We start from the raw sequence: 125,794 nt of genomic DNA on the forward strand, positions 1-125,794 counted from the left end.
ACTGAATTTTAGCTTCTGTAACCTGCTTATGCAGACATTCAGGTTGCCTTGGCTACCTAATCTTGGCAGAGTAAAACAGCTTTTGGCTTGCCTGTGCCAATAGTCAAGGTCCTTTTGTCGTTTTTGACTTTTAAAATCCTTCACTTGTCTTCCCTCTCACGAAAATCTCATTTGGTTCAGGGATTGTTGTTCTACTAGCAGCAATCAATTTTTAATTATAATTGTATTGAGCTTATAGTCTTTTCCCAGGGATCAGGAGCTCCATAACAGACAAACAACTCAGCCACATAGAAACTTTTTAAAAACCTTCCCTTTCTAGTACTACTCTGCCAACAATTGAATATAGTAGATCCTTCCCTTTCTAGTACTACTCTGCCAACAATTGAATATAGTAGATATCAAGATGGATACTTTCGAACCTTGGTGTATGGATGGTTTCAACAAAAAGCTATTTAAGCCAGCTAGTACCCTTATGCTATGAACAACAAAATCATACTCACTAGATTTATCTTAGATGATCCATATCTAAGATGAATCTCTCCTAACATATCAAAACATTATTGCCACCACTGGTGTGATAGCTCTAATCAGTAAAGCACTTGCCATAGAAGAATGAGGATTTGAGTTTGAATCCTTAATACCCACATAAAAATCAAGGTATAATGGGAGGGACATACTTGTAATCTCAGCACTAGAGAGATGAAAATAGTCAGATCCTTGTGCTCTCTGGCCAGCCGGCCTGGTCTAATTAGTAAGTCATGGGTCCTAATGTTCCAAAAAGAAAGAAAGATAGAAAGGGAGAAAGAAAGAAAGACAGAAAGAAAGAAAGAAAGAAAGAAAGGGAGGAAGGATGGAAGGAAGGAGGGGAGGCATGAAGTAAGGGGGAAAAGAAGGAAGGAAGGAAAGAAGGAATAAAAGTGTAAAACACTCAAGGAGGAACACACAAGTTTGATCACTGCCATCCACAAACATTGCATATGCATGCACCAAAGCACACACAGACCATTATTGTCTCTAACATGAATAATAAAAACCCAGAGACAGATATTGGGGTTGAACCTGAAGATCAGAAAAGCAAAGCAGCCAAGCCACTAGAGAGTTCTTACCTCTATGAAATCTTAAGACTGAAAGAGAGCAAGTTCCTGTCTCACCATGCTTTATATTCCTATCTAGTCCTGGGATTAAATACATGTACTACCAGACTCTATGGCTAACTAGTGTGGCTGCTGAGATTAAAGGGGTGTACCATTACTGCCTGGCCTGTATGACTGTTTTGCATTCTGTTTTTCTGGAAAGTTTTATTTATTAAAATACAAATGAAATATCAATACATTTCCCCTTTTTATCTAAAATAAAAAAAGACTATAACCAATATTAGAAAAACTATATACAATATATACAGGCAATAAATACATCAACAGTGTCTAGTCCATTTGCATTTGACAAAGAGAAATTACTCCATATCTATCCTATCTTGGTGATTCCAAAGACTTCTACCTAATTTACTGTCTATCATAACTTGTTTTCTGCAACTGGTTAATAAGGAAAACTATAACTATAACGATCTAGTCTTCAACTCCTTCAGAGACACAAGAAGGAAATAATATTAACTGAGTAAGCAGGAAGTGCAAGCAAGCAACTTCCAAAAAATGTGAGATATGACAGAAATACTGACTGCCTGGACAATCACCCAAAGTTCCTCTGCAACACTGAGCAACCATCTTTGGCCTACAGACCTAGCATACTCAATAGCCTTTTCTGTGAAGTAGGATATTCTGGAGGACTGTCCCTCCTTGTCTTGACAATGTTTGACACTCTCTTTTGTGTCCTGCTTATACAATTAGGACAGCATACTGTCAGCAGTCAAGGCAAGGGCATTTTCTTTCCCAGTGACTTACTTTTGCAACAGAGAAAGTAAACTCCATGTGAAGTTTCTTTGATGCCCATTATCTTCTTTGAAGTATATTGGTGCTGACAGGAGCAGACATGTATCCTTGTAATAAAAAAGAACCTATGCTGATATTTGAGATAATCATCAGTGTGATAATGGGGCAAGTCCAGTTCAGGCACACTCCCCTCTGCTGCCCAAGGACCTAGCTGGGGACATCCCCATGGACACCTGAGATCCCCTCTAAAGCCAAGTTTCTTGCCAATCCTAAAATGGCTCCCTTAATGTAGATATCTTCTTCCCTGCTCCTATATCTACCCTTCCTCCATCTCCACCCTCCCATTCCCCCAAGGTCACCCCAGTCTTTCCCTGCTCCCTTCTCTCTCCCCCTCTCCCCTTCCCTTACCTCCACCCTTACACCCACCCCCATGCTCCCAACTTTTGCCCAGCAATCTTGTTTGCTTCCAATTTCCAGGAGGATCTATATATGTTTTTCTTTGGCTTGACCTTGTTATTTGGTTTCTCTAGGCTTGTGAACTATAGGCTTATTGTCCTTTATTTATGGTTAGAGTCCACTAATGAGTGAGTACATACCATATTCATCTTTTTTGGTCTGGGTTATCTCACTCAGGATAGTGTTTTCTATTTCCATCCATTTGCATGCAAAATTCAAGATGTCATTGTTCTTTTTACCACCGAGTAGTACTCTAATGTATATATGTGCCACAGTTTCTTTATCCATTCTTCCTTTGAGGGGCATTTAGGTTGTTTCCAGGTTCTGGCTATCACAAATAGTGCTGCTATGAATATAGTTGAACAAATGCTTTTGTAGTATGATTGGGCATCTCTTGGATATTTTCCCAAGAGTGGTATTGCTGGGTCCTGAGTTAGGTTGGTTCCCAATTTCCTAAGAAACCGCCACACTGATTTCCAAAGTGGTTGCACAAGTTTGCATTCCCACCAGCAATGGATGAGTGTTCCTCTTACTCCACATCCTCTCCAGCATAGGCTATCATTGGTGTTTTTGATTTTAGCCATTTTGACAGGTGTAAGATGATATCTCAAAGTTGTTTTGATTTGCATTTCCCTGATCGCTAAGGAGGTTGAACATGACCTTAAGTGTCTTTTGGCCACTCGAACTTCGTCTGCTGAGAATTCTCTTTTCAGTTCAGTACCCATTTTTTAATTGGGTTAATTAGAATTTTCATGTCCAGTTTCTTGAGTTCTTTATATATTTTGGAGATTAGACCTTTATCTGATGCGGGGTTGGTGAAGATCTTCTCTTCATCTGGTGACAGATAGAGGTAGAGACAGAGATCCTCATCAGAGCAACAGACTGAGCTCCCAAGGTCCAGATGAAGAGCAGAAGAAGGGAGAAGATGAGAAAGGATGTCAGGACCGCGAGTGGTTGGTCCACCCACTGAGACAGTGTGCCTGATCTAATGGGAGTTCACCAAATCCACTGGACCAGGACTGAATGAGCATGTGGTTAAACCAGACTCTCTGAATATGGCTGCCAATGGGGGCAGACTAAGAAGCCATTGATAATGGCACTGGGACCTGTTTTTGCTGTATGTACTGGCTTTTTGGGACCCTAGTCTATTTGGATGCGCACCTTCATAGACCGGGATGGAGTGGGGAGGGCCTTGGACTTCCCACAGGGCAGGATTCCCTGCCCTCTCTTAAGGAGGGAGGAGGAGGAAGGAAGGAGAGTGGGGGAGTGGGAGGGGAATGGGAGGAGGGGAGGAAGTGTAAATTTTTGAGTGGAAAAATTAAAGAAAACTCCAAAAAAACCTATGCTATTAAAACATTTTAAATGCCATATTCTGTATATCTCTAAAGTGTTAGAAGATGATTTATCTATCTAAAATATATTTTGTTTGACTGTAAAAACATACCTAATGTGACTACAAGTTTGATTATAACAGGTGATTAACTACTAACCTGCATTTCCTTATTATCCTAAACTTTTGGTAATAATAATTTTCAAGGACTAGAAATTTGTATCACATTATTAAATGAGTTATATAATTAACAATCTTTGAACAAGAATAGAAATGTATGTATAGTATGTTCTAACAAAATTAATCTCAAATTTGTATCAATATACAAAATTGGCATAAAATATTAAAAAAATCCATCCAATTTAAAACTAGTAGTTGCTCTTTAAAAGTAGATTCAATAATCTACCTTTTCATCTTATCAAATGTACATATGCTCTTTTTACTTTTCAGAGTAGATTCAATAATCTATTCTTTTATCTTATCATATTTATATCCCCATTTTCTTTTCAAAACAAGAAATCTGCATCTAATCTTTTGTTCAATTTTCCTCCTGACTGTAATGAATAACAACTTTTAAACAAACGTCCAAAACAATGACAAGTACCCACAACCCATTGAACAACCAAAAGCTCTCTCTATATATATAATATCTTATAAATAAATATATATATATCTTATAAATTTGATAACTTAAGAAAATTTGTCAAAAAGTCAATATAAAAGCAAAGGATTATGAGATTAGTGGTAATATAATACTTCTTAAATATTTGTTTTTCTTCTGTTCTATATCAGGTGGCATGACATGAGACAGAGACTTTGGATTTCACTTTAATAAACAAGCTTGGATTTAGCAAAGGAAAGAGCCACACCCCAAAAGCCAACTTTAATCTTTAATTGGATTGGGACTATAAAAAGACCATTTGCGTTATATGTATCTAGAAAACAGCCAAAACAAACATTTGGGATGATTAATGAAATTTTTTCTGTTGGAAATGTGGTATACCAATAGGCCAATTTATTTTTTTTCTTTAGACATTTTTTTCTGGATGATTTGTCCTTTTTCATTAGAGGTCTCATTTATCCAGTGGTCTTCAGATTCCTTAACTGGATATGTTTATTCTTCTAAAAAGAGAGAAACAAAACTCTTCCCCAACCCTAGTTTTGGGGAAATTTTATTTTGACAAATTATATTTGATCAAAATAAAAGTATTTGTTTGTTTTATAGGTTAGTTTATATTAAATGGTCATGGTGCTTAATGAGCTATCATCTCTTCTAATTAAGAGGTATCTCTTGTTCAAATGGAATGTTTATCAATTTTGAAGGTATCCTTAGCTTTTTTTCTCCTTTGGAAAGAAAAGAAAAATCCCTTCCTCTTCCCCTTCCCCAGTGTAACACATGCCTTGGTTTCCATTATGAAGTCAGTATATCTTTAAAGTATATCAGCTGATATAATTCTGTACCTTCTTCTACTCTCCAATGTCTCTCTACAACTGTTATTCCTTTATCATTAGCACTTAGAAAATTCAAACTTAATAATACATTATGCGATCTATTTCTGGGGGTATATATCATCCCTTTCTGCTTATTTAATATATCCTTTAGAGTTTGATTTGATCTTTCTATAACTGACTGCCTTGTAGGATTATGTATCATACCTGTAATATGCTTTATAGTATAATATGCAAATTTTTTCATTTTCTTAGAGACATATGCTGGAGCATTGTCTGTATTTGTGCAGGTATACACTTGATTGCCATAACTTCTAGCAAATGTGTGATTACTAAATCAGTCTTTTCTGAACTCAAAGCAGTTTTCCATTGAAAACCAGAATAGGTATGTGCTGTGGGATAATGCTCTTGTACACTATAAAGATTTGTCATTCATATTAGTTTAATAAAACACTGTTTGTTAAGTAGCCAGGCAGGAAGTATAGGTAGGACAACCAGACTAGGAGAATTCTGAGTAGAGGAAAGGCAGAAAGTCAGTAACCAGCTAAATGCAGAGGAAGTCAGATGAGAATGCCTTACTGAGAGAAGGTACCAAGACACATAGCTAAGCAAAGACAAAAATTATGGGTGAATTCAAGTGGTAAGAGCTAGTCAGTAATACAAATGAGCAATAGGCCAGTTTATAATTAATGTAAGCCTCTGTGTGTTTATTTGGGACTGAATGGCTGCAGGACTAGGTAGTACCAAAACTTCTGTCTCCTAGTGTCTTCCTTGAGGGAGGGGGTGAAGATGTGTGGTGTCAATTAACATAGACACCAGGAATCAGGTAGAAGGCTTACAGTAGACTTATTTATTTAACAATGGGCAAAAACTTATATAGCCTTCCAGCACCCAGGCATTCTGATCCATTTGTTGACAGTTGGCATCTCATGCTTGTCTCTCATTGGTTAGGCATGATCAAAACTTCTGACAACACCTGTTACTAGGCACTCAGGAAACATCATTTGGTCACTCCTTATTGGCTAGGCACGGTCAAGACCTCTGATAGTACCAGACTCCAGGTTGGTTCCTTTTGGCCTGGTAGACCTTAATTTCCTACATAGCCAACCTTTTTATTTATTACATAGGGCATTCAGCAAAAGCCAGAGTTCTTTGCTCAGGCCTTGTTGACCCTGCCTCAAGAGGGCTCAGCAACTGGACTGTGCCTGTCTTAGGTTGGCTTGCCAAACAAGCTCTTACCTGTCTTTGATTACCATCCCTCAAAGAGCATTCATTCCTGGAGAGCTTCCAGGGTTGAGGGACTAGGTAGTAACCTTTTGAATTATAAATGACTAGGCATGTTTAACCTCCTATGGAGGAATGCAAGAAGGATACCTAAGAGTCTTTAACAACTGAAGAGTCAATTTAGTTGCTGTCTGCTGATGTTGTATCTGTTGCATGAGACATTTAAAGAGAATAAAGATTAACAATACCACCCCAACAATTAATGCATATATAATCATCCAAGAGGGATCCAATAGTCTTTTTATATTGTGCCAAACTTTTTCAAAAAATAAGAAGTCAAAGGTTATAACCTCTGCTCTTAATAAACCAATTTGTTTGGGGGGAAATGAGAGCAAGAAAGAGGTGAATATACATTACCCATCTTGGGTTATTCCCTCCTTGGTGGAAGCAGACTGATCCATAGTTAGGCATACATCTCTTACCAGAACCCATATTGCCATTGTAGCAGTCTGAGGAAAAACAGAATCATACCCTTTCCCATGGGTTAGCAGGGGTCTGGCAGCAGCCATTGGAAGGAGATAAGATCTCTCTATTTCACCAGCAAGGGTGTGTTGCTTGGCAGATATTTCTAGTACTTGTAAGCTGGGCTGAGTCCCTTGTCATCAAAACTGAGAAAGTTCACATGGGAAAGGACAGATGAGTATCTCTCTTAGTCTCTGGCAAGATAGTCCTGACCAACAGTTGCTTAAGCTCTCCATTAGTCCTCTTCACAATGGCTTGTCCCTGTGGATTGTAGGTGATGCCAGTGGTATGGGAAATCTTCCAAGAGCCCAGAAAGTCATTGAATTGTAAAAAGGCATACATGTAGAAACATATACATTGACAATGCTCCAACGAAAGGCGTGTCAGCAATCAAGGGCTCCAGGATCACCCACATTGTATCTGAATCTGACTACTTTTCACATCTGCTCTACAAAAATATTGTTTAATTTCAAAATCAATCTCACAATTTCTTGCAAAACTAATCTGAAGGCTCAGAATAATTTGTCTTTTGTCTACACTTTTAGTATAAACCTTACCACCATTGATTCTAAGGGACTGCTGACCCACATTCACTTTTGTAAAGCTGAAGGTGCTGAGGTGGGCATTTGCTCCCTGAAGAGCTGGTTCTATGGTTTCTTGAAAGGGCTTTTCTATAAATTGAAAAATAAAGGTTCACAAGTACTTTACTAATGTAGGACTCCGCCCTGTATGCTGTGAATTCCACTGGTTAGTAAAGTAACTGCCTTGGTCTGTTGATATGGTAGAATAGAGGTAGGTGTGGAAAACAAAACTGAATGATGGGAGAGAGAAGGAGAAGTCATGGAAACTGCCACTGGAGACAGACCTCGTGGTGATGCACAGATTAATGAAGATGGTTTAAATTAAGATTAAAAATTAGCCAATAAGAAGCTGGAGCTAATGGGCCAAGCAGTTATTTAAATAATAGTTTCTGTATGATTATTTTGGGGCTGAGCAGCCAGGAACCAACAACTGACCTTCCTTACAACAAATTGCTGCCCAATGTGGTCAACTAAATCCATGTAAAACCTGAGAAATCTTAAAAGGATTCCTAGACACAAAAGAACAGAGTTAGGCATGATTTGGTAGCAGCATTTTCTTGGGTGGGCTTTGTTTGATAGAAGCAAGCAGAGGCATGGCTTCTTTAAGAGAGGTTTTCCTGATTCATCAGTAGCAGAAAAAAAAGCTATGTTGTTGTGAAATGCTGGCTTTCTGGGCCATGCTGCCAGCATGAAATCTGTCTCTTTCAGAAGACCAAGCATTTGAATGGGTTTTATGAGCAACATGCTATGGCTTGCTTGGTGGCAACATGGACTGGCTGTGTGCCTAGAGATGGGGCAGTGTGCATGGCTCTCGGAGGCAGCAAGCAGCTCTGCCATGCTGGGTTGGGCAGGGAAAGCAGGAAGTTCTGTATTTCCCCTAGCAATGGTGCAGCTTATGTTCATAAGAAGGGCTTAGCATTTTAAAATGTGCTTCTGGTGAGAAAATAATTACAGATATGCAATAAAGACAAATTCAGATGGAAAAGACCTTTAAATGGTCACACTGTTGGGTAAATATAAATAGGCTTGAGAGAGAGAGAGAGAGAGAGAGAAGAAAAAGAATATAGACAATTATAAGAAGAAGCAAATGGTTTTTTAAAAAGTAAAGTCTTCAAAGAGACAGAGAACAGACAGTCATAGATTTAAAAAAGTAAAGAAAAATAGGCCACATAAAGATGGAAAATTCAGAGAGTCTGGATTATGTATATTGTTGTGTTTTTTTTTGAATTTTTTGACTGTGAAGGAGCTAAGTACAAAGAGACATTTCATTGTATGGGCTGCTAAGCTAAACCAACATATATGTTTTAAAGGTATCTTGAATTCAAAATATGGGGTCTAAAGATATGCTGCCTTGGAAAATAGTTCTTTTGTTTCCGTAGAGGACAAGAACCTGTAGATTCATTTCAAGGTATGATTTGATAGACCAAGACCCCCTGAAAGGTTGCCGTGAACACACCCAAAAATTACTTCACCCAACTCCTGACTGAGATGAACCCAGCACACAGGATATACCATGAAAGACCTGATTAAAAGTGACCCCAATCAGCAGGAAGTCGTTTAGAGAACTATGCCCAAAATCCCAAATATTGTTTATAAATGTTTCTTTACATTTAAAGGAGGATATGCTATAGAGATTTGCATTGGTATGGATCTTGGTTTATTGATACAAATTTAAGGTCAATTTTGTTATATGTATATTTCTGTTCTTGATTAAGTGGTGTAGGAGGTTCTTCTGTTCATGTCTTGCTTTCATTAGCTAATGAATAAAAATAACTGCTTTGGGCCTGATAGGGCTGAACTTAGGTAGGTGGAGAAGACAGAACTGAATGCTGGGAAGAAGGGCAGAGTGGGAGACTCCATGGATATCCTCCTGAGAAGGACGCTGGTTAGAATCTTGCCAGTAAGCCACAGTCACATGGCGATACACAGATTACTAGAAATGGGTTAAATTAAGATATAAGAATTAGCCAATAAGAAACTAGAGCTAATGGGCCAAGCAGTGTTTTGATGAATACAGTTTCTGTGTGGTTATTTCAGGGGCTAAGATAGCCAGGTGTCCAGGAAGAACAAAAGGGCCCTCCTTGTAACATTTAAGGTATTGTGTTTGTACAGCTCATTTAAAAATGTAGTGTATAATTAAGAAATATAGATTAATAGGTAGTCATCTATAACAGTCAAGCTTCTAATCATGTTATTTAAGTTTTCTTAGATATATAGAGATAGATTTCAGATAGATAGTCTTCAAACCTTTCAAAAACTATAGAATATGGCATTTAAAATGTTTTAAAAGCTTAAGACATTTCATGACAGCCAGACACATCTACTCCTGGCATCACCAATTACTTCAAGAGGAAGATGAGCATCAAAGAGGCTCCTTATGGAGTTTGCATTTGGGCAAGAGACTGCTTTTACCTGGACTGTTTGATGAACTGGACGTGTAGGACCCACAGAGAAATGACTGCTGAACTTGTCTAAAGGTGAGATGGTCCTTTGGGGTTCCTGTTACATGAAAGAGTCTGCCAGACATTTTGCAGGACACAGAGGAAAATGGTTGACAAATTGTCAATATAGGCAGAACTGTCTTTGAAATTTCCTGCTTTATGGAAAAGTGTGCTAGATACTATGGGCCTATAGGCTGAAGATGTATGCCTCAATGGTACAGAAGAACTTTGGGTGACCATCCAGATAGCGAGATGTCTCTGTCATTTCTAGAGTTTTGGAACTTGCTTACAATGTACTTCCTGTTTCCTTAGGTAATATTTCTTTCTGTAGTCTTTGATGCAGTTGAAGAGTAGATAGTAATAATATAGCTTTCCTTATATATGATAAAAGATAAAATAGATATAAATATTGTAACTGTAATTCTTGCTTGATAACTGTTTTATGCAATTTTACTATGTTAAAGTTAAAATCTTCCTTTTATATAAACAGAAAGGGGGAGGTAATATGGGATTCCCCTCTGTATGCTGTGAATTCCATTGGTTAATGAAGAAACTGGCTTGGCCTGATAAGGCAGAGTAGAGCTAGGCAGGGAAAACTAAACAATGCTAGGAGAAAGGAAGCAGAGTCAGGAGAGCTATGGAGCCACCACCAGAGACAAAAATGCTGAAACTTTTTGGTAAGCCACCTCCTCATGGCAATACACAGATTAATGGAAATGGGTTAAATTAAGATATAAGAGTTAGCCAGAAATACATTTAAGCTATTGGCCAAACAGTATTGCAAATAATATAGTTTCTGTGTGGTTATTTTGGGGCTGAGCAGCCAGGAACAAAAAAAGCAGCCTTACTACAACAGGGGTGTCCCCACGTTTACCTGTCAAAGGGACTGAGGGGCCTTCTCACTGAAAATACACTGTTTGTGCAGTATTATGTATGAGGAGAGGAATACAATTAGAACCTGTTCCAAGCAAGAAACAAAAATTACAGCTGCAACGAAAAAAGGGACTCTGACCAGGCTATCTCAAAATCTATGTTATAAGTCCCTATTCTAGGTGCCAGATGTTGCTGGGTCTGATTGTCTTCCTTGGGGAAGTGTTGTGGGAGCTGTGGGCCTCTTCCCACAGCCTAGCTCCCCGCCACATGGCTAGCTTATAATAACAACACACAAACTGTATTCATTTAAACAATGCCTGGCCCATTTCTATTAATGTGTGTAGCACCAAGGTACACTTACCGGGAAGATTCTAGCCTACGTCCATCCTGGGTCGGAGCTTCCTCACGTCTGCCTCAGAGAGCAGCGGCCTGGCATCTGAGCTCACTTCCTCTTCCTCCCAGCATTCTGTTCTGTTTACTCCACCCACCTATGTTCTAACCTATAAAATAGGTCAAGGCAGTTTCTTTATTAGCCAATGACCTTCCTCCATCAGGGAAGGGGGGTGAAAATGCATGATGTCAGCAAACACAGATTCCAGGAATCAGGTAGAAGGCTTACAGCAGGAAACATCACTTGGTGGCTCCTTATTGGCTTGGCACAATCAAGACATCTGACCATGACAGACTCCAGGTTGGCTCCTTTGGGCTGGTAGGCCTTATCTTCCTACACAGATATACCTATGATGGCCATAACATCTAGCAAATGTATGACTACAAAATAAGACTTTTCTGAACTCAAAGTAGTTTTTCACTGAAAACCAGAATAGGTATGTGCTGTGGGATAATGCTTTTGTATGCTATAAACACGTATCATTCATATTTAATAGAACACTGGATGTCCAGTAGCCAGGCAAGAAGTATAGGCAGGACAACCAGACTAGGAGAATTCTGAGAAGAGGAAAGGCAGAAAGTCAGTCACCAGCCATATACAGAGGAAGCTAGATAAGAATGCCTTACAGAGAAGAGATATCACACCACATGGTTAAGCAGAGACAAGAATTATGTATGAAGTTAAATGGTAAGAACTACTCAGTAATAAGCCTGAGCAATAGGTCAAACAGTGTATAATTGATATAAGCCTTTGTGTTTATTTTTAATTTTGGTTTTTGTTCATTCATAGAAGCTTATCAAAATACTCATTTTATGATTTCTCCTGGATTTTTTGTTTTCTCTTATATAACTTTTCTACTATAGAGAGCAAATATGCTTTCTTACAATAGTCATTAGGGTCTTTAATTGCTCTGGGAAGGAGATTCCTCTATGATGGCAGGAAACAACTAAACTAGATTTAGTATAGGGTCCTGTGAGAGGGCCCTCACAGAGTTTCCTGAAGGCAAAGGATTACTATGAATATCCCTTGTTGACCTACATTCATTAGTCTAATGACTGCCTTTGCCACACCTTCTGCATAATCCAGAAGGGACATGCATTCTCAATGAATTATGCTTAGAAAAAAACTTTGTTTCTAGGAACACCCTGTTTACAATCCTTCTTAAGGTGACCTTGTTTGCCACAATTATAACATTTGGCATTTCAATTTTTCCTCAAATCTCTCAAAATCATCTCTCCTATCCATGCATCATCATGGTCATGAGATTCAATATTAATTAAATCTTGAATCTATTCCTCTGAAGGTTCTGACCTTGCCTTTAATCACCTAATTATCCTTTTGTAAAGAGAATTGATATTTTCTTTTTTTAACAAAAAATTTCCGCCTCCTCCCTGCCTCCCTTTTTCCTCCCCCTCCCCTTACTCCCCACCCCTACTCCCCTCCCCCTCCCTCTCCAGTCTAAAGAGTAGTCAGGGTTTCCTGCCCTGTGGGAAGTCCAAGGTCCTCCCACCTCCATCCAGGTCTAGAAAGGTGAGCATCCAAACAGACTAGGTTCCCACAAAGCCAGTACATGCAGTAGAATCAAAACCCAGTGTCATTGTTCTTGGCTTCTCAGCAGCTGTCATCGTCTGCCATGTTCAGAGAGTCTGGTTTTTATTTTCAAGCCAGAGATTCAATTATTTATCTAGTTTCTGAGTTTGGTATCATTTTGTTTACTGCTAAAGTCAGTCTTTCTTTGTTAAGAAATCTGTAAAGGCTTCCATTGAGTCCTGTATAACTTTAGTAAATGACTCAATTTTCTTTCCTATTTATCCAATTCTGTCCCATGCATTCAAACCTGCTATACGACTTAAATCCAGTGTATGGTCATCATATGTAGATTTCTCTTCTATTGTAGCATATCTCCTTCTCCACATATTCGATCTTGGGGAATTTCCCTACATCTAGCTCTACTCCATTGTTCAATAATCTCAGCCTCTTCTCTGAATCAGGTACTCCACTGTAATTGTGAACCAGGCTCTAAAACACCTTTAACCAGTTGTATCCACTCTTGAGGGATAATTCTATTACAAACTGACCACAACTTTAACATTTGCTTCACAAAAGGTGAATGCATGCCATCTGAGACTATTGCTACATTGAATCTCCTTAAATCTAACATTAGCACAGAAGTCCAGTTACCTGTAACAGAGTCTTTGCCATTTGGTAATTCTTGTAAAGTTATACCTTACAGGATATATTAAGTTTGGTTGTTTGAAAACCTTAGGCCGTTCCTCTCTATTCTTATAATGCAATATTGAAATTGGTTCTCCATTAGATTCCTGTCTGAATTTGAATATCTGTATGATTTGTTTTATTAGGTTTTCTAAGGCCTATATCTTAGCTCTCAGATTAACCAACTTTTTTAGTGATAAGACAAAATGATAAAGCTGATATTGCTTACAGTTGACATTATATAAATCTTATCTAAATTAGTTATCCTACCATTTAATCATTCCACTTTCAAACTGTCTAGCACATTATCATACAGAGACCCAAGTCCGTCCATTGTAATGTTTTTTCCATATTTTAATGTGGAAAAAACTTTCTTTTTTAACTAATTCCTCCCTTTAAGAATCCCCAACTGTCTTATGAAATCTTCCACTGATGTTGATGAAGATGTTAAGCTTATTGCTAATACACCGAACAGTGAAAGCCTGACTGAATTTCAGGGCAGCTACCTAGTTTGAGAAACCCCAAGAAAGTGGTTCAGGGAGAGCTCGCCAGAAGAGAAAAAAGAAAAACCTAGCTGGTAGGGCAGTGACTCCTGTTATGTATAGCTGGTAGGGCAGTGACTCTTGTTGTATATGGCTTTTTTGTGTGTGTGTGAATTTGTACCTCAAACATTTGATGCCAACTGTAGCATGAATAACAAAAACCTAGAGGTGTATATTGGAGTTGAACATGAAGTTCAGAAAAGCATAACAGCCAAGCCACTAGAGAGCTTGTATCGCTATGAAATTTTCAGTTTGAAAGAGTGCGAGTTTCTGTCTCATCTCACCTTATATTCCTCTCTAGTGTTGGGATTAAAGATGTGCAAAACGACTGCTCAGCCTCTATGACTGACTAGTATGGCTGCTAGGATTAAAGGTGTGTGCCACCACCACCCGACCTCTATGGCTGACTAGTGTAGCTGCTGGGATTAAAGGTGTGTGCCACCACTGCCTGGCCTGTATGGCTGACTAGTGTAGCTGCTGGGATTAAAGGTGTGTGCCACCACCACCCGACCTCTATGGCTGACTAGTGTAGCTGCTGGGATTAACGGTGTGTGCCACCACTGCCTGGTCTCTATGACTGACTAGTGTAGCTGCTGGGATTAAAAGTATGCACCACCACTGCCTGGCCTCTATGACTGACTAGTGTAGCTGCTGGGATTTAAAGGTGTGTGCCCTGGCCTCTATGGCTGACTAGTGTAGCTGCTTTGCATTCTGATCTTCAGGCAAGCGTTATTAATTAAAACACATACGAAATATCACTGCCATTGTCTTTATTTCATCAAAATGGTAATAGGAGCTCAAGTACTCTGGACTGACAGCTGCAGAACCTGCACAGGACTGAACTAGGCCCTCTGAATGTGGTTGACAGTTATTTGGTTTGATTTGTTGTTTGGGAGCTGTCAGTGGGACGAGGACTTATCTCTGATTCATAAACTGGCACTTTGGAGCCAATTCCCTATGGTGGCATATCATTCTCAGCCTTGATACACAGGGGAGGGACTTAGTCCTGCCTCAATTTTGTATGCCAGACTTTGTTGACTCCCCAAGGGAGGCGTTAACCCCTCGGAGCATTAGATGGTTTAGATGGGGGAAGGAAGAGGATGAGAGAAGAGGAGGGGGAAACTGGAGTTGGTATGGAAAATGAAAAAAAAATGATAAAAAGAGTGCCTGTCACATAGTAGGTGGTACTAAAATTTGTTGAATTGAATGGGACTGTCAATAGAAATGAACATTTTTTAATGCCTTGCTGCTTAATGTCTTCTACATCCAAGACAATAAATGTTTACTGTATCTTCTAGTTGTTTTAGAGCTGTGTATCTTACAGAAACTTGCTAATCCCTCAAAATTCTTTCTTCCATCCTCTATTGGTAACTGTTTTATCATGGTATATTTTACATGCAACAAATGTAAAAATATCAAATTTATAGACTGATCAGTTTATGTATGTGTATATATACATGTAACCATTACTTATACTGAGAATCAGAACATTTCCTTTTTTTTACTTCAGAAAGTTCTTTATTACTCTATCCAATCAATAATAGTTTTTCAGGACCTGTAGAAATGGCTCAGTACTTTGAGCTTTTGCTCTTCTTCCAGGAAACTTGAATTCAGTTCCTAGTACACATATTATGTGGCTCACAACTGCCTATAACTTCAGCTCTAAAGAATCTGACACCTTTCTTCTGGCCTCCACAAACACTGATATATACACCCAAATAAAAGTTATACAAATAAAATATTTTTAAAACAATAGTTTTTCTAATCGAGTTAACCATTATTCTTACTTCCCTAACCAAAGTATATAAAAATGAACCAAAACAACTCACATTTTAGAATAGTAGAATTGAAATATTTTGAAATGTAAGGGCAAACATTGAAACAATTAGAAAATTCAACATAAATACTGGTTGTGTTGTAAGACTTTAAGACAATCCTGAAGCCATTTTTGACAATTCTGAATCCTCTCAGCCTCTGTGCCATAGTGCTTCCCCTCCTCCCATGGGAACCAAGGACCTAACAGCTACACTCGCACGTACTCAGTTCCTGAACAATTACCCATATACGTAGGCTTTGGTTCGGTCCCCTGGGAAACGGGGTCAAAATGACCTCTTACCTCGTCTGATCTGGCAACAGCTCTCCAGTCAATTATTGGTAATAGCCCTTTCAAATAAGCCAATCAGAATAGTCAAAGAACAACCCCCTTGCTTCTGTGGCCCCTTTAAAAGTAGACTGTACCCGCTATTCGGGGTCCCTCAGCTTCCTGAATGCTGGGGGACCCTGTCATGACAAAATTAATAAAATCCTCATGCTTTTGCATCGGCTGTGGTGTGGTCTCTGGGGGTGACTACTTCTCGGTGTTTGGACGCTAGAGTCCAACAGTGTTGTTTCACAAAATGAAATACATGGGTTAAAACTAATGGAAATAGAGACAGTGGGGAGTAGAGGCATACTAGGTTGGACAAAGCAGGGGGAAATGGAAGTTGATCACTCATTTTCCATTGCCATCCACATGGATGTGGTGTTTGTGTGGAAACAGAAGTGAGAAAGGCCAATTTTATCCATCTGGATGTCACTCCCATGATGGGGCTCCCTGCATTGGGAAAGCTGTCCTACCACAGTGGCTCATGTCATAAATAAATCTAGGGTGTTTTAAAAAATGTTTTTAATTTTTATTTATCTTTGTTCTCTGTGAATATGTGTGCAATTTCTATGTGTAAGCATGGGTATTCTCTTGTCTCTGCCTCCCATCTCCCCTTCCTGGGATTATGGACATGTGCTACTGTGCCCAACTTTACACATGTTCTGAGGAGTTTAACTCAGATCCACACACTTGCAAAACAACCACTTTTACCCACCAAACCTTCACAGTTGTGAATCTAGTTTTTGATGAAAAAAAGAAGATGTCAAGATTTGGCTGAGTAGAAGTATTGTTTGTGACAGCCATCTACTCAACTATTTGCATTCAAGTAACATGGGTATGTCATTGCAACTAAGTATGATTAACTTTGTCATACTTGAAAATATAATGAAGCCTTTACTCAAGTATCAAGCTTTCCAAACATGTGACTTATTTACATCTATATATTTACATCTTCAATTAAAATTAATAAGAAAGGACTTCAGTCACAGTTTCTCCTTATAAAACTTTTATTAATGCCAGAAATGAAATAGTAAAAGTGAAACAAAATTGAAAACTCAGTGTCATTGTGAGTACAGAGATGATATGAACAGGGGGTACTAAAGGAGATCATTAAGAAGAGGAATGTTTGTGGGGCTTCTTTAGTTTGAACACTGAACTACATGTCATGATGATTCAGTTGATTCCATCTCTATAGTGAAGCAACTACAGATAGGTTTTTGTGCCTTTATAGGCAGGCTGTGTGTGCCTCAGGTCTTCTTCTTCCCTAAGGAAAGCTTAACTCCTCACCAGTCCTGGGTTTGTGACTTTCCCAACTTTCAGGTTGAAGGCCTCCTGTTCCCCATCCTGCACAGGGGATAATATGGAAAGGAGTTACAGAAAACAGTAAAATTAATATCAATTGGTTCCTAGAGTTCCTAAAAAGGTGTCCACTGCTGTGGCCTCTGCTATTATTCCTACAACAAACCAAACCAAGTGCTGGATTAGAAACACAGCCCTCATATATATATATATATATATATATATATATATATATATATATATATATATATATATATGATTTAGATGGCATCACTTTGTCTCAGTGGTAGGTTTCTTAGGAGCATTTGCTGTCTCCAGCTTCCAAATTACTTGTACTTTGTTTTATTGTGCTCTTATGCAGGCTTCCTTCAGCAGTTTCATCAAAGCAGGGCATAATTGTATACATCCTGAAAATGATGTCATCTTTCACTTTGTAAAAGAGTGCCTATTTAGGGCACTCTTGTTTTTAATATATCTAAAAGGGTTGTATTACTTATGTACTAATATTGAAAATACATTCTTAGAAATGTTTTGTAGATAAGATAAATTTGAATATTGAGTGAAATTCCCTGCTGGCAACTTCAGCTGTAACTTCTATCTTCATCCTTGTGTGGCTCTTGTCCCTTAGGGTTATAATTTTTCTGCACTAGCTTTTATCTCACACCTGGGAAAGCTTTGCTCCTGTCTATAAGAATTGACAGTCTGCAGTCCTGGATTCCTGCTTGGGATTTCTGTGATTGTCAGTTACAAGAAAAAGAAGGAACTTCCTCATAGGCTCTAGCCTGTGTGTTGTGGTTTGGGGTTGGATATGAGGTGCAAGTGTACTAAGGTCCTTGAACTTGTTTAAAGAACTTGACACTTCCCCTATTTTTCCACACTGAAAAAAAAGATGTATACACATCTGTTTTGAAAACCAAAGTGGTTTCTTGTATGATATGAAAAAATATTTTGTCATTTATTTTCATTTGAGGCAGTGTAAAATGTTGACATCCGATGTCAAAGTCTACAACTTCTTTGTCTACACTGATCCTCATAGAACTGGCTGCCTATTTGACCCATCTTCATATATAAGAAGCAATTGCCAGGATGAAGTGGCAGAGCTGGAACTGTTAATTTCCCAGTTCAGTTATATCTTCTCTCTGTAAGTGCTCTGAAAGATCAGAAAGAAAATTCACTAACATGCCATTCCCAACTGAGACCTTTGTTTTGGGTTCCTCAGCCTCCAGAACCACGAAGGAAACAGCTGAATTTTCAATCTCAGGACTTAAGTCATTTTTCAAGTGGAGGAGAAAAACAGTCAGGAAACCCGAGAGCAGAACTCTTTGTTAAATTTGAAACTTCAGTCAGGATGCAAAATAAACAAACAAACAAATTAATTAATAAGCAGATAAATGCATTAATATATAGATAATTTTTCTAGTCATTTCTATCACTTAAAAGCTTTAGTCCCTATAGGGAAACCAACAACAATGTATATATTCCCTGAGGTGCTAAAAATTTCTCTGCCAGCATCTATCAGCTTATAAAGCAAAGAAAAATGTTTATTGTATATGAGACTATGGTCAAGAATAGATTTCAGACTGACCACCAGGAGGTACTATAGCATTGTACAGAGTTCCTTACTGGAAATGTTTCCCTTTCAAATACCAAAAGCACCAGTGCAGATCACCATGAAAAGGTGAGGTAATAGCTCATCTTATGTCTGCAGATATTTCCTACAGGTCACCAAGACTGACTCAGTTGTTGGATTTCACCAGACTTCTCAGCAGTAATATAATGCAGAAGAATAGCACTACCATTGATAGTCTGGACAACTATAAGCCCGATGTTGTGCCTCAATTCTGTGAGTGATTTTGGTCAATATGTTTACTCTCCTGTTTCTTGGTTTTCTTTTCTTCAAAGTGAAAGCAATACTCTCTGCCATGTCTTGTTTCTGAAGTCTTAGAAGATAGGAAAAGATACATACAAAAGCATGCTGGGCAAAAGGCAACAGTGTCAGAATAGCGAACTAGTGCTACTATTGTCATCTAATATGCTCATCATGGAGCCTTTACTGAGGAGTTACACTTCAACTTTTGCCATTCCCTAATATCTACACAGATTCACTACCCATCACTGGAATTGTGTTGTCTTGGGAATTGAAATGCCTGAATTAATGAAGTCTTTGGTGTAAAGACTTTAGATGTACCCGCCACCATTGCTAGATTTGATCTCCTCAACTACGTCTTCAGTGGTTGTGACAAGACCAGCTCCAAGTCCCCTTTGCTGGGGTAATTTATTATTATAATCTAAGTGTAGAGGACAAGATTTCACATACTGAAGGCAAATTATGTCATCCTGTTGGTACTAGTTCCAACTTTTGCTCCAAATACTCTATTTTGACAAAAGTTTAACAGGGTATTTGGAAGAACATTTTTGTAATCTTTTGCTGTTGCTGTTCCTACTTTGCCTGAATGAATGCCACTTTTTTACTTCTCCACCTGTGGCTGTAGCACTCTCTTTCTCTTTCTCTTTGACTATGGAATCAATGTCAAGTATCCCTGAGGCTGGAAAAATGAACATTTGCTGCAGGCTCTCGTGTTGGGGACTGGACTCCCGGAACTCAGTGCATAGGCTTTCTTCTAAAAGCTTTTACCAAGACTCCCCAGAACACACATTTTTTTTCTTGGTTTTTGCCCTATACTGGCCATTGGTATATTTTTTGAATGAAAAAAATTGCAAACATACTCCCAAACTTCCCTGCTGCACAATTTGCCCAAGCCCACAACTCTCACACTTTGGATTGCCTCTCATCAATCCACTCCTGCTTGGTGCTCTGGAGAGCTTGTGTCTTCTGCTTATCCACTTGGACATAGTCTACTCTCTGCTCTTCCGAAAGAAGTTTCTGAAGGGGGAGAACAAGAAGGCTTTAATTTCATCTTAATTTAAATGTTCTTTGGCAAATTACATTTGCTTCCTCTCCTCCCTATATAAATTTGACATTATATGTGTATTATGTTTGTAAGCATCTCTTTAGTTGTTTTATTTGCTTAGATCAATAGGATCTAAGTGGAAGTGATTTATGCTGACACTAAGTAGAAGCATCCTGAAACTCAGTCTCCCCCCCATAGTTTTCCAAATGGCCTTTTAATCTGATTCTACATCATCTGTCCAAGTCACATTCACCGGCATTTGTCTGAATGCCTAATATAATTTCTGTACTATCTGTTAAGATTCTTCATGATCCATAGACTCCTACTGATTTCTCTTTGAAAAATAAAAAAAAATGTAGCTCCAGAAATATCTTAGCATACCAAACACCTGTAGATGTATATCAGAGAGGTGGTACACACAGGCAGCGCACATGCACTTTCTGCTTTAACTGAAGAAAGCTAGAATCTTTACAATGAGCTTGACCTGCCGGGGTTGCATTAGTCACTTTTCTCATTGCTGTAACCAAAATCTGATAAGAAGTCACTTAAGGGAAGAAGAAGGGATTATCTGGGCTCACTGTTAGAGGGGAGACAGGCTTTTATGGGTGGAGAAGGCATGGCAGCAGGTATGTGAAGCAGATGGTAACCTTACTCCCACACTCAGTTAGCAGAGAGCATTGAATGCCAGCATTGAGTTCTATTTCATTCATTCCATTGCCCCCGGGGAATGGTCCTGCCCAGAGTTCAGTAAAGATGGGTCAGCCAGCATCAGTTAACCTGATCAGCTTGTTTTCTCCTTTTTAATCAGTTAGGGACCTAGCCACTCATTTCTGAGTAGGTCTTCTGTCTCCAGCTAAAACTCTGGAGAACTCCCACTTAGACACCTCCATAGAGGGCTATCTTCTAGCTGAAACTCAGTCTTCTCTCTTTTTTTCCCCTCTGACAAGAGCCTTGGATTGAAGGTTGTCTGCAACACAAAGAACCTGGCCTATAAAAGTCTTTCTCAGGAGTGATTGCTAAATGTTACTTTGTTTCTGTAAGCACCTGAAATTGTCTGCTTTGAGTGGCTAGCTTACTCAAACTGACAAATGTATCTCCTGTATTGTTTCTCTCACTCATCTCACTTCAATGCCAGAACAGTGTTTGGGAATGTAAAGAGACACATAAATGGAATCATTCTATACATTCTGTTCAATAGGTTGCTTTTTATCATCAAACAATACATTCTTAGTGTGGATCATGACCATCCCTTGCTCACATACCATCATCATGAGGCTGTCAAATGTGTGATATAAGTTAATAGCTACTCACTTAATAACCACTCAATTCTCATAGTCCTTGATGTATGTGGCATTATTTCTGATCCCTACTGTATAGAGAAGAGTACTACCCAATGGAGTTGAAACTGCATTCAAGGGCATTCACTGAGATCCACTTCAACTTAGAGCTCCTTTCACCATTCCTTAAGAACTAGACAGACTAAGCCATTACTTGTTCCCTAAACAAACTCTTCCTATGCCTCAAGAACCTGTATGTGCCTTACCCTCATCTCTGCCTAGGGACTTTTTCTATAACTTCTATGGCCCCAAATTCAGAGAGCATGAATATTACATGTATCTGCACACAGGCACCTAGAGAAAATATCCTAAAGAAAACATACTGGGATTTAATTCTTTCTGGGGGTCAGGATTAAGGTTAATTTTAGCATTTTGATTATAGACATCTTCTAAGATCTAAAGAGAATACACATGTTTGATCATTAGAAAAATCTCCAGCAGTGGGATCAGAACCTGTCCATGGCACACAAGCTGGCTTTTTGGAACCCATTCCCCATGCAGGGATGCCTTGCCAAGTCTTGACGCAGGAGGAGGAGTTTGGTCCTGCATCGACTTGATATGCCATGCTTTGTTAACTCTCATAGGAATGGAGAAGGAGTGGATGGGAGTGGGGAGTTGATGAGAGGTGGGGCAAAGGTACAGGAAGACAGGAGGGAGGGGAAACTGTGATTGGTATATAAATAAAAAAATTAAAAAAAGAAGAAAAAGAAAAATCTAAGCAAAAACGAAATCACCTGGGAATCATTCCTACCTGTTGCACAGGGGCTGGTGATACTGAATTGAAGTCCAGGGCCAAATAATCCAGGCTGAATTTCTTTGTCCAATTAAGAGCACTACTACTCATGGAATTGACTGCTCTATATTCTTCCTAGGAACCAACATCACAAGACTGAGATTAATAATGAATATTTAAGGGTGCATGTGGGGGAAAAAAAGCTAGTCTGGGCTTCATCCAAACAGCTGCTGCCAGATCATAAAAGGGTGATCTGAGCCTGCACATTTGAGTAAGAGTTGACATTTCAGCCAGGCATGGTGGTGCATGGCTTTAATTCCAACAGTAAGGAGTCAGAGGCAGGTGGATCACTGTGAGTTTGAGGACAGCCTGGTCTACAGAGTGAGTTCCAGGATAGCCAGAACAGTTACACAGAGAAACCCTGTCTTGAAACAAACAAATAAGTTGGCATTTCATATACAGTACCATAAGGTGTTAGAGGCACTTGCTGCCATGTCCAGGTTTTAAAAAATGATTTAATTTTTTTATGTGCATTATTGTGAAGGTGCAGGATCCCATGGAATGGGAGTTACAGATAGTTGTGATTTGCCATGTGGGTGGTTGGAATTGAATCTGGGTCCCCGTTTTTGTCACGACTTGGCAACAGCGCCACTTGCTGGATAATAGGTACTATGGCAGTTTTCGTTTCCAACATGAATTTTACTGTTTTGGTTACCAATACAATGGGTTATATCATGCAAGGTTTATATGACTATGGGGATAACTTAATTTACTGGTTACTACGTTTCAGTATTCTTTTGCATATTCTATCATTTAGGAAGAATATGGCCTCCTAAGAACCATACAATCTTTACTAGAAACTCATGCAGGTCAGGAGATTCAGGATTCAAAAGAGACAAAAATAAAAAGACTTGAAATGATTGAAGAAATTATTGGAGCTGGTGAACAGAGTAAGAAGGCACAAGGACAGGATACAATGCCACCACCAGCTATTAGAACTGGCTTACCCAGGGTTTTAGCGACATACCCTATACTTAATTCTGACAAAGCATCAACTTCTAAAGACTCAAAGGGAGTCAGAGAAGCTAGATGGACACCAATAGCAATGAATGATCTAAAAGAAATTAAGCAAGCTATTGTTAATTTTGGCTTGCACTCTGCATATGTAAAGGAAATGATAAGGACTTGGGCTTCTAATGCTAGAGCTACCCCCTATGATTTCCATCAGTTAGTGTCTGCAGTTTTAGATAATGGACCTTCCTTGATGTTTGGAATTTATTTCTGAGAAGAATCCAAACATATGGAACAGCAAGGAAGAGCAAAAGGTGTTGAGGTTTCCCAAGATCAAATTCTTGGTGCAGGAGAATATGCTGATCCACAGGTTCAAGCTCTTTATGACGATGAAATACTGTGTCTATGTCACCAAGCAGCTTTAAATGCTTGGAATAGGATACAAGTTCCAGAAAAAAGGGTTGAATCATATACCAAAATTAGGCAGGGTCAGAGAGAACCCTTTATTGACTTTTTGCAAAGATTAATTAAGGCTCTGGACATAGGGGTAACAGACCCAGAAGCTAGACGAATACTTCTTGAATCTCTAGCTTTGGAGAATGCAAACATAGAATGCAAAAAGATAATTGGGCCTTTAAAGTCTAGATCAGCACCTATGGATGAATGGATTCAGCATACGATGAATGTTGAGATGTTTAGCTATAATGATGAATCTTGGGTAGGAGAAGCGATTTCCAAAGCAATGAGGAGACATCAAACTGCCAGGTGTTTTAATTGTGGTAAATTAGGACATCTGAAAAGGGATTGCAGGCACAGAATTTCTAGGAATAATATCTCCTCTGGGAATGACAAAATAGGAGACCTCAGCCTTTAGGTATATGTAGGAGATGCGGTAAAGGCTGACATTGGTCCAACGAATGCAGGTCAACAACAGAGAGACAAGGCAACCTGTAGTTGGGAAACTCCTTGAGGGGCCTCTCGCAGGCCCCCAAGCCAACAGTGGCCCAGTCATTCCCAGTCACAGTGGAGAACGTGCCTCACCAAGAAAATTAAAAGCTCCAATTTCTGCTGTAAAAAGTAATACTGGTCTAAATGATGAATTACGCATGGAGGATGAGTCAAAAAACCCAGTAGGACAGAGTAAATGTATATTTTGGCAGACTTCTATTAACGATCAAAGACCAAAGCTAAGAGTCTGTATAAATGGCACTTTTATTGAAGGCTTATTAGACACAGGTGCGGGTGGAAGTATCATTACCCCAGAATCTTGGCATCCAAATTGGCCTCTTCAAGAGGTAGATGTTCAGTTCCTGGGAATTGGAACCCTATCTCGTGTAAAACAAAGCACAAGATGGCTTGAATGCATAGGGCCCGAAAGGCAAATAGGAAGACTAAGGCCATATATAGCTAATATTGCAATAAATTTATGGGGCCGTGACCTGCTACAGCAATGGAATACCCAGATTAACATTCCTGTAGTTCCAGGAACTCATAATTCTGGGAAGGATATGATGAGGTATTATGGAAAAAGGTCACCAGCCATTCAGGCTGTACAAGAACATACAGCAAATACCAAACCTTTAGAGGTACCAACAGCCCTACCTTTAAAATGGCTAACTGAGAAGCCAATATGGATCAAACAGTGGCCTCTAGCTGAAGACAAATTACAGGCATTGGAACAGCTGGTGCAAGAGCAACTAGATGCTCAACATATTGAAGAATCAACCAGCCCTTGGAATTCTCCTGTGTTTGCTGTAAAAAAGAAATCTGGTAAATGGAAAATGGTGACAGATTTAACAGCTGTCAACAAGGTAATTCAACCTATGGGCCCACTACAATCTGGAATTCCTTTGCCTTCTCTGTTACCAAAAGGATGGCCTCTTATAGTTATTGATTTGAAAGATTGTTTTTTCACTATACCTTTACAAGAAAAGGATAGAGAAAAATTTACCTTCACAGTGCCTACTTATAATAATTATCAGCCTAATAGGAGATATCAATGGACTTTCCTCCCACAGGGTATGCTCAATAGTCCTACATTGTGCCAATATTTTGTAAGTAAGCCATTGGAAATAATTTGTAAACAATTCCCCAAGTTCATAATTTGTCCTTACATGGATGACATTTTGTTATCTGATTCAAATAAAGATACTTTAGAAAGGATGTTTGAAGAAGTAAAGAAAGTCTTGCCTAGGTGGGGATTACAAATTGCCCCTGAAAAGATTCAAAGAGGAAATTTTATTAATTACCTAGGTTACAGAATAGGGTTAGAGAAAATTAAAAAGCAAAAGGCACAAATTAGGAGAGACCGGTTAAAGACTATTAATGACTTCCAAAGATTGTTAGGAGATTTTGCTTTATTGATAGAGATTTAAGGTCAATTTTGTTATATGTATATGTATATTTCTGCTATTGATTAAGATATTGTGATTGTGTAGTTCATTAAAAAATGTAATGTATAATTAAAAATATAGGTTGTTAATAGATAATCATAATAGTCAAGTTTGTAGTCATGTTAGTTAAGATTTCCTAGATGTACATAGATATATTTTAGATAGGCATTCTTCATATTTTTCAAAGATTATAGAATATGGCATTTTAAATGTTTTAATAACTTAGGGTTTTTCATGACAATGAGACATGTCTGCTCCTGGAAACACCAATCTACTTCAAGAAGAAGATGGGCATAGAAGAGGATCCTTATGGAGTTTGATAGCCATTTGGGCAAGAAACTGCTCTTGCCTGGACTATTGCATAAACTGGACACAGAGAACCCGCAGAGAGAGGATTGCTAAACTTGCCTAAAGGTGAGATGATTTTAAGGGTTCCTGATTCATGAAAGAGTCTGTGAGACATTCTGCAGGACACAGCAGATAGTGACTGAACTGCCTTTGAAATTTCCTGCTTCATGGAAATGTCTGCTGTATACTGTGGGCCTGTAGGCTGAAAATGGATGCCCCAATGGTACAGAGGAACTTTGGGTGACTGTACAGGCAGCGAGATGTCTCTGTCATTTCTAGAGTTTTATTTCTTGTTTGCTTAGGTAATATCATAACCTTCTGGAGTCGTTGATGGAGTTGAAGAATAGTTAGTTATAGTTATAGTTTTCCTTAGTTATGATAAAGATAAAATAGATATAAATATAGTAATTTTTACTTGATAACTGTTTTGTCATATGTAATTTTGCTATGTTAAAGTTAAAGCCTTGCTTTTTTTGTTTAAACAGAAAAAGGGGAAATGATGGAGGAAGGTCATTGGTTCATTAATAAAGAAACTGCTTGGCCCTGATAGGTTAGAACATAGGTGGGTGGAGTAAATAGAACAGAATGCTGGGAGGAAGTGGAAGTGAGCTCATTCACCATTTTCCCCTCTCCCGGGCAGACGAGATGAAGCTCAGACCCAGGATGTACGTAGGCTAGAATCTTCCCGGTAAGCGCACCTTGGGGTGCTACACACATTATTAGAAATGGGCTAGTCCAGGTGTGAGAGTTAGCTGAGAAGAGGCTAGATATAATGGGCCAAGCAGTGTTTAAAAGAATACAGTTTGTGTGTTGTTATTTCAAGGCATAAGCTAGCCAGGCGGCCTAGCTGGGCAGCAGGAATGTAGCCCACAGCTCCTACTACAGATAAGGGTTAATGTTCATAACATAGAAGAAACACCTGAAACTCAGTAACAAAAACTAATAAAAGAAGATAACAAAATGGTAAGCAAGTACATTAAAGATACATAATGTCATTATTAATTTGTAAAAGACAAATGAAACCCACTTCATACTGATTAGGGTAATTCTTACAAAAAGGGGGAGAATATAAATGTTAATATGTGGAGAAATTTGAAATCTTTGTGTTTTGCTAGTAGGAATGTAAAATGGCATGGTCATTGTAGAAGACAATTTGGTGTTTCCTTAAAACATAGAATGTATTCCTCATTGTCCGCTATGTTCAGCTAGTCCGGATTTATCCCATGCTTTTTCAGACCCAGGCCAGCTGGCCTTAATGAGTTCCCGATAGAACATCCCCATTGTCTCAGTGTGTGGGTGCATCCCTCGCGGTCCTGAGTTCCTTGCTCGTGCTCTCTCTCCTTCTGCTCCTGATTTGGACCTTGAGATTTCTGTCCGGTGCTCCAATGTGGGTCTCTGTCTTTGTCTCCTTTGATCGCCTGATGAAGAAATACTGAGAACTCAAGAACAATCGCAGTAGGTTTTTGATCCTACTGCACGTACTGGCTTTGGGGGAGCCTAGGCAGTTTGGATGCTCACCTTACTAGACCTGGATAGAGGTGGGCGGTCCTTGGGCTTCCCACAGGTCAGAGAACCCTGATTTCTCTTCGAGCAGATGAGGGAGGGGGACTTGATCGGGGGAGGGGGAGGGAAATGGAAGGCGGTGGTGGGGAGGAGGCAGAAATCCTTAATAAATAAATTAAAAAAACAAAACAAAACATAAAAAGTATGTATATGGTCCAACAATTTCACCTGTAGGCAAATACTCAAAAGCTTTGAGAAAGCAGGTGCTCAGATATATTTTTGTATCTGATGTTTACAGTATCATTATTCACAACAGCCCAAAGTTGGAAACAACCTACATGTCCACCAAACAGTAAGTGGACAAAGAAAATATAGTATGATCTTATTAAATAATATTCACACACATTACATATATGAATATTAAAAGCACTATGCTAAATGAAAGACAGATACAAAAGAATATTGTATGCTTCCACTTTTTAAACATTTATCAGTTTGTGTGTGCACACACAGGCCACAACACACGGTTGGCTGCCTCCATATTGGAAGAAGACTCAGGTCATAACAGTTGCTGGTCAGTATCTTTATCTGTTGAGCCATCTTAACAGCACTAGCCTTACTTTTATAAAGGACCTAGAATATAAAGATGTAAAATAGAACAGAAGTTACCAGGGACTTGGGGAAAGTGAACAGGGAGTGAGTTTTTATTGGGCACAGAGTTTGTGCTTGAAATGATAAAAATAGCCTGGAAATGAACAGTGGTGAAGTATAAGTAACATAGTTAATCATATACTTCAAAATGGTTAAAATGGCAATATTTATTTATTTATTTATTAAAGATTTCTGCCTCCTCCCCGCCACCGCCTCCTATTTTCCTCCCCTCCCCCAATCAAGTCCCCCTCCCTTGTCAGCCCGAAGAGCAATCAGGGTTTCCTGACCTGTGGGAAGTCCAAGGACCACCTATATCCATCCAGGTCTAGTAAGGTGAGCATCCAAACTGCCTAGGCTCCCCCAAAGCCAGTACGTGCAGTAGGATCAAAACCCATAAAATGGCAATTTTTGTGCTACATGTACTTTACTACAATAAATTGTATATTAAATAATATAAAATGTTTATAACTGTTCTATTTGCCCCTGGATTTGAAAGAATCCAAATGTTCCTCGGTGGGTGAGTGGGTAAACAAAATGTGGACAATCCATACAAGGGAATGTTACTCAGCAATGAAACAGTAGTGACATGTGTATCAATTTGGATGAATTTCAGATCATATTCTGAGTAAATTAGGCCAGACTCAAAAGTATTGTATGATTCTCTCTCTATGTAACATTCTTGACAATCCAAAATGATAGTTATAAAGAATAGATCAGTTGATACCAGGAGTTTAGAGTGGCAGTATGGTATAAAGAGTATAAAGAGATAGAATGAGTGAATATCTGGGGTTGATGGCACCATGTTCAGCATTCTCTCTCTCTCTCTTTCTCTTTCCCTCCCTCCCTTCTTCCCTCCCTCCCTCTTTCCCAACTATCTGTCTATCTAAATTCATCTATCTCTATATACCCAAACTCAAAGAACTGCAAACCAAGAAAAACTGTACCAGGGACCCCCACAACTTCCTTATTTGATTAAAATCCAAAGGGATTGTAAGCCATCATGTTAGCTGTGACTATCATATTGGGCAATTATGTGGCACATGGTATAAGCAAGTCATTTCAGAGTATATTGTAAACTGAAGTTAAAACAAATGCAGCTGAATGAGGTAAGACACCCCCCTCACCTTTTTCACATAGTACTTTGCTCACATCTACCATCAACCAGTATTGCCTGCTCTTCAACTTCTGTGTCATATTGTTCAGTAATACACATTCATTGACAACCTATACACATTTATGCAAGTAATCAATATTTAACTGTGTTGTTTATGAAATTACCAGTCTTACTGTCTCAAATATCAGAAGCAAACTGCTGGTGTCTGGAATAACTTTACACTTGCTTCCATAATGTTTTAGGTTCACTTCCCTTTTCTGTTCTCCAGAGACAGAGCACAGCTGTTCAGGATCCTTTACAGGAATATTTTCTTCTAGAAGTTTCCCAGGGGCTATTACTAAGTGTAAGAAATATTGGGAAGAACACAGCAGATTTATAGATGAGTCACTTCCCACCTGCATATAGTTAAGTGAATCACAGCACAACTTTTATCAAATAAGACAAAATGAAGCAGTCAGCTGTTACTGTCCTAGAGGTAATCCATTTTAGACTTTTATTTTTATATATTTTAATACATCCTTTGAAAATTTCATAATGCACACAATGTACTTTAATAGCCTTGTCTCCTCATAGGAGGATAAGATTATCTTCTTAAGAGTATATATCAGGACCCACATTGGAGCACAGGACTGAAATCTCAAAGTCCAAATCAGGAGCAGAAGGAGAGAGAGCACGAGCAAGGAACTCAGGACCGCGAGGGGTGCACTCACACACTGAGACAATGGGGATGTTCTACTGGGAACTCACCAAGACCAGTTGGCCTGGGTCTGGAAAAGCCTGGGATAAAACCGGACTTGCTGAACATAGTGGACAATGAGGACTACTGAGAACTCAAGAACAATGGCAATGGGTTTCTGATCCTACTGCATGCACTGGCTTTGTGGGAGCCTAGGCAGTTTGGATGCTCAACTTACTAGACCGGGATGGAGGTGGAGGTTCCTTGGACTTCCCACAGGACAGGGAACCCTGATTGCTTTTCGGGCTGGGGGGGGGACTTAATTGGGGGAGGGAGAGGGAAATGGGAGGCGGTGGCGGGGAAGAGACAGAAATCTTTAATAAATAAATAAATTAAAAAAAAGAGTATATATCAGTGTCTTGAACATCATCCTGGCTTAGCAGGATGGAGCAGATCTCTTCAAAACCTAATGTTTATAGTGAAATTCTCTCTGGAATTTCCCGTTTCTATTTTGTGAATAGATACAGTTCTAGCTAAAGAATCCACATTAAGAGAATAGGGTAACAGGACAAAAAGGAGATATTAACACTCTTGAACTGTGAATGGATAATCAAAGGACAAACATGTAACATCTTTACACACTCAAGTCTACAGAAAGACCCTAAAAGACAAATCTTCAGAAAGTTCAGAGGCAGGTGATTTTATAAAATAAAGCCTCCAAGAAACTTGTTTTCACAGCCTGGACTTTGGACATTTAGAGAAGTACAAACCCATTGGAATCATACAGAACATCACAGTTTTCTGAAAAAAGAATTGGCTACCATTTCTATTTTCCATAACACAGACTTTAGGTCCTAGGTTCTCATGAAATAATGTGGACTTCAAATGGAATAAAAAGCTGAATACTGCAAGAAAGAAAACCAACTTCAAGGGAGCTGAGGAGTGACTCTGAAGATAAAGTGCTTTGCACTCAAATGTTAGTGTCTCAGTTCCGATCTCCAGAACTCACAGAAAATATAGGCATGATTACATACATCTATATTTCAGGTACAGGGTTGAGAGAAGACAGATGAATCCCTGGAATTCTCTGGCCAAGCAGCCTAGCAAATCAGTGAGCTTTGGGTTCAATGAGAGACCCTATCCTAAGATTAAGGGGAAAAAAATGGTAAGGCGAACAGAGATAATGGAAGACTCCTGATGTCAACCTTTGGCCCTCACATGTATGTGCATACACATGTGCACATGCACCAATATGCACATATGCATACACATATACTACACACATGCACACCCTTACAATACACTTTTAAAAAGAAAAAAGTAAATTAGCTTCAAATTAATTTTCTCCCAATCTAAAAAAAAAGTGACCTGGTTTTACAATCAAGTGTGCTTTATGACTGAACAGAGACTTCTGAGGAATGTGCTTTTATCATAATGAACTCTCAAGCTTATAGATTTGGAGAGGAAAAAGAACATAAAAATACAAGATTACCATTTGGATGTAGCTTTCTTCTTCTTCTTTGGAAGAAGGAGTGGCAAAAAATCTTGCAGAATTAATACCATTTCTTTGTGAAGAGAGAAAGCTGGTTCGATTGCTAAGACCAAAAAATACAGATGAGATCAATGCAATGTCTTACAGCTGCTGTGAAACATAGCCAGGAACAGACACAGCCCTGTGGGGTTTGAGTCCTCCCCTTCCAGACATAGCTTCCTTTTGGCCCAAACAATTCTTGAAGAAGACACTTCCCAGTAGCCCTCTCCCACCCTGGAGCAAATGCTTCCCAACTATTTTTTTCCTAAGCCCATCATGTAACACATACAAATACATCTTTTTTAGTAAACAACAACAAATTAAGAAAAATGTTTCAAAGTAATAAAGCTGACTGACAGAATAAAAAAAATATTCCAAAGCAAAATCTAAACAAAAAAACAATCAGACGACAACAACCCTCCCCTCCCTTGGGGTCTTTTTGCTTCCAAAGTAGCCAGAAGAATGAAAGTGTACTCATTCATCTGAAAGGACAAGAAAGACAGTATATTAATTTCTTACTTCCTTCTGAGACAGAATAACAGGCTATGTGTCTCTACAGTTCAGCCTGGAAATGAAGCTCTCTGCAGAATTCTGCTTTACAAAGTTAGCATGTCTGCATGGGTATGGTGGTGCATCCCTTTACCTTTAATCCCAGAACTCAGGAAGCAGAAAAAGGCAGATTTATGTGAGTTCAATGCCTTCATAGTCTACATAGTGAACACCAGGCCAACCAGTGCTACATAGAGAGACCCTACCTCAAAAAAAGTTACCATGTCCTGTGGCATTTATCAAGAGCTAGGAAAATGCAGCTTATAGAAGGTAAAATGAACAGGCACATGTGTGTTAAGGTTTGTGTACCTAGCCCATAAACAATCCCATTTTCTCTGAAAGTTCTTTTCTCAGATACAATTCATAAACTTGGAATTCTCTAATTAGTAGTATTATCTGTGCACTACTTTATTCCAATCTGACAGAATCCCTTAATTTTGTCTCCCTTGGAAGTCTGTATTAGGATTATAAAAATAGTCCATCTTAAAAAAAATAGTCCATCTTTGTTGGTTCTGGAATTGAAGCATGTAAGCAAGCTTGGAGTCTGTAATTAATAATATTGGACAACTTGACTACTTCTAGAATCAACTAAAACACAAGCAGCTGGGCACAGCTGTGAGGAATGTTCCTTATTCTATCATTTGAGGTGAGAAAACCCACCCTAAATCTGGGCCACACCTTCTGATGGCAGCTCACATAAAAAGATGTGGAATAAAGCTTTTGCGTTTTTACTGCTTGCCTTCATTCTCATTAGCAAGTTCATCTATCCTGATGCTTAGGCATTCCTTCACTGGTGTTAGAACCTATTTCTTTAGGATTCTAATGGAGACTAAAGACCAGGATCTCTCTGAAAATTCCCTGGGACTCCAACACCAGATTAGAACTTTTGAGACATCTAGCATCATAGACTGAACAACTAATGTATTCCTGGCCTTTCCGTTGGGAGACAACCATTGTTGAACTACTCAGACAACATCCTGTAAAGCACTTTAACAAATTCTCTTTTAATATATACATATTTGAAAAAAATATACATATTTGTTCTATCAGTTCTATTTCTTTGGAAAACCCTGACTAATACAGAGCAGGATCATGCAAGAAAGAAAAGAGCTCTTCAGAGAACAGGAAGAGAGAGACGTTCCCAACTCTGCTATTTCCAGGCTTCAGAATCCAGAAGAACCCAGTCACATACCATCCTTTGTGGTCTAGAAACCACTCATGGTTCTTGATCACAAGACCGACTACTCCTTTGGCTCCCTTAAGCAAGATGAAATGAGTTTCAACCACAAGAGATCTAAGATTTGAGGCTTACCAAGGCACAGTGTGAGTCCTGGTTAGAGATGTGTGTTCTCTGATGGTGGAAAGGTTTCTCAGGTCCAAGGGAGGTTGCCGTACTAAAAAACAGTACAGGTATTCGGCATAGTTAGTACTCAGGAATTTTAAGCAGGGAATTTAAAGATTATAAAAACTATCATAATCCTCTTTCTTTACATGCCAAATTAGAATATACTAACAGAAATTACTGATGATGAGTGAGAATCTTAACATTCCATTCTTGCCTGGCTCCCTGGGGATAAGGACAACTATTGAATAAATGGTCTCATAGTATACATTTAGTCAACAAACATGTATTGGGAACTCAGTCATGAATCACAATGGAAACCAAACTGGAAACACAGTATTAACCCAATACACAGAAATCTGTAACCTCAGGAAGATCAATGTATTCCAGACACTCTACATGTCTAAGAAGCAGAAATGATCACCAGGTTCTAAGGGTCCTCTCACCTAAATATTCTTCCTCATGTTGTTCCCTAGTTACTCATCTTCACATCTCAGTTCAATGGACCCTTTTTTGGGTGGCCTTCTCTAGCCTCCAGACAGTGCCAGATCCCTCACCACAGGCCTCATGCTTTTGTTTGCTTATGCTCCATGCATTCCCCCCACAGTTTATAATGAAACGACAACTGTGATTATTTGACTGTAGTTTAGAATGTGACCCCAGATGGCATGGTTTCCTTTTGGTTTGCTCAAGGCAGCAGCCTTCATACTTAGTACTTGCGTCAGTGGCTTATTTGGCTGCTTTGATATCTATTTCCTCCACTAAACTACATGAGAAGAAAACCATGCTGACAGAGACCTTCTTGCTGCCAAATTGTTTTGATGTCTCAGTGATTAAGAGCACTTACTGCTCTTCCAGAGGATCCAGTTCTGTTCCCAGTACCTACATGGTAGTTCAAACTGTCTGTAACTACAATTCCAGGGGATTTGATGCTCCCTTATGGAATCTGTGGACATCGAATGCATGTGGGTCACAGAGATAAAAGCAGGCAAAATACCCACATACATAAAAGAATTTCAAAAAAATAAAAAGAATTCACTTTGATCTGTTTTTCTCTTTCTTTTTCTTATCCTTGTATGTCTATGATGCTTAGCAGATCAGAAGGGCTGCCTGGGAGTAGTAACACAGGAGCTAAAGGTTGCACTGTGAACACAGTAGTCATGTGTTTTACAGTTGAAGTCTTTCCGTACCACTACTCCTGCTGACATGTGGTATGGACAGAGCAATAAGTTATAAAATGAACTTGAGTATGAAGGACATTAAGGAATTGCTGTCAAAGACTATATATAGTAGGCTGCCTTCCAGAGGACTAGCATTATATATTCAAAAGCTATTTAAATGAGATGTTTTGTGGCTTCCATTATGATTCTCACCACTTACTCCTGGGATTTCATTATGGAAATTAAGCAAAAACTAAGCCCTCTGGTATGAACTTGGATTTGTAGGTTGTGTTTTCAGAGCCTGACTGAGTACCTTTAGGTTCCCTGGCTCTTTTTATCATAACAATCTTGGAACATAAGGTACGTCCTAATTCTTCCCTATTTCTTTCTAATAATCTTTTTTTTTCTTTTTCTTTTTTGTTTTTCGAGACAGGGTTTCTATGTAACAGTCCTTGATCTCCTAGAACTCACTTTGTAGACCAGGCTGGCCTCAAACTCACTGAGATCTGCCTGCCTCTGCTATCAAAGTGCTGAATTAAAGGTGTGTGCCAACACTGCCTGACTCTTTCTAATAAGGAAGGAGCTTGCCCTCCTACCCAACACAACAATCCTAGTTAAATGCCTTACATTTCCTCTGGGGCTTGAGATCTCTGTTCACTGGAGGTGGCTCCAAATCTGCAGGTAACGTGGGTAGCATGCTTGAGTTCATTGGGATGTAGTCATCCTGGCTATAATGAGGCCTCAGACTAGAAACAGTGCCTTTGGGGCTCATAGGCACATAGCTGTCTTCAACAGTGAGTGAAGCTGTGGGATACATCGGCGAAAACTTATTCTGCAAGACAGAATAAGTATAGGTTGGAAACTATAGACCACAAATGCAAACTGATACTAGTAGGCACTATAGCTGTACATTCAGTTTCAGTTCCAAATTACCCCCAAAGTAACTCTGAATTTTCTAGTGAAAATTGGACAAGCACCTAGTCAAAATTCTGTGTCTGAATCCACATGAGAATAGATAACTCTCCAAGATCTGAAGCTAGGACACTAAAGGTTTTGAATTAGTGATTTGCTCTGTGGTAGTTAATTATGATTATCAACTTGACTGGATTTGGGATTCCTCGGAGATACATTTTTGGGAGTATTTCTAGAGAGGTTTAACGGAAAAGGGAGATCCCACTCTGAATGTATACAGTGCCAACCTCCTTGAATCTTGAAATCCTGAACTAAATAAACCATGAAGCAAAATGAACCTTTCTCTTAAGTGGCTTTGGTCAAGTACTTTTTTCATAGCAATGAGCAAAATAACAATACATGCTTCAAGTATAATACAGTGCTTTAATAGTGACCTAAATCAGTTCAAATCTTTAGGGGATTACTGAAAGAGTTCTCAGAGATTCAGAGTACCGAATCTCAGAAGACTTAAAGAAAATATCACATATAGGTCAGGTTATTTCTGGTCAAACTGAAACCTAAAGGAACAAAAAGGTCAAACTTACCAGATTTAAACTGAGCCGCTTATCCCTGTGTCTCAGGGACTGGCTTTGTACATCACCTGAAAGACAGAGTTGGAGTGGTGAGTGCTACAAGACAATATCCACTCAAACTAAAATCCAAGTCTAAATCCTCCCCAGGGCCTATGCCTATAGCTCCGGAGAAGCAGGGACGCATAATACATAATTTCCATACAAAAAGCTTGCTATTAAATGCAGCTGGAAGTCAGAAACCATTCCCCAAGAGATGGAAAATGAGTCCAGATTCTAAAGATACTTATGCTGTGTAATGATTTTGGTTTTCTTCATAAATCAGAAAGAAATACAGCAAGTAATTAACAAGTATTTGCTGAATTTATTTTAAAAAAGTCTTCTGCGCTTGAAGATAGTGGAGATAGACCTGTGAGTTTCAGGAGAAAATGTTTGAAATATCCATTTGTAGGAAGTAAGACAACAAGGTTAGCATAGAACAACAGCATTGTGTTTTGCATTAAGGAATCAGTTGAGCTCTTTTGCAACCATAATCAGATACCCAGGTACGGGCGCGGGAAGACAGATATTTGAACTAATCCAGAATCAGAAACTCATTACACAGATGTGGTAGTGAAGCAAAATTTAGAATAGTTGTTGAACTGAAAGAAGAAATGTCTATAAGGCATATTGAGTACTTCTTAACTCATCAAGGCCAGAATTACTCTAATACAAAGTCAAAGATATTATAAGGAAACTATAGATCAAGATATTTCATAAATATAAAGGCAAACATTCTAAAATACTAATAAATTTGATTTGATGATGCTTAAGAAAATTTATCTAATATGAACAAGTAGGATTTATAATAGTTATGCAAGTCTGGTTCAACATTTGAAAATCAATCATTATATTCCTCATTATTAAGTTTAAGGCATACTGTGGGGCTTTGACCCCTTTATGAATCTTGAGATTGATGAGTATGTGTAGATGTTATATAGTGGGCAGCAGATTAACACTGGAATGGTGATAATATGAGTAAACAGCATCCTCATGTTATAAGCCTTGGAAAGAGCCTAAACAATAGGTGTTCAGCCTAAAAGTCCATGCCTTCCCCAAAGAGCCTGTTTAACTATGGTGTAAAATTGGGTCATGTGCATTTTTAATGTGACTTTTTTTTGCTAAATAAACTTCTGATACTCAGAAAGGGCTACTAAAATTACAAATCATATCCACAGATAAAGAAAAACCATGTGACAAAATCCAATACCCATTCATGATTTTAATAAGAAAAAGAGGGTTTGGACAAATGGCTGAGTGTTTATTTAAGAGCAAGTTTTGCTCTTTCAAAGCATCTGAGTTTAGTTTCCAGCTCCCACATCAGTGGCTCATAGGTGCTTGTAACTGCAGTTCCAAGGAGAGTCAATGCCTCTGACCTCTATAGGTACCTGCACTAACATGTACATAACCGAACATGCAAACATACATATTGTTTAAAGAAAAAAAGAAATCAAGAAAAGAAGGAAGAAAGAGAGGAAGGAACAGAATCTCAGTAAACTAGGAAAAAAGAGGAATGTCCTCAGCTTGGTAAAAAAAAAAGTTACAGAGCAGGGGATGTAGCTAGTGGAAGAGTGACTGCCTAGCATGCTCAAGGCCATGAATTTAATCTGTAGTATTAAAGAAGAAAGGTAATGAGGAACAAAAGGGATGAAGGGAGAGAAGCAGGAGGGAAGGAGGGAGGAGAGAGGAGGGGAAAAGGGAAGATGAAAGGAAGCAAGGGAAAACCTACAAAGAAACCTATAGCTAATGACATAATTAGTGGTAGGAAACTCCAAACATTCCTCCTAAAAATAAGAAAAAAAATCAAGGATGTTCCCTTTTCACACTGCTTTTTAACATTGTACTATGAGTACTAAAAGATGCAATATGACAAGAAAAGAAAAATATACAGATTAGGAAGGAAGAAATTAGGCTTCTCTTTGTTGCTAGGCATGGTGGTGCATGCCTATAACTCCAGCACTCAGGAGACTAAAGCAGGAGGATTGCCAAGAGTTCAAGGCCAATCTAGGGTACATGATGAGTTTGAAGTTAGTTTGGGCAATTTAAGACTTCATCTCACAAAAACACCAAAATCCTATCTCTGTTTACATAAGACATGATTAAGAAGACACATTGAAAGCAATAGTTTTTCTGGAATAATAGGAACTGACACTATCTGATTTCATTATTTATTCTAATGCTATAGTAATCAAGACAGTGTCGTACTGAAGGAAAACTCAGTCACTAGCCTAAGTCCATTTTATTTCACCCTTTCTAAATTTTTCCCTCTAACTCCCACTCTTCTTCAGGTACCTTGAATTCTAAGAACGTCAGGACTAATGAGCAAATGTCATTATTACAAAAGATTGAAAGTATCCCCAAGAAATGATGTGCCTCAAAGAACAGATTACTCCCATGATGTTGTCCCCCAAATGGAGGCAATTTCTCCATGAAGGGAATAGAGACAACACCCTTGAGCAGGAGTGATCATCTCATGGAAACCAGACTGTTTCCTTCGAATTATGACTGTGATAACAATTTCTCTAAAACCAGAACTGAGATAATGGTTGATCAGATCACCAGGCTGAACAAGATTACCTACTCTGTCAGCTATCTAACATCATCATTCCCTCAGCTATGGATGCCTCAATTCTTTCTGATTTATTTCCTCTCCTATAAATTCTCAAAATTTCTTTAAGATAGACCTGGGGTCAATGAATCTCTTTTTTAAATCTATTTTGTTTTCATTGTTTTTTTTTGGTTGATCTAGCGTAATCCCATTGGTTAAAAATTCTTTCTCTGTCTACTTCTTTAATTAGCATATTCAAACAGGCAAGTGGAACCTAGTCCACTGGGATCCTCCCTGGAGCCTAGAATTTTTTCTTAAAACTCTGGTGAAAGAACAGACAAATATTTCAATAAACTGCAATCAAGAATGCTAAAGTAGAGCCACATAATATGTTCAGCTAAACTTTGAAAAAGAAGTGAATGCCAGCCGGGCGATGGTGGTGCACGCCTTTAATCCCAGCACTCGGGAGGCAGAGGCAGGAGAATCTCTGTGAGTTTGAGACCAGCCTGGTCTACAGAGCTAGTTCCAGGACAGGCTCCAAAACCACAGAGAAACCCTGTTTCGAAAAACCAAAAAAAAAAAAAAGTGAATGCTATGCACTGTAGAAAACATCATCAAATGGTGCTGGAACAATTGAATGCCCACTTATAAAAGAAATCTAAACAAAGACCCTATACCTTTCACAAAATTAGCTCTAAGTAGATCTTAGGCTTAACTGTAAAATGAGAAAGTACAGCACTGCTACTACAATAAAACAGAAGATCTTGTATCTAGTGATGAAAAAAAGAACTGATGGCATTGTTTTTCTTTAAAAAAATAACACTGTCTTTTACCGCTGCGTAGTACTCTAATGTGTAAATATTCCAAACTTTCTTCATCCATTCTTCCATTGAAGGGCATCTAGGTTGTTTCCAGGTTCTGGCTATTACAAATAATACTGCTATGAACATAGTTGAACAAATGCTTTTGTCATATGATAGGGCATTTCTTGGGTATATTCCCAAGAGCGGTATTGCTGGGTCCAGGGGTAGGTTGATCCCGAATTTCCTAAGAAACCGAAACACTGACTTCCATAGTGGTTGCACAAGATTGCATTCCCACCAGCAATGGATGAGGGTACCCCTTCCTCCACAACCTCTCCAGCAAAGGTTATCGTTGGTGTTTTTGACTTTAGCCATTCTCACAGGTGTAAGATGATATCTCAAAGTTGTTTTGATTTGCATTTCCCTGATTGCTAAGGAAGTTGAGCATGACCTTAAGTGTCTTTTGGCCATTTGAACTTCTTCTGTTGAGAATTCTCTGTTCAGATCAGTGCCCCATTTTTTAATTGGGTTAATTAGCATTTTAAAGTCTAGTTTCTTGAGTTCTCTATATATTTTGGAGATCAGACCTTTGTCTGTTGCGGGGTTGGTGAAGATCTTCTCCCAGTCAGTAGGTTGCCTTTGTGTCTTAGTGACAGTGTCCTTTGCTTTGCAGAAGCTTCTCAGTTTTAGTAGGTCCCATTTATTCAATGTTGCTCTTAATGTCTATGCTTCTGTGGTTATACATAGGAAGCGATCTCCTGTGCCCATCTGTTGTAGGGTATTTCCCACTTTCTCTTCTATCCTTTTCAGTGTGTTCGGACTGATATTGAGGTCTTTAATCCATTTGGACTTGAGTTTTGTGCACGGTGAAAGATGTGGGTCTATTTTCATTCTTCTACAGGTTGACATCCAGTTGTGCCAGCACCATTTGTTGAAGATGCTTTCTTTCTTCCATTGTATACTTTTAGCTCCTTTATCAAAAGTGAGGTGTTCATAGGTTTGTGGGTTAAAATCCGGCTCTTCTATACGATTCCATTGGTCGACTTCTCTGTTTTTATGCCAGTACCACACTGTTTTCATTACTGTAGCTCTGTAATAGAGTTTGAAGTCAGGGATGGTAATGCCTCCAGAAGATCCTTTATTGTATAGGATTGTTTTGGCTATCCTGGGTTTTTTGTTTTTCCATATAAAGTTGATTATTGTCCTCTCCAGATCTTTGAAGAATTTTGATGGGATCTTGATGGGGATTGCATTGAATCTATAAATTGCCTTAGGTAGAATTGCCATTTTTACTATGTTGATCCTCCCAATCCAAGAGCAAGGTAGATCCATCCATTTTTTGGTATCCTCTTCAATTTCTTTCTTCAATGCCTTAAAGTTCTTGTCAAATAGACACATTAGAGTACTACGCAGCGGTAAAAAACAATGACTTCTCGAATTTTGCATGCAAATGAATGGAAATAGAAAACACTATCCTGAGTGAGGTATCCCAGACCCAAAAAGATGAACATGGGATGTACTCACTCATAATTGGTTTCTAGCCATAAATAAGGGTCACGGAGTCTACAACAGGTGAATCTAAAGAAGCTAAGTAAGAAGGGGAACCCAAGGAAAAACATATTGTTATCCTCTTGGCTAAGGGAAGTAGACAAAATTGCCGGGGAGAAAATTGGGATCTTGGGGTGGGGTGGGTTGGGGGTAAGGGGAGATGGGGAGAGAAAAGTTAGAAGGGAAGGAGGTCCGGCCTTGGGAAAGCAGGAGGATTGGGATAAAGGAAGGTTGGACAGGGGAGCACGGAACCACAATTGTTAGTTAAGGGAACCACTTTAGGGTTGGCAAGAGACCTGACCCTAGAGGGGCTCCCAGGTGCCCAAGCTGAGGTCCCCAGTTAGTTCCTTGGGCAGTTGAGAACAGGGAACCTGAAATGACCCTATCCTTGAGCAATACTGACGAATATCTTGCATATCATCATAGAACCTTCATCTGGTGATGGATGGAGATAGAGACAGAGACCCACACTGGAGCACTGGACTGAGATCCCAAAGTCCCAATGAGGAGCAGAAGGAGGGAGAACATGAGCAAAGAAGTCGGGACCACTAGGGATGCACCCACCCACTGAGACAGTGGAGCTGATCTATTGAGAGCTCACCAAGACCAGCTGGACTGTGACTGAAAAAGCATGGGATAAAACTGGACTCTCTGAACATGGCGAACTATGAGGGCTGATGAGACGCAAAGGACAATGGCACGGGGGTTTGATCCTACGTAATGTGATGGCTATGTGGGAGCCCAGCCAGTTTGGATGTTCACCTTCCTAGATATGGACGGATGTGGGAGGTCCTAGGTCTTACCACAGGGCAGAAAACCCTGACTGCTCTTTGGACTGGAGAGGGAGGGGGAAAGGAGTGGGGGGAGGGGGAGAAGGGTGGGAGGAGGGGGCGTAGGGGGGGAGGAGGGGGAGGGAAATGGGAGGCTGGGAGGAGGTGGAAACTTGTTTTTTTTTCTCCTTTTCTCAATAAAAAAATAACACTGTAAAGAGAAAGGGAAAGCAAGAACAAACTAGGAAAAGACATTTCAAAAGTAAACATCCCTGATAAAAGACTGCCATACAACACATACAAAGAACTTTTAAAATAAATAATAAAGAAAGAATCTTACTTAAAATGGGCATAACAGATATCTTACTATAGACTATGTACAAATGGCAAATAAGCTTATGAGAAGATACTCTACATCACATATTAAGGAAATAAAAATGAAATAATTAATAGAATGGCTAGAAGTCAGACTACTGAGACCACCCCATACTAGTGAAGATGTAGAGTGAAAGGAACTATAATTCCTAGCTGGTAAGAATGCAAAATGATATGATCACCTTGGAGGATAGTATGGTAGTTTTATGAAAACCTAAACCTATTTTCAACCATATGGCCCAGCAATTGAATTCCTTATTTATCCAGAGGAATTAAAAATTTATCAACATACAAAAACTGCAATAATGTTTACAATAGCTTTATTCATAAATTGATATAAGAGTTAAAATAAGAACTGGTGTTAATACTATCTGCAGATAATATATCAATATAAAAACTTTAAAAATCTACATACTAGAAAATCTGGATATGGTGTCAAAACACAAAATCAATTTGAATTTCATACAACATCAAAAGAGACAAATAAAATGAATTTGACAATAAATATAAAATAGTAAATACATAAGAATATATTTTAAGGAACTTAAAGCAACAAAAAAAGCAAGTTATTCAACTTTAAAACGATCAAGAGTCTAGAGAGATGGTTCAGTGGTTACAATCACTAGCTGCTTGCAGAGCACTAAGGTTCAGTTCCAAGAACCTACATAGTATCTCACAACTATCTATAACCCTAGTTTCAAAGGATCTTACACCTTCATCTAGCCTCTGTACGCATTGCACAAACATCGTGCATAGTCATACATGCAAACAAAATACCCATACATATAAAATAAAATTAAATAAACCTTCAAAAAAGATTAATAGATATTTTCAAGAAGGCAACAGATGGCCAACAAATATATGAAAAATGTTCAACATTGTTAACCATCAGGGAAGTTCAAAATTAGATTATCAACTCAGCCCAGCTATAATAACAACCATAAAAAAATCACAAGTGCTGGTAAGAATGTGGAAAAAGGAAAATACTTACCAGTTATAGGAATGTGAATTAGTGCAGAAATGATGGAAAATGTGAAGCTTTCTTCAAAAAATTAAAAATAGGCTTACTATATGATCCAGCAGTTCCAGGACCAGGATTATATGTCCAAAGGAAATGAAATCAGTTTGTCAAAGAGACAACAGCAGTCCCACAATTACTAATATATGTTAACAGCAAAATGTCCATCAACAGATAAAAGTAAAAATGTGTCATATGCATGCATGCATGCACACACATTTGCATACATACATAAGCTCACACACAGGATCATTTATGCACACAGTAATGTGTACATGTATACAGTGGAAGGTCTTCAGCCATAAAAATGGGCAATTTTTAAAATTTGAATGGATATATCAAATAAAAGCAACAGATAGAGAAAAACTGCTTCATGATCTTACATGTTAAATCTAAAGTGGTTAATTCATAAAATTTGGGCCTAGCCCTGTGGTTGCCAGGAACATGGCAGTACAAGGAAATGAGATGTTGATCAAAAGGTCTAAACTTTTAGCTATAACACAAGAAAGTTCTGAGGATCTAACGTAAAACATGGATAGTTATGGGTGTGCTAACTAATCTGTGATCATCCTTACAAATTGTATATGAATAAAAGGAGGTACAAGAATTTTCTGATTTCTATCAAGACAGAAAGAGTCAATGATTAAGAAAGTGTGATGTTGGTACAAGCTGAATTGCAGAAGACAGGAAGCAGAACCAAACTGAGACCCTTATACACATGGGTTTCATTTATGATAGAGGGAACAGAACAGCCTGTTTAATACAGGGAGCCCCATCATGGGCTAGACATCCAGATGAACAAAAATGGGCCTTTCCCAATTCTGTCCCCATACAAACACCATTTCCAGGTGGATGGCAAAGGAACAGGATGTCAATTTCCATTTTCCCTCTGCTTTGTCCAACCTAATTTGTTTCTACTCTTTACTGTTGTTTCATGGTCAAAACCCCTATTTTTCATCTATTTTACTCTGTTTTTCTTTATCCAAAAGAACACAACCTGGCTGTTTCATGTTTGTCTCAAGACTGAATTCATTGTCACACTCCACAATTCTACTAGCTTTATTCACTCCACTTTCTAATTTTGGGGGTGGTGTTTCAAGACAGTCTTTCTCCATGTAACAGCTCTGGATGTCTTGGAACTCACTCTGTAGACCAGGCTGGCTTTGAACTCAGAGATCTGCCTACTTCTGCTTCCCAATTGCTGGATTAAAGTCATGCACCACTACTGTCCAGTTTTAGTTTCTAAATTTTTCTTACCAACTTCTATTTGTCCCCACTTTTTGTTACTATTCCATGCATTTAGAACCTTTGTGCAAACAGCACACATATTTCACTGGAGTTATCTGATATGTGATGGTTAGTTACATCATTAAAGGACTTTGAGTGTTTCCAGAGTGTCATATTTCTTAATCAGAATGAGAGATTTGAAAACCAATTCACCTTCTTTACACTTTGACTAACTCCTTTGATATATATTCTTAGTAAATAATAGTGTGGGATTGTATTTGGGAGGAGGGAGCAAGAGAAAACGAGTTTGTTTTTTTTAAATCTGTCTAAGACCCATAGATATAAGAGAAAGGAATAAGTGAATTGGGATGCTGAATGAGACTAACAAAATTGATAAGTAATACAAGGAGCTATGATCTACAATTTTTAAGATCATTATGCAGGTGAGAAACAGAGAAGAGAATGGAATCAAACTGAAGCAAAACCACATACATGACCTTCTGTACTACATGTCTTCAAGTGACTCCAAACAAAAATCAGCAGCTCAGTCACAAATGAACAGATTACAAACTGGGCAAGGACTCACATTGGACAGGGGCTCTGGCCTTTTAAATATCTTTACCAACCTAAGACTCTTCCCTGTTGCCAGGCTCAAAATAGGGGTGGAGGTACCAAGGAACAGGAGAGTTCTATGTGTTCTCACTGTATACTCTGCTTCATTAGGAGACTGCCATGTGGACATAAGGTATGAGTATAGTCCTTGCCTATAATTATGTACCTGAATACTAATACCCAACTCTTACCTTTCCATGACCCGACATGGTCTAAACCAGAGAGAGAGATTCTTCTTGGTACCATAGTGTACCCTGGCTTCTTGCTACTGCGGTACCCAGTCAACAGGAGCTGATCTTCCTGGCGCCGTTCAGAGAGATAACTTGGCTTAGGAGGGCGAGGAGGTGGAGTATTGGACATAATGCTTAGTTCTTTTGCCCCACTGGGTAAGGAAACTTGCTTTTTTTCTACATGAATTATGGGATTTAAAGAAGATTCCAGAAATGGTGAAGAAGGCATGTGGTTCCTGGATGGAACATTGATTTCTCTATTCCAAATAAGAGCAGGCTGGGGCCTTGTGGAAGGCACATCCTGAGATCCATTCCCTTGGTGCAGGGGTTGGATCAAAGTATTAGAGGTAAATGGCTGCAGACCCTCAAGAAAAACATCATCAAAAGAAGTCTGTTCCAGTGAACGATCTGAATTTGACCAGCTATCGCATCTGGTGGGAAGACTGAAGAAAGAAAAGCATATAAATTTGATTGATATATGGACATCCACACACAAAATCCACATATACCTCATTCTAAGTTGCCATATGCCACCCTTTTTCTACTTGTAGAGACTTATTCTTTTTATAATACACATTTATGCCAACTCCTTAGTGCAGAAAAAAAGTGTGCTGGGTTTTTTCATCCTATATAGCATCAGATGAGTAGTAAATGCAAGGTGAGAAATGAAAGCCACAATGCAGAAACCCATGACTCATTTTATTTAGAATACTACTTCATCTTTAATAGTGATATTGATAATGATCTGCCCTCATCCTTTGCAGTAGTAAAAAAGAGATGAGAGTATACCCATCTACTAGAAAACATTCTTGTTAAACTGACTTATTTGTCTATGTTCTTTCAGTACATCTCAGATACAGACTCTGCAAAAGTCAGTATGAGCTCTATGAACAGAGTAGAACATTCTAGAAGGCCCAACTGAGTCCCCAAAGTAAGCATACCTGGTATGGTGTAGTCTTCCAGTCTCACAGTTGGACAGGATCAGATAATCAGGAAGGAAGAGAAACTCTGACTCACTTCTGTTTTCCTCAGTGGATACTGTATTAGTGTTTGGGTCATCTTTTGGCAAGGCAGAGTTGGCAACATGGGCGGTATGAAGTGAACTGGCAGGGGATGGCTGGAGGGAGGAGGGCATGGGAGAGAGACTCTCCACAGAATCTGCTGGAAAAATCATTTCCCAGGTTAGTGTTTTAAGAATGGCTATAACACTCAGTTTCTCAAATAGTATCCAAAAACCAAATAGAAGATGCAAATCACAGCTGGTGTTTGTACTGGTGGAGGCAACCATTTCCTCAAGCTATAAACAATGTCTGGGAAAGAGGACCAGTGTTCCAAGAGTGAAGTGTTGAATCAATTAAGAGAAAATAAAACAAAACAAAAAAAAAAACTCAAACAAGCATTCTTGGCTTGAAAACCTTCAGTTCAATAGTCTACATACATCTTAACAGTCCTCAGCAGCAGAGTTGAATCACTCAATAAATATACATATATATGTGCATACGCATTTAATGTATTTATGCATAACAAGTCTATATGTATATACTAATATACATATATGCATTTAGGCATATAAATATTATGGTTTGGATATGTCTCTCCCCTCCAAAAGGCTCATATGTTGGAACTCTGATACTGAGTATTGAATCCAATCACTGAAAAGTGACTGGATCATGTATATTTCCATTTAAGAATGGATCAATCTACTGAGAAATTGATAATTTGATAGCATTATTTGGAGATTGTGGAAGCTTTTGATGGTAGGGCCTCCTTTAAGGAAACAGGTCACTAGAGAGGCATATGGGGTGCTGTATTCCATCTTACCCCCACTTCCTTCCTGTCTATAACAAGGCAAGCAGCCTCTGCTAAACTCTTCTACCGCTATAATATTCTGTTTTATCTCAGGCCCAAAGCAATGGAGCCAGTAGACTATGGTTTGAAACTTCTGAACTGGTGAGTAAAATAGGAAAATTTCTACTTTCAATTTGTGTCATGTATTTGCCACAGCAACAAAAATCTGACTAACACAGAAAATTGACACTAGGGGAGGGGTGTTATCATAATTGTTCCTGAATATGTGGTTCAGACGCCTCTGGAACTGATTTATGGGAAGATTTTTGGGAATTTCGAGACCTGAGGTAAAGAAGATCTGGAATTCTGTAAGCAGAACTTCATGATGACTCTAGTGAGAACTTAGAAAATAAGAATCTTGTAAGAGTCCAGACAGAAAAGACTATACTCATGAGATATCACAAGAGAATGAAGATTCTTCTGGGGATAGAATTAGAGTTCATGTTACATAGTGGAAAAGAACATTACTGCATTGTCATGCCCTGAGACTTTGTGGAAGGCAGAACACAAAGGGCAACATAACGTTCACTCTATTCTACAAGGGTTGCAGGCTGATTTTAGTCAGGTTTACAATAAGAATCAGGGAACAAAAGCAAAATGCAAGAACTGAGTTTTTTGTTGTTTCATTTTATTTTTAATTTTAGTTTTATTTTAGTATATAGGTGTTTTGTCTATCTGTATGTCTGTGCACTATGTATGTGTGCAGTGCTTGAGAAGGCCAGAAGAGAGTATCAACTCCCCTTCCAGATCTGTAGTTACAAATTATTGTTAGCTGCTATGTGGGTGCTTGAAATCAACCCAAGTTTTCTGTAAGAGCAGCTAGTGCTCTTGAGTGTTGAACCATCTCTCTAACTTCAGCATTCAAAGACTTAAAAATGCTTCAATTTGGCCTGAAAAATGCATATAAAGTTGTAATTAAAGAAATCATGATTTTAAAAAAGATTAGCATCATTTAAAAGAAGTTAGATGTAGGGTGTGTAGGTCAGTGATGGAGCACATGCCTACCAAAACCAAGGCCCTATTCCCAATCTCAAAATTTGTAGCAATGACAACAAAAATGTTAAGTACTTTGCATAAGAAAAATAGGAAAGATGCCTTAATGATACCTCAGGAATCACTGTGATCCAACTATTACAGGTCTAAAAATGTAAAGGTGCAAACTCATTTGAAAGACTTTCCCTTGAGAAGAGAGTGCTACCCAAGTTCAATTGCCTGGTTATCTGGATATTGCTGCAGCCATGTTTCAAGTAGAACTACCTACCATTATGAACTGATGGCAGACACTAGCATCATTCATAAGAATGTAGGAGTCTTAGGGTCTTGGAGATATTGATCTAGATTTCAAAGAAAAGCCGGAGAAACCAGACAATGTGTATTAGGGTCAGAATCTTTGGGAGGAGCCCATGAAAGGACAATGTATAAGGCTATGAGAATGAAGCTGAAGATAAAAGGGAGAACCCAAGAAACTGGAAATTATGAAGTCAAGAACATGAAACATCTACAGAATGGCATTGTGGGGGCTGGAGAGATGGCTCAGCAGTTAAGAGCACTGACTGCTCTTCCAGAGGACCCAGGTTCAATTCCCAGCACCCACATGGCATCTTACAACCCTCTGTACCTCCACTTCCAGGGAACCTGACACTCTCATTCACACAGACTATATGCAGGAAAATACTAATGCACACAAAAATAAGTTAAAATCAAAAAGAAAGGCACTGGGAGCAACCTAGGGAGGAAACCACATGGGCTGTAGCTGACAAGGCTAGAGTGCCATGGCTCTCCAAACCCTGAGGAACTCACATCACCATACCCTATGCTCCAACTGATGGACATGGAGCTATAGGATTTAATACTTGACTTTCTGGGTTTTGACTTTGCTTGGGTCCCATCCCTCCTTTCTTATGCCCCCATCCTGTCTCTTTTGGAGTGGTAATGTTTACACTGCCAATAGATGTTGGGAGTATGTAAATTTTTTATGGGGATTCACAGAGAAGAGATTGCCTCCCGTCTCCATATAAGACTTTGTACTTGGATTGATTTTTGAGCAATGCTAAATCTGTTGACAATTTGAGAAAAGAATTTGAGTTATTTTGGTTGTACACAGGATAGTCAAAGGATGTCATGTATGATCGTGTTACTGTCTTTATTTGAAGTTTAAATATGGTTTGAGGAGATTTAATAGGGTATCAAATAGAAAGGACTTGTAATGATTAATTTTATCGACTTTACTGGACTGAAAAATGACTAAAAGGTTATTCAGGCACAGTTCTGAGTATAAGCATTTTTACATTTTCACAAATGGTTAAGGGGAGAAATATGTGTACATCATCCAGCAAACTAGAGTCCTGGATGGAACAAAAAGAGAAGAAAGAAGCCCACAAGTATAGGCATTCATTCCCCTTGTTTCTGGCTGTGAGGTGAGCAACTGTGATGAGCATATTTTCTTGTGGCTATCATCTTCTGTCTCACAACAGGCCCACAGCAATAGGCCTACAAAGGATCCAAGCAATCATGGACTGAAAACACCAGCTAAAATAAATCTGCCCCCTTTTGTTTTTGTCACTGCATCAAAAAGTCCAACATATTCTATATACATAAATACATGTTCTAGTTATCAATGACAGGTTCTAGTGATCTGTTTTCTTCAGGTATCCTATATTGTAAAGTAGAGATGACAACAGCACATCTGGCACAGAGTCATAGGGAAGATACAATGTTGCCTAGACTGTGGCTAATAAAGATAGAAGCAAATGCTATACAGTTGGTTCTTCTTATTGTACTTTCCCTTTCTATTGTTTTATTTACCTGAAATCAATCTTAGTCTGAAACCATGAATGGAAAATTTCAGAAATAAGGAAGTAGTATGTTTTCTTTAAAAAAAATGTGTATGTATATGTGTGTACATGTTCATGCAAGCGCGTGTGTATGTGCATGCGTGTGTGTGTGTGTGTGTGTGTGTGTGTGTGTGTGTGCAGTGAATATTAAGGCTAGAAGAAGAGATCTTTGGGTCTCTTGGATCCGGAGTTACAGGAAGTTATGAGATGCCAGAGCAGTGTACACTTTTCACTACGAGCCATCTCTTCAGTCCCAGAAGTCATAAATTTGAAATTCTGAGGCATTATGATAAATTTTTGTGCATACACTACGTTCTGTCTGGGATTTTAATCTTGTCTCTGTCCAGTATATGCAACAGTCTACACTATTGTACCCATCCTGCATTAGCAGCTCTCTCTGTTATCTAGTTGTCATGGCACCATGGTGATTGTTTTAAGTAGCTTTTTTTTCTTAATAGTAACTTTTTTCTTAATAATAACCTTAATGTGTAAGAGTAATGATCCCAGTAATAGAACTGTGTTAAATAAATGTCATAAAGAGCTTCTGTTAGTACAAACAAGTGACATATTTTCACTTAATATGAAAAAATCTTCTATTAAGTTTGCAAGATTGACATAGCAATGAACCTTCTATTCATAAAATTGTGAAGAAAAATAGGTATTTATTTTGCTGTCCCACTTCAAAATGAAAAAGTTTCTGGTGACAGTCATAATGTATGATAAACACTTATGTAAGATAGAAAGGCATTAAATGTGTGTGTATATACTTAGAGAATATGATATACCATCGAAAATAGAGACTCGCACTTTCTGAGGCTTCAGGCATCTAGTAGAGATTTTGAAATCCAACACCTGTGAATAAAGGGGGCTGCTGCATATGGAAAGTTGCAAGAAAGCCTTTATATCATGGATTTCAGGTGAAAAGAACTTGACCTTTACATTTTTCTAAAAACAGAGGGAATAAAAGGAGTTGTGGGGAAGTTTCTTGGTTTCTTCCAACTCCATAACAGGGCAGGGTTGTCTAGGTTCTTCCTGGTTCTTTATTCCTGTTCCTTTCGGAGTCACTGAGAAATATCCTACTATATATGTTTTGGGACAACTGCTGGATGAAAAAAGGAGGAGACACATTCGAGTGTGCGTGAAAAAAATAGATGTAAAAGTTTGGGTAAGCCACCCCCCTTGCCCATGCCACCTGTGATGGGTGAGGGAGCTGGCCCTCTCCCTTACCAATTGCAGCACTCAGGGAAAGTGGTCTCTGATCCTTGCCTGGGACAGCACAATAGAGCTGACCCTACAGACAAGGGGGTGTGGACAAACTGGCTAGAAAGTGAGTATGGGAGATCTGGCCCCACTCCTCATCTGCCACATAGTGGCACCCCACCACACTGCCTGTGGCAGGTGAGAGAGCTGTCCCCGAGGACAGAAGAGCTAGAGAGCTGTCCCTGCCCCACACCAGCTGCAGCACTTGGGAGAGTGGCAACACTGTAATGTTGGCTCTGAAGGTGTAGGTGTGGAAGAGCCTACCCTGAGGGCCTAAAAGCAGAACTGGCCTGGCCCCTTACTCATCACTGCAAAGGGTGAACTAGCCCAGACAAAGCTGTAGAGCTCATGCTGGTGGTGAAGGGGAAGGGGAAGCTGGCAGACTGACCAACTTTGCAATTACCCAGGCCCAGAACCAGGATTATGAGTTGGCCCACCCCAACATCCACCCCATCTATGATCTTCTGGACCACATGAAGGGGCTGGTCCTGCAGACCCAAAGCTTCAGGATCTCCACAACACAGGGCAGCAACAGGATTTCCAAGAAGAGTCTCAGTGAGGGCCCAATATCAAAGTGTAGCAGAAACCAGAAGTCTCGAACCAGACCAATGACTCTTTGCAATGAACACTTACAAGCAAAGATATATAGATAAAAGTGTTTACTGCATAACTCACTGTGTCACACTACAGCTTCCATGACAAGATGTTTTCTTTTTTCTCTTAAATTCTATTTTAATTTATTGGGGAGGGGGCAGTTGCAAGAGCAGAGGGCAGAAACAAAGGGATGGGAAATGAATGGGATCAAGAAGCTTAATGTGAAAAACAGAAGAATAAATAAAAAAGAAAGTTAAAACAGTTTGGCTGAAGGTAGAAAATAGGATAGTGGAGAGCCAGCAGCAAGTACCATTGGAAGAGTTGGTCAGGGAGGCTCTGCTAGATTTGTTTGATGTCAGGCTCTAGGCATGATGGATATACTGTGACTTTGCAAGCTCTATCTGTTGTACCAAAGATAAAGTACTGCTGTCACTTCATTTCCTTTTATTTGAGTGCTTTCAAAATTCAGTAATGTTACTAAATAGTATCACTTAACAAGCTTTGCTGACTCATGAAAGGAATACACACATGCATGTTTGCTTAGAAATGCAACCCTGACTCCTCATTGCCACCTGGTGTTATAATGTGGATATTTCCAAGGTAGATAGTAAAAAGAGTTAAGAGTTATTGAAATGTTGAAGTATGTGCCAAGATTAGGGATACATTTTTTTTTCTACTAAACAAAGAGGCTAAAAGAAGTCAGATTCAAAATTCCCTAGTCCAACTGTCAGAATTTGGTGAGATAATACTAGGGCACTGTGATGGCTAATCTTGGTTGTCAACTTAACTACATCTGGAATCAACTAAAGCCCAAGTGGCTAGGTGATGTAGGTGGGTCTTCTTTCTATGTGTTGCTTTCATTGGTTAATTAATAAAGAAACTGCTTGGCCTGACATGTCAGAACGTAGGTGGGTGGAGTAGACAGAACAGAATGCTGGGAAGAAGGGAAGTGAGTCAGATGCATGATTCTTCAACCAGAGATGGATGTAGGCTAGAATTGTTCCCGGTAAGCCACCACCTCGTGATGCTACAAAGATTATTAGAAATGGGTTAATCAAGATGTGAGAATTATGGAGGAGGTGGCGAGGAAGAGACAGAAATCTTTAATAAATAAACGGAAAAAAGATGTGAAAATTAGCCAAAAAGAGGATAGAACTAATGGGCCAGGCAGTGTTTAAATGAATACAATTCGTATGTTGTTATTTCGGGTATAAAGGTAGCCATATGGGAGCCGGGTGGGACGAAAAGCAGGTCAGCTCGTCTCATCACTACAGCTAGGTAAGGCTGTGAAGTATTTTCTTGATTGAATCATTTGAGGTGAGATGTCATACCATAAATCTTGGTCACAATTTCTAGTAGCAGTCCACACAAAAGAAAAGATGAAGCTTTTACTTTTTGCCTGCTTTCCCTCACTCTTTAGGGGAAATTCATCTATCCTGCTGCTGAGGCATTCCTTTGCTGGTATTAGAACCTACATTTTAAAGATTCCATTGTAGAATGAAGACCAATTGTGGCATATACATCCTCATGGACTGAATGACTATCTGATTCTTGGCCTTTCCATCAGGAGACAGCCATTGTGTAAGCCACTCTAATAAACACACACACACACACACACACACCCCACTCTATCAGTTCTGTTACTTAAGAGAACCTTGACTAATACAGACTCAAAAACAAAATCTACAAAGTAAAGTAAATTATAACCCTAGGCTATAACCCTCTTGTATACTACATGGGAATGGTAGTATGTGGAGACAAGGTCAAAGACAAGGGAGGGAAGAAGATGGAAAAAGACAGGGTGTGGAATTAGAAGGCAAAGGAAGGGGGAAAAGGGAAAGGAGAAGGAAGAAAGAATTGAGTTAATTGCTCTCAATGCCAAAAAGTGACCCAGAGCCAACTTTCAGGTTGTTTATTAGCAGAGATCTCCAATATTACATGTATGGGCAAGTTTTGCCTTTCTACATTTGGAACTGAATCCTACTACTAAGCAAAAGACAGTTTCAAGTGTTGTATTAGTAGAATTAGCTTTGGTAATATACATTACATTGCCAAAATACCTTCACAGAGGTAGGCACCACTTATTTGCAGTAGTTTTCCAGCACCAACAAAGCATCTTGGACAATCCCTTTGCTCAAGGAGTTCCAACCCTGCTCTTACCTGCACCATCTTCTAGGTGACTGAGATTGCAGACTTGACTGATGCTGTGTACCCACACCTGCATTTCTTCCTCAGTCTTGGCTACTAGGTAGAATGTACGGGAAGTAGTCTTGACAATGAACACAAAATTGTTCTGAAACTCCTTCCTAACGAAGTCAGGGCCTGCATGTTTCCACACAGTGCATTCACTGAGGTCTATCACACGGATAGGCTTGCTGGAGTGCTTGTTGCGATAGTACTCTAAGACATCAGGATTGCCACTCATGCGGCCCTGCCGGAGAACAAACCACCGCTTGCGCCAAGCCTGCAGAGAAAATTTGACATGAAGTTATTAGACCAATTTTTCATGTTTCTTAAACTCTGACAAGAACCTTATAGCAGGGACAAAGACAGCAAGAAAGAAGAAAAACTGTCATTCTAAAGTAATACTTTTTTCTTAGAGAGAGTCTTAAAGAGGGCACAATAGATTCAAACTCACTGTGTAGTCAAAGGAGACCTCAAATTCTTTATTTAAGGGGCTGGGAGTTTGACTAGTTGCTCAGTAGTTAACAGCATTTGATGCTCTTGTAGAGAACCTGTATTCAGTTCCTAGCATCCACAAGGCAGCTGACAACCACCTATAACTCCAGTTTCAGGGGATCCAATGTCCTCTTCTGAATTCATAGGCACTAGGTATGCATGTGGTACATAGACATACATGCAGTCAAAACATTCACACATATTAAATAAAATAAGTAAATGTAGTGTGTGTGTGTGTGTGCTGGACAGTTCAACTTGATACAAGCTAAAGCTGTCTGAGAGGAGGGAACCTTAATTAAGAAAATGCCTCCACTGGACTCTCTAAACGTGGCGGACAATGAAGGCTGATGAGAAGCCAAGGACAATGGCACTAGGATTCGATCCTAATGCATGAACTGGCTTTGTGGGAGCCTAGCCTGTTTGGATTGTTTGGATGCTCGCCTTCCTGGACCTGGATAGAAGTGGGAGGACCTTGGACTTCCCGCAGGGCAGGGAATCTGAACTGCTCTTCAATCTCGAGAGGGAGGGGGAATGGGGTGGGGGGAGGGGGAGAGGAATGGGGAGAGGGGGAGGGGAGTGGGGGAGGGGCGATGTGTTGGAGGAGGGGTAGGGAAATGGGAAATGGGAAACGGGGAGGATGCGGAAATTTTTTTCAACAACTAAAAAAAAAAATGCCTCCATAAGGTCGGGCAGGCTTGAAAGGCATTTTCTTTTTCTTTTCTTTTCTTTTTTTTTTCAGGACAGGGTTTCTCTGTGTAGTCCAGGCTGTCCTGGAACTTGTTCTGTAGACCAAGAGACTCTGTCCTCAAACTTGGAGATCCACCCACCTCTGCCTCCCAAGTCCTGGGATTAAAGGTGTGTGCCACCATCACCTGGCATAAGACATTTTCTTATTTAGTGATTGATTGGGGGGGGGGAGCGCCATTCCAGGATAAGCAAACCTTGGGGAGCAAGCCAGTAAGAAGCTCCCCTCCATGGCTTTTATACCAGCTCCTGCCTCCAGGTTCCTGCCCTGTTTTAGTTCCTGTCCTGACTTCCTTCGATGATAAACAGTGATATGGAAGTGTAAGCCAAATAAATCCTTTCATTTCTAACTTGCTTTTTGGTCATGGTGTTTCATTGCACCAATAGAAAACCTAAGACTATATTTCTGATTTTCTCTTGCCACTATTTCCCAAGTGCTGGTATTACAGTTCATAACCATACCAAACTTCCTAATGATACATTTGGTAGTAAAGAAAAAATATACCATCTGTAAATCTGCTTTACTGCATAGTTTTAAGGACAGGTCAGTATTGGGGAGGCTAATGATACAATTTATAGTCATAGTTTGGAGAAGGAAGTGAGGAACTTGAGTTCCACACCTTTTTATTTAAGGTATCCCTTCATTATCTCAAGCAACTGAACCAGCCCACATACATAACATAGATGTACTTTATGCTGTAGCAATTGGACACAATGGCCCCAAATGGGAATGAGCACAGAAAAGGGCAACAGGGTAACAACAAATGCAAGTGGAGAGATTTATAGCTCTGTGGTTTTTCTCTTCCAAGTGATGGCATGTGTGACAGCCGGATGTGTGGTTCTGCTAAGAGGCATGGTGAGCAACAGAATAGGAAGTCTTCTGTAACTCTAGCTTTAACAATAACAACAAAAATGATTTGTTTTTGTTTGTTTGTTTTCATGTGTCTGAGTGTTTTGTCTGAACACCACAAGAGGGTTTTAAATCCCATGGGACTACAGTCATAGATAGTTGTGAACCACTATATGGGAATTGAACTCAGGACTTCTGGAAGAGCAGCCAGTGCTCTTAACCCTGAACAATTTCTTCAATCTCTGTATCTCTAGTTTTTAAGCCAAGAAGCTAGGGGGGAAACCATTATTTGGAGCACATTCAATTCTCTCTCTATTCAAATAATATGAGATTCAGGGAAGCAGAGACTCTAAAGATGGTCTTTGTGAAAAGCAAAGACCAGTTGTCACAAAGGACCCGTAAGTATACCTAAGAATCCAAAGGCCTTCTAGGCTGTGACAAGGGATAGCAAGCAAAAGGATAGTCACTGAGTTGTGTTGAGGCAGAAAATCCCTTCCCTAGATCTGCCTTTACATGCATGTAAAGCTCTGAAAAGAGATTTGTCTCTCAGAAGATGGAGGCAGTATGACAGGAGAAACAACAGCATGAATATTTTATGGGAATAGTCTAGGAGGAAGAGAAAAATTAATGACTCAAAAATGCCTGTTGCAAAAACAGGCACTGCCAGGCATGGTATATTTTAATCTTAGAATTTGGGAGGCAGAAGCTGGTGGGATATCATGAGTTCAAGGCTACCTTACCCTACTAAGTGAGTTCCAGTTCAGCTAGACTACAAATTGAGACCCAGTCTCAAAAAACAATAACAAGAAAACATGACTGGAAACAAGAAAACTGAATGGAAGTGGGTCATTAGCAAAGAGAGGAATTCACCTCGCTCTGGGGTTTAGAATAGGAGGTGGGAAAACAGTTTTGGGATTAATAGGGACAAAGGACAGGATGATATCTTGCATGCTTGCTAAGGAAATCTTCCAAGGAAGGCCTGGAGAACCCCAAACTTTCCATGAGCTACTTTGGTGAGGAAATGTGAAGAGGAACTTTGTTTTACTTCTTTAAAAATGGTTCCAAAAGAGGAAATCAAATTGAGCACAGAAGCAAGTTTCATGTTAAGTTCTTTTAACACGGAGGGGAGATGACACAGACATTAAAATTCATTGATTCGAAAAGTACCAGTTGATATAATAATATGCGACATACTATGCAGATACTGAAGAAGTCAAATCAAGCAAGTCACACATCATGCCACTCCCAGTCTTGTGGGTGGCAGGGGAAGTGGGCAGATGGATAATCAGATAATTGTAGTCAATGAGACAAGTGTTATAATAAAAGAAAACCAAGATACTAAGAGAGAACACAAAAGAAAGACCCCTGTCAGATCAAGGTCTGGGAAGGCTCCAAAGAGAAGTGGTGACTACAATATGACTAAAGCAATAAAGAGGGAGGAGCATGCACAAAGACACAAAGAAGGAAAAGGCATGAAGTTGTTCATAAGTATCTCAGCAGGGCTAGAAGGAAAAAGAGTTACATAAGTAACTTGAGGAAGATACAATGCAGTCTTGATGCTAAATCAAATAAGATTACTAGCATGAGTTTCCCTAGGTTTTAAAATGTCTGCCTGAGAACTATGATTGGAAAAAGCCAAAATAATGTGTCCTAGGAGTGTTTGCTAAGTAAGTAGGTCAAAGACCAAGGTTCAATGCATAACGGAGAAGAAAAAGCTTCTGTACAGTAAAAGAAATGACAAAATTAAATGGCGACTGTGAAAAAGACTGAAAAAAAATGCAAACAACGCTTCTGACTACATTGGATTTGTTGTTGTTGTTGTTTTGCTGTTGTTGTTGAGACATGGTTTCTCTGTGTAACTCTAGTTATCCTGAAATTCTGTGGGAACCTGGTTGGCCTCCCACTCAGAAATCCATCAGTTTCTGCCTCCTGAGTCCTGGGACTTAAGGCATGCACCACCACACCCAGCTGATTAGATTTAACTTCTAAAATGCACAAAGAACTTCTAGGACTAGAAAGATGACTCATTGTTTTAGAGTGCATGCTGATCTAGCAGAAGACCCAGATTCTGTTCCCAATACCCATATCTGTTACCTCTTATAATCTCAGCTCCACGGGGCTCTCCAGAAAGCCCTCTTCTGACTTCCAAGGGCACCTGCACTCAGGTACACAACACCTTACAGACATATACATGATGTTAAAAAATTTAAGATAGAATATTTACAACTCAATTTCAGGACAACAAATAATCCCACTTAAACTGGTGGCATATACTTATAATTCCAGCACTCAGCAGACAGATACTGGAGGATCTCTGTGATCTCAAGGCTAACCTGGTCTACTTAGTGAGTTTCAAGTCATTCAGAGCTACATGGTGAGACTCTGTCTCATGGGAAACAATTAGACAAGGATCTAAAGAGAAGCTTTACAAAGAAGACATACAAATGGCAAAGAGTTATTAAAAAAGATGTTCAGTATCATTAGGGAAACACAAATTAAAACAAAAAGACATTACTTCACCCCAGTTAGGTTATCTATTATTAAAAAGAAAGCAATTGTTTGTGAAAGTGGAGAGAAAGGGGCACCGATGTACACTCTTATTGGGAAATGTAAATTAGTATGATTACTATAAAGTTAAAACTAGAACTACTATATGATCCAGAAATCCCTTTTCTGGATATATATAAAAAGAAAACAAAATCAACATCTTGTAAATATGGCCGTATTGTCATATTCATACCAGAAATGTTTAACAGTGGACAAATGGTTTTAAAAAATGTGGTGCATCTACACAATGAAATGCCATTTGGTCTTTTTTTTTTAAAAAAAAATATTTATTTATTTATTATGTATACAATATTCTGTTTGTGTGTATGCCTACAGGCCAGAAGAGGGCACCAGACCCCATTACAGATGGTTGTGAGTCACCACATGGTTGCTGGGAATTGAACTCAGGACCTTTGGAAGACGAGGCAATGCTCTTAACCTCTGAACCCTCTCTCCAGCCCCCATTCAGTCTTTAAAAAGGAAGGAGTGCAGCATTTATCAGGAATATTTGAAAAAATATGTCAGGTTAAATAAGTCAGACACAAAGAAAAATATTATATGACTCCATTCATTTATGGAATTGTTTTATAAAGTCAAATACCCAGAGATGATGAAATGGTGGTTAATGAGGGTAAGGCATACAAGGAAATAGGGAGGTGTAGGCCAGAGTATACAAAGTAGCAGACATTTAGGCTAAATAAATCTAGAGATCTAAAGTTTAATTTACAGAAGACTATAATTTAAAAATATATTATATTGGATATTATTGTAAAATTAGATTTTAGCTGCTCTTATCACAAAAACAATAGCTGTGAGATATATGGTAATATACCTCAGTATGGTAACCATTTCACTATCATATTATCATGTTATAAAACCAATATATATATATATATATATATAATTTATTTTTGAAAGACAAACAACATGATAGGTGATCTGTGAATTACATGAGACTGAAAAGATGTATCATAGTCTTAAGTGTGCACAGATGTTCTTTGTTTCTGAGACAAGGTTTTGTTGTATAATCTAGGCTAGTCTGGAGCTCTCTATTGTAGCCCAGTCTAGCCTATAACTCATGATACACTTTCTATAGAAGAGTGACTGACACTTGAATATATGTTTCCCTATTATAGGTGAATTATATTCCCCTACACAAATTATTGTATTCCCTCTTCCCAAATAGGGTGAATGTCACCCAAATGAAAAATAGGATCTTTACCACATTAAAGTAAGGTCATTAGGTGGGCTATAATTACATATGATTACAGCCCATTACATATTGATGTCCTTATAAAAAGAGATACTAGGGCACAAAGCTGTACACAAGAAAAACTCTGAAGGAAAAAGTGTGTGTGTGTGGGGGGGGGTGTAGCAGAAACCATAGGCCTCAATCCAGACCAATGATTCATAGCAATGAATGCAAGTAAAGATGTATGAACTAAATGGTAAACTGTGTGATTCACCAGGCCACACTTCAGCTTCCAGGACAAGATTCTTCTTTTAAAAAAATGTCAGGTGGTAGTGGTGCATATCTTTAATTTTAGCACTCTGGAGGGAGAAGCAGGCAGATCTCTGTGAGTCAGAGGTCAGCTTGGTCTACAAGAGCTAGTTCCAGGACAGACTCCAAATCTACAAAGAAACCCTGTCTTGAAAAACCGGAAAAAAAAAAACATGGGGATAAGATAGCTACTTTAAAAAGGAATGAACTCTGCTGGAACCTTAATTTCAGATTGTAATCTCTCAAATGTGGAATCATTGAAATTCTGGAACTTGTTTCCTACCCACAAAATCAATTTAAAAACTATCTCAATAAATGATACAATGTGAAAGACAATCATTACAGGGCTGAATACAATAATGGACAATGAAATTCCATAATACAATTCCAAGAACTTAGTAGTTCTTCGATTCAGTGGACTCACAAAATGAGTAACTACAAGAACTCACATAGTAAATTCTGATCTGCCAGGATGGAGAATCCTGGAACATTCATCAAACTCCAGAAAGGCTAACCCTCAGAGACATGCTAAGCTAGGCCCACAGTATAGGCTACTCTTGGTCTGCTCTAATAAAGCTTTAAAAGAAGCCTTAGAAAGATAAAACTGATATACAAATCACTGAATTTCCTGCCAAAAATTTCAACAATATTTAGGAGAATACAATATAATATACCAAAATGCTACTAAAAATGCAAAGTAACCAGAAAATGTGACCTATAACCAAAAGAAAAATCAATCATCATCAGAAAGACATCTAAAAATGAGAGAGACCATGGAATAAACAGATAAATAACTTTAAAACAACAAGTACTCTTTGATATTTAAAGGAAAACATGTACATTATGAGAGAATAGAAAATATACACAAGAAGAAATGAAACTTGGAGAGGTTACAAAATATTGCAGCATCTGAAAATGTTCACTAAATAATCAGGGTACCAGAAGCATTGAAGAAAGGGAAAGGGGAGAGGGAGAGAGAGATTCTTTATTGATTTATAATGAACCTAATATCCAGTATTTTCTCATCATAAACTTACTGTCTAGGAGCAACTAGATACACATGGTCTCTAACCTGGAACTCAGGCTGTCAGAAAAGGCTTAAATGAGACTATCAGACATTATAAGAACATACTCAGGATGAACATTTATTAATCAGTAGGATGAACAATTGAGGCTGAAGTTGGACCATTTTATTCCTGCACTCAGTTATAATTGCACAGTAAAACAAACCTGGCAGGGTTATAACAAGTTACACTTCTTTGGCTTTAGAATTCACTCTAATAAAATGAAGTGTCCTGTCTGGATTGTATCCATTGTCAAAAGACACTGAAATGTACTGGGAAACATCCTGAAAGTATCTGAGGCTGTAAAGAGACGCCTCTGATTTAAACTGCTTTTCTGGCAAGAGTGATTACTGTCCCTTTGTTTCAACGGAATTGGCCCCTTGCCCCTCTGCAGTGGTGAAATCCCTAAGCTATGAAATCATTTCCTTCACATGTACACAGGATGGGTCAGTAACCTGCCTCCACAATCAGGCTTTCGAACTCAAACTGAGAGGGCAAAACCCACAACTATCTTCATTTCAAGCTCTAGGTTTTGATCTTTCATTATTGTCATTTCAGCAATGGCAGTTTTATTTTTGTTTTTCTTACTTAACTGACTTTTTAAAAAAAAAAACCAAAACCTATGTGGGCCTCTTCCTTTCTTGAATCATAAATGTGCTACACACTGTCCTGTCGAGGAGTATGTGCTTACATTCTCATTGTTCTGATTGCTTACAGGCACTGATATCTCTCTGAGCTGCTTTTTCAGTGGTTTCTTATTAGACACCTTTAGGAGATGCCTTATATTAGAGGAAAATGAAGAGAAAACCTGTCCCTGTGAACTTATCTTCAAATAGCATGTCTAGCCCAATGTTCCTCACTACTACATATGAAGGTTAGTTTAGGGGTGGAACTAGTTTGAGAACATCTGGAGTTACCAGAAAATCTCCAGAAGCCAATGAACACCAGTCAGCATCCAATGCTTCTTGGAAATTTAACCTATGCTGACAAAGATTATATGCTTTATGACAGCAGGAATGTTTTCTATCTGTTTCTAAAGTCCAACAGGTATTTTTAATAGACATGGCATGTAAGATATTCTCAGTACATCACTGCTGATCGGATGATTGACTGAAATGGGTGCAGCTACACAAGGACAATGTGATGGATTTCTGAGGTGGCACAATTCTGTATATGAGCCGAAGAGGTAGCTACATTAATCTACAAGGTAATGAGCTAACTCTGTGCACACATGCACACACAAGTGCACATGCAACAGGAGCCAGCTACAGTAGGTCTTAATAGGTATCAATGTACTTTGCTTGTTGGGAGACTGCTAGAAGCTGATACTAAGAGAACTGGGAAAACGTTACACTAGCCTCATGGATGTTCCTTTTTACATCTTCCTGTGAATCTAATGGCTTTGAAATAATGAACCTAAAAAAGATACACAATACAAAATTATTTTAAAATATAGATTCTATATTATAAAAAAGTCCTAAAGGTGAGACAAGTAAAAAAGCATAAAATGTGTTGGATGCCAATCCAAAAGCATCAACCATTGATTTAAATGGAAATTTTCTCAATGTTGTAGTAAAAAAGTACTTATTGTATGCCTATTGTGGGCTAAACCTTGGGATGTGTGAAACTGCAGTGCTGACAGAAGTTCAGTGAGCCAAGTTCATAAACACCAGGAGGTTTGAAGTGAAAGTGAAGTGAATGAAGTTAGAGAGGTTGCTGTGGCCAGATGATGGAAGACAAATAGGTAACCTAATTGATAGGACTTGGTCACCAGCTGTATGTGTGCCTCAAGGGAGATGAAGGGTTCCACATTGAAGTATAGGCATCTGACTTGCATTTGAAAGATGTTGTTATCATGTAACATGTTATCAAGGGCATAGTATTTCTTGTGGAACCCAGAGCTTGCTAATTACTACAGTCTACTTAACCAGCTTGACTTGGGGATCCTGTCTCTGACTCCTGAGTGTTGGGATTACGGGCAGGCCACAACACCCACCCCGCTTTTATGTGGGTGCTGGGATCTGAACTCAAGTCCTCATACTTGTGTGGTAAGTGCTTTTATTTCTATCACGTAGAAATATCAAGGTTGTTTTTCAAAATTTACTTCTATACTCAAAACATTTCTTTCACTTCACTTAAAAACTTCTCCTTTGGACTCTCTAGACACACTGGAAAGAAAGGAAAGAAGAATAAGATTTGATCTTGTCTGACTTACTGATTCTTCATTTCCTTTTTAGATCTTTTCTCATTTTTGTTCCTCTGACTCTGAAAATGGTTTCCCTGCTCTTACTGCAAATGATATATACTTAGTAAATTCTGGTTAGTCTTTAGGAAATCTAACTGCTCAATTACTGACTGCAATTTGTAAGGCCTCTAAGAATCTTGGATGTGATCCCAGAACACAAATGAAAGAAAACATTTGGTGACAACTTGGAGGATTTTAGAAACTTTCAAAGACCTGTTCCTCTACACTGAGATCCCATTTTCTTTCCAGTAATTGCACCTTGAATGTACTCTGGAAGTTTAGGTATATTCAAAAATTACAAAGGGCAAAAATCATTGAAAAAAACAAAATTCTGGTTAATCTTCTATTTTCTGCTGAGCTTTACTCTATTTCCTTGCCAAAGGGGTCATGGGACCCAAGGGCAGAGGGTTGGGAATTTCCAGGAGCAGGTTGCATTGCTGCTCTCTGTCCTGGATGAGTTCCAGTAGCCCAGGGATTGCTGGTGCCCCTTCAGCCTGATGGTCTGTAACCTTCTGCTCTCTGCCAGATAGAGTTGGGACTTGTCCCAGGCATGGGATAACTTCCTGTGATTGTGCTGGAGATGACCTGGCCCACAGGATCCACTTCCATAGTTTGTCAACAGAGGCAGGGAAATCTTGTATCTCTGCAGTGATGTGGGCCTTGGGAGGAGGAATCCCGAGATTAAATGTTCAGTACAGATAAAGTGAGTCAAGAGGGTTGTGTTCAAGCACAGCCACATTACATGACACATGTTTGACCTTCTTTATACATTGTTTCTCATTATTCCTTGGGTGATACTCTTAGCATTCAATAAGAACTGCTACATAGATTCATGAGGGTTACAAACTTGTGTCGCCAGTTACCAATATATTGTGTACCAGCATCAAGATTCAAAATGGGTTGGAACGATGAACTAAAAACAACTCAGGAACAACTACATTTAAAACTCTAATAAATACTATGATTGAGTCTGCAGTGTAATGAAAAACAAAGTAAATAATCAAGTTTGGACAGATTCAAAGATGTTTAATATGAAGACTGTGATGACAGAGCTGACATTCAGAGATACTACCAGTGTGGGAGAGGGGAAGATACTCTAAACAAAGGCACTTCCAAAGGCATGAAATCATGAGAATATACTTTGTTTTGTGGTGCATATATGTGTGTGAGAGGTTGACACTGGAAGTCTTTCTCAAATGCTTTTCACATTATTTTTTGAAACAGGATCTCTCACTGAACTTGTAGCTCATCAATTCAATTAGGCTGGCTGACTATCAAGTCCCAAAGATCTACCTTTATTCCCCCTCCCCAACTCCCAGAGCTGAGATTATGGGTGTGCACTGACATGCCTGGCTTTTTTTTAATGTGGGTACTAGGGGTTGAACTCAAGAAAAGGAATAAGCTGTAATCAAGTTATGAGCATAGAAGAAAGAGACAAAAACCATACCAAAGGCATATAAAATGTTTTCAGGAATTAATCCAGATTCCCATACTTATATAGTATACATTTAACCCACAGAGCCCAAGAATATGTTTTCAAAAAAGTACTCTTACATCAAATTGTTAGGTGTAAATAGCAATAATGTCCACACGATATGAAAGCATTTATTGTCATTGAACTGCACAGTGACAAATAGTTAATATAGTCACTGCTATATATTTTTACTTGAATAAAAATGAAAGATAAATATTATCACACCTTTAAGAGGATTATTATAATCAAAGTAACAACAAAAGAATCCTAGAGTAACAGACTCCTCAAAATATTCACTTATAATAGGAAACACATGTGTCCCAAAATTATTTGTAATGCTTTAGATGGGTTGATTACATCATTTGATACTCTCTGTGGACCCCAGATGAGATACATATTCTCATATACCATTCTATATACATGGAGAAACTGAGGTATAAGGAGCTTATACTGAACATTTAGTACAAGCTAAAAATAAACAAGCAATTTACCTTACTCTCCCACCTCAAAGTTCTCTTTGGTGTAAGATAGTCCCTGATTTCCATTCTTTCTCCCTCTCTTAGCTTTGTAGTTGGACTTTTTTTTATTGGGACTGTCAGCTTCCCAATAATGACATGGAGACTTATTATTAATTATGAAATCTTGGCCAATATCTTAGGCTTGTTTCTAACTAGCTCTTATAACTGAAATTAACCCATTTCTATTAATTTTCTTTTGCCTCATGACTTTATTACCTTATCTCCATAGTGCCCATCCTTCTTTCTCTGTGTCCCTAGCATCTTCACCTTCTTCCCAGCATTCTCTCTGTCCCAAACACCTTGCCTAGCTATTGGCCATTCAGCTTATTTTAAAACCAATAAGAGATGTCTTTATAGTGTTGAAAAAGATTATTCCACAACATGTCTTTTTCCTCAAACTCTGTTTTTTTTGTCTTATTGCCCTAAGAAAGAAAATTATCCATGACATAATTATCTCTTCTCTAGGTTAAACATTTTTCTCTGAAATTATTCAGATATCTTTCTCTTCTTTTGTCAAATTTGTGCCATCTCTAAGGGAACATGAGATGTGTAGCTAATCTAGAGTTTCTTTCTTGATTTTAGATTTTTTTATTTTAAATACTTTTTATTTTTAATGAGACAACAGAGAGGATTTATATAAATATACTTATTAGTCTATATTAATTTTATTTTTATATCTTTCTCAGAAACATCTTTTTAAACTTTGTTAGTTGTAGTAGGCCAAACAAGAGTATTTTGTTAAATTTTGTGTTTATCTGATGCCTAATAAAGCTAGATATTATTTCCTATGTATGGAGTCCTTTCAAAGGCATATGTAAACTGTTAGTAATATGTTTTATAACCATTATGTTTATCTTTTTATAATAATTGATAAACATTATTTCTTAAGTTTTCATACTTTATCATACACTTTGTTTATATGATGTAAAGGAAAACCAGTTTATTATATCTATATCATTTATCTATATCTATATCATCTATATATCTAAATCTATATTTTGGGTGGGACCCACAGTAAGGCACACAGGTGTGGGGGTGTTCCATAACTCAAGGAAGAATGTGACTGCTTTCTTCCCTTGTCTAAAAGAGTCTGCCTGAGGCTAAATTAAAGAGTTTTAGATTAATGCCATTGGCAAAGGAGATTTCAAGTATTGAAATCTACATTGACTAGTATTGATTTTGATATGTGGTTATTAGTGATCACTTTTATGCAGATCTATAATGAAAAGAGCAAGCTGAGCAAAGAAAAATACAAAATGTGCGATTTTAGGAGAAAAGAGGCACCAGGACGTAAGGAGTTAAGTCCAGTGCTCAAAGAGATAAAAAGTTTTTTAAAAATCCTGATGCTAAATGTAATAAAGGGAGTGGTGACCTCAGGGCAAGACCCCACCCAGATAAACTTACAACTTGTAAAAAGGAATTAATGAAAATTTTAAGCAGTGAAGGAAATCACTGAAAACAGAAAGCTGGTAAAATGTAATTGAATGAGGAAAGGCCAAGTTCCAGCCTGAAAAAGCAGAAAAGTTTGTCTCTTTGGCCATATGGTTCTGGCTTTAGAATTGAGGATAGAAGAAAAGGATTGTGGAATCTCCTTCTGTGGCTAAGGAAAACCACTAAAGCCAGGCATATATCAGGGGTGCCCCTGCACAGAGGTGCTAAGAGGCCACTACATAAAGCTGTGAAGGTGAAGCCTGGATTTTGTTCGAAATCCTAAGATGTTGGAGATGCCAGAGTTGTGAGATTCCTGACAATGAAAGCTTCAGACTGGGCACAAATCAGCAAGACAGTTAACTATGTTTCAGTCAATAAAGCTAAAAGGAGTTGGAGATCTAAAAAATACTTTGGTGATGTGGGAATCCCTCTGTGTGCTGTGATAACCATTAATGAATAAAGAAACTGCTTTGGATCTATAGCAAGGCAGAACTTAGGTGGGCAGGGAAAGCTAGGCTGAGGACTGGGAGAAAGAAGGGCAGAGTCAGAGAGACACCATGGATCTGCCCACCAGAGTCAGACATGCCAAAACTTTGCTGGTAGGCCACGACCTCATGGTGATGCACAGATTAATGGAGATGGGTTAAAATAAGATGTAAGAATTAGATAATAGAAGTTAGAGCTAAAGTGCCAAGCAGTGATTTAATTAATACAGTTTCTGTGTGGTTATTTAGAATCTAAGCTAGCTGGGTGGCTGGGACCAATAAGCAGCTCCTTGCAACACTTTGACATCAGACATGGATATGCAGAATTGGTATTTTGTACTTCTTGTTTTTTTCTTGCTTTTTTAATGATTTCAGCCACATAAGGCTGATAATTCTGGATTCTAGGGGTCATGCAGGTGCATACAAGCCCTCAGGCAGAAGTGCCTAATAGCCCCCGGGGATGTTAAAGGGTTCTGCGTGATCCACATATGACTCAGCTAAGCCATTGTGTGTATGTATGGTTGCATCATCCATGTATGACTCCGCTAAGGCCTTGCACACATGTGTGAGCCCCATCATTTGTGTATGACGTAGCCACGTCAATCCCCCTGTGCACATGTGCTAGGCAGCTTTTAAAAGCTGGATGTGCCATCTTCTTCTCTCTCTCTCTGCACACTGACTTCCCCAGGCCTATGCACATCCCGGCTAACAAACTCCTAAGCAGATTTGTTGCATGTTCCATGTTTCCTTCTTACTCGCACCAGGTAATTTCAGCTTTGGTTCAGTATTTCCTCACTATGCTCTCTTTTCTTCCTTTTGGAATGGTAATGTACATCAAATGACAGTGTTCATTGAAAGTATGTGATCTGCTTTTTCATTTTGATTGTACAGGGGTTACAGTTAAGAGATTGCCATGAGTCTCAGAGAAGACTTTGAACTTTGTACTTTTAATCATTGTTAAGATTGTTATAGACTATCAGGGACTTTTGAAGTTGGACTGAATGCACTTTTTGCACTATGATGTATGGGACCAGGGTGTAGAATATGGTAGTTTGAATAAGAATAGACTCATACATTTGAATGCTTAGTCATCAGGGAGTCAGTAGCTCTATTTAGAAAGATTAAGAAGTGTAGCCTTGTCGGAGGAAGTGTGGGTTTGTTAGAGGAAGTATGTCACTGAGGATGGGCTTTAAGGCTTCCAAAGCCTAAGTGAGACCCAGTGGTTCTCTCTTTTCCTGCTGCTGCCTGTGGATCCAGATGTAGAACTCTCAGCTTCTTCTCCAGTACCATGTCTGCCTGCCATGATAATAATGGACTAAACCTCTGAAATTGTAAGTAAGTCCTAAGTAAATAACTTCTTTTATAAGAGTTGCCCTAGTCATGGTGTCTCTTCAGAGAAACAGAACATTAAGTCACCGCAAGAGAGGAAGGTCAAACCATTTACAGCTGATATAACAACTAATGATTCTATGGAAACATTAAATCCAGGAGGGTCTGGAAAGATGCATTTTATGTTCTTAATGACCACAATTACCAACCCAGACTATTATTCCTAGCAAAACTATCCATTAAAATTAAATTTAAAAAAACTTTCCGTGATGAAAATATATTAAACGAATTTATGAGCACTAAGCCATAGAGGACATTCTATGGAGGACAGAAGACAAGGATAAGCATACCTAAGAGATCACACTATTTAACAATAACCAGGATGTAACAAACAATACCAGGACAATTCAACAAAAAAGGTATAAGAGTGACTGGAGAAATGGCTTCATGATTAAGAGCACTTGCTGCTCTTCCAGAAGACCTGAGTTCAGTTTCTAGCACCCACACTAAGCAGCTTATAACCATCCATAACTGCAGCTCCAGGCATGCTAGGAACCAAACTTGGGTCCTCTGAAAGAGCAGTCAGTATGCGTTCTTAATAAGTGTAGCATCTCTTGAGCATTGGAGTACTAGATGTAAAACCACATATTAATCCCAATACAGTGACAGTACATCCCCCCCAAAATAAACAGAGAAACACTGGGATTAAATGACATCATTAGAGAAATTCAATTTATAGAACATTATACTGAAACACTAAAGAATATACATTCTTCTCAGAAGTCCATGGAAGTTTCTCTAAAGTCAACTGCACAGTAGTATACAAAGCAAATATGAACAAATACAGTAATATTGAAATAACATCCTGTATTAACTGCAATGAAATAAAGCTAGCTATAAACAGCAAATTATAGAAATTTCACAAACGCATAAATAAAACAACACATTATTGACTGATAAATGGATCACTAAAGAAATAAAAGAAATTCCTATAACTGAATGAAAACAAAAATACAAAATACCAAAATTTATAGGACATGATGAAGGCATTTCTAATTTGTGCCTACATCAAAAAAATTATAGAGAACCCAAGTAAACAACTTAATAATTCACCCTAAGCTCTTGGGAGGAAAAAGAAAAAAAAACAATACTCCATAACAGTAGATGCAGAAAAATAATCAAGACTGGAGCAGAAAATAATGAAATAGAAATGAAAAAACAATACAAAGAGTCAATGGAAAGAGCCCCGGTCCAGCCACCATGCATTGTGGGCTGGGCTACCTACCACCACTATGATGAGCAAGTATGAGGTGGAGAGATGGGAGGGTAAGAGAAGCAGAGCAGTTCATGTGCTGTGTGGAGAGAAGTGAGAACAGGCTGGTATGAGCTACCTGCACTGCCCCACCTTAGAGCACATGATGTCTGAGCCATATCCATGGCCCTAATGCAACTGGGGTTTGTGATGATGTCTGTGGCTGTGTTACCACCAAGGACTATGTGGATTTCCATGGTTTGGGCTGCTGTCAGAAGCCATGCTGATTTCCAAGGGCCAGGCTGCCACCAGGGCTATACTTATCTGAGTGGTCTTGTTCTATGGTCCTACCATAGCCTGGGGTCTGTGTTGATGTCTGTGGCCCATATTATCACCAAAAGCAATGTGGATGCCTGTGGTTTGGGCTGCCACCTAAAGACATGTTGATGCCTGAGGGTGGTGTTGAGCTGGCTACACCCTTAGCCCACTTCTGTGGGAAAGTTGGCCCCACTCCTCACCAGCCTGCCAAAGGACTGCACTGGTATAGGATGGGCAAGAGGGAGACCCCCTCCAGTCACCACGTCACTGGCCACCACTAGGCAGTGACATCAGTGGCATTGGCATGGGAAAACTGGAGGAACCATAACCGCAGGATTTCTGTGACTCAGGGCAACAGCAGAACAGCAGAGAGGGTTCTCAGTGAGGGTTCAGTGTTGATGTAGTAGAAGCCAAAGGACTTGAAACAGACCAACTACTCATTGCCAATGAACATTTGTAAGCAAAGCTGTTTGAACAAAAGGGATACTGCTTGACACATCTCAGCTCCCAATGCCACTACTGACAAATGAATAAATGATGGAGAGGTGGGAAAGAAGAAGGAGCATAGTGGCACACACATGCTGCAACTGAAGATGAGACAGCAGTAATGGGTGTAGGAGAATACTGCAGTTAACAAAGGAGCAAGTCATTTCCCAGAGGGTCAGTGAGATTTTTTTAAAATTTCTTTGTGTGGGGAAGGTTATATGGGTGGAAGGCAGACATGGAATGACTGGGAAACAGGTGGGATGGGGTTAATGATGTGAAATTCCCAAAAAATAAATTAAAAAACATGTTCTTAAAACCCACAAAAAATAATGAAATTGAGTTGGTTATTTGAAAAGAAACAAGATTGACAAACCTTTAGCTAAATTAACCAAAAGAAAGACAGAAGAATCAAATTAAAATTAGACACAAAAAGGGAGATGTTGTTGGGTGATAGTAGTGCATGCCTTTAATCCCAGCACATGGGAGGCAGAGGTAGGCAGATCTCTGTAAGTTTGAGGCCTGCAGAGTGAGTTCTAAGGCAGCCAACACTCTTTACGCAGAGAAACCCTGTCTCAGAAAAACAAAAATCCAAAAAAGGAGCTATTACAATAGACACCAGTGAAATTTAGCAAATTATAACAAAATACCTTAAACACATCTATTCTACTAAATTAGAAAACTTAAGAGAAATGGATAAATTTCTAGGCATATACAAAATACAAAATTAAGCCAAGATGAAGTAAATAATTTAAACAAATCTATAACTATCAAAGAGATTGAAATATTAACAAAGTTCTCCTAACTTGAAAAATGAAAATTGCAAAAAAAGCATGGGACAAGATGATTTCACTGCAGAATTTTACCAGAATTTTAAATAACTAATACTACTCAAATTATCCCATAAAATGACAGCTCCTAAACATTTTTATGAAGCTCCTAAATATATATATATATCAGGGTAGTCTATGTATACATATATGTATATATATATACACATAAGAAAGAGAGAGAGAAAGAAAATTACAAGTCATTCTTCAAACTGAACATAGTTGTAAATTTTCTAAATAAAATATTCACAAACCAAATTTAGGGTCATTTCAAAAATATCATTTGTCATAACTAAATTGGCTTCATTCCAGAGATTCAGGAATAATTCAACATTTGCAAATCATTAAATGTTACTATCACATAAACAAATGGAAAGAAATCACATAATTTTCTCCATATATGCACAAAAGGCATCTGACAAAATCTAACATTTCTTCATGATAAAAAAATCATGGAGAGGCTAAGCATGAAAGGAATATATCTCAATACAATAAAAGCAATATGCAACACCCTAAGTGGAAAAAAATCTCAAAGCATACCCACTCAGATCAGGAACAAGACAAGTGTATTAACTCTCTCCATGCTTATTCAATATAGTACTTGAAATCTAGCTATAACAGTAAGATAAGAGAAAAAAGTAAAAGGGATAAAAATAGGAAAGAAAAAAGTCAAAGTATTCCAATTTGCAGATAACATAATTCTATACACAAAATACCCTAAAGACACCACTAAAACAAAATGCCATCCTATAAAAAAAAGCGTACACAGATTCAATGAAATGTTGACTGGTGTCATTACACAGGTCTTATTTAGGCAACCATATTGTTGAGATTTCATGGGTGCAGCTTCCTGTTGTGTCTAGAAGGTACTATCTCACAGCATGCATCCTGGTCCTCTGGTTAACAATGATGTTTCACGAGTTTTGGGTGTAGGGATTTCATTGTAGATGTACCAACTGGAGTTGGACACCTACAATCACCTATTCTCTGCATTTTAGCTACTTGTGGATCTCTGTAATAGCCTGCATCTGCTGTAAAAAGATTATTGATGAGGAGTGAAGTAGCCTAGAAAAAGAGCCTGTACTCAATGGTAAAAACTTAGCTGAAGAAACTACACACATTGGTTGTAGGACATAGAGAACTCAATCTTGCACTGACCAAGAAGCTCTCTCCCTACTGGTTAGCTTGCATAGTACTGGGATGTTCTAGGCAGGCTTCTTAGGAAGAAAAGATACCAATGATCTTACCCAGCACTGGACCCTGCATTCTATAGTACTTCCCTGTTGGGTAAGATATGACCCCTGGTGCAACAGTTAAAGGGGTAACCAACTGCTTTTTTTTTGCATTTGAGGTCTGCTGCACAGAAGAAATCCATGTCTCTTTGCTCTGGTGTTATGGCAACTGTTAGGTTTCACATGACCCATCAGATGGCCCTACACCCATGTACATATGGGGAGCATGTGGTAGTTTGAAAGAAAATGTCTCCCCAAAAGAGTGTCATCATTAGGAAGTGTGCCCTTGTTGGAGGAAGTGTGTCACTGTGGGGCTGAGCTTTGAGGTCTTTTTCTCAAGTTTCCTTCCTGTTGCCTGCAAGATGTAGCACTCTCGGCTCCAGCACCACATCTGTCTGCACACTGCCACGCTCCCCTCATGATCATAACGGAGTGAACCTCTGAAACTGTAAGCAAGCAACCCCAATTAATTGTTTCCTTCATAAGAGTTTCTGTGGTTATTGTGTCTCTTTACAGCAATAGTAAACCCTAACTAAGACATAGCACTAATTGAATTTAGTTGTTATTTTTTTCAAAAAGAGTAGTTGGGGTCTTGGAAGAAGTTGTAGGGGTAGGGTGGATATTGTAGTGATATTTTGTTTGTGCTATAACAAATAAAGCTTGTTTGAGGATCGGAGTGTGAAGCAAGCCACTATGTAGCCATAGACACCAGGCAGTGGTGACACACACCTTTAATCCCAGCACATGGGAGGAAGAGGCTGGCGGACGGATCGCAGTTGAGTTCAAGGCCACCATGGGATACCCAAGATTGATCTGGTCTCAAAGAGAAACAGAGCTGGGACGTGATGGCTCAGAACTTTTATCCCAGGACTTGGGAGTCACACGTCTTTAATCCCAACACTAGGTAGGTGGAAACAGGAAGGGATATGGCTGGGCAGAGAGAGGAATATATGGCAGGAGGAGACAAGATTCAAGATTCAGTCTGAGGACTTGTAGAGACAGGATACCCCATTCTGTCTGAGGTATTTATATAGGTAAGAACTAGTGGCTGGCTGCTCTGTTTCTCTGATCTTTTAGTTTTCACCCCCTACTATCTGACTCCGGGTTTTTATTATTAAGATCAATTAGAACTGGTGCTACAGTGTTGAGGGAGCTGCAGGCTGCGTTCCTGCCACCCGGCTCCTGGCCGCCTGGCTAGCTTATGCCCCAAAATAACAACACACAAACTGTATTCGTTTAAACACTGCTTGGCCCATTTCTATTAATGTGTGTAGCACAGAGGTGTGCTTACTGGGAAGAGTCTAGCCTACATCCATCTTGGGTTGGAGGTTCATTGCGTCTGCCTCAGAGAGCAGAGCTATGGCATCTGAGCTCACTTCCTCTTCCTCCCAGCATTCTATTCTGTCTACTCCACCCACCTAAAGGCTGGCCTATCAAATGGGCCAAGGCAGTTTCTTTATCAGCCAATGACCTTCCTCTATCATTTCCCCTTTTTCTGTTTAAACAAAAAGGAAAGGCTTTCAATTTAGCATAGCAAAATTACATATAACAAAACAGTTATCAAGTAAAAATTACAATATTTACATCTATTTTATCTTTATCATAACTAAGGAAAACTATAACTATAACTAACTATTCTTCAACTCCATCAAAGACTCCAGAAAGATACAATATTACCTAAGCAAACAAGAAATAAGCAACTTCCAAACTCTAGAAATGACAGAGACATCTTGCTGCCTGGACAGTCACCCAAAGTTTCTCTGTACCGTTGGGGCATCCATCTTCGGCCTACAGGCTCATAGTTTCCAGCAGACATTTCCATGAAGCAGGAAATTTCAAAGGCAGTTCAGTCACTATCTGCTGTGTCCTGAAGAATGTGTGGCAGACTCTTTCATGAATCAGGATCTCCAAAAGATCATCTCACCTTTAGGCAAGTTCAGCAGTCCTCTCTCTGCTGGTTCTCTGTGTCCAGTTTATGCAACAGTCCAGGCAAGAGCAGTTTCTTGCCAAAATGGCTATCAAACTCCATAAGGTGACACTTCAATGCCCATCTTCTTCTTGAAGTAGACTGGTGCTGCCAGGAGCAGAGTATCTCATTATCATGGAAAGTCCTAAGTTATTAAAACATTAAATGTCATATTCTGTAGTCTTCAAAAGATATGAAGAATGCCTATCTAAAATACATCTATGTACATCTAGAAAATATAACTAACATAACTACAAACTTTACTATTATTAATGATTATCCATTAACAACCTATATACATTACATTTTTAAATGAACTACACAATCACAATACCTTAATCAAGATCAGAAACACATATACATATTACCAAATTGACCCTAAATTTAAATCACTAAAGCAAAATCCATATCAATGTAAATTTTTCATACCTATATCATATCTCCCTTTAAATGTAAAAGAACATTTATAAACAATATTTGGGAATATGGGCATAGTTATTTCTCTCCAAACTGCTTCCTGCTGTATGGGGGAGCTGTTAATCAGAAATTTCAGGGTATAACCTGTGTTCTAGGTTCAACTCAGTCGTCAATTGAGTGAAGTAATTTTTTGAGGGTTTTCACAGCAACCTTTCAGGAGAGCATGGTCCATCATACCATCTTGGGATAGAAGCACTCCACAGGGTTTCATCCTCTGTGAAAAAAAAAGAATCTCTTTTCCAAAGTATCATATCCTTAGATCCAAATTCTGAAGTCAAGTTATTTTCAAAATATCTATGTTGGATTAGTTCAGCAGCATTTATAAACAAATATCTTTTAGCATCTGTTGCTCCTTCCTCAGCATCCAAACAATTCAAACAGAGCATAATAGCATATAGTATCAAGATTCTCATTGTATTTTCCATCTTTGTGCAGCTTTATTTTAACCTCTATTTCATTTATTTTACTTTTATTTTTTGCTTTTTGAGACAGGTTCTTTGTATATCTTTGACCTGGAATAACTCTGTCGACCAGGCTGTCCTTGAACTTTCAGAGATCCTTCTCTCTCTGCCTCCCAGGCATTGGGATTAAAGGCGTGTGCTACCACACCTTGAAGTCTCAGAGGTCAATCTCCCTCTGCCTTCCAAGTTTTGGGATTAAAGGAGTGTCCTACCACACCCAACTATTCTTTCTTCCTTTTTTTTTGTTTTTTACTTTAAGAACTTTAACTTTTAGCCTGCATATATTTTTAACACACTGTAAATGATTTAAAGGTTTTCTTTGTCTTTGAATCTCTTTTTACTGTATATTTCTCTTTTTCTGAGCACACGAGCCTTTTAATTACTGAGCAATATGGGTAGGATTAAAGCCCGTGGCTTTGGCGGCTGGATCCAACCCATTCCTTAGCTTTCCAGCCTCATGGTGGAGGTACTGCTGGAGCCATTTTTATTGCCACAACTCTATGGCATTTCAAGGTCTTTGCCAGCAAGCAAGCAAACACTCAAATGCTCTCTCTATAGCTGACCTCCTCCTTTTTGTTTAAACAGAAAAAGGGGAAATGATGGAGGAAGGTCATTGGCGAATAAAGAAACTGCCTTGGCCCATTTGATAGGCCAGCCTTTAGGTGGGTGGAGTAGACAGAATAGAATGCTGGGAGGAAGAGGAAGTGAGCTCAGATGCCATAGCTCTGCTCTCTGAGGCAGATGCGATGAACCTCCGACCCAGGATGGACGTAGGCTAGAATCTTCCCGGTAAGTGCACCTTGGGGTGCTACACACATTATTAGAAATGGGCTAGTCCAGTTGCAAGAGTTAGCCGAGAAGAGGCTAGATATAATGGGCCAAGCAGTGTTTAAAAGAATACAATTTGTGTGTTGTTATTTCAGGGTATAAGCTAGCCAGGCGGCTGGGAGTCAGGCTGTGGGAAGAGGCCCACAGCTCCCTCAACACTACAGGATACAATCAAAAAACATTGTTCACATGTATGAAAATTTCCAAGAATAAATAGAAAATACTATTATTTATACAAGTTTTATTTTTGTATAACAAAAACCTGAAGTCTTTAGATTCACCTATTGTAGACTCTGAGACCCTTATTTATGGCTAGAAACCAATTATGAGTGAGTACAACCCATGTTCATCTTTTTGGGTCTGGGATACCTCACTCAGGATAGTGTTTTCTATTTCCATCCATTTGCATGCAAAATTCGAGAAGTCATTGTTTTTTTACCGCTGAGTAGTACTCTAATGTGTAGATATTCCATACTTTCTTCATCCATTCTTCCATTGAAGGGCATCTAGGTTGTTTCCAGGTTCTGGCTATTACAAATAATAGTGCTATGAACATAGTTGAACAAATGCTTTTGTCATATGATAGGGCATTTCTTGGGTATATTCCCAAGAGCGGTATTGCTGGGTCCAGGGGTAGGTTGATCCCGAATTTCCTAAGAAACCGAAACACTGACTTCCATAGTGGTTGCACAAGATTGCATTCCCACCAGCAATGGATGAGGGTACCCCTTCCTCCACAACCTCTCCAGCAAAGGTTATCGTTGGTGTTTTTGACTTTAGCCATTCTCACAGGTGTAAGATGATATCTCAAAGTTGTTTTGATTTGCATTTCCCTGATTGCTAAGGAAGTTGAGCATGACCTTAAGTGTCTTTTGGCCATTTGAACTTCTTCTGTTGAGAATTCTCTGTTCAGATCAGTGCCCCATTTTTTAATTGGGTTAATTAGCATTTTAAAGTCTAGTTTCTTGAGTTCTCTATATATTTTGGAGATTAGACCTTTGTCTGTTGCGGGGTTGGTGAAGATCTTCTCCCAGTCAGTAGGTTGCCTTTGTGTCTTAGTGACAGTGTCCTTTGCTTTGCAGAAGAGGAAAAACATATAGTTATCCTCTTGGCTAAGGGAAGTAGACAAAATTGCCGGGGAGAAAATTGGGATCTTGGGGTGGGGTGGGTTGGGGGTAAGGGGAGATGGAGAGAGAAAAGTTAGAAGGGAAGGAGGTCCGGCCTTGGGAAAGCAGGAGGATTGGGATAAAGGAAGGTTGGACAGGGGAGCACGGAACCACAATTGTTAGTTAAGGGAACCACTTTAGGGTTGGCAAGAGACCTGACCCTAGAGGGGCTCCCAGGTGCCCAAGCTGAGGTCCCCAGTTAGTTCCTTGGGCAGTTGAGAATAGGGAACCTGAAATGACCCTATCCTTGAGCAATACTGACGAATATCTTGCATATCATCATAGAACCTTCATCTGGTGATGGATGGAGATAGAGACAGAGACCCACACTGGAGCACTGGACTGAGCTCCCAAAGTCCCAATGAGGAGCAGAAGGAGGGAGAACATGAGCAAAGAAGTCGGGACCACGAGGGATGCACCCACCCACTGAGACAGTCGAGCTGATCTATTGAGAGCTCACCAAGACCAGCTGGACTGTGACTGAAAAAGCATGGGATAAAACTGGACTCTCTGAACATGGCGAACTATGAGGGCTGATGAGACGCAAAGGACAATGGCACGGGTGTCTGATCCTACGTAATGTGATGGCTTTGTGGGAGCCCAGCCAGTTTGGATGTTCACCTTCCTAGATATGGAAGGAGGGGGGAGGTCCTAGGTCTTACCACAGGGCAGAAAACCCTGACTGCTCTTTGGACTGGAGAGGGAGGGGGAAAGGAGTGGGGGGAGGGGGAGAAGCGTGGAAGGAGGGGGCATAGGGGGGAGGAGGGGGAGGGAAATTGGGAGGCTGGGAGGAGGTGGAAACTTGTTTTTTTTTCTCCTTTTCTCAATAAAAAAAATCGTTTAAAAGAAAAAAAAAAACCTGAAGTCTCTCTCAAGTTTTTATTCCACTACTATGTTTTAAAATGTTCTCTCCCTAAGGCCCTACACCTTGCATTAGCATCACAGTAAAGTTGACCCTGAAGGTGTAGGTGTGGGGGATCTGACTGTGAAGAGATGAAAGCAGGGGAACTGGCCCCATCCCTTGCTCATCCCTGCAAGGGATGAACTCAACAGGACAAAGCAGGAGAGCTCACCTTGGTGGTGAGGACAAAGGAGAGCTGGCAGGCTGATCAACCCTGCAACTACCCAGGTCCAGAACCAGGGTTTTTGGGTCAGCCCACCCCAACATCTACCCAATCTGTGATCTGATCGTGCACGTGACGGGACCAGTCCAGCAGACCCAAAGTCACAGGATTTCCACTACACAGGACAACAGCAGAATAATCAAGAAGAGTTCCAGTGAGAAACCACCATCAATAATAGTGTAGCAGAAACCAGAACCCTTGAACCAGACCAATAACTCTTTGCAATGAACACTTGGCAAGTGAAGATATATGGATTAAAAAAGGGTTACTTCATGGCTCACTGTGTCACACTACAACTTCCCTGATGAGAATGATTTTTCTTCTCTCTTTTCTTTTTTTCTCTTAAATTTTATTTTATTTGGGGGGCAGTTTGCAAAGACAGAGGGTGAATATGAAGGGATGGGGGAATGAATGGGATGGAGATGCATGATGTGAAAACACAGAGAATAAATTTTAAAATGTTCTCTCTAATATATCTAAGATATCTTGATATCTTAATATATCTCTCACAATATATCTTGATAGTCATTGTGATAAAGGGTAGAGAAGTTTTTGCCCACACACTTTACAGGTCACTGGGACATTCTTATAAGACTCTACCTTGGCGGAATATACAGGTTACATATATATTTTTATATATAGTTATAGTCATGTTTTGTTTGTTTGTTTTGTTTTTTGAGACAAGACTTTAGCTTTCCTAGCCTGACTGAATTTGAAGGCCTTCTGTGCATCAAGACTATAAAGAATATTTTCTTTTAAACCTTTAGTTATTATATAAATGTCATTATAAATGGATAAACCAATCACAAGAACTATAAAGGAACAGATTTAATTACAAAGAATAAAATTATTTATATGGTGAGGAACTGCTATGAACAGAGTTGAGATGATTAATACACAGGGAATTGTACAGTTTAGTAAGTAAAACATGTAAAGGGCTTCTGTGTTGCACCATGATAAATATAAGTGAGTGACTTAATAGAAAAGGGTCAAAAGGCATGATTAGGCTTTTCATAGAAAGTAAAACAGAATAAAACTAAATATTAAGACATGTTTTATGGAACCAGGCATGGTGGTGCACACCTTTAATCCAAGTACTAGTGAAGCAGAGGCAGGCAGATCTCTGAGTTCAAGGCCAGCCTGATCTACAGACTAAGTTCCAGAACAGTCAGGGCTACACAGAGAAGCCTTGTCTGAATAGACAAAAAAAGTTTAAGAAAAAATATTTGTCTGTCATATTGGAAAAAATTCATATATGCATGCAATGACAAAAAATTAGAAACTAAATGTCCATGAAAAGGATTAAATAAATACTGGTATGAATAACCAAACCACATATTTCCTTTTATCCCAGTCTGTTTCTACTTCCATTTTTATACCTTCAAAATCTGTGCTCTTGTATGTAATGGATAGCCCCTTGAATTTTAGTTTTCTTATACTATTTTTCAGTCGGAATAAAATGAACACTAAAGATGATAAATTACTAAATAAAACCAAGTTTTTTTTTAATTACAGACTGTTCATAAGATATTTTCCTAGACTTCTACTGGCTCTACTCACTATATCATCTTCTCCCTAGTAGTAGTCAGCATTGTTCCTCATCTACAGAACTCTAATCATGCCTGACCTAGCTCGTCTCCCTAGTTCTGTACTAGTCTTTACAGTTCATGCAGCTGGGCCCTTATCCCTTTTCATCACTCCTTTCACTTTATCCACTATACCTCTCACTCCTGGGCTCTCAACAAGTCATCTATGTTTTGAATATTGTCTATTCCCTTTCCTAATTAAAGAATGGGACATACAATTTCCCAGGCATGTTTAGTTCTTTCAAGTATTAGTAAAAATATTTCTGACAAGCCAATAGCAGTCCTAAAACAGGAATTGCAGATGGCAGTTACTGCAAGAGAAAGAGTCTACTCAAGCTAAAATGAACTTGTTGGAGGAGGGTGCTCAGACTTGAAATAATCACACAGAAACTATATTATTTAAATCGCTGCTTGGACAATCACTTAAACATATTGCTAGGGGCTGGAGAGATGGCTCAGAGGTTAAGAGCATTGCCTGCTCTTCCAAAGGTCCTGAGTTCAATTCCCAGCAACCACATGGTGGCTCACAACCATCTGTAATGAGGTCTGGTGCCCTCTTTTGGCCTGCAGGCATACACACAGACAGAATATTGTATATATAATAAATAAATAAATATTTAAAAAAACATATTGCTAGCTAGCTCTTATATCTTAATTTAACCCATTTCTATTAATCTGTGTATCGCCACATGGCTGTGCCTTACCAGGTAAAGTTCTGTCCAGCATCTGTCTCCAGTGGGGCTACATGGTTTCTCCCTGACTCTGCCTACTCTCTCTCTCTCTCTCTCTCTCTCTCTCTCTCTCTCTATATATATATATATATATATATATATATATACATATATATATATGTATATATATATATATATATATATATCTTTCAGCCTAGCTTTACTCTGTTAAGCCATTGGCTGAAAGCACCTTCTTTATTAACCAATGGCAATAAAACTTATTCACAGCATACATCGCTTCCCACATCATGAACTCATAATTTTTTTCTGTAGAAAACCATGAATTGATCACATTCATAGACTATTCACAAATGCCTTTTAGAGTTATGACCCCTCAAAAAAAAATCTGGCCTGCAGAGGAACCAGGTCACCATCCTTTTTTTTTAATTGAAAAAAAATATTCTGCCTCCTCCCAGCCTCCCATTTCCCTCCCACTCCTCTCCCCCTTACCCCACTCCTCTCTCCCTCCCTCTCCAGTATGAAGAGGACAATGAGGGCTGATGAGAAGCCAAGGACAATGGCACTGGGTTTTGTTTTTTTTTTAATTTTTTAAAAGTCATTTATTTATTACCAGTTTGGATGCTCACCATCTTATTCTTCCACTTGTGCTCTAGGTTATGACTAATTCAGAGAAAGAATTGTGGAGGAGCTTTACAAGGGGCTTCCCCATTAAGGTGCTATCCTTAGTGTCCCAAGGTCCTATAAGCAGAACTCATCTAAAGCATATGACTGAGGCCCTGTACACACTGCTATCCCTTTGAGAATTGTTTTGCTCTCTTGTCATCACTTGGCTCTATTTCTTTCTCTGTTAGGCCTGAGTCTCATCACCTAGGTCACTAGCTTTTTATTTATTAGAAATAAAATGGTCCTCTCTCCTATCCTTTCTCTCTTTGACTTTCAACTACTACCGTATCTCTTCTCTACCACTGTCATCATTCCCATTGACTTCACTGATCTCTTCCTAAACTGCTAATATTAGTAACCAGTTTCACCAGTAAGAAAAGAAATCCTACTTTGGCTTCTAATGGCTTCTAATTCAGCCTATTTTTGTGAAACAGCTATTTTGCCTCTGTTTTGTCTCATTCTCCTTCTCAGTTCTACCAATCAGAGGCTTGGAAAAAGGAAGGGTAACTAGCAAACTTCATGATGCATTCCCTCTTACTTTTTCACTGTGGACACCTTCCAGAACTCAATCCTCTTTTTTTTTCCTTTTTTCTTACTTACTACATTTTGTTTTGATCATTTCATATACAACTATGGTTTCAAGTATGCAAGGGCAACCAAAACTCTGTTTGGAGCTTAGATTCTTCTCCATATGTTCTCCAGTTATTTCTAACTTGGTATGTTCTGGCATGAATACACCTGTCTCACCCATATGCCCTCTTAAAAATAAGTCTTCTAATATGCTTCCTTTCATGGGGCCTATTGTAACATAATCAGTGTTCAAAATGATTTTGACAGATAGGTGAGAAGAATCAATTGTGTAATTGTGTGTGTTTGTGTGTGCACGTGTGGGTGTTGGAGAAAGAGAGAGAGAGAGAGAGAGAGAGAGAGAGAGAGAGAGAGAGACTTAATAGTAATAACATAAGATAGTGTTCCCTGGCTTAAACAAAACACCAATAGCACAGGAACAGCCTGGAGAAAAGATAGCTTAGCAAAAGCACAGAGGAAAACTAAGTTGACAGGGAAGTCAATATGAATCAACAGTATGGTGTAGCTGCCAGAACAAAGTTAATGGACTCTCCAGCTGCCTTCTCAGAAGCAGAGTCTTAATGAGGAGGGATTGTCCTTCTCTGCCTGACCCTGGACAGTCTAAGTCAAAGGGAGTTTATTCAGCTCTGGTATCAGTTCAGAGGAGGCATCTTGCTCAGGAAAACAAATAGAAAGGATATGTTCCAATTTAATCTCAATTGACGTGACTTCCAGACTTTAAGCGGCTATCTATATAAGTAACATTGTCATTTGTTTTGGCTACCCCAAATCTTCACCTCTTTATGAATCTCTTACCTTGTAAGTTTTTGGCAGAGAAAAGGTGAACTGCAATTATAGAAGCAAAAACTAAAAGAAATAATCTTTTCTAGTTTCCCTTACAGTTAGAGTTCAGACTTTTGGGAGACATTGTTGACAACTTTATCAAAAGCAATGCTTCTCAACCTATAGGTTGTAACCCCTCTGGGTGATAGAGTGACCCTTTTACAGGGGTCACATATCACATTTACATTATGATTCATAACAGTAGCAAAATTACAGTTATGAAGTAGCGGCAAAAATTTTATGGTTAGGGGGTCACTGCAACATGAGGAGCTGAATTAAAGGGTTGCAGCATTAGAAAGGTTGAGAAACACTGACCTAAAGCTTAATTATGCACATCTCAGAGCAGGTTTTTAGCTGTCTAAAAAAAATGCATGTCTGAAATAATGTGTGTATTGAAGCAAAGGGGTGAGGGGTGTGGGATCCATGTGTCACTAACTCAGTGGGATAATAATGAGACAAGTACACATTTTTGCACTCTGAGACAGCTATTATTTCCAAAGAGGCCTAAACTCTTGGCTCAAAGCATGGTTTTTAAAAATTTACTTTCTATCTCATATCTTACAACCATGTGCTGAAACAGTACAAAACCAAGCTTCAGAGCTTAATATTTCAGGTGGTCAAATTATTCTACCACATCTTTTTTGTTTTGAGGCGGGTGGGTTGAGACAGGGTTCCTCTGTAGAATTCTGGCTGTCTTGGAACTCGATCTGTAGACCAGGCTGGCCTTGAACTCACAGAGATATGCCCATCTCTGCTTTTGGAGTGCTGAGATCAAAGGTGTGCACCACATCATATATATGAAACTGAGAACTTGCTGGAAAAGTCCTGAGAACTGGAATAGAGTACTCTTAGTACTAGTGAGTAATCTCCCAATGCCTGAAACTCCTGAATGACCTCTTAGTACTGAGTGTTTAGGTCCTCCAACTGATTAAGGGCTTGGACTAGCTGAGGTATTGGATGAACAGAGGGAAATCTAGAGTGAAATAGCCATTGTTCTGCATTGTTATGGCATTTTAGTAATCAATCTTTTCTTTCTTCTTTCTCTTCCCTGCTATTTTGTATAGGATGTGTTGGAGTAAGTAAAATTTACAACTGAATCTACAGCAGAGACAATCGCCTCCATCAGTCCATCTCACCTCCTTTCGTACAAAAGGAAAGGAACAAGTAGGCAGTGCTGGTAGCAGATTTCTCACCAGTACTAGATCTGACATGTGGTTTGGGTGTTTTTTCCTGGCTGTTTAACCTCAAAGTTTGTTCTCCAACCCTCTCAATATTTCTGTGAACTAACCCCTCCCCCGCCCTTTTTAGAAAGTGTTTCTCTGTGTTACAGCTCTGGCTGTCCTGGAACTCACTTTGTAGATCAGGCTGACCTTGAATTCACTGAGATCCGCCTCTGCCTCCCAAGTGCTGGGATTAAAGGCGTGCGCCATCACTGCCGTGTCGATTATTGTTTTGATAAATAACTTTTCAATAGAGTTTAAACCAGTCAGGGCCAGTTTGTTTGCAAAGTAAAACCTGGCTAGCAAATACAATATCTATATGGAATGTGGCCAAAGCAGGTCTCACCTCTAAAATACATTAAAGTACTGATATAGAATTAATAATTTTTAGACAATAAATTAAAGATTCCAATTTTTAAAATATAATTAATTTGAGGGCTGAAGAGATAATTCGGTGATTAAGAGCACTTGCTGCTCTTTCAGAAGAACCAGGTTTGGTTCCCAGCACCTATACGGTAGTTGGCAGTTGCCTGTGACTCCAGTTCCAGAGTATCTAACACCCTCTTCTAGACTCCACAGGCACCTGCACACATGACAAGCACATGACATGCACATCCAGACAAGCAGGCAAACACACTCAAAGTAAATTAACTCAAAGTAAATAAATATTTTTTCTAAAAAAGAACTAATCAACAACAACAACAACAACAACAAACTATCACTGCAAAAATAAAAATAAAATAGAAACGGCAAACCCAATTCATTGCAGGGGAAAAAGAGACGAAAAACAAAATCACAATGCCAATGAAAAAGTTTCTCTATAGAAAGTAAAACAAACAAAAATCATAGAAATTGTTTTGTGACATTGTAACTAGAACTGATAACCAGGATGATATGGACATGTTTCTAGGAAAGTATAGTTTACCAAAAGTGATTTAGAGTGACAGAAACTAAACAAATTAAGTTCCATAGAAGAAACAGGGAAACTTGACAGTACTTTCTAAGCACACAAAAAAGTACCGGTCCAGTTTTAGAGAAGAATTCTGCTAAAATACGGCAAGTTTGTAGTTTTTATGAGCTAAATATAACATTTATGCCAAAATCTTCTAAACGTTTACAGAAGATAAAACCAAAGAGACTAATCTCACTTATGAATATAAATATCCGGAACAACTGGGATTTACTCCAGAAATATACAAATAATCCAGTATTAAATAATCTATTAATAGAATTGTTGCTTTACTAGAAAAATGAAAAAAAAATCAGATGATCATCTCTAGAAATACTGCAATATTTTAATCAGTAAAATGCTTTACTAGTGTGGAAAAAAATGCAATTTTCTTGGCCTTAAGGCCAATATTCTCCATAGCAGGAAAACAAGGGTTGTAGAACTATCAAAATGACAGTCCATTCTATCCTGAGTAGTTTGGCCTCCCAGGAGTAAAGGCTGGGCTCTGACATAGCTTCTGACACATTTCATGGCAAAATCCACAACAGCACTTACATCCTGGCCTACCCCAAAATAGTTCTCAAAAGCTTTGCTTGCTCCTTCTACCATCCTTGATTCAGATAAGATACAGGAATGAGATCTGGCTTCCCCAGTGACAAAAGGAGATGAGATCTCTAAGGGAAGTGGCAGATGATTTTTTTCTTCCTTGTTACAAAACAGTATTTGAGGTGCAGTGGTTTTTATAGAACCTGTTCAAATAAATCCTCTATAACTCAATAGCTGGTTCTATTTTCTTGTAAAGCTGTAGAAACTGAGTAAGAAAACATTTTTTCTGTTATTTTTTCATTATCCTCACCGTATTGGGTTTACGATTCTAACAATACATTGGTTGAAGTCCTGTTTTTTAAGAAACACAGGTGAATACACAAACAATAGTTTTATACAGTCAAACAACAAACATTTAGTAGATATAATGGAGAAAGGCCACAATTACAAATAGCCCAAACTGAAAAATGCTAGGCATAAATTTAATAAGGAATGCATGAAAGTCAATATGAAGAAAACTTACTTAAATAAACTTTTTGGCTTTTCAAGACATGGTTTCTCTGTGTAACACCACTGGCTGTCCTGGAACTTCTTGGGACACCAGACTGGCCTTGAACTTACTCGCCTTTTTCTTACTCTCTTATCTTGAACTTGGGTTCTGGGTTCAAAAGCAGGCGTTACCATGCCCAACCAAAATAAGCTTTTATTTACAATTTTTCATACAACATAATTTTAGTCAAATTCTTTCCCCTCCACTAGCTCCTCCTAGATCATTCCCACCTCCCTACCCACCCAAATTCATTCTTCATTCTCCATCTGTCAAAAAATCTAAACAAACAAACAAAAAATCTCAATAGGACATATATAAATAATCATGCATGGAATTCATTTTATGTTAACAACTATTTCTGGGCTCCAGTCACAGAGACAGGGACAGCACCCACAGGATCTGCACAAGATAAAGGGCTCAGGAAAGGAGAGTGAACACAAAGTCCCACCCCTAACCAAGAAGCTATTTGCAATTGATACCTACTGGGAAAAGGTAAACAAACATTTTAATAAATAATATTACAACAACCACATATCTACTTGGGAAAAAAGTTAAAAAATATTTATCCCCTATATATTTTTCTTTGTTTTGTTTTTTGAGACAAGGTTTCTCTGTGTAACAGCGCTGACTGTCTTCAAACAGGCTCTGTAGACAGGCTGGCCTCAAACTCACAAAGATCAATCTGCCTCTGCCTCCTGAGTGCTGAGATTAAAGATGTATGCCACCATGGCTGGATTTCCTTATTTTTTTTTGTATCCCTAACATCTGCACTAAGAAAATATCCAAATGAGCACTGGACTGAGCTCCCAAGGCCCAGATGAAGAGCAGAAGGAGGGAGAAGATGAGCAAGGAAGTCAGGACTGTGAGGGGTGTGTCCACCCACTGAGATGGCAAGACTAATCTAATGGGAGCTCACCAAGGCCAGCTGGACTGGGACTGAACTCAAACCGGACTCTCTGAATGTGGCTGACAATGAGAGCGGACTGAGAAGCCAATGATAATGGCACTGGGTTTTGATCCTACTGCATGTACTGGCTTTTTAGGAGCCTAGTCTGTTTGGATGCTTGCCTTCCTAGACCTGGATGGAGTGGGGAGGTCCTTGGACTGCCCACAGGGCAGGGAATCCTGACTGCTCTTAAAACTGAAGAGGGAGGGGAGGGGAAGTGGGGGGAAGGGAAGGGAAAATAGAGGATGGGAGGAGGTGGAAATTTTTAGTAAATAAATAAAATAAAGAAATAAAGAAAATCTCCAAATGCATCACAGATTTAAGAAAACTAATAAAAAGAAACCCTGCAAATCATCAAGTGTGAAAGGCCTTCTTAACATGACTCAAAATCTAGATGTTAGCAGCTGAGAAAATGGCTCAATGGGCAAAACACTTGTGTAGGCATGAAGACTAGAGTGAAAAGTCAGGCTTGACAATACATGAGAACACAGGAAAATACTGTAGGTTTGCTGGCCATCCAATTTAGCCAATCAGTGAGCTCCAGGTTCAGTAAGAGACACTGTCTCAAAAAAATAAGGTGAGAGGTAATTAAGGAAGATGTCCAATGTTGACCTCAGGCCTCTGGTCATGAATATATAGACACAAACACACACACCGACACTATACATATATAAAAGTCTAGTTGCTACAAAAGAAAATATTGGCAACTTTTATTAAAATACAATTTTGGGGGTATGCATACATACTCAAAAAACTTGAGAAAAGTCAAAATGTGGGATATCAAAAGTCAAAAAAACAATGGGATGGCTCAGCACTTTGCCACCAAACTTGATAATGAATTTATTTTCTAGAATCATCTTGTCTCTACATAAGCTCTATTGTGTGGCCTCTCAAAATTAATAAATAAATGCAATAAAATTTTAAAGTGAAGCCTGGTGTGGTGGCTCACGCCTTTAATCCCACAATTGGGAGGCAGAGGTAGGCAAATCTCTGTGAGTTCGAGTACAGCCTGGTCTACAAGAGCTAGTTCCAGGACAAAGATACAAAGAGAAACCCTGTCTTGAAAAAATATTAAAGTGAAAATGAAAAAAGTCAAGTGAAGAAAATCTATACAACTCTTCTCTTTTTCTCCAAAATAGAGATTAAAACATGGAGGAATAGGACAAAGGAATTGGTAAATAAACAAACATATTGAGAAATGTTCAGAAATCATTTGGAGAGCTGAGAGCAAAGTTGCCAGTAAGAAACTTAATTATAACCTTATTCCTTCAAGAAAGAACCCATTTACATAAAAGAGTCTGTGTAATTTCTGAGTTGCTGTAGAGATTGCAGCTAGGCAAAGCATGACCACTCTATAGATTACTGAACTATAGATTATTTATTACTGTTCTTCTACAAATCCCCCCATAAGCACAGTTAAACATACACAGGTATGTTGAATTCGACTCTGCACAGCATTTAACAAGACCTTCAACCTTGATGGGGTAAACCTCAGTGCACATCTTTTTTTTTTTTTTTCGAGACAGGGTTTTTCTGTAGCTATGGAGCCTGTCCTGGAACTAGCTCTTGTAGACCAGGCTGGCCTCGAACTCACAGAGATCTGCCTGCCTCTGCCTCCCAAGTGCTGGGATTAAAGGCGTGCGCCACCACTGCCCGGTCTCAGTGCACATCTTTGTAGTTCCTCAGTATTACTGGAATGAAGAATCACTGCTGCTTCTTAGGTGACATATTTCACTTCCTTCCCCTCTCCTCCCAACTTAACACTCACGGCACTGAGGATTTCAAGTGGAATATACTGTAGTAGACTTCAGTTTCTTTGCATAAATTTTGTATTTTTTATTATATTTAATAACCCTATTGTATGTTTTTAAACTAAATTATATGACTTGAATAAACATTTTGTTCCAGTGGGAATCACATAAAAGGTCATAGGATTCTTTATTATACACAGTCCACTGCAACCTTAAACATTTAAGGAGAACGGAGTTACCACAATAGTAAGAGTATATGAATCGACTTGAGACACTACTTTTATGGAGAAAAGTGTTCATGTTGAGTGGCATTTTGATGGTGGTACACCACAAACCAACCTGATTGTCAATGGCTGGTTAAGTATTATGCTGTTATGGGAAAATATTTGTACAGTATAAATATGCATCTTTGCCAAGGCACCTTCTGATTGGTTTAATAAAAGAGCTGACTGGCCTGTGGCTAAGCAGGAAGTATAGGCAGGACAGCAAGACACAGAGGACACTGGGAAGAAGAGCAGAGTCTCAGGAGTCTCAAGAAAGTCACAAAGGGAAGCAAGATGAATGTATTATGTTGAAAGAAGGTACAGCCACATGGCAGAGGTTAGATAAGAAATCTTGGTTAATTTAAAATAGAAGAGTTAGCCAACCTGAGCTATCAGCTGAGCATTTATAATTAATAAGTCTCTAAATGATTATTTGGGAGCAGCTGCAGAGACATAGAGAAACTCCACTTACATCATACCAGTTAATTTTCATAAAAATTTGGCAAGTATGTTGCTACCTAACATGTTGCAGACCTTGGGAGATCTCCAGGATTCAGGCTCTACCATGAACTGAAGGTGAAGTAAAATGTAAAGATGTAGTACAATTCAAATGTAGTACAGAGTTGTTAAAAGCAAACAACTTCTTTTCTACTTGAAGAAGAATCATCCTAAAATGTAGCAATACTTCAGAGTCTCAAATGGTTATTTAAATAACTTTTGGTTCAATAAAACTTGGATGATTGATGCTATTGCCTTGAAAGTGGAACTTCAGATGGAACCTAGCTCATTGTACATAATCAGTTAACATGCTGGCTTAGTGAATGATTCTAATGAAATTTCTATAGGGGTATTGAAAAGCAGTTTTACTACACACAAGCTTGACAGAATTGTAGTCTCTACATTTGGATTAGTCTCTATATTTGAATATTTGGCAAAAGATTCTTTCTGGTCAGCATTTTAAATATTCTTATGAGGGGTTGGAAAGATGGCTCAGTTGATAAGAATACTTTAGGTATAAGCATAAAGGCCTGATTTTGTATCACCAGAATCCACAGAAAAGCAAGATATAGCCACTGCATCCACCTGCAACCACAGTGCTTTAGGAGGCAAAGATACAATAAGTGGGTTTGCTGACCACCTGCATACCGTCAGATTTACTGAGATTCTATCCCCCACATATACACAGTGCTCATTATCCAGACCAAATGAAAAAAATGCTTGAAAATTTTACATATTTACCTATCTGTCTGTTTAAGTATGTGCATCAGATGTGGGAAGTCCTTGTGTATAAGTGTTGCTTTTATTAGCTAATATATAAAGCTGTTTAGGCCAATGGCTTAACAAAGTATCAAACGGAGATATATAGAATAGGCTGAGTCAAGGAGATGCCATATAGCTGCTGAACAAGAAGGACACACTGGAACCTTACCTGGTAGGCCACAACCTCATGGCGATACAGATGAAAAGAAATGGGTTAATTTAAGATATAAGCCAGGAATATGCCTAAGCTGTTGGCCAAACAGTATTGTAATTAATATAGTTTCTGTATCATTGTTCAGGTCTGAGCCACTGGGAAATGAAAGAGCAGTCTCCTCCTAAAAATTGGCACCCAAACGTGGCCAGCCACATATTGACTCTGGGTGCTTGTATGCCTGCTCAGGGTTAGGAGGAAAGTAGCTGAGAGCATGCCTGCTGCTCAGCACCTCTGCCTGGGCAAGCAGCTGGATCAGGTCTGCTAGGCAAGCACAGGCAGAAAAGCATGAAGGATTTGCACTACCATACACAGAGATATTTCCAGGCCGTGCAGCATGCTGCATGGCAGATTTAGCTTTTACTCAGACAAAAGGGTTTATGTGCTACACAGTGCTTCCCAGAGTTGAGGTGATAAGCAGGGCTCCTCCCAGTAGTTCCAGAGCTGACAGTAAATGTACCTCTGCCATAGTGAAAGGCAAAGAGAGGTGGAGCCAGCATCCAGGGCTGCCACAACCACACTTCTTACCATTTTAAAACGCTCCTTGTCAGAAAAGGATTTTAAATACACAATAAGACAGATTCAGACAAAAAAAAGACCTCTAAACAAGACATAATGTGTTTAAAAATGTATGTAGGCTTTTGAGAGAGAGGAAAAAGAGTATAGACAGTTATAAAAAAAGCAAACTCTTTAAAGAGACAATAAAAGTAATATAAAAGAGTACAGACAGTTATAGATTAAAGGAGTAAAAAAAGAAAGAAAAAGAAGCTACAGAAAATGAAAAATATACAGAGAGTCTGGATTATGCATATTATTCTGTTTTCTTTGAATTGTTGACTATAGAGAGGCATTTGATTCTGGAGGCTGCAAAGTTAAACCAACATAAAGGTATCTTGACTTCAAAATTTGGGTCTAAGGATATGTTACTTTGGAAAAGAGGTTCTGCTTTTATTTCCACAGAAGATGAGAACCTGTAGATTCCTTCCAGGCTAATGTGGTCTGATGGAACAAGACCCCCAAAAGGTTTCTGTGAACCCTAAAATATTTCAACCAACAACTAGCAGGAACAGTTTGGAGAAAACTATGCCCAAATTCCCAAAATGGGAATTTTATAGATGTTTATTTTTATTTAAAGGGGGTTGATCATAAGGGATTAATGGTCACAGTTAATTTAAAAAATAAGGAAAATAATATATAGAGATGAATACTTTGCACTGGTATGGATCTTGGTCTATTGACACATTTTTAAGGTTGATTTTGTTATACTGTATATATATATATACATATATATATATATTTCTGCTCTTGTTTAAAGTATTGTGATTGTGCAACCCATTTAAAAATGTAATGTACAGATTAATAGATAGTCATCTATAATAGTCAAACTGTAGTCATGTTAGTTAAGTTTTCCTAGATGTACAGAGATATATTTCAGGATCTCTGTGAATTCAAGGCTAGCCTGGTCTACAGAACAAGTTCCAAGACAGGCTCCAAAGCTATGCAGAGAAATCCTGTCTTGGAAAACAAAACAAAAATATCAACAACAGAGTCAGTTAGATAGAAAGATAATATTCAACATGTCAAAGACCTACAGAATATGACATTTAAAATGTTTTAAGTACTTAGACTTTTCTCAACAGTGAGACATGTCTGCTCCTGGCAGCATCAATTACTTCAAGAGGAAGATGGGCATCGAAGAGTCGCCTTATGGAGTTTGTTAGTCATTTGTGTGCTTGCATAAGTATGTGTGCAGTTGTATGTGCCTATTTGTGTACAAAGGCTAGAAAAGGGTGTCATCTCCCTCAGAGCTAGAGTTCTGGGCATCTAGAGGTTACTCAGCTTGTTATGTGAATGCTGGATTCTGAACTTCAAGCCTCATGACTATGCAAGAAGCACTCTTAACCACTGAAACATATCCAGTACCACCCCCCATGGCCATTTTAGTTACATAGTATTGAGTTATACCTTTAAATATATTCATATGTAAAAACTTTATTAGTATGTAAGAAATGTAGATTAGGTGTTTGAAACTCAAGCATAACAGTGGTATAATTTTTAAATCTTTTCTATTGTTTTTATTATGCCATACATTTTTCTCTGCTACCCTCCCTTCTTTCCCTCTCCTCTTTTACAGTCTAACATTACCATCACCCTCCAAATTTACTCAGGAGATCTTTTCTATTTCTCCTTCCTATGTAGATCAATGTATGTCTCTATTAGGGTCCTGTTTGCTGTCTAGGTTCTCTGGGGTTGTGGACTGTAGGTTGATTTTTCTATGCTTTATGTCTAAGAGTCACTTTTGAGTGAGTACATATTATATTTAATCTTTCTGGGTCTGGGTTATCTCACTCAATATGTTTTTTTTCTAGATCTATCCATTTCCCTGCAAATTTCAAGATGTTATTATTTTTTATCACCCAGTACTACTCCATTGTGTAAATGTACCACACTTCCTTTATCCATTCTTTGGTTGAGGGACATCTAGACTGTTTTCAGGTTCTGACTATTATGAATTATGCTGCTATGAACATAGATGAGCATCTGTCCTTGTGGTATGATTGAGCCATCCTTTGGGTATATACCCAAAAGTGGTATTGCTGGATCTTGAGGTAGAATGTTCCCTAATTTTCTGAGAATTTGCTATACTGATTTCTAAGTGGCTGTACAAGTTTGCACTCCCACCAGCAATGGAGGAGTGTTCCCCTTACCCCACATCCTCTCCAGCATAAGTTGTCATCATTGTTTTTGATCTTGGACATTCTAATAGGTGTAAGATGGAATCTCAGAGGTGTTTTGATTTGCATTTTTCTGATGGTTAAGGATGTTAAACATTTCCTTAAGAGACTTTCTTCCATTTGAGCTCCATCTGTTGAAAGTTCTCTGTTTAGGTCTGTACCCCATTTTTTATTGGATTATTTGTTCTTTTGATATCAAGATTCTTGATTTCTTTGTATATTTTGGAGATCAGTCCTCTGTTAGATGTGGAGTTGGTGAAGATCTTTGTTTTGTTAACTATGTCCTTTGCTTTACAGAAGTGTCTCAGTTTCAGGAGGTCTCATTTATTAATTGTTGCTCTCACTGTCTGTAATACTAGGGTTATATTTAGGAAGTGGTCTCCTGTGCCAATGCACTCAAGTGTACTTCATACTTTCACTTCTGTGAGGTTCAGTGTGGTTAGTTTTATGTTGAGGTCTTTGATCCATTTGGACTTGAGTTTTATGCATGGCAATAAATATGGATCTATTTGTATTCTCCTATATGTTCGTATCCAGTTATGCCAGCACAATTTGTTGAATATGTTTTCTTTTTTCCATTTTATATTTTTAGCTTCTTTGTCAAAAAATCAGGTGTTTGTAGGTGTGTGGATTGACATCCATGTCTTCAATTTGATTCCATTGGTCAATCTGTCTGTTTTTATGCCAATACCAGGATGTTTTCATTACTGTAGCCGTATAGTAGAGTTTGAAATCAGGGATGGTGATGTCTCTAGAAGTTTCCTTATTGTACAGGATTGTTTTGGCAATCCTTGATTTTTTGCTTTTCCATATGAAGTTGAGTATTGTTCTTTAAAGGTCTGTGAAGAATTTTGTTGGAATTTTGATGGGAATTGCATTGAATCTGCAAATTGCTTTTGGTAAAATTGCTATTTTTACTATTCTACCTACCCAAGAGCATGGCAGATCTTTCCATTTTCTGTATCTTCTTCAATTTCTTCCTTCAAAGTTTTAATTTCTTCTCAAACAGGTCTTTCACTTCTTTGGTTAGTGTTACTTCAAGATATTTTATGTGATTTGTGGCTATTGTGAAGGGTGATGTTTCTCTGGTTTATTTCTCAGCCCATTTATCATCTGTATAAAGGAGGGCTACTGATTTTTTTGAGTTAATCTTGTATCCTGCTACATCACTGAAAGTGTTTATGAGTTGTAGAACTTCCCTTGTTGATTTTTTGGGGTCGCTTATGTGTACTATGATATTATCAGCAAATAGTGAGAGCTTGTCTTCTGATTTGTATCCCCTTGATCTCCTTTTGTTGTCTTATTTCTCTAGCTAGAACTTCAAGTACTATATTAAATAGATATGGAGAGTGTTTTTCTCCATTTAGTTTGATGTTGGCTTTTGGCTTGTTATATGTTGTCTTTATTATGTTTAGGTATGTTCCTTTTATCCCTGCTCTCTCCAAGACTTTTATCATAAAGAGATGTTGTATTTTCTCAAAAGCGTTTTCAGCATCTAATCAGATGATTGTGTTGGGTTGTTTGTTTGTCTTTCAGGTTGTTTATATGGTGGATTACATTGACAAATTTTCATATGTTGAGCCACCCCTTTATCTCTAGGATGACGCCTACTTGGTCATGGTGGATGATTTTTTCAATGTGTTCTTGAATTCTGCTTGCCAGTATTTTATTGAGTATTCTTGCATCAATGTTCATGAGTAAGATTGGTTTGTAATTCTGTAATGTCTATAAAGATTGGTTTGGTTATCAGGGTAACTGTAGCCTTGTAAAAAGAGTTTGGCATTGTCTCCTCTGTACCTATTTGTGTGGACCAATTTGAAAAGTATTGGTATCAGTTCTTCTTTGAAAATCCTGTAGAATTCTGTGCTAAAACCATCTCATCCTAGGCTTTTATGGTTGGGAGATGTTTGATGACAGATTTTATTTCCTTAGCAGTTATAGGTTTAATTAATTTGCCTATCTGTTCATGATTTAATTTTGGTAAGTGATATTTATCCAGAACATTTTCCATTTCCTTTAAGTTTTCCAATTTTGTGAAGTACAGGTTTTTGAAGTATGACCTGGTGGTTCTCCAGATTTCCTCTGTGTCTGCTGTTATGCCCCCTTTTCATTTCTGATTTTGTTCATTTTAATATTCTCTGATGTGGGATTCCCCTCTTTATGCTATGAATATGTTTTATTGCCATTGGTTAATAAAGAAGCTGTTTTTGACCAATGACTTAACAGAAAACTAAACTGAATGCTTGGAGAAAGTAAGCAGAATCAGGGAGAGGCCATGAAGTCACCAGCAGAAGACAGATGCCTCTGCTGAAATCCACCAAAACTTTGCTGGTAGGCCATGACCTTGTGGTGATGCACAGATTAATGGAGATATGATGGAGGAAGGTCATTGGTTAATTAATAAAGAAACTGCTTGGCCTGATAGGTTAGAACATAGGTGGGTGGAGTAAACAGAACAGAATCCTGGGAGGAAGAGGAAGTGAGGCAGACGCCATGCTTCTGCTCTCCAGGGCAGATACGATGAAGCTCTGACCCAAGATGGATGTAGGCTAGAATCTTCCTGGTAAGTCATCACCTCGTGGTGCTACACACATTAATAGAAATGGGCCAAGCAGTGTTTATATGAATACAGTTTGTGTGTTGTTATTTTGGGGCATAAGCTAGCCAGGCGGCAGGGAGCTGGCTGGCAGGAATGCAGTCCACAGCTCTTTCTACAGAGATGGATTATCTCAGGATATAACAGCTATCTGGAAATATGCTTAAGCTATTGGTCAAACAGTATTGTAAATAATATAGTTTCTGTGTGATTATTTCATATCTGGACAGTCAGGAACAAGTGAACAGCCTGTGGCTACAATTCTCTCTGTCTTTTGATTAGTTTGGATAAAGGTTTGTCTATTTTATTGATTTTTCTCAAAGAACCAATTCTTTGTCCCATTGATTCTTTGTATTGTTTTCTTTTTTTTCTATTTTTATTGATTTCAGCTCTCAATTTGATTATTTCCTGTCATCTAGTCCTCCTGAGTGAGTTTGCTTCTTTTTGTTTAGAGCCTCCAGGTGTTCTGTTAACTAGCTAGTGTGGGGTTTTCTTCAGCTACTTTATGTATGTATTTGGTGCTATGAACTTTCCTCTTAATGCTGCTTTCATTGTGCCCCATAAGTTTGGGTATATTGTGTGGTCATTTTTGTTGAATTTTAAGAAGTTTTTAATTTCTTTACTTCTTCCTTGACACATTAGTAAATAAGGTGAGCATTGCTCAATTTCTATGTGTTTGTGGGCTTTCTGTAATTAGTGTTGCTGTTGATTTCTAACTTTAAGCCATGGTGATTCGGTAAGGTACATGGGGTTATTCCATTTTTTTTTGTATTTGCTAAGGTTGCAAGATGAGTATATAGTCAATGTTTGAGAAGGTTCCATGTAGTGCCGAGAAGAAGGTATATATCTTATGTTTGGTTGGAATGATCTATAGATGTCTGATAAGTACATATGAAGCATAACATCTGTTAGTTCCCTTATTTTTCTGTTAAGTTTCTGTCTGTCTGCCCTGTCCATTAGTGAGAGTGTACTGTTAAAGTCTCCTACTATTAGTGTGTGGGGTTTTATGTGTGATTTTAGCTTTAGTAATGTTTCTTTTAGATATGAGGGTACCCTTGTATTTGAGGCAGAGTTGTTCAGAATTGAGATTTCCTCTTGATGGATTTTTCCTGAGACAAATATGAAATGTCCTTCTTTGTCACTTTTGACTGCTTTTAGTTTGAAGTCTATTTTGTTAGCTATTAGGATAGCTACACCAGCTTGTTTCTTAGGTCCACATGATTGGAAAAAAATTTCCAACCCTTTACTTTAAGGTTGAGGTATGTTTCTTGTATGGAGCAGAAGGATGAATTCTGTTTTCATATCCAAACTGTTAGCCTGTGTCTTTTATAGGTGAGCTGAGTCCATTTTAGGGTCACTATTTGACACCATTTAGAGTCTTGCTATTTTAGAGTCACTAGTTTTTTGGTGGTCCCATGTTGCTCTTTATGTTGTTGAGTGTGTTTTAACTTGCTGTCTACCCATCTTTTCCTCCAATTGGCAGAGCTGGGGGTGTGTCTCTGGTGATCATTCCTCCAGGTGCCAGGCTCAGATGGTTGCTCCTCAAAGGTGGAGTGAGGCCACAGTTCTGGCTGCTAGGCACTCCCTGAGGTCACTTGGGCCTTCCTGCCTGCTCCTGGAGGTCAATTGGGCCTTGCTTGTCTGCTCCTGGAGTTTGTTTGGCCCTCTTGGAGGTTGCTCAGCACTCCTGAACACCCTGATAAATATTTTCTAGTCTGTTTTTTGAAATAGTCTCACTGTGTAGCCTTGGCTGGCCTAGAACTCACTTTGTAGACCAAGCATACCTCAAGCCTGGTGGATTTTTAGTATTACACTGAACGAAAATTCTAGAAGGTAAGAACATTTTCAACTCTATGTGATTTGTTCCATTAGTTATGTCAAACACTGTAGGACCTATATGGTTATACTTATACATTTTATGTTCACCTTCCCCACAATTATGCCAGCATACAGCAGTTTTGCTCAACCAATTTTTAAAACAAAGTCTTTTACTTTATTTAACTTTTTCTTTTCTTTCTTTCTTTCTTTCTTTCTCTCTTTCTTTCTTTTCTCTCCCTTTCCTTCCTTCTCTCCTTCCTTCCCTCCCTCCCTCTTTCTTCATTTCCACATTTCTTTATTTATTTCTCAGGCAAGATGAACATTTAACTCTCTTGTTTAGTTGCTTACTTGCTTGCTGAGACAGGTCTCATTCCATAACCCACACTGTCTTGGAACTCATACAGCCTGTGGTGTTTTCACAGTCACAGAATCCTCCTGTCTCAGCTTCCTATGTACTGGAATTAGAGGTGTGAATCATCATACCTGCTTTTTTTTTCAAAGTCTTGCAATGTGAAACCTCAATTTTGAAAACATACATTCTTTATCACAGCGTAGTACTCTAATGTGTATATATTCCACACTTTCTTCATCCATTCTTCCATTGAAGGATATCTAGGTTGTTTCCAGGTTCTGCTATTACAAATAATACTGCTATGAACATAGTTGAACAAATGCTTTTGTCATATGATCGGGCATCTCTTGGGTATATTCCCAAGAGTGAAATTGCTGGATCCTGAGGTAGGTTGATCCAAGGTCCCAATGAGGAGCGGAAGGAGGGAGAAGATGAGCAAGGAAGTCAGGACCACGAGGGGTGCACCCACCCACTGAGACAGTGGGGCTGATCTATTGGGAGCTCACCAAGGCCAGCTGGACTATGACTGAAAAAGCATGGGATAAAACCGGACTCTCTGAACATGGCGAACAATGAGGGCTGATGAGAAGCCAGGGACAATGGCACGGGGGTTTGATCCTACTTCATGTTCTGGCTGTGTGGGAGCCTAGCCAGTTTGGATGTTCACCTTCCTAGACATGGACAGAGGGGGGAGGACCTTGGACTTTCCACAGGGCAGGGAACCCTGACTGCTCTTTGGACTGGAGAGGGAGGGGGAGAGGAGTGAGGGGAGGGGGAGAAGGGTGGGAGGAGGGGGAGGGAAATGGGAGGCTGGGAGGAAGGGGAAACTATTTTTTTCCTTTTCTCAATAAAAAAAATAAAAATAAAAAAGAAAACATACATTCTTAGAAAAGTACACATCTTTAATATTGTCTTCCAAAGATTGGTGGATAGGATTTGTGAAGGATAAATCCCCTACCAGGTAATTCTAAGTAGAGGCCTCCAATTGCTCTTTAACCCATGACCCAAAGAATAAGCTACTAGTTCATCCAACCCAGGACCTTGTCCTTCCTCTTCACCATAACCAGAAATATGCTCCTGTAATTAAAGTGGATACCAATCACTAAGATGCTCACTTAAGCTGAGGAAATTCACTGTTTCACATAGAACAGAATTGCTCACATTTGGCACTATTGGCATTTTGGCCTGAATTCTATTTTTGCTTGTTTTTTTTTTTTTAATTAGCAGACAAAGTAATAGGTTTAAACATGGCATTTTCATTTTTACTTTGCTGATATTTTTCCCACACTATCCCACACCCCTGCCCTTCCAACACTTTCATGTCATATGTATACACTCCACACTCCCTTCCGTAAAACCTCTTTTGCTTCCTCTCATGATCCCCTTTCTAGTTTCCTCACCTCTATCCACACTCATAACCACATAAGTACATATATACAAAAATTAAAAGTTAGCATCTATATATGAAAGAGAACATACAGTATTTGTCTTTATGAGTTTGGATTATCTTAGTTAACATAGCAATTTCCAGGCCCATTCATTTTCCTGAAGATTTCATAATTTCAATTTTCTTTATGGTGAAATAAATCCACAATGTGTACATGTGCCACATTTGTGATGAGGGCTATCATATGTGTTGAAGGTTATTTGGCAGTATTCCTGATTTCTACCCACTAGATGCCAGGAGCATTCTCAATATCAGTTTTAACAACAAAATCACTCCAAATATTTTTAAATGCATCTCTTATTCGAAAGGATTAACACGTTTATAGTTAACTAATACTAAAAAAAGGTTTTGATTTTATGATCTGAGATCCAAATTTAAGTGAATTTCTTATGGTTTTACTTTTCATTTTTATTTTTTTTAAATTGCTACTCTATAGGAGGAAAATCTACTCTCATGGAGAACCCCTTGATAGAGACAAAAACAGATAATCAAGAATCATCAAGTGTTTAATGACTACAAAATCGAACTCAAAAACCTCTTCCTCAAACACCACAAATACATTTTTCCTGCCTCAAGAACTTTGCACCCTTTTTCTAGAAATATGTTCCTCTAACTATCTCGGGCTTGCATTTATTCAGTGGTCCTACCAGCTGTGATGAGAAGTGGGCTCTGCTGACTTTTATTATCGTAGACAGAGCTCAGAACCTTGTTCAACTCACAGCTGCCTCCCTGTCATATGTGGTTTAATGCCTGGCAGGACTGAGAGCTGTGAGATCAAGTACATCAGATCATTTCATTTCCTCAGCTTCTTCCCTCTCATGGAAGTGGGGTGGGGTTGGGATACGGGAGTTACTACTGGGTCTAAAAATAGTCTAAAAACAATGCTCAGTTTCTTTGATTTTCCATATCTATTTTTTTAGAATTCATCACTTTATGCTTACTCAGCTCTGATGCAATGGAAGAATACCCTAAAGTAGACATTTGGAGACCCTGAGTAAAATACTACCTCTAGAGTAAGTGAGCACCTTCACAGCTCAAAGAAAATAAAGCTTTTCAGTACCGGTAATGTTCCTGGTATGCAAAGGGAAGCTTCTAAAGTGAATACCATTCTGAAACTGACAACTGACCCTAACCAGGCACAGTCCTCTGCTTATATATGCAATCAATGGGTGTGGTAGAAAAAAAGAGGAGCCACAATAGACCCCACTTAAGACATATTCCTTCCCCCTATTATTTGGCAGTTTCTAGTGCTAGAGGACCTGGAAAGAACCTCTAATTTTTTCTCTTTTTTCTTTCCTGTTTTACTATTTCCAGTATAGTTTTTGTTTCATTTTTTTAAAAGCACTTACGTCTATTTTTTATTTAGACCAAGTCTCATGTATTTTACATTGGCCTTGAACTCACTGTGTAGTTGGTGCTGGTCCTGAAATCCTGCTCCTCCTGTTTTCACTTCCCAAATGTTGAGATAGCAGGAGTGTCTCATTGTGCCTAGTTTAGGTATGTGGTGTTTAGAGTCAAATCCAGGGCTTAGAGCAAAGTAGGCTAGGCTGGGAGTTGGTGGAGCACAACTTTACTCCCAATATTAGGGATGAAAAGGCAGACAGTCCTCTGAGTTCAATACAGAGCAAGTTCGGGGACAGACAGGGCTATGCAGAGAACCCATGTGTACTGGCTGATTTTGTGTGTAAAGTTGACATAAGCTAGAATCATCAGAGAAGAAGCTTCAGTTAAGGAAATGCTTCCTTGAGATCCAGCTGTAAGGCATTTTCTCAATTAGTTATCAATGGAGGAGCGCTCAGCCCATGGTGGGTGGTGCTATCCTTGGGTGGTAGTCCAGAGTTCTATAAGAAAGCAGATTGAGCAAGTCAGGGGAAGCAAGCCAGAAAGCAGGACCCTTCCGTGGCCTCTGTATCAGCTCCTGCCTCCAGGATCCTTCCTTGTTTGAATTCCTATCCTGACTTCCTTTGGTGATGAACAACAATGTGGAAGTGTACACCAAATAAACCCTTTCCTCTCCTACTTGCTTTCTGGTTGTGGTGTTTTGTTACATCAATAAGAACCCTAACTAAGACACCCTGCTTTAAAAATCATTTTCTAAAAAAGGCAAGCTAGGCTAGCATTCTACCAACTGAGCTGCAGGTCCAGTCTATTTGTGTTTTTATGTTTAATCTTCTGATTACCTTTATCCAATATTATTTAGGCATTTTCTTATTTTGTAATTGGATGCTTTCTTTCCTTTTATTGAAAGTAAATTTTTTTTCTCACATAATATATCCTGATTATAGTTTCCTCTCCTTCAGCTTCTCACAGTTCCTCCTAACCTTCTCTCCATCTAGATCCACTTCCTGTCTCTCATTAGAAAGCAAAAAGGCTTCAAATGGATAACAAAATATAATATGATAAAAATATAATGATAAAACAAAAACACATTGGAATTGAACAAAACAAATACAAGAAAAAGAGCTCAAGAGAAGGCACAAAAGCAGAGACCTTCTTGTTCATCCACTCAGGAATCCCATAAAAACACTAAACTGGAAGCTATAATATATACACAGAGGACCTGGTACAGACCTGTGCAGGCCCTATGCATGCTGCTTCAGCCTCTGTGAATTCATATGAGCTTTGATGTTGATTTAAGGGATCTTTGTTTTCTTGGTATCTCCTCTCTGATTCTTACACTCTTTCTGCCTCTTCTTGCACAGGATATCCAAAGCCCTAAGGGGAGGAATTTGATGGAGACATCCCATTTAGGGCTGAATGTTCCAGACATTATGTCCTCTGCATAATGTCTGACTGTGAGTTTCTGTACTTGTTCCTATCTGTTGCAGGAGGGAGTTTCTCTGATGATGGCTAAGCAAAGCATGGATCTGTGATTGTAGCAGAATGCCATTAGGAGCAATTTTATTGCTATGTTCTTCTAGTAGAACAGTAGTATTTAGTTTTACCCTAGGTCCCTGAACTATCTAGTCTCAGGTTCTTGGTTGGGTATGGGTCCCATCTTGTGGAGTGGGCCATAAGTCAAAATCAGATATTGATAGGTTACTCCTATGAGTTTTGTGCCCCCATTGTACTAGCATATCTTGCAGGCACCATTGTAGCTCAAAAGGTTTGTAATTGGATTGGTGTTTACATTTCTCACTTAAGGAGCATGCAGAATACTTTACTGTACCAAAGACAATAGCACATAGGAGTGAAGGCTCTATGTAGGCATCAGTTCAACTTCTCCATGTTCAATGAGCTGTATAAGTGTTATCTTTGGCAATGGGGCCTTGCTGTAGATTTGTGGAAAGCAACCTATAGTCTGGACAACAGCTAAGATTGATTGGGGATTCCCATGGTGCCACTTTGGCTAACAACTCAATTAGATGTAACCCAATCTTGGTTCTAGAAGCTTCATTTGGCAACAAGAGACCTTTCTTTCCCATTATTTGATGATTTCATTTGGATTATCTTCATATATGTATATATTTTAGGAAGAATCTACTGCATTATATTTCAATACTACCCCTCAAATGGACCTTAATTTTATCTGTCTCTCCCTATATTTCCCCTCTCATCTTAATCTCCCCTCTTGATCCTTCCATTCAAAGACTCCCACCCATCCATCCATAACTATCTATTCTCTCTTTCTGAATGAGATCTATGCGCCCCCGCCCAGTCCCTTGCTCTATACCTAACATTATCAGTGACTTAATAGCTAATATCCACATATAAGTGAATACATACCATATTTCTCTGTCTGGGTCTGAGATATTTCACTCAAGCTAGTTTTTTCCATTTCTATCCATTTACCTTTTAATTTCATGATGTTTTAATAACAGGATAAAGAGCTGGGCAGTGGCAGCACACAACTTTAATTCCAGCACTTGGGGAGCAGAGGCAGATGGACCTCTATGAGTTTGAGGCCAGCCTGGTCTACAGAGCGAGTTCCAGGACAGGCTCCAAAGATACACAGAGAAATCCTGTCTCAAAGAAAAAAACTGAGTAATACTCCCTTATGTAAATATACCATATTTTCTTTATCCATTCTTATGTTGTGGAACATCTAGGTTGTTTCCAATTTCTTGCTATTATGAATAGAGCTGTAATGAACATGTTTGAGCAAGTGTCCTTGTGGTAAGATGAAGCATCCTTTACCGTGGTGGCATATGACTTTAATCCCAATACTCAGGAGGCAAAGGTAGTGAATCGAGTGTAAGATCAGCCTGCTGTATATAATGAGTTCCAGGCCAGTCAGTGATACGCAGTAAGACCTTGTCTCAAAAAAAGAAAAAATACTAATCTAAAAGGGAGTGTTCTATAAAGACAAAGAATAAATGAAACAAGTAGCAAGACAGACTAAAATTTAGTCACATTAAGTGTAAATACTATAAACAAAAAGACTGTCAAATTGAACAGAGAAGCATGATTAACTATAGACACCTACAATAAAAATGTTAAAGAAAATGCTAAAAATTAATGTAAAATGATAAATACATAAAACTATGAAAGAAAACTGGAATATATTAGCATCAGACAATATAGGTTTTGAAGCAAAAAACAAGATGCTAATTCATAATAACAAATGAACCAATTAACCAAACAATTCTAAAAGATCTCAGGTTGAATCTGGAATACGGGGAGATACAGAAGCCTGCAGGGAGGGACAAAATGCAGCACTTGCTTGCCTGGTCAGTGATTACTGTGTCAGTAAGAAAAATTCAGCTGAAACAGTGAGTTGGAAGCAGAATGTAGTACAGTGCAAAGCTTCTTAAACTTTTTTCTACTTGTGATCCCCCTTCATCCAAGAAATTTTTATTCAACATTCAGCACATAAGTATATAAAATAGGTATACAAATTAAGCATCCTTTAATAATAAATGATAAAGAAAAAATACTTTTAAAGTGTTTGGTATACATATAATATTATCATTTACTTTGATGAAAGCAAATTTTCATACTACTATAATGTATGTGCTTATTTATTTTTAAATAAAAAATTAAATCTTTGGCCTGCTCTATAGGTAAAGAGACTTATCACCTAGTCTGAAGACCTGAGTTGGATCCCTGAAACCCTAATGGTAGAAAGAGAGCACAGACGCTTTAAGTTATCCTTTGACCTTCATAATGTGTACTATGGTTCATGTGTGCACATATGCACATGTACTTGTGCACACACATACCAAATAAATACAAAAATTAAACTTACCTGAATATTTGATTCTTCAAGATATAGAATATTTTTCAGAGGTGATTGATACTTTGATTTTATAATCATCAATGTTCTTTGCATAAATATGTAGTAAAAATGACAAAAATTTAGGGCCATTCCAGAAATTGTTGGAAATTTTATACTAATCCTAAATCAAAGTCTATTTAATGATTTTTTTATGAAATGCAAGCCAGCACACAGTAATTTTAAAAACCAAAGATTCTAACATAATACATTGCAAAGATAGACAATGAGGAATGTCAGCAGGAAAATACTGAAAGTCTTTGTTTTCTATTATTTTTCTATAAAAGCTGAAAAATTTTATATACTCTAATAACCTGTGTCAAGATATTTTAGAAAGTGTTTGTTGGTATGGTGGCTTGCATATGAAAAATATGCATGTATGTTCAAAGCCAAGACTTCAGTGAAGTTATAGGATACAGCATGCAAGCATTGCCATAAACACCTTGGATTTATTATTCATTTGGTTTTTAATTAATTTTTGATAGGTACACATTTATCAAGGTTTTACTGTTGCCAAATTTTGCTCAACATCCACATTTAACCCTCTATTGTGTGATAACCCGCAGTTTAAGAAAGTGGAGTATATTGGAAAAGGGTTGGGCCCTTGGGCTCTCTTAAGTTAAACTCTGTCAGGCTTTTCCTCCACAATTCCTGTCAAGTACTTATCAGGCCAGCAACGATAGAGTAAACCCAACAGACAATGAAACACTCCTATGAGTACCAAAAGAAACTGACTTTGAGGAAAAACATAAAAAGATATTTAAGAGGTATAGCTCATTGGAAGAAGATTTGGGCACCGTGAGTAAGGCCCTGGGTATTCTCTCTCTCTCTCTCTCTCTCTCTCTCTCTCTTGGTTTTTCGAGACAGGGTTTCTCTGTAGCTTTGGAGCCTGTCCTGGAACTAACTCTTATAGACCAGGCTGGCCTTGAACTCACAGAGATCTGCCTGCTTCTGCCTCCCCAGTACTGGGATTAAAGACGTGCACCATCACCACCCAGCTTGGGTTACCTATCTTGTGCTAAAAATAATATCATGATTTTTTTCCCCAAAAAACTACAAAGAAAAATGGGCAAACTAGCCAGGGGGTGATGGTGCACACCTTTGATTCCAGTATTTAGAAGACAGTGGCAGTTGGCTCTCTGAGTTCGAGGTCAGCCTCGAACAGAGTGAATTCCAGGACAGCCAGGGCTACACAGAAAAACTCTATCTAGGCGGGGGAAAAAAGAAAGAAGGAAGGAAGAAAAAAGAGAGAGAAGGAGGGAAGGAGGGAGGGAGGGAGGGAGAGGGGGGGAGGGAGAGGGAAGGAAGGAAGGAAGGAAGGAAGGAAGGAAGGAAGGAAGGAAGAAGGAAGGAAGAGAGTTGAGTGAGCTTGGGGATGCAGGCCTACAATTCTAGCTACTCAGCAGGATGAGGCAGGAAAAATGCATTTCAAGAGCATCTTAAACTACTCTCTCCTTTAGCCTAGGGACAGTGTGGTAAGGGAAGAGTTCCTTTGCAAAGACAATCAGAGTCTGGGCCATAAGCCTGAGACTCCCACAGACTGTTCCCCTGAATTAGGGACTGCTAGCCAAATCTCAAAGCTCAACAAATAAAATTAATATTTTAATGTAATGAAACTAGCCAGAGTAACAATAAAATTAAGCCCAAAACAATCAAAAAGAAATAACAAAGATGAAAGAATAAACCAATGGAATTAAAAAGAAAGAAAATAGTAGATATCAATGAAAATGAAGGCTAATTCCTTGAAAATATCAGAAAATTTAACAAAACTCTAGCCAGAGTGGTCATAAAAACAGGAAAACAGATGGCCTAAGTTACAGAATAATAAATGAAAAAGGAAGCACTGTTACAGATCCTATAATGGGAAAAGAACAAGAAGGAATACATCAACTAACTTAATTTTGATATATCTGACAATTCAGTAGAAACTAAGAAAAGCCTTGGCAGACTAAACTACTGCAGATCATTCAAGAAGCTATGGATCTTCTAAATAGCTCTTTAAAGAAATGGAATTCTAAGTTAATGATACCCTTCCCAGAAAGAGATGGTCAATTTCAAATTGTTTCAATAATGAATTCAACCAGACATACTTAAGAAAAAAGGAATACTAATTGTATGCAAAATCTTTCAGAAAATGCAAGAGAGAACACTTCCTTTTTTTTATTTTACATGCCCAGCATTGTACTAATATCAGAACCAAACAAAGATAGTCACGTACACACAAAAAAAAGGAAAACTATGTCTGTATCTACCATAAACAGAAGTACAAATGCCTGCAGCAAACTACTAGCAAAGCAAATCCAATAATACATGACAACCACATGAAGTTTATCCAGGGAGCTCATGGCTGGCTCAGCATTAAAAATCATAGGAGTCTAGGGATCTTGGTAATAGAGTGCTTACCAGTAACATGTGCAAAGCCCTGGGTTCCATCTCTAGCATCACAAACATAAAAAGGAATCACAGCAAAATCCTTCTCAAAAACAGCAAAAATCAAATAAGACTAGCCAAGAAGTCACCGTAGTAACAGACTAAAGAAAAAAAGCAAATTGTTACTTTATAGATTAAAAAGTATCAATTCTCATTTAAAAAAAATCTCAGTAAACTGGGCAGTGGTGGTGCCTTTAATCCTAGCACTTAGGAGGAAGACGCCGGTGGATCTCTGAGTTTGAGGTCAGGCTGGTCTACAGAGCTAGTTCCAGAACAGCCAGGACCACATAGAGAAACCCTGACTCAAAAAAAAAAAAGACAAAAACAAAAAAACCATAGACAGACAGACAGACAGAAATGCTCAGCAAATTCAATTTGTTTAAAGTGTCTACAAAATACCTATAGTTGAGACCAGAGAGAGCTGCTCAGTGTTTAAGAGCAGTTGTTGATCGTGCAGAGGGCCCAGGTTTGATTCCCAGACCCCACAAGGCGACTCACAACTGTAATAATTCAAGACCCAGGGGATCTGACTCCTTCTGGCCTTTATAGGCATTACGTGGTATATAGATATGCATGCCAGCAAAACAGCCATACACATAAAACAAAAATAAACTTTAGCTGGGTGGTGGCGGTGCATGCCTTTAGTTCCAGCACTCAGAAGGCAGAGGCAGGCAGATTTCTGTGAGTTCAAGATCAGTCTGGTCTACAGAACAAATTCTAGGACAGCCAAAGTTAAAAACAGAGAAACCTTGTCTCAAATAAATAAATAAATAAATAAATAAAAATAAACTAAAAGAAGACCTATAATTGAAATATTTGAAATTAAAAAATTAAATGCTGTTATCCCAAATACTGACATGGCAAAGGATATCTTTTCTCATCATTTTTATAAAACACTGATCATACTGCAATTTCTAAGTACAAGCAAGGCCACAAGTACTAATAAGTGACTAATTTCAATAAAATCAATTGACACAGTAATTTATAAATTATTATAGAAAAGCAAACTACTTAGAATAATCAAACCAATTCAGAAAAAGTAAAACAAAGATAGAGGCTAAAACTAAATTTTTATGAAGCTATGCTCATCAAAAAGTATGATATTGGCATAGAAATGAAAAAATAATTGACCATAAAACAGACATTCAAAATCTGATATTTTGATTTTCAAATTTTTGAAGTCTTAGTTGGGCATGGTAGTTCGTGTTTTTAATTCTAACATTCCAAAAGCAGGAGAATTGCTATGAGTTTGAGGCCAATGTAGGCTATATAGTGAATTCCAAGCCAGCCTGGACTATAGTATGAGATCTTGTCTCAAATAAAAAATAAAATAAAATCTTGGTTCCACAAAAATGCTGTAAAGGGAATGAAAAAAACAAACTATAGAGTGGTAGAAAATATTTGCATTTGCATGTCCAACAAAAAAATTGTATCCAGAGGCAAAAGAAGCACCTGTCACTTAGTGTTATATTGGCTTAGTTTAAAAATTAGCTTAGTCTGACATGTGTACACGTGTGTGAGTCCAGAGGTTGACATTGGGTGTCATTCTTCAATCACTTCTCTACTTTACCTTTGCTGACAGTGCCTCTCACTGAGCCTGAAACTCACCAATTCCTAGATTGAATAGCCAGCAAGCCCCATGTTCCTTGTGTTTCCACATTCTTACTGATGGAATGATAGGTATACATCACTGTGCCCAGCTTTTACGTGGGTGGTGGGAACCTAACTCAGGTGTGACTAAGCTATCTTCTCAACCCTCTAAGTAATTTAAACATTACTTAAACCAATGGAACAGAAGTAAGCTAAAAGTTCATCAATAGAAAACATAAGTAATTATACACCTATTATAAGGAATATTATACAATGATTTAAAAATGAAGTAAATCTATATGCACTAACTTGGAATAATATATAGACTGGTTGTAAAAAGGAAGAGAAAATTATTGGACAATCTCATTTACGTGAAAAGAAAATTACAGATTTTCTAAGAAAATTTCTAGAATAATACCACAGAGCTAACAGTTTTTGTCCTTAGGAACAACCCTGAGAAGGGTAGGATGTGGGAAAACTTCTATTCATTCCTACAATGTTTGAATTCTGATGATAAGAATAAATGTCTAGATTATTTATGAAACACAAGAAAGAAATCAACTTTCTTCAAAAAAGGGGCAATGATAAAAACTAACTTTTTGACAGCCTTGGCTTATGTAATCAAGTAAATGAAATACAATGTACTGAAAGATTTGCCTGAAAACAGACTGAGCTTCCATTTGTTAATACAAACATTGATGGCCTGCCAACACAAAGAACTGGGTTATTGTCCCAGTTGTGCTAACTAGCTTCATTACATTAGTATGCTAAATATATTATAACTATGGACTGTGTAAGAACCTAAATCAATTCTTTTCTGTTTCTTCTGAGCATCAAACACTGAGCCTACTTTAGAGTTAGCAGCCAGTTAGGGAGTAGAAACTACTCACAAGAGTTGAATTAAACAGCACTGCCTGACCTTGTCGAAGTGTCTCATCGTTGACCTCTAGTGGCAAAATGAATTCCTGCATCTCTTAGTAATCAGAGGGATGGGGAGATGGGAAGAGAAAAGGTAGAAGGGAAGGAGGGGGGACTTGGGGAAACAGGAGGATTGGGATAAAGGAAGGTTGGATAGGGGAGCACGGAACACAATTAAATATTTAAAAAAATAAAGTAAAGAGCAGTCTCTATAAAACAAAACAAAACAAAAGGTTCTCAACCAGGGACTAAAAGATCAAGGTTTATGCCTAGGTTCTCTTCTGCTTTCAATCTTGTCTATCATCACATACTCCACACATCTCTAATCAATTCATTATCCACTCTTAGCACAGGGCCATTTTAACAAACAAACAAACAAAAAAAATACATATGACAAAAAATCTACCCAAGTCTTCCAAAATTATGAAACACTAACAAACTTTCCTAAACTAGCCTGTTGAAGACAAAATACAAACCAAATTGGAGGGGGGTTGGTGAGTCACCCATAAACCTTCTCCAGACTCATCATCTTTCTGAATCAACTACTGAAAAGTTTGTTCCACTCTGAAAATATCGTTTAAATGACTTTCATTAAGGGCAGCAAGGAAAGCCACTCAGGGAGCAGCACTGCAAGCCTCACCTGCACATGTAGTGCAGAGGAACATGTTTTTGCCTCCTGCCTCCTCTATATCAATGCATCTTCAAAATAGCTGAAAACTTAGGGAAGCAGCTTGATGGTGCAAAGGATGACAGATGGGGTACTTTGGGTTTAGGAATTTGTGGAGTCAAAAAAAAATGATGCAGGGCAAGGCATGGTGACACACAACTGTAATCCCAGCAGAGGCAGGCAGATCTCTGAGTTCGAGGTCAAGCTGGTCTACACAGTGAATTCCAGGACAGACAGAACTATGTAGAGAGGCCCTGTCTCCAAGGGGGGGGGCATACTGTTATTATTCAAAGAAATGCTCATATTTCTGCATCTGTGATGGCTACATACTAAACAGAACAACATTCTTTGATTCAGCAGCACAACAAAAACCTTTCCAAAGTCTCCTAAGAGTAAGATACCGTCTAAACCAGAAATGGAGGGGAGGGGAACCACTGGGCAGCTTGAAATTCAGGAAGTGCTCTTGTTACAAATTCTAGAAGTATCCATGTATTATTGCACTCTTCTTATAATCATGAATTTCTACATGATATGTGCTCTTCAATATGGAAACAGAAGTATTGGTGAATATGGACAAAATAAGGACACCAGTTGGAAAGCTATAAACACAAGTACCAGGTAGAATCGCATTTGGAGTGGGATGCCTCCACAGAGTGCAAACCATGGCAGGGTAGTTACCACCACCACACTTTGGTTTCGCAGAGAAATTAGGAATTATGAAGGACAGGGATCCATCAATGTACTTCCAGCCCCCCCCCAATAAGGGGCAAGAAAGGCTAATTAATATCTGTTTATATGCAGCTCCCTGGGGACTAAAGTGGTTCTTGCTTTGCTAATGGCTAAAGACAAATCAGTAGCAATTAGATCTTTAAGCAGAATATTTTAAAGATCTTATCCCGAGAACTCTAGATATAATGAATTTTTGAGTTGTAGGCAGCTTAAAGATGGTCATATAATTTGTAGAAAGATGTGCTTTTCCAAGTGTCCCTTATTTCATAATAGCAAATGTCAATGGTTCCTGCTGTACTAAAAAAGCATAGTGTCATCATAAAGAATATGCTGAGAAGGGACATGATGAGAAAAGAGTTACACTGTATGGTAGGCTCCCAACAGGAGTGTCCTATGATAGCTACAATGATAGTACTCATTACAGTCCAAGAGGAATGCAGCAGCTTCACTAAAGTATCCCACACAGGTATCCTCTTACTGTCCACTTCCCTGTCCCTCTCTCTGTTCTCCTCACTGTGAAATGGAACTCCAGTCAGACACAGGGCACCCTTTAGAGATGTCTCTGCGGCTGCTCCAGAATACAAACTGGCGATGGGACTTTTAGCCCCAACCCACCTCCCTCCACAGCTGACTGTGGCAGCATAGAGTGATTGAACACAGCGGGCAAGAGGTACCAGGCCAGCCTGCTGCAGGGTGCTGCAGCAACACAGCTCGACGTAAGATTTCACTTTCCGTTGTCCACCGGCCTCGCCTGTAGTTAGGGCGCTGAGAACAGTTACGTATCGCGCGCCTAAAACCAGGGACTCCCCAGGACCACGCAAGGCCACACCACGGGCATAGAACCGAGGACACGAAAGCCAGGGGTGAGTCAGCGCCCCTACTCACATAGCGCTGCAGCTTCCTCTCGGGGGGCGACTTGACGAGCCAACCCGTGCACACGGCGTCGCCCATGCTCATCTTGGCCACTAATGCCGCTATGGCGGCTTCCTCCAGCTGGGCTGGCCGCCTGTGGCAGGAGGAAGTCTAGCTAGGGATGCCCCGGGGCGGGTCCGCCTGCATAGCACCGCCCCAAGCGGCCGCGCGATGCCCCCACCTCCGGCCCCCCGGACTTGAGGAAGGGACAGCAGCCAGGCGCTGTTCTAGAGCCTAGACGGCCAGGGCAAAAAACAAGCAGCAAAGTTTATGAAGCCCCTTCGAGCAATTGCTGTGCCACAAGAGGCTCTGCCTCTGGAGACCCCAAGCAGGACGACCTGCAGCTCTCACCAAGTGTCTAGAGTGCTATCTTCATAGTCATAGTAAAGGAAGGAAGGAGCCCGCCCACGAGAAAAGCTTTAAATGACCCAGTGTTAGCATCACAATGAAGCTGTTGCCTCTATCCACCCCTGAACACTCAAGCCAACAAAGGTTGGTCTGCTGGCCTCAGGGGTTCAAGAACAAATACCTATGGCCCACATTTGTCATATATATAGTTCAGAGAGGAACTCCTCTTCCATTTTCCTGTCCCACTTGATTGCTTGCAGAGTACTGTGATTTTTCTTCCCCTATTCCAAAGATTATTGTCTTTAGTGATGAGCTACCTGGATAGAACTGTTTAAACATTCTAATGAATGCAAGTGATCCAAATTCAACAATAGTACTACCTGCACCTTCTCTGATTCTGGGGCTTTAAAGAATGAATCTAGGGCTGATTAAGCCAGGTTGTGTGCTATGTACATACTCTAAAAACAAACAAAAGAAAACAACTAATGTTTATTGTGATCGTAGTACCATATACTGGTCATTGTCATAAGTGCTTCCCAGCACCCACACAAACACCCTATAAAATATATTGTCAATTTTGACCAAGCATAAGATGAGAAAATAATAATAATGTACCCTCTATATAGCATATACCCAGGAAGTCACCCATAGCAGTTAGAGTTAGTTGTCTGTCTCAAGACTTGTCTGTCTCATCCCTCTAAACACCACCTGCTCTTTGTGAACACACTTTAAAAACTGGAAAGCACCACAATAAAGTTAGAATTAGCATCCAACAGACCATCCATGTGATGTTTGCTGGCATCTGGTCAGCTTTCTAATCTGCAATGATCTTTTCTCCTGGTGTGATGCTTCCTACTTGGAAATGACACTTAGAAGAAATAAAAAAAAATTACAAAACAATTACCACACTACATTTGCAATGTCTAGGGAGAGATGACCATCTATATGGTATGATTCATTGTCATTGTACAACCAGGGAGAAAAAAGAATTCATTTGAGGTGTTTCAAGTGGGGAGGGATTAATTTCACAAAGGTGGCACTTAGCAAACTCATTGGCAGTACAGCAGCAATGAAATCAAGGAGTGCCACTAGTCACAGCTTCAAGGCACATCCAGAGTACAAAGCAGAGGCTGAGAGTCAGTTTCTGTCACAAAGCTGGATTCCAGCTGCTGCCAACTCATGTCTCAGACCCTATTTCACTGTGACCATCATTGCAACCATCTGCCTCCTCTCAGAGTTTCAAGTCTCACATTAGCCTATATAGTTAGCCAAACCCAATTCACATGAAGAAATATAGAAAAGAAATATAGATAATATCTTTATTTAGCTTTCTTACCTCTCCAAATACAGAGGGGAAATCTAAATTGAAACTCTTCTTGCTACTTAATACATAATACACACTCATTGTACACAAAATAAAAAAGCACAGCCAGGTGGTGGTGGCACACACCTTTAATCCCAGCACTTGGGAGGCAGAGGCAGTCAGATCTCTGTGAGTTTGAGGCCAGCCTGGTCTACATGGTGAGTTCCAGGACAACCAGGACTGTTACACAGAGAAACCCTGTCTCGAAAAACAAGCAACCAAACAAAACAACAACAAAAACTATAGAAACAACACATTCACACAAAGCAATGCTATTATCTTTTCTACAAATTAAAAATGGTTCCATTGTATTGTACAATTACTCAATCTAGCCATGTCTGCGGGATAGTTATTCTTCTCCTAGTTCAGGTACCATCCCATATCAATAACCTACAAGCTAAAGAAAAATATATAAAACTAAGCTTTATGAACTTTTACTTGACATGCACAAAATATAGACAAAATGAAGACAGGAAAAGTTGAGGAGAGAGAGGACACAACAACAATATTCTGTGATTGCTCATGAGTCTAATTGGTATGTCTAATTTATTTCCTCTATTTGCTTTCTAGCTAGGACATCAACTGATAAAAATTCTTTGTCTAGTGCAGTGATTCTCAACTTCCCTAATGCTATGACCCTTTAATACAGTTCCTCATGTTGTAGTGACCCCTCAACCATAAAATTCCCATTGCTGCTTCATAACTGAAATTTGGCTACTGTTATGAATCATAATGCAAATAACTATGTTTTCTGATGGTCTTAGGTGACCCCTGTGAAAGGCTGAGAACTGCTGGCCTAGTGGGTGAACAAAACTTTTTATTTTCCGGTTAAGACTAGAATCCCAGTGATCTTACCTGAATATCTCACTGTCAGGAGATGCTCTGAGGATCCTGTGGATTCAAAAACATAGTCCCTCTGGTCTTCTTGTTTAAATACAACCCTTGATAAAATTTCCACTTGATAATCACATAATTCATACTATAATTCATACATAATCACATAATTCATAGCTAGAATCTATGGTTGCAAAGTTTCCTGGCATAAAGAATGTCAAATGGCCAGGTGACAGTCTCAGTTTTCAATGTGTCAAAACCAATGTCTCATCCTTGAAGAAGCATTTCTCCCATTGGGACCCAAAACTTTCTAACCAGAAGAACTCAAAGTTCTGGTTATGGAAAGAAACACTTGAAAGTGGGTTGTTATGTGTAATCATAAAAGGAACTACTGCAGATTGCAGCTCGTAATTCCAGACACTTATCAATCCTGACCTTGGGGAAGTAATGTTGTTTAATGGTAACTAATTGAACATATTATGATGATTTCCTTGGTGAGAAGTGCTGTTACTTGAAGTATTGCAAATGCAAATATAGAGATAATCCAGTAAGTGTAGGAGCCAGAAGAAATGTGGCTTTGAAAATAAATTCATGAAGTAAGTGTCTATTAAACTGAAAACAAATTACTGCCCTTCCAATGGATATAGTCCAATTTCTGCTGCCAGGTGCCTGGTTGGCCCTTCCAGAGAATTCAACTACATTTGGGGAAACTCATTGTTGGTCTTGGTTGAGGGAACATTAAACAATGAACATTGATTATGAACCTATCAACTGTTTCTAGTTTTAGGGGTCTCATTTATGGATGATTCTCAACCTTGTTCATGCCTCTATAAGAAAGAGCAGTCTAACTTTGAAAGGGAGGGAATTCAAATAGCAAACAGATTTTTTTGTAGTGATATTTCATTTGTATTTTAATAGATAAAGCTTGCCTGAAGTTCAGAGAGCAAAACAGCCATACTGATCAGCCTTACAGACCAGGCAGTGGTGACACACACCTTTAATCCCAGTCGCCAAACTAGATTGTCATAGAAACTAGGTGGTAGTAGCACATGCATTTATTCCCTTTATAGAATGGAAGGAGACAGCTCACACACACAGTCTCATTCTGAAGCTTCTTTGAGGTAGGATTGCCACTTCAGGCTGAGGTAGAGGTAAGAGCCAGTAGCTGGCCATTTTGCTTTTCTGACCTTCAGATTGAGCCCCAATTTCTGTCTCTGGGTTTTTATTAATCGTGCTACAATTTTTGGAAACTGAATTTACTTTTACAGTTTATTTAAAATAGGTCTAGTGAAACTGGGTAGGGTAGCATTGTGTTTATCCTGGGTTTAGTTTTATGGTTCATTCAGTAATTTAAATCCTATAACTAGAAGGAATCATAGAAATGAGTGATTGCTATTACAGAAGAGTTTCTTTGTCAGTTATGCCAAGAAGATCATATGAATGGCTCAGTGATTAAGAGTATATACTCTTCTTACAGATGACCTTAGTTCAGTTCCTAGCACCCACAATCATGAGACTAACAACTGCCTTTAATTCTAGTTCCAGGAGAACCAATGTTTTGGGCCTCCATGAGCACCTGAATTTCTACCTACACACCACATTTTAAAATGTCCATGAGGACTTATTTACTATGAGAAAAGGGAAAACTTGAAAAATACATGGCCGTAGAAAATTTTTTTCAGAAGGAAAATTAGAAAACCCAAATCATAAGCTAGTCTAGGGGAAAGAATTACATATCTGTATAAGGGACAATAATAAGGTTGGAAAGCTTGTGCCTTTCTATATCTCCTCCCTCTTGTTCATCTTTTACTTGAGTAAATCTATGAAGCATCAGACTTAAAAGCCTGCAGTGCCAGGGTATAAGTTTAGATAGGCTAACCCACTCTTTCCTATGTAAACATCTACAAAGTGCTTCTTTGTAAGTGAAAGCTACTTCCATATATCCATCCACCTTAATGTTGAAATTTGGCTTTTCCTTTTGTTATTTCAATGAAATTTTTCATTTCATATTATACTGTTTCTCATGTCTCACAAAAAGTTCTAACTATCATTATTGATATACTTAAAAGCTACATGAAATTGTCCCAAATCCAGATCAAATACATCTTAACTCATTCTATGAAGCCACTGTTATTCTAATACCAAGATCAGAAAAAGGTTTTGAAAAGAAAATGAAAACTATAACCCAATATGGCTAATGAATATATACACAAAAACCCTAAGCAAAGTAGAACCAACTAAAACAAATACATAAAAATAATTGTATACTATGATCAAATGGGCTTTATCAAAAAAAGGGTGGCTTGTTCAGTAATTAAGTACTAATAATGAACAAAATTTTCTAGGCATATAGGCAAAAATTGAAAAGCCATGTGTAGTGAAGAGGAGCGGCAGGCCACTTCCCACCACCCGGCTAGCTTTACACCTGAAATAATTACACAGAAACTGTATTCTTTTAAATACTCCTTGGCCCATTGGTTCCATCTTCTTATTGGCTAAATCTCACATCTTGACTAACCCATTTCTAATAATCTGTGTAGCACCACGAGGTGGTGTCTTACCAGGAAGGATTCTAGCCTGCTTCCATCTCGGAGAGGAGAGTTATGGCATCTGCCTGACTCGGCTTCTTTCTCCCAGCATTCTGTTCTATCTACTCCACCCACCTAAGGGCTGGCCTATCAAAGGCCAAGCAGTTTCTTTATTAATTAACCAATAAAAGCAACAGATAGATAAATGATCCTCCTCCATCATTTCCCCTTTTTCTGTTTAAAAAAGGAAAGGCTTTCACTTTAACATAGTAAAATTACATATAAAAAAGTTATCAAGCAAGAATTACAGTTATAATATTTATATTTATATCTATTTTATCTTTTATCATAACTAAGGAAAACTATAACTATAATTAACCATTCTTCAACTCCATCAAAGACTCCAAAAGGATATAATGCTACCTAAGCAAACAAGAAATCCAAAACTCTAGAAATGACAGAGACATCTCGCTGCCTGTACAGTCACCAGAAGTTCTTTTGCACCATTGGGGCATCCATCTTCGTCCTACAGGCCCATAGTATTCAGCAGACATTTCCATGAAGCAGGAAATTTCAAAGACAGTTCAGTCACTTTTTTTTTTTAAGTTTTTCGAGACAGGGTTTCTCTGTGGTTTTGGAGCCTGTCCTGGAACTAACTCTTGTAGACCAGGTTGGTCTCGAACTCACAAAGATCCGCCTGCCTCTGCCTCCCAAGTGCTGGGATTAAAGGCGTGCGCCACCACCGCCCGGCCAGTTCAGTCACTTTCTGCTGTGTCCTGCAGAATGTCTCACAGACTCTTTCATGAATCAGGAACCTGAAAGACCATCACACCTTTAGGCAAGTTCAGGAGTCCTCTCTCTGCGGGTTCTCTGTGTCCAGTTTATGCATCAGTCCAGGCAAGAGCAGTTTCTTGTCCAAATGGCTAACCAACTCCATAAGAAGCCTCTTAGATGCCCATATTCCTCTTGAAGTAGATTGGTGCTGCCAGGAGCAGACGTGTCTCATTGTCATGAAAAACCCTAAGTTATTAAAACATTTAAAATGCCATAGTCTGCAGTCTTTGAAAGATATGAAGAATGCCTGTCTAACTGAAATATATTTCTATGTATCTAGAAAATCTAACACGACTACAAATTTGACTATTATAGATGATTATCCATTAACAACCTATATACATTACATTTTTAAATGAACTACACAATCACAATACCTTAATCAAGATTAGAAATATGCATATACATATAACAAAACTGACCTTAAAATCCATACCGATGCAAATTATTCATATATATCATATCCCTCTTTAAATGTAAAAGAACATTTATAAACAATATATGGGAACATGGGCACAGTTATTTCTCTCCAAACTGCTTCCTGTTGAATGGGGGCGTTGCAATTTAGGTCTTTCAAGGTATAACCTGTGTGCTAGTTTTATCTCAGTTGGCAGTTGAGCGAAGCAATTTTTTGAGGGTGTTCACAGCAACCTTTCAGGAGGGCATGGTCTATCATACCATATTGGGATAGAAGCAATCCATAGGGTCTCATCCTCTGTGAAAACAAAAGAAGACCCTCTCCAAAGCATCATATCCTTAGACCCAAATTCTGAAATCATACCCTTATATCCATTCTGGATTAGCTTGGCAGCCCATATAATGAAATGTCTCTCTGTACTTAGCTCCTTTACAGTCAAAAGATTCAAAGAAAACACAATAATACAAAGAATCCAGACTCTGTGAATTTTCCATTTTTACATGGCTTATTTTTCTTTATTTCTTTTAATCTATAACTATCTGTACTCTGTCTCTTTAAAGACTTTACCCTTTTTTAAGGCATTCTCTATATTCTTTTTCTTCTCTCCCCAAGCCTACATACACTCATCCAACATTGTGATCCATTTAGAAGTCTTTTATGTCTGAATCTGTCCCATTGTGAATCTGTAATTTTTTTACTGTCCAGGAGCACTTCTTTTTTTTTTTATTTATTATGTATAAAATATTCTGTCTGTGTGTATGCTGCAGGCCAGAAGAGGGCACCAGATCCCATTACAGATGGTTGTGAGCCACCATGTGGTTGCTGGGAATTCTTAAAATGTTAAGCACTTCTTGAAAACTTAAGTTGCGCCATGTAGAGCTAATACAGTACTGCCTATTTACTGCCAGTCTAAACCTTAACTGCGCTGTTGTTATGGTAATTACGATCATTCCTGCCTGAGGTCAGCATAGGAGCTGAAGGCTTGTGATGGAATCAGTGGCTCCTCTGAGCTGCAGAGTGCAGGCTGCTCTGGATGTTGGCTCCACCTCTCTCCAATTTGCTTTCCTGCCTGCTTAAGCCTGATGCCAAAGTCTGCCCAGGCGGGGAGTGCAGGCATGGTCTCAGAGTACTTTATTCCCGATCCCAAGCGGGAACACAAACATCCAGGCCCACAAATGCACCATAGCCGTAGTTTGCACCAGTGACAGGGCCCAGAAAGCTGCGTTTTAAAACCGCACGCGGCCCTTTTCTTTTAAGGCTGCCGAGTCAGGAAATTCTCTCTGTGGCATGCCACCCACAAACAGCAAAAAGCTGCGTTAAACTCTGTTTTTTTCTCTGTTTAAAATTAAGCTCTCTCAGGTTTTACGTGGCATTTGTTACCACATTGGGCGACCACTCTGTAGTATGGGGAGTGGCAGGCTGCGGCCCCAGCTCCCGGCTAGCTTTACCCAAAATAATTACACAGAAACTGTATTCTTTTAAACAATGCTTGGCCCATTAGCTCTAGCCTCTTACTGGCTAATTCTCACATCTTGATTAACCCATTTCTAATAATCTGTGTAGTACCATGAGGTGATGGCTTACTGGAAAGTATCTTAACCTGCGTCCATCTTGGAGAGGAGAGGCATGGTAGCTGGCTCACTTCCCTTCTTCCCAGCATTCTGTTCAGTCTACTCTGCCTATCTAAATTCTGTTCTATTAAAGGGCCAAGGCAGTCTCTTTATTTAACCAATGAGATCAACACAAAACAGAAGACTCTTCCACATCAGCCATGCCCTAATATCAGTTAATGATAAACAAGCATCTAGCAGAATCTAACACCCATTCATGACAAAAACTCTCAATAAATAAAGAACAGAGGGAGAACACCTTGTCTTAAACACACACACACACACACACACACACACACACACACACACGCTCGCACATACACATGTGGCACAGATGGAGAAATGACTTAATCATTAATCTTGCTGCTCTTGCAAGAGGACTAGGGTTCATTCCCAGTACAGTACCCACATAACAGCTCACAAATGTCTGTATTTCTAGTTCTCAGGGATCTGATGACCTCTTCTAATTTTGGATGGCATTAAACATTCATGTGGTACACAAACATACATGCTGGGAAAATACTTACATGCATAATATAAATAAATCTTTAAAAATAAAAAACAAGCAAGAAATGAACCTTAGATGTAAAATGTAAAGCTTTAAAGCTTTCAGAAGTCAGCAGGAGAATTCATCTTTGAGATTGGAACTTGATAAACTCTTAGACATGGCAACATAAGCATAGTTATAAAAAACAAGAATAAACTGGAATTTATTGACATTTAAGCTTTTGTTCTACAAAACACATTGTTAAGAGTACAATTAAACATGCTACAAACTGGGGAAAATATTTTAAAATTATATAGTCTGACAAATTATGAAGATTATGAAGAAAGCCAGGCAATGCCTATAATCCAAACATGTAGGAGACTGAGACAGAAAAACTGGCATGGGTTCAAGGCTAGTAAAGGCTACATAGTGAATATCAGGCTCAAGGATCTGAGTGGGAGTCCCCAGAACCCTTGTAAAAAGCCACAAATGGTTGCATATATTAGATAATTCCACACTTGTGTAGTAGCACCGAGATGGGTGACTCCTGAGAGATTTCTGGCCAATCAGCCTAGCTGAAATGGTGCACTTCTGGTTCTGTAAGAGACCCTATCTCAAAGAAGTAAGGCAAAAAATGATAGAGGAATACATATATCTGATGTCCTATTCTGGTATCCCCATATACACACATAAGTGAATGCACTCTCACACTTACATGCATGCACCACACATGAAAGAGCACAATTATAACTGGAAGTTTCTCTCCTGCCTTCTAGCTCCCAAATAATCATTCTGAGCCTTAATATAAATTATAAACTGTTTGGCCTATTAGCTCAGACTTATTATTAACTAGCTCTTACAGCTTAAATTAACATATTTCTATTAATCTAAGTATTGTCATATGGCTGTAGCATTACCATGTCACTGGCATGTTGTTCTGTGGGTGACTGGTTGGCATCTCCCAGACTCTGACCTTCTTCTCCTGTATCTCTGCTTATATTTCCCACCTTGTTCTATTTCACCTTGCCATAGACCAAAAGAGGTTTATTTATCAACCAATGAGAGAAACACATATTCACAGCATACAGAAAGACATTCTACAGTGCACAATGAATCTTGAAAATTACTATTGCATAATGATCTCATAAAGCAATGCATTAATCATGTTTTTGTGAGGTTGGTATTTACAGGCCTACATCATGGTCAAGGCATAGAAGTATAGCACAGACAATCACATACAATACATACTTGATAATGAAGGACTTATTGGATTATATATTTACAGTATTATATTCAACATTATTTAAGAGTGTATATATACTCATTTTAAAAACTTACTATAAAATTCATTCATCTTAGCTGGGCATTGGTGTTTGCATGGCTTTAATCCCAACACTCAGGAGGCAGAATCAGGCAGATCTCTGCAAGTTTTGAGGCTATCATGATCTACAGAGCTAGTTCTAGGACAACCAGGGCTACACAGAGAAACCCTGTCTTGAAAGACAAACAAAAAATTTATTCATCTTGTGATTGCATCAGGAGATCACACTATAACTGATGTTGTCTGAGGTTTCTGTACTGACTGGTTTCTGTCCTCCCACCAGGTCCCACAGTCTTTTAGCCCCAAAGAAATCACACAGAGGTCTATATTAATGATAAACTGATTGGCTCATTAGCTCAGGCTTCTTATTAACTCTTATAACTTATATTAGCCCATTATTCTTATCTATGTTAGCCACATGGCTCTGTACCTTTTTCAGCAGGGCAATCACATCTTCCTTCTGTGGTTGGGACAGGACTGGGGAGGAATGGGCTTCCTCCTTCCCAAAATTCTCCTATTCTCATTGACCCACCTCTACTTCCTGTCTGGTTGTCCTGCCTATACTTCCTGCCTGGCTAATGGCTAATCAGTGTTTATTTAAAACATAATTGACAGAACATAGACAATTCTCCCACACCAAACTAACAATATTTCCTGGGTTTAGGCTTGTGTAAGTGTATTCTGTGAAGTTTGTCTAACAGTGAAATCACCAAATGGCGAATTTTTAAAGAAAGTGTCCTATCAATAAGTAATGACACATGGCAGCATTTCTAATTATTAAAGCATTTACTACCAGAAGCAGTCATCCATGCTCAGTGATGATTTCTCAGATAACTGTGGGAATATTGTTTTGTAAACTTGCCAGATTGTGGTGAAGACAGTGTGTTGAAATACAGTCTGGAATGGGACTCTAATAGCCTGAAGTACATACTAGCAAAACACTTTCTTAAATCAATGTTTATTATCACCCGAACTCCATGGTCCTCTTTAGGTAAAGGTCTGGGATAGCCAAAAACATAAATGACAAAAAATGCTGATGATAACTTGGGAAAAGAGGAACCCTTATTTACCACAGGTAGGGATATAAACTAGTTTCACAACTATGGAGATCAGTATGGATTTTCCTCAAAAAACTAAAATTATAACTATTATATAATTCAACTATACCACTCTTGGGAATATACCTCAAAGGATCTAAGTCACAGCCAAATGATAGTGGCACATGACTTTAATCCCCACGCTAGGGAGGCAGAGGCAGGTGGATCTCTGTGAGTTCGAGGCCAGCCTGGACATGAGTTCCAGGACATCTAAGGCTGCACACTACACAGAGAAACCCTATCTTGGAAAAAACAGTGGGAAAAAAAGAAGAAAAGAATCTAAGCATACTCATGTATACTGTAGCAGTATTCATAAAAATCAAGTTACAGAATCAGTCTATATGTCCACCAGCAGATGAATGGATAAAGAAAAAGTGATACATATATACATATGCATGCATGCATACATGTATACATATACGTGTGCGTGTGTGTGTGTGTGTGTGTGTGTGTGTACTTAATGGAATTTTATCCAGCCGTAAGAAAGAATGAAATGGAATTGAGGCATTTGCAGAAAAATTGATGCTACTGGAGAGCATCATGAGAAACTAGGAATTAGACAGATACCTTGTTTGGCACACAGATAAGGAGAGGGGCCCATGCCAGATCAGATGAGGTAAAGGGAAACTTCTGAGGGTCACTTTGCCCCTTCCCAGGGACTAAGTCAAAACATCAGTAACTGAGTCAACACCTAAGGGTTATCTTGCCCCTATTCAGAGAGATGGAAAGTTCCCAACATCTCAGTACGTGCCTGCATAGCTGTTATGTCCTTGGTTCCCAGGGGAGGAGGGGAAGTACTGAGAGTTGTTGGAGATGGCTTCAGAATTGTCTTAAAGTTCTACAATACAACATAGTAAGACTATTTAAAAAAAAGTTTGATTGTTTTGCCTAGTTCATGTAAGTTAAATCATGGCCCTTCTCATGTAGCATAATGCTTTTGAGGTACATCTATGTTATAGCATTTATTAGTACTGTGCTTCATTCCTTTTTATGGCTGAATACTGTTGCAATGTATAGATAACACTCATTTTATTCATCTACTGATAAAAAATTAGTTATTTCCAAATTTTGGCTGTCATGAATACTTCTGTGAACATTTTTTTGTGGGGAAATCCAGTTTGGCTACATTTTGTAAATCTGAGAATCTTCTAGGAGCTAGGTATATAAGAGTAAACTAAATAGATAAAAATTTCCCTGCATTCATAAAGTTAACATTCTGTGTAAAGACAGCCAATAAACAGCAGAGGAAAGAGGTATAAAAGCCCCAAGATGGGAAAGTGCCTCTCAAACAGCCAAAGGGCTTTGTTACCAGAGTTGGGGTTGCAGCCTGTGTCCCAGCAAGGCAAGTTTTGCCACCCATCCTTTATAAGCCAATGAAAACAGCTGAATTACAGAGAAAAGTAGAAAAATATTTACTCAATATGGCCACATTGGGAAGAGGGACAAGGAGAGCCAGTGACTGTTTCTATAGTCCATCTCTGGGCCCTGAAGTAACATTTAAGTTTAAACAAGGTGCCAGGAAATATGCACAACTAAGCAGTCCCAGTAAATATGTAATCCCTGCCTATCAGGGACCCATTTCTGTCCAGGATTCAGTTTCATCCTGTAAGGTGGTCAGACAAGTTGTCAGGTGTTGGTTGTTGGTTTTTTATTCTTTACTCTTTGCCTTTTTTTTAGGGGGGAGGCAGCCAGCTCCCACATAAATCACCACGGAGTCTTATTTGTTCTTATAAATGCCCAGCCTTCGCCTGACTTGTTTCTAGTCAATTTTTCCTATCTTATCCCTGCTACCTTTTGCCTCTGGGTATATCTTACCTTCACTATTACTCTGTGGGTAGCTGGGTGGCTGCGTGACTGGACCTTATCATCCTCCTCTCCTCCTTTTCTTGCTCCTTCTTTCCTTCCAGATTTCTCCTCCTATTTATTCTCTCTGCCTGGCAGCCCTGCCTATCCTTTCTCCTGCCTACCTAATGGCCATTCAGCTTTTTATTAGACCATCAACTGTTTTAGACAGACCAAGTATGACAGCTTCATAGAGTTAAACAAGCCTTGTTAGGATTATGCTGGCCTTCCCTGTCACCTAGCAAGATGAACCCAGACAGTAGCCTGTCCCTTTAAGAGACAAGCTCTGTCCACTCCTACTCTTTCTCTTCCTGCTGTGGCAAACTGGTCTCAGCTCCCTCTCTCTCCCCCACCACCATTCTTCTGAAGAGGCAGTGTAGCGAGCTGCATGGTGTCACACCTGATGGAGATGTATAATCAACTCCTGAGATGGCTAAGGCCTGACCTATGCTATGATCACGCAATGATTATCAGCTGCCTGCATATGCGTGAACCTATGGGCAGTGCCTACCTGGCAGTTCAGGGTTGGCAGCCCATGCCTGCTTAAGGGCTGGGAGAGGTTTTCCTGGAGAGAGGGAGAGAGAGAGAGGAAGGAAAGAGGAAAGAGAGAGAGAAAGTGAGGAGAGAGAGAAAGTGAATAAAATCCTGGAATAAAACTGCAGTAAGAAGAGCTCTGGTGGTCGCGTCATTCCTTGCGGGACAAGGGTGGTGTGACAAGGCAGCTCTTCTCCCTCTTCTCTTCATTTCTCTTCTCTCTCTCTCTCTCTCTTTCTCTCTCTCTCTCTCCAACTCTCTCTGTCTCTCTGTATTTTTTCCTTCCTTCCCCCTACCCTCCCAATAGCCTCCTAAATAAA

General features: G+C 38.9%; 1 protein-coding gene across 3 annotated transcripts; it reads right to left on the minus strand.

The window, feature by feature from the left end:
• Positions 1-20,121: 20,121 nt before the first annotated feature.
• Positions 20,122-112,303, minus strand: Gab3 (GRB2 associated binding protein 3). Of its 3 annotated transcripts, none has more exons than XM_041637087.1 (10): positions 112,232-112,303; positions 53,959-54,262; positions 46,204-46,420; positions 45,224-45,705; positions 36,108-36,163; positions 35,239-35,443; positions 33,422-33,503; positions 31,522-31,624; positions 22,352-22,468; positions 20,122-20,235 (listed from the first exon to the last, which is right to left on the minus strand). In XM_041637087.1, exons 1-10 carry the CDS (start codon positions 112,301-112,303, stop codon positions 20,122-20,124), a joined length of 1,752 nt encoding a protein of 583 aa, XP_041493021.1. The 3 variants fall into 3 exon arrangements, with proteins under 3 accessions (XP_041493021.1, XP_041493020.1, XP_041493022.1); XM_041637086.1 differs by having other exon boundaries at positions 46,204-46,423; XM_041637088.1 differs by lacking the exon at positions 22,352-22,468 and having other exon boundaries at positions 46,204-46,423.
• Between the last annotated feature and the right edge of the window lie 13,491 nt (positions 112,304-125,794).

The sequence above is a fragment of the Microtus oregoni genome, unplaced genomic scaffold (assembly GCF_018167655.1).
Source record: "Microtus oregoni isolate MIOR12 unplaced genomic scaffold, Mior012 000050F_ref0000143, whole genome shotgun sequence".
Classification (NCBI taxonomy): Eukaryota; Metazoa; Chordata; class Mammalia; order Rodentia; family Cricetidae; genus Microtus; species Microtus oregoni.

Excerpts from the sequence above, each read along its gene's own strand:
- Gab3 (XM_041637086.1), bottom strand. The coding sequence starts at position 112,303 with ATGAGCATGGGCGACGCCGTGTGCACGGGTTGGCTCGTCAAGTCGCCC. Across the intron at positions 54,263-112,231 it reads AGAGGAAGCTGCAGCGCTAT|GCTTGGCGCAAGCGGTGGTT; the intron begins GTGAGTAGGGGC and ends TTTTCTCTGCAG. Across the intron at positions 20,236-22,351 it reads CACCAGCCCCTGTGCAACAG|AAACTTCTTTCGGAAGAGCA; the intron begins GTAGGAATGATT and ends CTCCCCCTTCAG.